The 144,179-nt window shown below is 38.7% G+C and overlaps 1 protein-coding gene, 1 long non-coding RNA gene and 1 other non-coding gene across 8 annotated transcripts; 1 reads left to right on the plus strand and 2 right to left on the minus strand.

The window, feature by feature from the left end:
• Positions 1 to 2,769: 2,769 nt before the first annotated feature.
• On the minus strand, positions 2,770 to 65,004 carry TNKS2 (tankyrase 2). Of its 6 annotated transcripts, none has more exons than XM_081554958.1 (27): positions 64,499 to 65,004; positions 47,825 to 48,049; positions 45,312 to 45,407; positions 43,617 to 43,653; positions 43,375 to 43,450; positions 42,915 to 43,009; positions 41,360 to 41,426; positions 39,892 to 40,078; positions 38,703 to 38,824; positions 36,340 to 36,431; positions 36,173 to 36,251; positions 33,102 to 33,273; positions 30,913 to 30,992; positions 27,662 to 27,807; positions 26,775 to 26,940; positions 26,007 to 26,226; positions 22,907 to 23,016; positions 22,034 to 22,222; positions 19,711 to 19,963; positions 18,761 to 18,843; positions 17,549 to 17,669; positions 13,955 to 14,052; positions 13,029 to 13,103; positions 10,748 to 10,853; positions 8,631 to 8,817; positions 5,922 to 6,078; positions 2,770 to 5,082 (listed from the first exon to the last, which is right to left on the minus strand). In XM_081554958.1, the coding sequence occupies exons 1-27, from the start codon at positions 64,695 to 64,697 to the stop codon at positions 5,020 to 5,022; spliced, it is 3,501 nt and encodes a 1,166-aa protein (XP_081411084.1). In that variant the 5' UTR covers positions 64,698 to 65,004; the 3' UTR covers positions 2,770 to 5,019. The 6 variants fall into 6 exon arrangements, with proteins under 6 accessions (XP_081411084.1, XP_081411073.1, XP_081411125.1 ...); XM_081554947.1 differs by having other exon boundaries at positions 19,699 to 19,963; XM_081554999.1 differs by lacking the exon at positions 64,499 to 65,004 and adding an exon at positions 53,831 to 53,996.
• Positions 8,911 to 9,053, minus strand: LOC145540069 (small nucleolar RNA SNORA79). Its single transcript, XR_014078196.1, has one exon. It is a non-coding gene; the product is annotated as a small nucleolar RNA SNORA79 (small nucleolar RNA).
• A 73,627-nt stretch (positions 65,005 to 138,631) lies between the features above and the next one.
• LOC145531740 (uncharacterized) lies at positions 138,632 to 142,567 on the plus strand. Its single transcript, XR_014072708.1, has 2 exons — positions 138,632 to 138,839; positions 142,082 to 142,567. It is a non-coding gene; the product is annotated as an uncharacterized LOC145531740 (long non-coding RNA).
• Positions 142,568 to 144,179: the final 1,612 nt, after the last annotated feature.

Here is a 144,179-nt window from a genome sequence, read left to right on the forward strand (position 1 = left end):
ATAACTTATTTTGTTTCCTTCTGGTCCATATTGCTGCCATTGAGAAAGCCTGCTACTAGTGCAATTATTCCTTTGCAGGTAATTTCATTTTAGTTGCTTTTAGATTTTTCTCATCTTTTGCAATTATACTATATGTCTAGAAGCAGACTGGTTTTTATTCACCACTTTAGATATTTGTTATGTCTTTTAATTTGAAGATCTATATCTCTTTTATAAATTCTGAAAAAAAAAAAATCTTCAAACCTCTTCCCTCCCGTATTCTTTATGCTGGATATTCTCATCCTGTTCTCCATGCTTCTTAGTTTTTTCCTATTTCCAATCCCTTCCTTTGTTATAAGTGGGTACCTTCTTGATTTATTTTCTAGTTCACCAGTTCTCTCTTCACATATGCCCAATTTGTGGTTTAATCTGTCCACCAAGCTCTTACTTTCACTAATCACACATTTTTTAGTTCCAAAAGACTTGAGTTTTTCAAATCTACTCTGCCTTTTTTCAGTGTCATCTTTCCTAATGGTTTTTATCTTTTCCTCTCTCAGCCAATCATTTTAAATATTCTTATTCCACAGTTATCCTATATTAAGTTTGTGGGGGTTCTAAACCTCTAAGGTTGTTATCTGATGACTCGTACCCACAGTGGACTGTTTTGGACTCGGATCCTGAGTGGAGCTTGTTTCTTTGGTACTCTAGCAACGTAATGCAGGTAAGATTGTGGGTATGTATTCTTTCCCCAACCAGGTTGCTGTGCTGTGTGCTTTTGTTAGTCATTTTCAAACTAAGATCTTCAGCCACCTAGGGACATACAAACCTCACATTTTGAGCTTCTTAAGGTTTCATCTGAACAAAGATGGGAAAAAAAGGTTTTCATCTGAACCAGTGGCTAATCAGTTTTGCTTGTTTTACAATTCTATGTTCTGTAGCTCCATGACAAGTGAGAAAACCCAACCAGTGGTCCTGGGAATTCAGGGAAATAATATAATTACAATAACCAGCTTTTGCCAGTTACGGTACTTAGTAGTACATACAGAAAATCATTTAGTTCCCTCAACAAACCTATAAGTACTGTAAGGCTTATAAAGGTTATGTAATTTGTTCATGGTTGTACAGTTGGTATGGGATAGGCTAAAATTCAAATCCAGATTCATCTGACTCTAAGAGCCCAATCACTTAATAACTATTCACTCAAGTAAAACTTATTTGAGGCACTATTATGTGTCAGCATGTGCTAAGTGATGGGTCTAAGTGGCAAACCAAACAGATTATTTTTCTTCTACCTTTCAAATTATCTGTGAGGGACTAGTGTTTCTGTTTTCCTCTTAATTTCCAATTTGTTGCAAACCAAAATCTTAGTTAAAGAAATTTAAGGGCCTTCCCTGCTGGTCCAGTGGCTAAGACTCTGTGCTTCCAATGCAGGGGGCATGGGTTCATTCCCTGGTTAGGGAACTAAGATCTTACATGCCGCACGGTGCGGCCTTAAAGAAAAAAAGAAAGAAATTTAAAACACTGCATCAATGTCAAACTGCCATAAAAGTTTCCTCTCAATTTTTGTTTTCATCTCTCCATGGGCTGGAAACTAACAGTCTGCAGGCCAGCCCCAACTACAGGTCACTTACACAGCACTGCTCTACAGTGTACTGGCAGACCATCTGGAGGGCTCTGTGCCGATTTTTGTGATGGTGATGACAACAATGGTGGATGGGTAACAAAATGGAGAAGACACTTCTGACAATGACGGCTTGTATGTGGACAGCAAGAACCTTCTAAGAAGCTATAATTAAGATTTTAGGTCACAGTCTTCCTCAGCTAGTAAAGCATGGGGAGGAGGAGGTGGATAGCGAAAGGCTATCCTTTTCAGTAGATAGTGAAAAGGCTAACTTTATACAAATCTGACAGTTCTCCTGGTGAAGAATGTATACCACCACCTGCTTCCTCTGTTACTCTACTCTTCTAATAAGACAGGATAGTAGGAAAAGGGCCAGTCAGGAATACTAATCACAAAAGCTCAGGGAAATTTATTGCTAATTTTCTTTCCTCATCCACCTGCAAAGAAAAGGATCGCACATGCTTTGGAACTAGCAAGCGGACACGTTAACATTATCCCAACTCAAGCAGTAAGATAAAGCTGCTGAAAAGTATTTCAAAACTAAATGACATATGAGCTATTTGCACCACTGTTCTCTTATTATCGAAAGCAGGGAAGTGATCATACACACAGACATTTAGCATACTGAAATCTGAAATACATATATCTTACCATACCTTTTAAGAGTAATAAATATCACTAACTTTAAGATTTGTAAACTCATAAATTTTCTATGACACAGAAAACAAAAAATATATTCCTATGCCTCTTTATAAGTTAAGACAGATTTCCCAGGGGTATCCCCTGGTGGTCCAGGGGTCAGGACTTGGCTCTCTCACTGCCGAGGGCCTGGGTTCAATCCCTGGTCGGAGAATTAAAATCCTGTAAGCTGTACAGCGTGGTGAAAAAAGAGACAGATTTTCCAGGAAAGAGCTTGAAAGGTTTGCCAAAGCATGTTGGATGGACTAAATGTCTAAAAGCATATGACAGCTACTTTCATCTTAAAGCACCTGAAGAGGTATGGTCACAGTGTTCAGTATTTCAAATTTTAAACTGCAGCCTCTATCACTATTAGACTCAAAACTACATTATTTTCCTGAAATTGTGGTTTATTGTAATCTTAATCCATTTTTTTCAAAGATCATTCAATACATTTATACTATTCCAGTAATTACCATGCTACCCAGAAAAACAAGTGAACAGTTTATTAAGAATTAAATGAGGGTATGGAATGTGATACAGTACAAGTAAGACACTCAAGATGGATACAATAGTACTACTCACACAAAAAGTTAAACCTCTTAAAAAAAATCATAAGACAAAAGAAAAAGCAATTCCATCATCATAAAGTAAGATATTTCATGCAGAAACTTCAAAGAAATCCCCAGTTGCCCCCCATCCCCCAAGTTCCTAACAAAAAGCTATCTGAAATATGCCATGCTAACATATTAACCACAATATAATCATTCATAGAAAAGCAACACACTAATCAAGAAATGAATTAGATGAAACAACACAGGCTGCAAAATCGTAAACTCATAGACCATGATGATTTTACATGATAAGCAATTCCAGATTCACTCATAGGGTGAGCAATACAAGCTAAATGTTGAGAGAGAAGGTATGTAAATATAAACTCCACTAACTCATCTCATTATCTTCTAATTATAAAACCTGGAAGCTTCCAGAACCTGAAAAATTATATAAAATTTGGCATACTCCATTTGTGTTCCAAGAAACGACTTTAGGATCATATTTGCAATTATTAGAGAGCTGTATAAAAAGCACTTTATGGTCAGGAGCTGACCTCTTAAATAATGATCACAATTTACATCAATAGAAACAACTCCAGATATGCATTTACTGCGAATAACTCTTACTCAAGACAAGAAACATGATTTTCTAGCACTTTATGTACAAGTTACTGCACAGGCCTAGTTAATTTAGAGACTGAATAAAATGTAAAACAAATGTGAATTGGTACAGAGAGTGAATAGGAACAGCCTCATTAACAGAGGTTTAAGTGGGTAACAATCTTGCCTTGACTTCCAAGAGAATGAGAGTCAACAGTTTGCCAAGCTGTAACTCATGTCTCTGTACCAAGATGCTTCAGCATATTTCATGGAAAAGTAGTTTTACCTTAAAAAATAGGAATGGCATTTTATGGGATGGTATTCCCCTCCACAGCTGCCAAACAAGCCTGGTCACCAGGCGATGCGCAGAGTGTATTTCCAAGTGGGTGTAACATGTCACGATGAGGCAACCCAGAGCGGAAGCACCCATCTCATGGCACCTGCCTATTCAGCAGGCCAGGAGAGAACTGGGACACCCACGTGTAATGGTTTTGGGTTGAGCTTACCTATGGTGTATAAACTGGCTATACATCAAACAGTAAGGCCAAAGAAAAAGAACAGGAGAAAAACTACCCACTCCCATCTGCTATTTTTTTCCCTTTAAATTTAAGGTAACTAGAACAGATTCGAAAAATTTCAGGATTACCCTTCCCACATCTGAAATTCAACTTCCTGTTTACATTTCATGAAAACAACACTATAATTGTTCTCTAAAAAACAGAAGCTCTTGCTCTAATTTTCACAAAGTAACATGAGAAAAATTTTCAATGTGAAACCCAGAGTGTGAGGCTTGTAAAGAAGTGTCTTTAACAATCAGGACCTTGATAGTTAGAGCTCTTTGGAATGTGTGTTACACATACAAAGTTATCACAAATTAAACTCCCAGAGTATTTATGAAACAAGTTCTTAAATGGGAAAGATTACTGATGAGAGATAAATGCTTCCATCAGCAAATTAAATCTGAAGGATCAATCTTTCCCAAGTGACAAGGTGTCTGCTAACAATTCAACACAGCCTCTGGAATCAAACGTAAAAGCTCACTCAATCATGATGACTCAAGATGAAGTACAGATGAGCAGTACATATGAAAAAAATTTGTAAACCGCTGCCATTCTAAAACAGTAGATTTATATTACAAAGCAATGTAAATAAATATTGGGCTAGTACAAAAGCTCTTATTTACAGTTTTACAAATGAAACTGTATGTAGTGTAAATGCTGTGTTTTGAAGAACACAGTAGTGTATTAGCAAAATGAATTCTGTTGAGGGGAATTACAGTTTCTGTTAGAATCAATGTATAATGTATAAAAGATTCAAGTTAATTCTGTTTATAATTTAGTACAGACAAACCCAGTTTAACCTGGAATGGCATCTGTTAAAGTGCTGAAAAACAGGAAATATTTAGAAAAGACTGTACATTATTAAAGCTTTATCAAGTCAGAATGTTAAAACCCTTTCACATTTTTAACCTTTTGCCACAGGGTTGTGGATAAGATGATTTTTCTCAGCAAAGGAGTAAAACTTACGAGGCCACCAGCTGCTTAGATGATTTTAGGTTCGGTGGTGCTAGTTTCCTAAAACAACTATTTACCCATAAACCATACCTTCAGGCCTTACAATCTGGTAAGTAATTAAATATTCAGGATAAGCCTGGAAGAGAAAGATTAATTCAAAAATTGGTAAATAAATTTTTTGAATGAAGACTTATTCTAAGGATTCCTTATCTTTAGGGAAGAAGCTCTAAATTTGTGTTGCAGATCAGAATCATGAAAGGGCCTCTTCTCAAAACAGCCTTATACATGATTGCAATCCCTTCGATTCTCTATCAGCAGGTCTAGGATAAGTGCTGAGCGTGTGTTTGTCTTTAGGAGCTGAGGTTATCCCGATACATATCCCCAGTACATAATGCTGCTCTAGAGATGCTTCTGACTGCATCTATGCCACTAAGAACAAGAGGGAATTACACATTTCTTTGCTACAGAGAGGTTAACTATTAAAATAAATATAGGATTCTAATTAATTATATTTTACAGAAGCTTAAAAAAAAATTCAGAAGAGCTGGCAAAATCTGAATAAGGTCTGTAGGTTAGATTTACTACACCAATGATATTTTCCTGACTTTAACAATTTTAAGAGAATGTCCTTAAAATCTAGGTGTATTTAGGAAATACACCCTGAAGTATTTAAATGTAAAGGAAGATGCTTATACCTTACTTCCAAGTAGCGCAGGGGGGAAAAAAAGGGATATACACATATAGTAGGGAGAACATGATAAAGGAGAGAGAATGCTAAAGTATTAACATTTGGAAGATCTGGGTAAAGGGTCTCTTTACTATTATTGCAACTCTAAGTCTGAAATAATTTCCAAATAAAAGTTAAAAAGAAATCCAGTTCGTAAGGCACTCTGCCTTGTTAATTTAAAAGATTAGTAAGAGGTTAAAGTATAGCTCTAAAGTATTGCTGAAAATGAACAAATAAAACTGAATTACCTGTTCTCCTCTGTAAATAACATATTCAGCTAATGCTAGGCCATTTACACTAGGTCGACCAGTGACTGAGTGATGACCTGGAGGAGAATGCGCCATTTTCATTGCACTGAACTGCAGGAAAGACTTTCCCAAGGTTACACGGCAAAAGAGAAGCTGCCTATAACACATGAAAAGGAAAAGATTTCCTTGAGACAAGGCCATACAGGACAGTTTTATTTATGTACACTATATAAGCTTTTGAATGCATTTATACATAAAACATGATTGTTTTCACCATTTAAACTTTTTAAAGAATATCTTCTACTACTCTCACTAATGAAAGAATCTGTCACTTTAATTAATCCTCACTGTAACTATAAAATACTATCTTAGAGAGATTATAATAATCTTTAAGTGATACTGACTCTGCCATCCTGTTTGTATCCCAGCAAAAGCACAAATCATAGCCCAAGTGAGGAGAAGGAGGAGGTTTTAAGGGACTTCCATGAAGTGTCTCACAAAGTTGAACATTTATCCAGGTAAGTCCTATTGATTCCACTTGCAAAATGTATCTCTCCTCTAAATTCTACTGTCACCATTAAGTCCAAATTGCCCAAATTTTCACCCGGACTATTAACAATGGTCTTTGAGCTACTTTTTCTGTTTTTACTCTAATCCCTGTCTAAATTATTTTCCATCTAAGCTACCAGTGATTTAGGGAAAAAACAAACAGCAAAAACCATAAGTCAGATGACACTACTATTCTGCTTAAAACCTTTTAGAGACTGTTCACTGTGCCTAAAAGAAAACCCAAATTTCTTACAATGATCCCAAATTCTCCAACTTGACTTTGTGTTCGTTATACCTAGACACATTCGTTTTTCTTCCTGCAGGCCAAGCTTTCTGCCTCAAGGCCATTAGACACACGTTTCTTTTACCATCTAGAATACGTTCCACCACTCTTCAACTGGCTAATGGTCATTTTTCAAGTTTAGCTGAAATGTTTCTTCTTCAAATGTCTTTCCTCACCACAAGTTTAGGTTGTATTACTTTCTCACTCCCCAAGGGCATATGATTGGCCTTCCTTAGGTCCAACAAACTTTATTATTTCACTGTTGCTCTCTCTAATCTACTTTTCTTTCTACAGGAGAACAGATTTGGTTGCCTGATGATTCTGTCTCCAAAGAAGATAGGCTATATTTTTTATTCTAAATATGCTCTTTGCAAATTTTCTTAGCACTTCTAATAGATTTTCTATTATAGTCACAATCATTCCATGATAACTCAGCATACAGAAATCTTAAGTTAATAAATTTATTTCCAGACATACAAGCATTGTACTTCAAAGACAACTGAGAAGAGGTACTAGAACACTGCTTACTATTAATAGTCAGAACTATTTAGCCTCCAGATGATATATGACAAGTAAAGATAGCAGTGTTCAATTTACAGACTCTCAAGAAATTACAAGTCTCCTAGCCATTCCAACCTATGATCTAAAATAGAAGTGGGTGGGAGGTCATACCCAGGAGGTCTGGCTTTAGACACCTACGAGTCTAAGTTTAGGGGAAAAATAGTAAGAACAAAATATAAACAGATAGTCTTTGTCTCCCTTCAGGACTTTAGTCCTTCACTTTGGCAGCCTTTCAAAATTAGCTGGGAAGCTTTTAAAAATCCCATGCCCAGACCAGACCCCCAAGTGAGAATCTCTTGAGGGTAGGACACAGTCATTAGTAGTTTTTAAAGCCCCTCATGTAATTCCAATGTGCTCCCACAGCTGAGAACTACTGCTCTAGGGTTTCTAGATCTGTGATCAAAAACTTCAGCATCCCCTAGGAACTCGGTAGAAATCCAAGTTCTAGTGCCCTAGCCCCAGACCTACTAAATCAATAATTCAGGAGGCAGGGCATAGGAATTTGTGTTTTAATAAGCCCTCTAGGTTATTCTGAACTTGCTGATGTTTGATAGCTACTGTTCTAGGTCTTTATAAGCAGTGCTCTAACCACAGAATAAATCTCAGTAATTAATCTTGATTTTTCAAATGGTGAAGATTATTTACCTACAAGGATTTTATCAACTAGGGCCAAGTCATTCGAATGATTTTTAACAACTAAGTTCCACTAGGGTAACTAAACGTAGGAAAATAAGAAGTACAAAGTAATTCTTTGATAACCTGCTTTCTAAAAGGACTGACATGCTGATATGCTTTATTGTAACTTTTTTCTGAGTAGTAATATCACAAATTGACAATTAAAATCATACCACAGTGGAGGAGAGATTCTCTCACCCATTGCTGCTGCTGCTGCTAAGTCGCTTCAGTCGTGTCCAACTCTGTGTGACCCCATAGACAGCAGCCCCCAACCATGAAATGATTAGGTGTAGCAAATAATGCCGTTTTATTAATAGCATTTGAATACTAGATTTTTAAACAGTCCACAATAAAATCTCTTTCATGCCAAGCGATATTTTCTACTCCATATTCTGAAAGCACTGTGTGTTCAGATTTGAATGAGGTGAACAGATCAAATGCTTATAACTGTGCTTGGCTCTTACAGACCATTTAAAAAACATCAGCTACTATTAGAACCAGTGAGAGGGCCAAAGCGACCTGAACTATGCCTCACTTGGATTCCTAGAGTTGTCCAAGACAATGTTTTACCCGAAAAGTTCAATATGAAACCAGTTCTTATCTGATTCTTATCAAAATAAATGAGAAAAGTGATTTCTTACCTGTGGCAGATGTAACAAGATCTGTCTTTATGTACTGGACACCCAGTACCTCCTCCAATTCCGTATACATACTGATTGCTTTTGGAAGAGTTTTCAGCAAAATAGATCCCAGCTCCAAACATGCCACCTATGTAGGCATGCCTTTCATCAAAGCCTTTATGGATAATTGCATTCACAAAGGGAGACCCTAAAATACATATAAATAGGTAACATTTTTAAATAAAAAGAAAAGGAATAAAAGCTTAAGCGTCTTACAAGTTAAATTCTTTCTTTTTTCTTCAATTGCTTGACTCCACAAAAATCAGAGGGCACTACAGCCAACCCATTCCCATGGTGCCCTGAGTGAAAACAAGTCAGCTTAGACACATGATGGACTAAAATCCCACTACTTAAGGCTCCAAGCAGTGAGAGGAACAGACATCAGAAGAAGCTAAATTCTGAATTAACATCCATACATTAAGATCAGTGTCCCTGTTCATAAAGGGACAAGGGAAATGATAAGCAAAACCAAAACACAACTGTCAGCTGGCTCACTACTTTAGAACAGCTATTTTAGAAGAACTGCTGATGTGAATGAATATTTCTAACAGGGTGGTGGTTCAGATGCCAAAGTAAGGACACATACAGATTCAACTAGGAAAAATGTACAGATCACCTGAAAGAAACATCAGTGCTAGAGTTATCAAAGTCCCAGCCCCAAATTTATACAAACCCAGAATCAAGAGTCTCATAATTCACCTCCTATGGCCAGGCTGAATGCAACTAGGTCATGCAATGACACCCACGTCCGTGTACTTTTTCTAGATACCCAAAGTGGCTAAAGTGATCTTTTCGAGGTCATGCTTTTCTTTATACTTCTCTCCTATCCTTCCGCTTCTCCACCTTTTATCACTTGCTAGTACCAGATTCCATCTGCAAATGTGGTGTGTTCCTTCATTCCCTACATACTGACTTCTTTCTCCTCCTTCCTTGCATGCATGCCAAGAAGGAGCTCAGCCAAAGACCAGGAGGTACTAAGCATGGAGACCAGGTCAGGGAGTACAGTGAGGCTGGGGCTTGGGAAAAGCCAATATGACACAGCTAACGGATTCATCAAGATCAGTGTCCCTGTTCATAAAGGGACACAGGAAATTCACTGAATTCCGCTTTACAGAAATACTAAAGAATAGAATAACTTACTTGAATTAACTTGAAAAACCAAAACCATTTCTATTATAAAATAGAAAAAGTCATACATTACAACCCTTAAGTCAATACATAAATAAGTATCATGTTCTATGCCAAGAGATTATCATGACAATTTTTAGGGCTTTGAAATGAGAAGTACCATTTAGATATTATATACTAATTCAGTCTGCTATAGCCATTGTTCCAGGGGATTGTGAAATTTAAATACTGTGTTTTATAGAACTTTACCAAGTCTCTAAAAATTTTTTGCAATCAAAGCCAATTGAAGGAACAGATTGGAACTATCATGGATAATGTGCTTAAAGACTTGATAAACACACATTAATATCTACATTCATCTTTGCTATAAACTTGAAAGATCAACCACCAACACCTGCCATGTTGCAACATAAATAGGAAATTTCAAAAATGACAAGTAATGGTGCTCTCAATAAAATAAAACTTCTCAGAAAACTCCTTGGGTTCAACAACAATTATCTTTTTGCACCCTTGACACTTAGAAACACAGTCACTAGAGGATGTATATATTCTTCTGAGGCAATTTTCAGATCTTCTTTTAATTCAATCAACCAGTTAAAAGTAACACACACCAATTTTCCAGAGTAACCATAACACACAAAATCAACTACATACATACATACATACATACACACACACATATATTATATATATATAAAGAGAAAATATTAATAGTCAGTATTATTGTTTCTATACTTTTTCTATTATGGTAATCTTATTTATAAACTATATCCATTCAAAACATATAAATTCAAAAGAGATTGAAAACACAAATATAAATGCAAAGATTTACAGAAATAATGTTTATTTTTTAAAAAATGATATGAGAAATATACAGATTCATTATTATTTCAAACCTGGCAAAAAACGTGGAGAAAGATGATGGCAGGGTAGGGGGAGAGGAATCTTACCATGAAATAGCATTCTTTCATTTGCATGGTTGTGGTTTTCTTCAGAAACTTCTTTTCTCCTGTGAGTGTATCTTTCCCATAGTTTCTTGTTACAAACTTTCTGAATCTATAAAAAGAAACCAGCAAAATAAAATCTATGGATCACAATAATTACTTACCTATTTGTTAATCTTAACCAAAAATGGGCCACATAGGACCAGAAGAGAGGCAAAACTTTTCTCTGAAATATAAATTATGTATTATTTTTAGTCAACTAAAAAACTTTGTCACAACCATAAAGATGAAAATATAGGTACATTTTAGAAATCAAAAACTACAGATGAGAAAAAGTTACATATGGCTATATGTAAAGGTCAAGAGTACTATTAATTTATTAAAATACTTTTATTCTCACTTTAGAATTATTACTAAAACATCTCCAAATCAGACATGCTGAGTTCTGTATGGAAGTATAAGAAAGAAAATACTATCTTTCCCCCAACTGCTTTTTCTGGCTCAAAGTACCATCTTTATCTGTTTTTAATTAAAATATTTGATTTAGCCACACCAAACAATCACACACCCCCCCCCCCCCAATATTTCCTCTATTCTTCCCTATCCCTCCAATTCCTAAAACTTTTGTTTGGAGAAAAGTTTTAAGATGGTTTCACTAGGAGTATTTCTAAGGTCAAAACTCACAATCCTAGCGCTGCTTTTCAGCTGTATTTAAGGGTGCTACAGCCCCCTGCTGGTCCTAGAACACATCTGGGAGCTGATGGTTTTAGTCTAGGTTCAAATTAACTCAAAATACCATCCAAGACATAATCAAAGCACACAGACTGGCATAAACAGAGCTCATTCATGTTTTTTAAAAAAGGGAACGAAAACAAAAGTTTTATCAATGAAAACACTTGTATTAGATATTGTGCTAAAATATCTTTCTAGAGAAAGAAAACAGCATATCTCCCAAATTCAGTAACTCTAGAAATCAAACCCATATTCTGTTCCTTGCCCTCACCCTTAACAAACCTTGGCACATTTGGTAACTGGTTGCATACAAAATGCCCTTGACTAAAATCTACCTATAATAGGAATAATTATTTGTCATAGTAAATATTATACATGTGTTCATGAAAAGAAAACTCAAGATGTCATTCAGGTCATACTCTGATATGAACTAACAAAATACAGGTCCTGAAAGAATAACCCTTGCACCTGAATAATGTGTACTTATTTTATATCATCTTATTTCTAAATAGTAAGAACATAACGATCTTGATGAATAACTCTAAAATATGACCTCTATTGGTATACTCAAAATAGTATATTATTGTGAGACAGTAATATAACACAACTGAAAGATTTGATACTATTCACCTTTCAGTTTAAAACTTAGGTATCAGAGATACTTGCCACATTATAACTCTAAATCTTACAATGATTAAGAATATATCAATGTAGTTAACAGAAAATCATTATGCATCTCAAGTAGAGTATACAGTTTGGTTGCCATACAGCTTTTAAAAACACCAAGCAAATTAGCAAAGCTGAAAAGGCCCTGAGAAGAGTACCTGATATTAATAAGTGTCAGTACTCTCTTTAACATATTTTATTTAAATGACTATTTCTGGAAAGATGAAAGGTACAGAGGGAGTACTACTAAAATTACCAAAAAATGGTATTATGTGTGAGGACTCACAGAAACCTGGAATAGTCACAATTAGGACAAACTAGAAACAAACAAACCATGGTGTAACCGTAAAGATGGGAGTCCCTCCATGAGCCACAAAAAAATTCAAAAGTACTGAAAAAAATTCAGCAGGAGTACCTCAACAGTAGTGTCCATATTTAAAATCCTAAGACTACAGGGTTTATCATCCAAGAATGAGAAGTCATAAAGCTTACTAACAATGGGATGCTTATTCTAATCCGTAATAATTCTTTAATTCAGCAATGCATCTGTCATATTTTCTGAATGTCAACAGTTAAGATAATCATATATCTTGCCATTTAAACTTAAATTATTTAAGTTTAAAGATAAAGCTTAAATAATCTTTAAGTTTAGAGATTATGTAAAGCATAATCTCTAAACTTAAATATGTTCAACAGAGGCTGAACTAGTGGTTACTACAGAGATTTAAGGATCTTAACCTGCCAAGGACATATTCTTTCCCAAAATACCCCTGATGCCATGTGAAAGACCTACTGGGCTGGACAGATGATGTTCTTACGAAAGTTAATCATGGTTTCAGGCTTTTGAAAACTATGGTCACGGTGAACTTTATTTTCACTGATTTATTACCTTGAGAATATTGTATCTGTTGAAGATCCCACCTGCGTGACCTCCATCTCTGTGTTCTCGGACTGTACTCTGCATCTGATGGAAACACATTTCAAAAATATGTGCATTAGCTTGTATGTCTTTTCTGATTTAGGGAACACGGTTCTTGACTCATATGATTCTTAAGACAAAATAGGTTTTTAATATTTTTGTTGTTTAAGGAATGAGTTCTATAAGTGTGCAAGAACTACTTTCAAGAAACAGTGCATAGTTGATACAATCAATCTAAAAATACCTATAGGTGAAAATTATATAACCCAAACTACTGGAACAAAAGGAAACAAGCAAATGCACAGGTGAGCTAAACATACAAAGCCAACCAGCTGACATACTAAAAAAAACAAAACAAAACAAAACCAATGATTTATTCGTTCCCATTCGTTTTGCTCTCATAAAGCACAATTTATATTTCACTGAGAGTTGGAGTTTCCTGAGATTTAGAACCGAGTCTCACTCAACTTTGTATCTCTGCGCTCAGCTCACACATACAGGGTATGGTGTTCTTCCACGCGCAGGGCACTATTTTAAGACTTTGGTGGATGTAAGAGTTTTATGGAAAGAAAGTTAGAAAAACATTTCCTAGATAAGTAGCACCCACATGTTCTGGGTCTTGTCTAAGATACGGGGCTTTGCAATTGCTTTCATGAAGGAAGGGAATATTAGCAACCTCTTCTCCAACAGAATTCTGTATATTAATTGCAATGCTGAACCAAATTATTAGAGTTAAAGCTTACTGAGATAGTGTATTTTAAATGCTGATTTTGTAAGTTTTCAGGTGGTAGAGTGAGGGACAATTAAAACTCCTGCTACATGCATGTTCAAATAGATCTGGGAACTTCTGGGAAATTCAGCTGCTGACCCAACATTTATATGGTGTATGAACATACCTCTTCCTCCACAGACTGAAACTCTTTATCTTCAGCAGACAGATCGATGAGAATTGTTCCACTTCCAGAGGTGTTCAGAGTTAAGTATGGGTTAAGACCTACCAAATGAAATTTGCAGGTAAAAAAAAAAAAACTTGCCAGAACCCCACCCCCTAGTCCACAATAAACACCAACCCAATACAACCACCCAATTTATCTGATGCTTATTGCCAGTTTTTAAAAGTTTTTTATTTGGGGACAATTTAGATTTATAGGAAAGCTGAGAGCACTGAGAGTTCCTCTGTGCCCTCACTCCACTCTCTAAAGTCACCATCAGCAACATTAATGTTCCCATTTTATACAATCACAGCACACCTATTAAAATCAAGTAAATTACAGACTTTATTTGGATTTCACCAGTTTTTCCCCACTACCTTTTACTTTTCCAGGATCCAAACCAGAAAGTTACACTGCATTTAGATGACTATTTTTTTGACCTTACAAGTAATAAGGGTTTTGTGAGAATAGTTCCGAAAATCTTTCTATTCTTTATCTCCTATGTGTCATGTTTTCTTCTTCAAATTATTTCCTTTATTAACTAAGCAGCCCTTTCAGCATTTGGTCCCTTTATTTTTTGTAAAACTGAGAAGAAACTAGCATGGCCGCACGTAATTTTAAATTATCCAAGAATGAGAAGTCATAAAGCTTACTAACGATGGAATGCTTATTCTAACACATAATAGATTCAATTCAGCAATGAATTTATCCTATTTTCTGAATGTCAACAGTTAAGATCATATATACTTTCGTATTTTTACTCTCACAAAAGCTTTTAAAATGGAATCTTACACATGATTTTCTGATTTCTTTGTTGTATCTGTTAACACATTCTCCTTTAATCTCTCCAAGACCTCCAGAGCTCCACTGTTTTCTCACGTAATTTCTCAGGTAGGACTCTAGTCCTTTTTTGCTGCTGCTCAGTCACTAAGTCATGTCCGACTCTTTGCTATCCCATGGACTGCAGCATGCCAGGCTTCCCTGTCCTTCACTCTCTCCCTCTCCCGGAGCTTGCTCAAACTCATGTACACTGGGTCAGTGATGCTATCCAACCATCTCATCCTCTGTCATCCCCTTCTCCTCTTGCCTTCAATCTTTCCCAGCATCAGGGTCTTTTCTAGTGAGTCAGCTCTTTGCATCAGGTGGCCAAAGTATTGGAGCTTCACCTTTAGCACCATTCCTTCCAATGAATATTCAGGGTTGATTTCCTTGAGGATTGACAGGTTTGATCTCCTTGCTGTCCAAGGGACACTCAAGAGTCTTCTCCAGCACCATAGTTTGAAAGCATCAGTTCTTTGGCACTCAGCTTTCTTCATAGTCCAACTTTCACATTCATATATGACTACTGGAAAAACCAGAGCTTTGACTATATACGCCTTTGTTGGCAAAGTGATGTCTCTGCTCTTTAATACACTGTCTAGGTTCGTCACAGCTCTTCTTCCAAGGAGCAAGCGTCTTTTACTTTTGTGGGTACAGTCACTGTCCGTAGTGACTTTGGAGCCCAATAACATGAAATCTGACCCTGTTTCCACATTTTCCCCATCTATGTGCCACAAAGTGATAGGACCGGATACCATGATCTTCATTTTTTGAATGCTGAGTTTCAAGCCAGCTTTTTCGCTCTTCTCTTTCACCTTCATCAAGAGGCACTTTAGTTCTTCTTCCCTTTCTGCCATTAAAGTAGTATCATCTGCACATATGAGGTTGCTGGCATTTCTCCTAGCAATCTTGATTCCAGTTTGTGATTCATCCAGCCTGGCATTTCACCTGATGTACTCTGCATATAAGTCCTCTGCTGCTGGGTTAATGCATGGCAGTTTCCCTCTGGAGACTAAGAACACTGTTCTGGTCTGAATAACAGAACTATCACAAATATGCCAAACCCTAATAACGATGTATAGGTATGGCTGAATTGTAATATCTACGGGAAGTATGACAACCATACAGAGGAGGACATTTTAGAGAAAAAACACTTAACAGAATCAAGTCTGTGACAGACCCTGGACTAAGGCATCTTCGAATGCCCCAAGAAGATACTCATAAGTGCTGAAAGATCAGAACATGTAATCTGTTGACTTGATGCACTGAATAACAGCTAAGGCTGTTAAGTCAGCAAGGTAAGAGACACAGTCAGAAGTTTGCCACTGGTTCTAATTTGCAAACTGGGTATACTGCTGCTATTATACAGACTCCTAGCTGCAAATGAAGATAAGGCAGGTGCTAACTTTATGTAGGAAAGTGACCATGATGTGCTAGATCAGACGTAGTCATTCTGTGTTGTTGTGGTGTTTCTCCTCCACGTAGGAATCAATGTTCCAACTCAACTGCAGCCGGATGTCATCAGAATGACCAGAGGACCAAAGGCGGCAGGGAGGGATGTACCTCTGCCACTTGGAAGCAGTGTATCTGTTTCTGTCATTGTTTCCTGAACCTTTAAACAGTCTTAACTGCCTCCCTACCAGATTCACAGTGAGTGTCTTCTAGTACAGGCACAATGGCAGTCTAAAACTGAGGGTTCCAGTTCCTCTTCATACTAACATTCCAAAAAGCCTCGAGTCTACCCTCTTCATCTTATAAAATTTTGTCTTCTATACTAGGAATATCTAAGACTATCTCACATTTTAAATGCTTTGCCCTAGTTCCCATCAGACAAATGAAGTGCAACTACCTTTACTCAATCCTAATCCAGAATTTCAGTTTAAAGCATTCCTTAGCTTGAATCACCGAACTTTCAAAGTTCTGGTTTTTTTCCTCAAGAGATAGACCCTTTCCTGGATAGAATACATTCTTTCCTCAAAATTCCCTCAGTTTTGCTAACAGAGGTTTGTCTTTAACCCCAGTTGTACAGCCAGGTCTTCAATTATAGGATGCTTCTAATCTCAGGGTACATACGTCACTCCCTCAGTTGAACAAGAAACTTAAAATGTGGTTCTGACAACTAAAATAACTCATCTCTTATACCAACACCTGATATACAGGAAGTGTGAATATTTGCCAAACAAATGCAATTTGCATTTTCCTTATGTATCAACATTCAAGAGAAATAAAATATTATTCAACTTTGTTTCGCTACGTTTCCTTAGTTGCAACATTATTGTTTCCTTGTACTTTTATTGCAAGTGTTTAAAATGTAACTTATTTACAGCAAAAGAGATTTACAACATTATTTTATGGGCAGACCTGAACACCTAGCCATTACCTATTATATTACCATATGAGATATCCAAGTTTCAGATCTTTTAGAACCATATAATTTTTGAGCTACAATAACTTCAGAAATGAGTGAATGGAAGTAACAGAAAAAACTTCAGAGCTAAAATAACACCCATATTTCTGGATGGCCCAGACACTTCACTTAGGTTCACAGAGTTAAAGGTAGCAGTTCAGCAAGCCTAACAGTGGCAGATTTAAGATCTGACCCCAGGTTTCCAGAATCCTCATTAGTACTCTTCTTATCAAGTGGACTGTTACAGATTTTAAAATTATCCTTTAGTAAGTTGAGGGCTGCCTTTATGCAAGCTGTTAAATTGATGATAGCAATGACTTAAAATGAAATACCTTGTTGTCCAGAGATAAGTCTCTCAACTCCTTTAATTAGTTTGTGTCTATGTCCATAAGCATTGATTCCAATCTCTTTCAACTCCTTGTGTCCCATCTCAACTAATACATCCAACGTGATCTTACAAAAGAGAATGAAACTGTTTAGAAGACTTATTTGGAAAACATTCATATATTGGTGTTCTCACAATGTTATTAGACTTACATATTTATTTCAAATGACTTCTGAACACAACATAGAAATGAAAGCATACCAGCTATTAAACTAAAACTGAAAAGCTGCAGTTAATTAAACAAAAAGTTGAATCAAGAACTAACCAAAAACATCATTATTTTCATTTAGTATTTGAACCTGAGTAGCATTAAACTGCAAAACAAAAATATATTTTCAAATTAACCACATTTAGGCACACTATTTTATCTTTTCCACTATCACTTTATATCCAACTATTTATACAATGTCTTAATGTAATGTTCCTACAGATTCTGCACTATGTTAACTGATAACTTCAGCATTATTGTTCAAACTAACCCTTTTAACCCGGAATATATGATTCCCATTTTGTGAAACTGAAGGCATTCCTTTCATGAAGCTTTCTTTGAATAGTCCAGCTTGTAATAACTCTTTATTTGAATTTCTATGACAAAAACTTAATTCTTCATATGTTCTTGCTATAGCTCCGTAACTAGATTAAAATTCCTTTGAGGTACAAGTCTACAATAATTACATTTTCTGAACTCAAAAAATCAGTAAATGTATTCTGACAGAAAACTTAAATTAGGACTGTTCAAGAAAAGCCCAGATATATAGTCTGTGTGTCTATATAGCTTCCCAAAGTGGTTAGCAACATGTCAGGCTTAGAGTGGGTAGCGATTCATGTAAGAGAATTGAACAAACTGAGGTCAAGGATAACTTACCTTTAAGAAATGCATAAGCTAGATTTATTCAAGAAAGCTATTTTGTTACCACACAAGAAACAATTTTTATGTGCTAATAAACTAAACATGACTTAGTGAGTAAACAACAAGAGCAACAAACTAAATGGAAAAAAACATGCCAAATTAGAAGAGGGATTGATTTCCAGTCCTTAAAAAAAAACCATCCTTTTCAGTCCTCAATATGTTGAATGGTTCAGGGCATTTGAAAAGCTTCTATTTTTCCCTTGAGGTTCCCCAAAACAGCAAACCAAGTGAAACAACTCATGTACTTACCTGTTCTCGCTCAAATATATCCATTAGGTGTTCAAGCCCAAGATTTCTTACAAATTGAGTTATGCTAAAATCTATTCCTGGAACTGGAAAATAAAAAAAAAAACAACACAGAATTTCACATAGGAAATAATGTGTATCAACATTAGAACAGCAAAGTTTTGTGATATTATATGTACAAATATAAAGATGAAACAAAATATAATGCATCGCAATATAATATTAAACTTAATATCAAAATTACAAAGAGGACTTCCATGGGGGTCCAGTGGTTAAGACTCTTTACTCCCAATGTAGGGGGCACAGGTATGATCCCTAGTCAGGGAACCAAGAGCCCATATACGTGCTGCCACACCAAAAAAAAAAAAGTGAAGAAAAAGCTCCATCGTTAAAAGAAAGGGCTAATCAAGGGGGCACTCACTCACATGTTAACAAAGAATCTTTAAAAAAAAATTTATTTTTAATTGTATCTTTAAGTTTCCATATAGCTTAAACTAATATAATATTATATGTCAATTATATCTGAATGTAAAAATGAAGTTTCCCTATCTTAAGGTAAAGAGACTGTAGGTATATGTGTCTTTTTTTTTTCTTTTTTGGCAGCACCATGTGGCTTGCGGGATCTTAGTTACCCAATTAGGGACTGAAACAAGACCCATGGCAGTGAAAGTGTCAAGTCCTAATCACTGGACTACCACAGAATTCCTTTCCTTTTCTTTAAAAAAAAAACTCAAAAATTATAATACACTGGAAGAGATAAATAAAGGCCTAGTACTCAACCAAAAGGATTTCTATAGCTTTCAAAAAGTATGTTTACATCTAAAGAGTAGGTTAGCATTAGAACCTCATCAAGTCTGAACGTGGAGTGAAAAAGTTTCATTAGAATTCCCATAATAATATTAAAAATGACTTTTCAGCAATCCAGTATCAGTTATTTTGGCTGAATGTCTCACCTTCCTTTTTCTCCAAACTGGAAGCACCCTCTGTTCCACTTGAACTGACTACTGAAGATAGTTCAGAAAAACTGCCAGATAAATTGTCAAGACTGCTGGCTGCAGAAAGGCTTGATGGGCTGGACGGACCTGAAGACAGAGCATCTGCGGTAGCTCCTGGGCTTCTCATGCCATTGAGCACTTGAGGTTTACAACATGAAGGCAGAACAGAAGGGGGCATGGCTGCTGTTAGGAGAGCACTGACATCATCTGCCTGGAGTAGATGTTAGAGAGAGGTGAAATCTGCAGTAAGCAGGTTGTAAAACTCTACTATACCCAACAGAATGCATTAAAAAATATGACAAAACCTTAGCAGATTTGCACTAGAATTGCTTATATAAAAACAATTATTTTAAAAAGTGAAGCAAATAAGTGATATTCAGCTAAACTGTTATTAAATGTAAAACATAATATAGAACATATACTCTCAGGCATACAAAATAAAAGTGTTAGATGTGGCAAAGCAAGAAAAAAAACCCTAAGACATCATGATTGAAAAGTACTGAAATTAATTTTAGAAATATAAAATTTAAAAAGATCTGAAAACTTTAAAAGGCATTCTGAAGTAATTCAATCTAAGTAGAACTTTAGCAAACAGAATGATAGTTGATTTTAGGGGGAAAAATTCCAGCAACATATTTGTTTCTCAAAATCAAACATTTGGAAGGGTAGGGAATAAAGATATAATTTTAATCAAATAAGCCAGAATAGAAAAAAATCCCCAAATTTACTGGTATATTAATTTAATTAGTAACAAATACTTTTCTTTCAGTGGCTCAGTGGTAAAGAATTCGCCTGGCAAGCAGGAGACGTGGATTCGATCCCTGGGTTGGGAATATCCCCTGGAGAAGGAAATGGAACCCACTCCGGCATTCTTGCTTGGGAAATCCCATAGACAGAAGAGCCTGGTGGGCTATAGTCCATAGGGTCCCAAAAGAGTCAGACATGACTTAGCAATTAAACAACAACTATTCTTTTACAACGCTCAATTAAGACACCAAGTAATTAACCAAGTAATTAACATTCAGTAAGAAGTAAATCAGTACTTGTTTTCATGGCTTGTCATTTATACTGCCTTTTCAATCCTTACCTTTTTTCCCTGAATCTGAGGACTCCCATGACATTCATAGTTGGTATGTATCATTTAAAAATAATAATAGCACAATTTATTGGATGCCTCTTATGTACCTGAGAGCATGCCAAGGACTTTAGGTATCCCTCATTTAATTCTCATATTAACCAAGTATATTTTACCTCTATTTACAGATTGTAACTGAGGCTTTGAGGTTAAGCAACCTGCAAAACCATACAACTGTTAAGTGGTCGAGCTAGAATTCTAAGGCAGGTCTGTCTGACTCTAAAGCCTAAGCATGTTCTCTAGGGCACCCTGTTTCAATGTCACTTAATTATATCTAGTGGACTAACACATGGGTGGACTGAATTAGAAAAAGTTCACTTCTCAGTTAGTTTGGACTGAAAGGACATTTCCCTTTAAGAAATAATCTTGTAAATACAGTTGAGCTGTCGGCCTGCTGAGAAAATTCTATCCAATCAGCTGAACTAAATTTCAGTTTCTCAATGTAACTTGCAACAGTGGAATCTCTCGGTAGAAAGCAATCTGCAGGACAGACTCTCCTTCTCCATCTCAAGCAGAATTTCCTCTCCCTTTCCCTCTACCGCTCTGGGTCAGTGTCCTCAGAGGCAGAGGCAAGAGAAGCACCTTAGTCACAGTGGCCACAGCAGAGGCTGGAGGCCACAATGGAGACACCTGTAGGAATTTTCTCAGGAGAGGAAAGGAAAAAAGGACTTCCCACAGAAAACTGGAGGAACAAACTTGTTTCATGAACGGTTTTGGCGGAGTATGTAATAAAACCTTTGAGATGAGACAGTGTTTGGAGGGAAGAAAATCTCTATCAACCAGGCTCTGCAGCTGCATGCTGAAGGCAATGCTCCCAGCTGGGGAGTTCATAAAGACCCCAGGGCCCATACTATCCTGTGCCCCATGAATGGCATTCATGAAGCACCCTGCCTGCTTGTTTCCCGACTAATGTAAGCAGTATACCTTATACTTCTTTTTCCCATTTCTAGAAGTACTCAGCTTACAATAACTGATAATTCTACTATTTACTTATTATATTTTAATACCAAAGAGATCCAAAATTGAAACCAAGCTAAAAGCCAGATTTTGCCACATTCACCATAAAGACATTTTATATATATATACTAAGGGAATTTTCAAAATGTCAGGAAAGCACTGATATTTTTCAAAGATCCCATCACTTACTGAAACTAAATCTAAAGGTGTTTGTCCTTCCTGATTTTTAAGAGTTGGATCAGCTCCATGGGCCAACAATAATGCACAAAGCTGTGTTCGTCCCTTCTGGGCTGCCTCGTGCAAAGGTGTGAAAGCCCATTTGTCCGTAGCATTGACACAAGCATTATATTTTATTAGTAAAGCTGCTACATCTACATGCTGTAAAAGAAAGTAAACCTGTTACAGTCTGAAATATTACTTTATTATATTTTAGTTCTTAAAAAGACACTAGCTATATTCTAGAAATGAAAAATTGTATTTTTTTCCCATCAAAATTTATGGGTTATTGATTAAAAATTACAGTAGTAGACATTTATATAACTTGAGAAAATATCTAGAAAATAGATAAGAATTCTACACAGGAAGAAACTACACTAACAGAACTTTAACAATTTCTCATTTAAGTGTTGTAACTGCTAAACATCAATTTACAAACCCGCAGCCTTCCTTAATTAATCAACTGAAGATGGTCAATACTGATGGTTAATATTCAAGGCTATTAAATATAAGTCAGAAACAATGCATCTGATCTCAACAGATTTGTATGAATCCCAGTGGATTTTATGGGTACCAACAAATAAAATCACTAACATCTCACTGAAAATAAGAGATGTGTGCTAAGGAAGGTAAAACAATGAAAGACAAAACGTTCCACGTCACACAGCAAGCTCCCAGCAAGCTGCAACAGCCTGAGAATTGAAACTTAGAAGTTATTTAATCTTTAGCACTCATATTTACTTCTCTGTAAAATGAGAAAGTCAAACTAAATTTCTTTTGGATTGTAATACTGATTTTCACTGAGAAAACTTCCAACATTTTAAAAGCTAACGTGAAAGAACTTACTCCATAAGATGCTGCATTGTGTAAAGGAATAAGTCCTCCTTTGTCCTGAGAATTCACATCAGCTCCATGTTGTAGGAGATACTCCGCAACTTCTAAATTATTATAACCAGCTAATTTAGAAAAGAAGTAAAATTACTTATACTTGTTAATATAAAAATAGCTACATATATGTATATATCTATTTCTAAAGAATAGATAGGATTTTAAAATAAGAGAGTTTATAGAAATCTGAAATTTTCCAATGGAATCTATTAAAGATTTAGCTTATGAAAAAAAATTGCCCACTGGCCTCAAGTTGGAAGTTTTCAGTGATGAAATTCATTTCTTTTTGAGATTCTAAAGTTATATTGGTTGATTTACTTAAATTGTTCCTTTTAAAACCTTCTTACCAAAGTCCCTGCCTTCATGGTTACTGTATATACCACTTCCTGAACTCAGGTAAATGGTCTCAAGGCTGCAAGCAAAAGGCATCCAATCGTACAAAAGCGAAGTTAGGAACAGAAGTGGCTGGCAGAGCAGAAGACAATACATCAGTGGGCCTCAGGGTCCAATTTCCTCAGAAGATCACAAAGACATGCTTTTTGCCTGAGAGAATGTAAGGGTACACATCTCTACGGGCAGCAGAATCTACTACTGCTAAAGCCATGAAGTAGTAAAACTGCTGCTGCTGCTAAGTCGCTTCAGTCGTGTCCGACTCTGTGCGACCCCATAGACAGCAGCCCGCCAGGCTCTGCCGACCCTGGGATTCTCCAGGCAAGAATACTAGAGTGGGTTGCCATTTCCTTCTCCAGTGCATGAAAGGGAAAAGTGAAAGTGAAGTCGCTCAGTCATGTTTGACTCTTAGCGACCCCATGGACTGCAGCCTACCAGGCTCCTCCGTCCATGGGATTTTCCAGGCAAGAGTACTGGAGTGGGGTGCCCTTGCCTTCTCCTAGTAAAACTGAGTATTTTACAAATGCACTATAATCCCCCAGCTGTCATCTTGGGAACCGACAGCTATCTCAGTACGTGTTCCTGGTTAAAAAAAAAAAAAAAAGTACTGTATTGATATATTGTATTTGACACATAATCATAGTTTGAAAGCAAATCTGAAATTTAACTTTGCCAACATAAAATCAGCTATCACTTGAAACTTTAAAATAGTTCAAAATACATAATTCATTCACTTTTACTGCAGTTTTCAGCCTTTGCTGAAACAATCTAAAGCAAAAAAAAAAAATTCAGTAAGATCAAGAAAAACAAAACTACCATAAACTAAATACATCAAATCCAAAAATCCTTCCATGTCTCAAACCGTAATACTACATAAGTGAGAAATGTTTTGTGTGTACAATGTATTTGCCACTTACAAAGATAACACAGACTTACAAAGTAATACTCAGTGTTCTAGATAAGCTACCATAAAGATTCAAAGCCTATGTAAATAATTATGCACAGTACAATCCAAATCAGAGATCAGGCCACATTTTGTCTTACATGGACTACTAACTCCTGATTGCCAGAGGAAGAAAAGTCTTACCTCTCACTTTGTTAGCATTTGTGGTTTATCACTTCCAAAATGCTCTAAAAGATACATAGATGGAGAAATTCTTTCCTGTGGCCTGTGGGTTCCCAACTCATACGGGGTCATAATTTAAAGGTATAAACCACAAACACTAAAATGATCTCTTATGGGACTTAGCTGGTGGAAATGGCTGGGACTCTGTGCTTCCACTGCCGGGGGCCTGGGTTTGATACCTGGTTGGGAAACTAAGATCCTGTATGCCACGCCAGGCATGGCCAAAAAACAAACAAAAAATTCCCTAGGAACGTAGTTGCTCACAATGTGAGACTGAAAGGAAGAGAGAGAAGAGTACTTCCCACATTACACAAAGTGGCAGGAACACGTGCATTCCTTTTTTCTCTTTTTAAACCACGTATATTTGTATTAATCTGTATGGGCCAAACATGCCTATGATGCAACTCCACTAAAAGACTAGTAGCTCAGTGATTTTAATGACCCATTCCTTAGCAACTTTTTCTTCTTCTTTTTTTAAAGGTATATGCATTTTTATTTAAAAATTATTATATTTTTTGGCCACGAGGCATGTGGAATCCTAGTTCTCTGATCTGGGACTGAACCCATGCCCCTGCAGTGGAAGCACAGAGTCTTAACCTCTAGACTGCCAGGGAAGTCCGGCTAGCACCTTCAATGCAGCTCAGAAAGCTGTACTGAAATCACAATGCTGCACTACATGCAATGAAGACAAAAGATACACTGTGCCAGTTTCATGAGTGAAAACTCAGAACAAATGTTAGGTACTCAACTATACCCCCCCAAATTTCCTATGGTGAAGCCCTAATCATTAGTACCTTAGAATGTGACTGTACTTGAAGATAAGGCCTTTTAAGAGGTAATTCAGTTAAAATAAGGCCGTGAGGGTCAGCCTAATTCAACGTGACTGCTGTTCTTACAAGAGGAAGAAGTTAGGACATAGAGACACCAGGGATGCACATACACACAGAAAAGGCCATGTGAGGACTCAGAGAGAAGGTGGCCATCTGCAAGCCAAGGACTGAGGCCTCAGAAAAAACCAATCCTGCCAACATTTCCAAAGCTGAGAAAATACATTTCTGTTGTTTAGGCCACCTAGTCTGTGGTAATTTGTTAAGGCAGGTCTTACAAACTAATACAACAAATAACAAGAATTTTATGTAACTTTTGGAAGTCTTTAAAGACTTTTTTCTGCTTCCGTTTAACAACTATCATTAGAAGAATGGAAAATTTTAACTTCCCATCAGGAAGGCTGACTCAAGCAGGCATATTTTTAAAACTTCTATAGCGAAAACACATTCACCAAAGATGATTCCAACAACATGATGACCTAGAACAAAGGTTCTAAAGCACAGGGAGATTGGCAAAGCCTCGTTCAATTATTCTTACTGAATGTAAACTGCTATACTCAAGAGAACATGGCCCTGTGCAAATACTCTAGTGTATAATGGTGGTATTAGAAGACACTGATTTGAATCTTTCAAATTTACTTACAGGAAATATTTTACTCAGGTAAAATGAATCTTAGCTGTAGCAGCCTAAATCTGTGGCACTTCATTCACCTACCTGCTAAATGTAAGGGTGTTGAATGTCGGCCTTGTGTATCACGGCAATTTACATTATCTGGTGAAGACAACTTCTTTACTCTGGCTAAACAACCCTTCTTGGCAGCATCCAATAAAGCTGCATCTCCCCTAAGTAGATCTTGAATATCTGTATCTCCATCTTTAACCAGATCCAAAGGAGTATTTCCATCTCTGTTTTTCTTTGTGGGGTCTGCACCATGCTGGGCATGTGAAAAACAGAAAGGGAAGATTTAGCTTAAGTTTGCCTTTGGATAACAAGAGAACAGTCAATCTATTTTAACACAGACTCTTCCTTAAAGGTTAACATGATTATTAATAATGCTTAATACACAAAAAGTTACAATAAAAAATAGATACTTAAATATTATTGAGCTTTAATAATGCAAGAATGTAACCAAAATTTTAAACTACATTCAAAACAAAGTAGTATTTCATTAAAAATTACCTTTCACATATGCTATTTTTAGTTTTCACAAACATTTCAATGTTTGTATAAAGTATAAATTTAACTACAGTCTTGTTTTTACTGTAAAATACCTATACTGGTGCCAGTGCAGATACCAACGTACTATCAATTTCATTAGTGCTAAATAAGCCTGGCTTATAGTGTTCATGACATTTATTCTGAAATCTAGGTACAGAATTAGAGTTTTGCTTCCTATCCCTTTACTATTAAAGTCTGGAGTTACAAGTAATATAATAAACATATTGTACATTATATACCCTATCCATAAATACTTATATATACCTGAAGCAGAAGTTTGCAAATTTCATATTTTCCTTTGGCTGCAGCTTCATGTAAAGGTGTAAATTTCCATAAGTCAGCTACATTAACTACTGCTCCATGCTTAACAAGAAGTTCTGCAACTTCATAATGTCCATAAGAACACGCATTGTGCAAAGGTACAAGGCCTCTAAAATGAAAAGTTAAATAAAAAACACAACAAAGATATATTTTAATTTAAATAACTACACAGAGATGATAAATTTCTTGAATTGTACAAGAAATTTTACTGATTTTAATTTATAGAACCTAAATTTATTGTTAGCAGAAATGGAATTACTTTGGCAGGGGCAGAGAGGAAATTTTAAAAATATTTAAAATTGCAGAGAACATAACAAGCATCTATTTTGCAATATCTAGAATTAAGAATTATATATTTTTATTTATTTTAATTTTTTTTTTTTCTCTTTTGGCCACATTGCACTTTTGGGGATTTTAGTTCCCTGATCAGGGATTGAGTTGAACCTGGGGCCATGGCAGTGAGAACCATTGAACCAACAGGGGATTCCCAAGGAGTATTTTTTTAAGTAAAATTAATATGAACTGGGAGAAATCAAGTATCCTCCATGCAAACTAAAATATTTACTACATTAAAAATCAGTATCACACTACTGTTACATTCTCCTTGGCTATTATAAAATAACAAAGCATTAAGCAACTAAGTCTTCATAAAAATGCTTTTTCATAAAATCATAAAATCTTAACTGAAATTAAGAAGTATATTTAAGCCAATGTTAGAAAACAGACTTCTCTGAAAATAAAAGAACCACCATCTTATAAAAACGTTTTCAGATTTTCCTAAGAAGGTCAGATAACGGCACAGAGAGGGTATGGCAATGGCTAGTACTTGCCCTTTATCTTTAGCGTGCACATCAGCTCCGTGTTGCAGCAGATATTCCACCACAGACACCCGATTATAGCCAGCTGCAAAATGGAGCGGTGTAGACTGACGCCCTTCAATGTCTCTGCAGTTGACACTCTGAACAGTACACAATTTCTGTAGGATGCAACACAGTATACACATGATGCTATATATTCTGACTTGTTTTCATTCATCTAGTAGAAATTTCAAATGCCTGATTTATTTTGTCTCAAATTTCTCAGACACTCTTTGCTATTTATTCTTATTCCATCTTGTCCTTTATTGGCAATCCCTCTGATGCTCTTATCTGTCATCATCTTCTTTTGCTAAAGCTAGTGGGTAAATTTTTTACATAAAGGTAATGTAAGTACCAGTTAGCAACAGTAATTTCCATTTTGTGGCAAATATATATACAGATACACTGGATCATAGAAGCATTGGCATTACCTGGGAACTTGTTAAAAACTCAGATACTCACACGCTCCAATCTACTGAATCAGAATCTGCATTCTGACATGATCTCTAGGTGATCTGTAAGCACATTAAAAGTCTGAGGAATACTGTTCTAGAACAGTGGTTCTTAAATTTTCATGTGCATTGGGTCTAGCCTCCAGATGTCTGGGACTGGGCCTGAGAAGCTGCATTTCTAACAAGCTCCCATATGATGCTGATGCTGACTGTCCAGGAATTACACCTAGAGAATTATATTGTACTATATGCAATGAATTAATTAATAGGATGCTATTGGTTATGTACCATCCTTGGGAGAATTAAGAAAAGTCACTCCGAAGTTTTTACGTTTTTTTTGTTGTTGTTGTTGTTCAGATGAGAAAAGCTGTAACACTCAAAATACTCAAGGGTATTTTGCATGAAAAGTATGAATATTTGAGGAAAGAAAGCAGCACAGATAATAAATCATGGTGTTTTAAAAAAAAAAAGTCAAAAGAATATTTTAGTATAAACGAATATTAGTAAAAATCCTTTCTCTTTTTTTACTAGCCTACCCTAAAAGCAGAGATAAGCTAAGCCTAATAAACCAAAGGAGCCAGGATCAGTGGTTTTACCTCAACGGGTTTAATAACAGGTCTGATAAAGCTCTTCAGTGGCTTTTCACATGAGAGCTTGTTAGATACACACATTCAGTGTTCTATCACTGAGAAAGGGCATTTTGTGGGTCTGAAGTTGGCTCTAGGGAATAAGTATTTTCAACACGTGTAAAGTGCTACTGCTAGATTCGGTAGTTATCACTGGTCACTCTAACTTCCTAGCTCTCAAGTTTAATTTTATCCATTCAGAGAAGTTTTCTAATAGTAGGTATCTAAGTATCTAGCCTGACAGCTCACCAGTAAACAAACACAACCAAGCACATAATTAAGCGTTCATTGGGAAATATGCAAGTGGTATTGTCTCAGTGATTCATACCAAGCTGCCTGTCTACAGATACACAAGGAATAGAAAGGTTGACGGAGACTTTAAAAGTAGAGGTAAGGCAAGACAGCCTAATGCCTATCACAGGGAGAGAGGAAGGTCCTCCTCAATTAAATGGCATTATTTCATTCTCTAAGTACTATTCCTGCACCCAGTCTCATCCTCACTTCATCTGTTTCTTCCTATAGTCTTCTTTTATTTTTCTGAAACCAAAGTCTGGTTTTTAATAGTAGGTGTACTGAACATAGCTTTATGTTCTTTAATATATGTAAATGGATGAGCATTACAATTTTTTATCACCACCTCCACCCAACACACATAAAAATCAAGCTACTTGACTTTAACTCCACCTGCCCATCTAACACAACTTATCATTTCCTCCAGGAAGAAACAGCTCACTACCCCTAACTTGAGTGATTTGTTTTTCTGTAAGTCATTCATTAGTCAGTAAGAGAAACAAAATCCCTCTTTCAATACCATATTAACCTCCTAATTACGGGCATGAGACTACAAAACAAGTCAAATAATAAAACTGCATAATAGCATTTTTCTTTCTAAACAACGAAATCTGAAGTTACCTGGAGATGACTGTACTATCTACACAGATAAAGCAGGAGGAAAAGAGCACATGGACTTTTAAAATCAACTTCCAGAAATCTCTTGATTTAAAAGCACAGTGAATACATATTCTCAGAGCTCAAGTTCTGATGAGACCATCATTCACATCGTTTCATTCTCAAGAAATCTAACCTTTACTTTGTGGGGTAGGTCTGTTCAGGATTAAGAACACCATAGAGAAATATAGTGAAACTGCTTCAAATGGAGACTTCTGCCATGAATCAAATCAATAATTTTAGCTTTTAATAAAACTTATTACCTATCAATGCTTCCTCAAATAGGACCAAGCATTTTTTTGAAAGTCTGCTGTGGGGGGAGGACACAACAGGGCTTCTTCCCTCCTACTAGCTTTGCAAATTGAAATCAACATTGTTTTACTAAAGAATTATTTAATCATGAAACATGCTGAGTTAATTTTAATTTATATTAGTTGACTTGAAAAAGTCTTGCTCTTTCAAAATTTCAGTCTTCTGAATTATATACCTGGATATACTAATATAGTTTCTGAAGGAACAGGAATATCTGGTATAGGCAGTGAGACATTACATATGATTATATATCACATAAATACATATGTATTACAGTAAAAGCAAAATTTGAGGAAAGGTTCCTCTATGGAAGAACATCATAGGAGATGGGCCACAGAAGGGCTCAAGATGGCTCTTCTGAAAAAAAAAAAAAAAAAAATTCAATCCAGACAAATTGAAGATTATTGGGAGACAGTGGCTCTGAAAAGTGGTGACATTGTGTTATTATTATATTTAAACACTGGGTCCTCACAGAGGTAGAGGAGGCAAAGAAATCAGAACAAACATATAGACAGAGGGATACACTGTTTAGTTTTCTTCTCTTCCTGTTTTATGTGTCATATGTAAACAAAAAGAGACAATAATTTCATACAGCTCCTTCGTTTAAAGGGACAAATGAATAGGTTCTTTAAACAAAATGCATTCCCATAAACATGCAGTTATCTAAATTTATAACTGTGATGTGTTTACTGAGATGCATGTGATACTCAGGTTTCTTTCATTACTCAATGATCCTTATTTGCAGAGCAGAACTAATTAGCATTATTTACCTTTTAAAACAATGCACATATAAATAACTAGATTTTTTCATTTTAACAGTACAGATTCATTAAACACTGTCAAAATAAAAACCCAATATTAAAAAAACCATAAAATCATGTCTTACTTTTACAGTTTCTACATCTCCAGCCTTTGCAGCTTCCAGCAACTGTCTGTCTGCTTCTGAATTACCTAAAGGGATACCCTCTAAAAAAAAAAAAAGGGAAGGAAAGAGTGATTAACTTCTATTTGGAAGATGGGACCAAGTTTTAAGGGAGGCATCTAATCTGAGAGTCAAGTTCTTTTTACAGTTTGATGGCAATTATGTAGGAAATCTCCACAGTAGTACAGGAAAAGCGGTATAAACTTTTTTGAAACATCACATATGTGAAACGTATATAGATATGAATAATAATTATAAAATGAGATTTATGCAATATAATGGAATATAAAATAGATAACAGAAGATTACTCTATAATGAAGTCAGTGACTGATGGTAAAGTATTAAAAAAGAAAAGCAACAGCTAGACATCTAACCATGGTTCTGCCATTGACTAGCTATCTGAATTGGAACAAGTCACTTCAACTTTCTGGGCCTCAAATTGTTTCAGTTCTAAAAAGACAGATGTTGGATTAGAAACAAGTGAAGTTATTTTCAGGTCTGAAACTCTATGTTTTATAGCTCATTTTAAATCTCATAAGAAAGGAAGAAAACATATACCTTGTATCTTAGAATAAACTTCAGATGGGTTAAAGATGCTATGTATGAAAAATTAAACCTTAAAACTATTTTTAAAAAATAGGTGAATATTTTTTTATCTTGAAATAGAAAAGCATCCTAAAGCAGTACATCAAAGGCAGAACCAAAACTGATTTGGAAAAATATCTGTCAGAAAAAAAAAAAAAATAATAATAATAAAAAAAAGAAAAAAAAAGAAAAAAAAGAAAAATATCTGTCAGACAACAACATAGCACTAAACAAAATTACAGGCAAAGAACAAAATTGAAAAAATATTGCAGCATACACCTTAGAAATGCAAATTAAAATGAGATACTGGGCTTTTCTTTCACCCATTAGCAGACAAAGAGCAAATGAAGGAGTTACACTGCCAATATTTCTATAATTTGCATTTTAAAAAGCACTTATTATTTCTGTAATACACACATACACACACACACTCACCCAAGGAAATTATAAAGAATCGTAATACCTGGGGCTGACAAGGAAAACAGGTCCTGTCATACACTATTAATAGGAATGTAAAATGGTACGTAACAGCCTTTCTAGGAGATGATTTAACAATTATGTTAACCTTGACTTGGAAATTCCACTTTCAGAAACTCGCTGCAAAGGTAATGTATAGCATGTAGCATAAAATTAGGAAGACTGTAAATGTCCATCACTAGGTAACTGAACAGAACTAATGGTATTACCCTCAACTGACACTGAAGCAAATGCATAGTAAATGGGAAAGTAAAGGCAATTTTGAGAGCAGTCTTGTAGTTCAGAATTTTAGAAGTTCCCAGGAGATCTTATTAATCTGCCTTCATCTATTCAAGCAGTGTTTTTCTCAAAATGTGGTTTCTAAACCACAGGCATAAGGATCATCAAGGGAGACTATTAAAGGTACAAAACGCTTGGTCTGTTACATTTCTTCTCATTTGAGCTTTGAGGTGTCAAAGACGTTCTATTAATTTCTAGTAAAATACAGAGAGGTAGGCAAAGACACTTTGAAATTATGGGGACCAGATTTCTTTTATTCATCTTTAATTGGAAGGGACCAGATTTCTAGGCTGAAATGTTTAACCTACACCAAATGTGTAGATATTGAATATAAATTGATTTGATTTTAAAATGCCAATGAATATCACTGTATTCAAATGTAAGTCAAATAGTTGGTTACCTTGTACAGATTCTATATGCCTTATATGAAGGATCTAGAAAAGAATGAAAAGGCAGGACTGGTCTCTCGAGTATTATTTATAGCTCTGGTTGCTCTACTAGGAGAGGTATCTACCCTTTTCGGTTTTCCTCTCTTAAAAAAGAAATAGCAACTATCGTTATCTCCTTAAAACCTTTCTAGATAAAAACTTAAGAGCCAGCTATTTACTCAGCAAAGATCAGTGGCAAACGCTACTGGGAAAAACTTATTAAAGACTTAACAACATGTGGGCACTGACTACAATGAGCTGATCAAGAAGAAATAACAGCCAATAATTTTGAAAATTTTTCTTTTCACTACCAACTCCTACATGATATATGAAAAAAATTTAAAGGTTAATTGAAAAAATAATTTCATCGAAGTATTCAATACCTTGAAGAAGTTGCTGCACATTTTCATTTCCCATCTGTAAGGCAGTGAAGCCCTGAAGGGATATAATGTTAGGATCACACCCATAGCTCAGGAGTAAGCGGCAGGTTTGCAGATGACCACAATGTGCAGCTCTGTGCAGAGAAGTCTGACCGAGATTATCCAGAGCATTAACCTTAACAATCAGAAAAAATGGAAATTAGCCTGTGGTACAAAATTTAAAATGCTCTAATTATGGGTCCAGGTTCAACACTTGTTATTAACTTAAAAATGCTCAAGTATTCTCTTATAAAGACTATTATCCAGTGGCAAAGAAAGTATTTTCTCTCAAATTTAAGAGTACAAATTCACCAATTCATGAAGGCTGACATCAGGAGACTAAATTTTAGATTAAAAGTTTAAGATATTGAATAATAGTTGTCTTTAGCATTAAAGCACTCATAGTGCAGAAATGTGGAGACTAACCCCAAGATAACAGATAACAAAGTCAGACACTAAATTAGCATTAAAACACTTATTTCTATTGGCTTATCTTCTATCTTATCATTTAAAATACAATCTGTACAAAGACAAAGACACTACAGTATATTCACACAGTGGAATACTTCTCAGCAATAAAAAGAATTATTGTTACTGCTGAATCCCCAAAACATTAACCTGAGTGAAAAAAAGTTTGACACAAAAAGAGTCAATGAATACTGTACGATCCCATGGATATGAAGGCCCAAAGTAGCAAATTAACCTACTGTAGAAAAAATCAAAATGGTTGTTGCCTTTAGGCAAGGAGACTGCCTTGGATGGGACATTGTCTCTGCCATGTGGTCATGGTCTCTATCTTCAAGAGTTTTGGTTACACAGGTGTTTGCATTAGGTAAAATTCAGTAAATGTACATTTAAGAGCTGTATATTTCATTGTATGTAAATTCCACATCCAAAGAAAAACTGTGAATATTGACCTGTAGTTGATGCCTATTAAAAGAATTCAGGGAGATGTATATAGTAACTTGTAAATTACTTTGAAGTGTGTCAAAAAATATAAGATACTGATAAGAGGGAAAAATCGATGGATATGTAAGAAAACAATACGGTAAAAAGCTAGTGGTAGAATTTATATGGCGAGTGTATAGTTATACTCTGTAAAATTCTCTCAACTTGGCTGTATTTTTGAAAATTTTCATAGTAATAATAAAAAAAATTATCTGTAAGGCCCCTTCTATCTCATTCCCAACCCACTAACTCCCTCCCCTGCCACCCTGGAAAATAATTCAGAACATAACTGAAAAATAAAATTCCTCAGTAATCAATTATGTGACCTCTAGTGTGTTTTGAGACAATTCATGGAATTCAATGAACTCAATTCATTCAATTCAATTCACATTCATGGAACTGGAGAACATATGAACAGGATTATATAGTAAGACTTTCTCAATAATTCTAAAAGTAACCTACAAAAAGCTAGTCTCCATGCTTACAGAACCAGAAAAATCAACTTAAAATGCTCAGAGCAGCTAATCTATTTATTCTTGAACTCACATTCACTGAAATGTGAACTATATCCACTTGAAAACTTTATTTGGGTGCCATTCTGTGTCAATACTAGGGTGACCAACTTGTCCTAGTTTGGCTGGGATATTTCTGGCTTTAGCACTTAAAAAGTCCTGTGTTCCCAGAAATCCCTCAGTTTGGGGATTAGGATGGTTGGTCACCCTAGCCAAGATTGATTCATTGAGTTATACAACTCAAATTTAATATGCATCCAGATAGTCTTCAAGTAATACACCACATGTAAGAAAAGAAGAAATCAACAAAAAGTTATAGAACAGACAGACAAATGAGATATGCCAAGCAGTCAAGCAGAAATAAACTTTATTTTTTTAATACTTTACAATAGGAAAGATTGAAATTATACATTATCAAGAATTCCCCCAAATAAGAGAGCAATTAGGACACTGAGAGGCAACATAAAAAGAAACTGCAGAATTTGAAGTGGTTCCTTGAATGGACACCCAAGAAAGGATAGCTTAGAAAATCTTCTGCAAAGTTCACTTAGAGAAGAGCCTCAGGGGCCCCCAAGGGGTAAAGGGATCTCTATTTCTTTCTTCTCCCTTCATCACAGCAGCTCAATTCTTTCATATAATGTATTTCAACCAAGACTTTGTTTGAAGAAGACAAGGATCTGTGGCTAAGAAAACTGTGAAAACTGTTGAATTAAATGACTGTTATCTCTTATAATCTGGAATGCTATGTGTATTGTTTATTGAGAAATTTTTTTTAAAGTTCCTGGGTAAGAAATGATGACTTTTAGCCTTGATGAAAACCTAACTATTCCATGAATAAAATGCTTTATTTTCTTTAAGTCTACTTGACTTTTTTTGGAGGTATAGCTGATATATGATATTATCTAAGCTTACGGTGTCCAACACAGTGAAATCAACTTGACTTTAAACTTAAGTATACCATTTCTATAAATAGAAAAACAATATTCTCCTAATAAAAAGTATAACTCTTATAAAGAAAACATTTCTCTCCCGAATGCTCTGGAATGAATGACTTTTGCGACTGACTTTTTAAAAAATGCTTTTTGTACAAGTGCCAACTACAGAACAGCAGCTTCACAATGTGAGGAGCTCTCTTTTTAGTCAACTTATTTAAATTATTTATTTCCTTCTGTTCCATGTTCTCTGGCAGAAATAACAGAGAGTAAGAGAGATTGTGCCTGGGGTAAATAATAGGAGTTATCATGGTAAGCAAGGAACAGAAGACACCAGAAGAGAATTCCAGAATAAATATGTCTGGCTGGGGATACTCTTAAGAGTGTACTGTTAGAAAAAGAATAACTTGACCAGTGGGGTGTGGTTAACAGGAAGGGTGAAGGAAGGATATACAGGAATAATGTTCCTTTGAGTAAATCCACAGATTTTCTAGCAAAGATACAGAAAAAGCATCTGCAGAACTATTTTGAGGGAAAAACTAATACTTAGGAGAGAGTAAATAGTTTAGGAAATCAGGCATTTCATCTACAAAATCAGAAACAACTCACTGGATTACCAAAAATTACCAAAAATGAAGTATACCTTTGCTTCATGTTTCACTACTACTTCGACAACATCGTTATGAGCTTTCTCAGAAGCCACGTGCAGAGGAGTCAAGAATCTTAAAGAGAAAAAGTCAGCCGGACAATGAATGTATTTTCCAAAAAACAAGCGAGTCAATAATTTTTAATTATTAAAAGCAAACTTACTCTTTAGTCTTTTCATTGATGTTGGCTCCTTTTCTTAGCAACAGTTCACATATTTGCTTTCTTTTGGGATATGGAGATGCGGCAGCACAATGCTAGATAATTTAAATTGCAGCATTAATCAAGGACTATACAACTGATTTTTAAGAATATTCGTGTTTCCAACCAAAAATAATCAAGATGTTAGTTATTTCACGTCTTTGTTTCACTTCTGACTTAACTTTGCTCTTCAAAGACTTTCTATTGGATAGAATGCGCAATGATTACCAAATTCTGACAGGGCCTGAAAATCCTATTTACCAGGTGATACGTTATTAATATTTTGACCAAGCTTTATAGTTGCCCTACATCTCTGCAAAAGCTACCACTGCTGTGATGAAAACCTTAAACTGTGATCAACAGTCCTTTCAAAACTGTTCCCAAAGAGCATGGTGTTTATGTTATTTTTTAAAGGTTAATAAAATACTCCAAAGGTCGGGATGTCTTTAATGAAGAAATAGCACAGCGTGTCAGCTCTGGATTCTGCTTGGTAAAAACACTGATGGAATAGCTGACAAAGTAGGTGGTATTTCTTTCTTTCTCAATGAGTTGCTCTAGCAGAATAAGGACCTTGGATTACCTGTTTGGTAAAATTGGTGGTGGAAAATGACACAGTCTGAGCTGGAGGCTTCAGGATCTATGTCTATGATGCATCAAGGAGGAAGGGAGACAGCAGGTAGGGATTCGCCAGTCATGGTCATGCCCCAGATCTTTATCTCCCCAACATCCAAGATTATACTCATACACAACAAGTGTTCAATAAATGTCAGTGAGCGAATGACTTAATCAATGTATGAATGTTAAGTTAAAACTGAAACCTGAGAATTCATGGAATAAAACTTCTGGATAACTGTCAAGGTAACCTGCACATACATCTAAACACAGTATACATGAAAATGTGTCTGATTTTAACTTGTTGTTAATTATAAAGCTTATTTGATCTTCATGGCTTTGCTTCAGATTCATTTTGATACTGTTGCTGTCACCAAACTCATTCCTTTGCCCTTAATAAAATCATTTCTAATTGGTGAATACAGCTCTTTTGGTATGTTTTGAATAATCATCCCAGGACATCCATCAGGATGGCACAGAGAATGGAAAATAGTTTATATTCAGGAATTCTTGAGCTCATCCATTGCAAATTGCACCCTTTCTCCCTTCCTTTTACCGGCAGGGCCTGGGACCTCGAAACTCAGAAGACACTGCCTCTACAATACAATGTCTACGAACAGTTAATTCCTTGTATTCTAAGGCTAATCACAAAAATGAGCAGTTTAATAGTAGAATGCTTAAGGGGAAACAAGATGTAGAATTAATTCTTCAGACTGGAAAATTTCCCTGTACCATCTTGATGCTGTTATGATTTAAATTTTGCACTGGCATTTCTTATCAGTCTGCAGCTATGCTGTTTTTTTTTAACATGGATTTTTTTTTTGTAAAGTAGCAAAAAGGCCTAAAACGCTTTATAGATAGGTTCCTACATAAACTTCATGCCCTATATCATGGCATAAGGATGAACACTGGCCATAAAAAGTAAGGAAGGCTACAATTAAATCTTCCCCAAAGACATTAACTTACTTATTGTCATCTTCCCTCATTGAAAGTACATTCTGTGACTCACCAAGCTTTGCTCCTTTTAAATTTCTCCTTCTAAGGTAGCCTCTGATTACCACACTCTCCTCCTGATCTTCTAACACTTATCTTTAGTCAGTTCCATTTTTTTTCTTACTGCTTTTCCATACACTTCCCAGTTCTCATCTACTTTGTTACAGAACCACAGAGCTGACATTACCTCCATCAGGGAAACTGCCTCTACTCACACAGACACTTTATTGACAAGTATAAAGGGGACATATACAGACTCAGATATAATTTTGAAAAAAAAAATTACAATAACAAAAGGAAAACCAAGTAGTTTTTATGTTGACGGCAAAATTAACTTTTCAGTGAGTTCCAAATTTTCAATCATAAACACTTATGCTTTTTATAATAAAAAAAAGCAAATGAGATATAAGATTATAATAGAAAAATCACATACAATGTATGCCAGTACACGTTAAAATTTTTGTCTAGAAGGATGCACAAATGAACAACAGTATTGACTTTTGAGGGGATGAGGTTGTCTGTTTTTCTGTATTGTTTGAAATATTTTCTTTATATATCCAGAGGCACTAATTCTTAGAAAGCACAGATTTTTAGAACAATACTATTATTAAAAGTAGGACATTATGTCAGTTATCCGGTATCACCAAAAGAAGCAGGGCATTATGATTAACTTAGAATGTTTTTGGCTATTTCATTTTAAAGACTTAAATCTTAAACATTACCAATGCTGTTTCATGTGTTTGAGGATGCTTAAAATTCACCATTTCCAGAGAGAGATGTTTTTTGATTCGTGTAACATCAGCTTCCCGTGCAGCCTGAAGCAAGGAGTGGCCTTTAAATTCATCTAGATGAAGAAGAAGCATTTAAACTGGCGTAAGAATTATCAAATTTATGGAACTTACCTTGTAAAACAGACATAGTATTTTTCTTGAACTTATTTTCAAAATTATCTAACAAAGTAGCCAGACTGAAGCGCGAAAGAGAGTCTCCAAATATAACCCTTGGAAAGGGAGATAGTGGTACTCCAGTGCCCCTTGGTTATGACTCAATTCATTCCCATGAGTAATGAATTGGCCAATGAGTAATTCCCGTGAGTAATGAAATGGCCAATTCAAAGTCTATTTTGGTCTGGTATATGGATTATTGCAATATATTCCCAGAACAGAGTTGTGAGAATTTTCCAAAAGTATAGAACTTTTCTCAGTAAAGAAATAAAAGAAAAGGTGATCATAGTCCCCATATTAACATTATAGCAATAGCAGATGGTTATGCTCACACACTGGGGATTAGACAAGCTGGATATTTCTAAGAGCCACTTAGAAATGAGGCATTTTCTCAAGATTCCTCTCTTTTATTCATCAGTCTTATGAAACCACCCATTATCCTTTATTATTCCAGAATAATTCCAGTTTAACACAAGTTTCCCATTCATGTATAGTAATATATACCTGAAATAGGTGGCTATTTCTCACCACTATCTCTACTTCAGTTATAGACAGAAAAGCACAGAATTGTCCAGATATCAAAGAATATTAGATGGTACATTCTGGGGACTATGTTTACAAGACAGAAATCCTACAAGTAACACCTAAAAACTTCATGACAGATAACAAGAAAGTCACATCAAAGATAGGAACAAAACTCAAATTCTCTCTTTCCAAAAGCCTATCATCTGTAAGACTAACACAAAAAGTATTTGCCTTGAAAAAAGCAAATACAAATATGCTTTCCTTTCATAGCCTCTTAAGAGTAAATGATTAAATATGCTAGTATGAACAACAATAGATACCCATGGCTAAGGAAAATAGCCTATGATTTAAAAATTCCCCCCTCCCCAAAAAACCCAAGAAATAAAAAATTTTAGGTTACTGGTATAAGAGTTTAGCTGAACATTCATCATTTTATACTTACATGCTAGCCTTTCTTTTAACTGTGGTGTGGGAGCCAAGTCTATAGCACTTTTATTGTGACAATTCAGCAGTGTTGGATCTGCACCATAACTCAGGAGAAGAGAACACACTTCAACCCTGTTCTTGGAAGCAGCCTCATGGAGAGGAGTGAACTGCCACAAGTCCATTGCATTTACGCAGGCACCATGCTGGTGGTGGGGTGGGTAAAGCATATATTTAGTGCTCAACTTTTAAGAGAACTTAGAATATTAGTACTGTGTAATTTACATCATGCAAGCTTAAAAAGGTTATGTCCCCAAAGGTTACTTTTCAAACCAGTTACTTCAGAAAGAGAATACATTTCTCCCCCACAGAAAAAGTCACTAGTTGCTAAGCCTATCCACAAGTGCCTATTTAACTCTTTCATTGTTAAAAAACAGTTACAAATGAAACTTCAGATTTAATAAGAACTGTTTTTTCCTTTTCTGAGATATAATTTATATATGGCAAAATACATAGTTCTTAAGTATACAGTTTGATGAGTTTTGACAAATGTATATATCCATGAGGCCATCGGGCTTCTCTGGGGGCTCAGCTGGTAAAGAATCCACATGCAAAGTGGTAGACCTGCAATGTATCTGATGCTTCATTCTTATCCAGAATAACATTCCAAATATTCTGTTGAATTCGATTTAGTTTTACAATAAGCAAAAGCATTACTATTAAATGTAAAATAATATTATGGTCACATTTATAAAGGCTTATGGACCACTTAAGAGTATCTAGTTACTATAATCAAGTTGTTTCTGTGGGAAAATATATTTAGTGGTAGCACATGCCCAAGAGGAAGCATAGAGGTGTTGCAAACAAAGGTCCTTCCCATGACAGCTGCTGACAGAATGAGGAAAAGTTTCAAAGGCAGAATGGGTGCAGAGAGAAGACTAAAGAATGTGATCAAATACACATGTAGAGATTAGGGGACAAAAAGAAATGGGTGTGAGTAACATCCTTAAATCCACTCTCAAAAAGAATATGTAGCCTCTATTCTCATCCAACAGGGAGCAAAACAAGAAGTTTTTTGCCAGTTCCAGGAACCTGTCCATTAAACAATAGCCGCCCATCGTTCTGCCTACTATACTGGAAGAAGTGAAGCTTACCAAGTAAGCCTGTTTCAACCCACCTAGGCAGGCCTTGCAAATCTAACTAGTGGTTGTAATAATATATGGTTCACTAAAAATTGCTGATATTTTCAAGAACTATGAACTACACTTTTAGTTACAAATTAAAGAATCACTTGGTCTGACATTCACGAAACAGGAAAGCTACTTTATATAAAAAAATCTTCGTGTTTAAAAATCTCAAAGCAGTCAGATGACCTATCAATAATCCACATTTTATAATGATTATAAATACTTCCTCTATATCTAACAAGCACTAAAAACACAAAGAAAAACATACACACACTGTAAGAAAAGTATACAAGAACTAACCTTGACCAGAAGTTCAGTTACTTCATAATGACCATAGGAACAGGCATTGTGCAGGGGCACCAGATCACTACAATGAGAAGGGGAAAAACCCTGCGTTATTACAGATTCCCTAAGCTTTAGCTTATATACTTATATTTAAATAGCTAATAGCTTATGTCACCTTTTGGGATTCCCTTGTGGCTCAGCTGGTAAAGAATCTGCCTGCAATGTGGGAGACCTGGGTTCAATCCCTGGGCTGGGAAGATCCCCTGGAAAAGGGAAAGGCTACCGACTCCAGTATTCTGGCTTAGAGAATTCCAAGGACTGTATAGTCCATGGGGTCGCAAACAGTAGAGGACATGACTGAGCGACTTTCACTGACTTCTGTATCTTTTCCAAACTCAGAGCTCAAACACTGGGTCTTCTTTGAAACTTTTTCTTTTAAAGATTCTGTAAGGTAAACTGCTATATTCCTTAACATAAACCCAATCCCTTCATGATGGCAATAGAGGAAGAATTTTCTGAACAGGAAGGTACAGTAGAACCTTAAAATTCTGACGTTATCTTTAAGTCGCTCCATCTTGGGAATCACTCACTAATCACCACAAACATCACTACGATGTCCTCTGTTAAGAGATGGCCACTCACTGCTAAGTCTTTCTGATTCTATCAGAACTCTCCATCAAGTCTCACAGCTTTCGTCACTATTTTGATTATATGATTTCTTACCTGAGCCCTATCTACTAGCTAACGGCACCTGAGTCTCCATCATCATCTCATAAAACCAAGACTTCTAAAAGTGAACTCAATGGTTTCCCCCACAAACAACTTTCCTGGATTTCATTATGTGTACCATTGGGTCTCATGCATTGGGCTTCAGAATATGAAGTGTAAGTCTCATTTATTGTATCTCATCACATCCAGACATTCAACAAGTCTTACACATTCTTACACTGTAATATCTCCTGCATCTCTGCCTTCTTTTCATTTCCATTTCCTCCACCACCACTGCAGATCTCATTATGCCTGAACCCCTACAATGCTCACTCTCATGTTCTTTTTGCCTCTAGTCTCTTTCTTCAATCTATTCAACACATTGCTGCCAGAGTGCATTTCTCAAAACTCCTCTTTTAGAAGAATCATTCCCCTTGCTTAAGATCCTTCAATTCTCTTACACAGTGATGTTTCCTAAACTCTCTGCTTTCTTGAACTGAGTCCAGGTCAAGTATCACCTTCCACGGAAAGATTTCTCAACCACTGTACCCAGCACTGAGCATTCTCTCCTAAAAACTCCTATAAGTACTAGCCCTTTCTATTTATCACCTCACACTTTTACTCGAGAACTTATATTGTTAGGTGTCTTTTCATGCCTCATAAAACATAGTATAAGCTCTATGGGTGCTGGCCTTAATGGTTTATAATTCCCTGTTCTCTCAGAGCAATCTGCATATTAGAAAAGCTCAATAAATGTTTTATGCTGTTTAGTAAAAAATATGATTCTTACAAGATTACAGAGATTATCATGAGGACAGAAACATTTTAAAAATTCTCATTTTTGTTCAAATGCTTGATTTACCCTTTATCTTTAGCATGAACATCAGCTCCATGTTGCAACAACAGCTGTACAATCTTTACTCTGTTGTAACCTGCTGCCAAATGCAATGGAGTTGACTGAAATATTAAACAGACAAATCAGTGAAATTCAATAGCTAAAAAATATACATAAAAAGGTAAAAATCCAAAAATAAAATCAGATATTGAGAAAAAGTATGTTACTTTATAACTTATTACTATCTAAATGATAGTAATAATTTGGTTTTACAAAATGCAACATATATACCAAAGCACAGTATACAAGTTTATAAGGTTACTATTGCAAACAGGAAGCTAACTAAACATTTATTATTAACAAAGTTTTACTAAGATTAAGAATTAACCCAAATTATTGCTTAAAAGGAGCATTTTCAGCAAATGTTTTAAGTTAAAAGACAAACACAATTTCATGTTACACAAAACTTAGTTGCAAAAGGAAGTACCTTTCTGCCATCACTTGCATGGCAGTTGACATTTAATGGTGTAAGCAGAGCCATCATTTTTTCCTCATTGCCACTCCTAGCATACAAAAAAATGTATTAGCAATTTGTTTTCTTCATCAGATCCTATTTGGAGACATGTATGTGACCATTAAAAATTCATTTTCTTTTGGAGTTTGCTTATTGTAAAATAAAATAATTAAAATTGTATGGTAAAATATTTATGGTACATATTTGTAACACACCTGGCACTTTCCAAGAGTTCATCCTTCTTATATTCACCTGTGAATCAGAAGTAGAGCAGAAATTTTTTAAAAATTAATTACAAAAGTAGTATCAGTTTTATGCATAAAGATGCTCACTGACCTATGTTTAAAGTCCAAAAATTTGGAAATAAATTCCAGTAAATGGAAAATGGTTAATCAACAGAATACACTGCAGTGTCAAAATATTTATATGAAGAACATGGAATACCTTTGCTATGAAAGTGAAGAAAAAGGATTCAATGTTATATAATGAAACATGACTACAACTATATGAAAACAATATACACAGTAAGAGCAAAGCCAAGAAGGAAATAAATCAAAATTTTAGCAAACTGTCTCTTAGGGGATTGGCTGTGGGTAAAAGTTTCCTTTTCTTTTTACCCCTCAAATTTCCTGAAACCAGTATTATTTAACAGACAAAATGCCTCCACAATTTCATTCAAAATCAAAACAGAACAAAATCCATATAAAAATGTAACAGTATCACAGAAATTTATAAATATAATTAAAATCAGGACTAAATATAAACTCTCTATGCCTACAGCTTTTATATTTACCAATAAAAACAAGCAAAAACTTTAAAATCAATATAATTTAAATTAACATAATATTGTTTATTTATTCACTTAAACAAAACCCAAACTGGTGTCCACAATATGAATTGTATACTGATTGCTGTGCAAGGATTTTTTTGTGCCCCAAGATTAAAAAAAAAAAAAAAAAGGCAAATAGGGAATAGCATGGAACAGAGAAGGAAGAAATACACATTGAATTGTTAGTTACAGTAATAGCTCACTTTTCTAGAACTTTTTGGGGGGACTAGTCTAAATTTTCTCAGTAATACCAAAAGAAATAGCACAAAGCCCAAGCACAAAAGCTTACAGCAGAGCCCCTCAGGCTCTTGACTATTAGACATAATTTTAATGTGATCACACAGTAAATAAGAATCCAAAAAATAATATGGCAGAGAGCTGCTTCAGAGGAAATCTCTGTTAAGGGAGAAATGTGTGAAGTAGATAAAAAAAAGGTGAAAGTGTTAGTTCCTTAGTTGTGTCCAACTCGTTGCGACCCCATGGACTGTAGCCCATCAGGCTCCTCTGTCCATGGAATTCTTTAGGCAAAAATACTGGGGTGGGTTGCTATTCCCTTCTCCAGATCTTCCTGACCCAGGAATCGAACCTGGGTCTCTGGCATTGCAGGCAGATTCTTTACCATCTGAGCCACCAGGGAAGCCCACATTACTACTCAAAAATGCTTGACAGTCGAAAATAAACCTAATCCAGGGGACGACAGTCTTATATATCTTAACAGGTTCCCAGGACATCAATATGTCTCAGTAGAATACAATAACTGCCATTCTTCAAGGTTCTAAAATTGGTGAGCCCAGAATCTTGTTTGAAAAAGAGAATGGTTAATAACACACAATATCTACCATCTTTGGCCCCAGTAAAGGTAGTAACCACAAATTTAAAAGCTAATTAAAAAAAAAAAGCTTTATTTTTCTTAGACAAGAATCAAATGTCAACTATTCAGATATAGAAAAGAATAGCAACTGAACTGATACTATTTTAAACATCTAATCGAGATCATTAACTGCAAGAAACTGAATGTCTATCTAGGAAGCTCATGTGTTATACTGTTCCCGGAATACCCAAAGAGAGCTGGCAGACTTACCAATCAGCACTGCTTTGGCAGACGGGTCTGCTAAATCCAATGCTGTCCTTCCATCTGTATTTCGAATGGTTGGCTCAGCTCCATGCTGTAAGAGCACTGCAAAATAGAAACACTATCTTTCAAAATGGTAATTCTGACAATATGATTTTAGTAAATCATTTTCTCAAGAATTTTGGTTCCCACCAGGGAAGTCCTAAGATGTCTCAAAGTTATTTTAAGACTTTATATATCCTGATAGAAGATAAATGCTGTATTTTAAACATAAGACTACATAAAATATTCCATTATTTAATGTATTAAGACACATTAAATATCTGTCTGCTGAGTTTAATGTCAGATTTTCCTCTGTTAAACAAATGACCAAGGACAGATAAAGAATTAAAAGGCAAGTTTACTTGAAAGCTTGTTTTGTTTTCTCATACCAAATGAACACTGCCTAAGTCAGAAAGATTACTCATAATAACAAAAATGAAATTTCTAAAGCTATGAATAGCCCAAGAATAGGGATTTGTGGAATTTGAGAACGAAAGAACGAAGAAAAGGAGAGAGACAGGAAAGAAATGAGCAAGGGAGGGAGGGAAAGAGAAAACTACTCTGCAGGGTTAACGAATCCCCAATCAAAACTTGCCACTTTATAACTCAAAACACGTTAAAGAGAGAAGAGGTGTGCTCTACTGTGTACATAATGTTATTTGATTATATAAAGATACTCCAGCATACTCTATAAAAAGAGCTGGGGAAAGACAGGCAAATACATGCAGAAAGGAAAGCTCAACTCCTGTTCATTCCACTGTACTCCTATCTCTAACAGTAATGTCCAACAGAAATAAAATGTGAGCCACATATGTAATTTATAATTTTCTAGCATCCAGATTATAAAAACAAAAAGAGGATAATTTTAACATGTCTTATTTAAGCCAATATACCCCAAATATTGCTATTTCAATATGTACATTTACACTGCAATCCATACAAAATTGAGGTAACTTTGTATTCCTTTTATTCATACAAAGTCTTTGAAATCTGGTATGTATTTTTCCCTTATAGTACATCTCAATTTGAACTAGCCACATTACAAGATTTCAACTACCACACTGGACGTGTGTCCGTGAGTGCTAAGTCGCTCAGTCACGTCTGACTCTTCGCGACCTTATGGACTATAGCCCTCCAAGCTCCTCTGTCCATGGGATTCTCCAGGCAGGAATACTGGAGTGGGTTGCCACGCCCTCCTCCAGGGGATCTTCCCGACCCAGCAATCAAATCTGCATCTCTTATGTCTTCTGCACTGGCAAGCAGGTTCTTTACCACTAGTGCCACCTGGGAAGCCCATACTAGACAGTGCAGAAACGTAACTGTATTTGAAAAACTCTACGTTATTAAAACTAATTATTAATAGGCCTGAAACTCACATAACAGAAAAGGATTCTGAGCAGAGGACAGATAACACAAAAGATAAAAACAAACCAAAAAAGGAAACACATAGGAAAGGAGAACTGGACAGACATTACTAGGTAATCTTTTTCTTATCTTTATAAATTACCTAACCTAATTCAAACTAAGCTCATGACTTTCATATAAAGTGATTTGAAGTTGGGTTGGAGGGGAGAGAGAACAAAATAGGTTCCCTAGACTTTTCCTAGTGCACGGAACTGGCTTTCTATCTGTCTCAAGGATTTAAAATGTCCCTGTTTTGCATCAGGAAATAGAAGTAAGGTAGCACAGTCCAAAATCTCTGACTCTTTAGGCTCAAATAAGCAGCCTTCTCACATTAACTTTCTGTCAGTGATTAACCTGTTAGGCAAATCCTATTTCATTAAGGTATCCTATATGACTGACAATTTTTTCTCCAAACACTTCTTTACTTATGCTGCCATTTCTACTCTCCTACAACCATCCTAGTTCATGCCTTCATCGTTCTTCATTTACGTTATTCTACAGCTTCCTAACTAGTCTCCCTAACGTCATGCATTTCACTCAGCCCTCTACCAAATCACTCTTTCTAAATATACTGCTCTCATCACATTGTCCCCTCCTTAAAAGTTATCAATGATTCCACACTATCCACACAATAATATAAAGCTTCTTAACCTGGAATTCAAAGCTCCTTATAAAGTAGTCAATACACTTCCCTTTTCAACTTTTCTCCCCAATACTTCCTAGGAAGACTTATAAAGGAGTGACTCAACTCCAGCCCATTCACTGCACCATTATCCTCCAACACTCTCTGTTCACTTCCACCATGCCTTCATCTGGTTCTTTGTGGCTATTAGTCCCAAGAGAATCCACATTTCCAGAGAAGAGAAATTCTGTACTACTCTATCATCTAAAAATTTTAAGCTTAGTACCATGTTCAAAAAAACACTCAGTAAACAGTGACTAGGTTAATCATTAAGTGTTCTTAAATATTTAAATTCAGTCTGGCAAAATTTGATGACATTAACAAATAAATTCAATTTAGATTCAGAATAGTTACAAACTATTTCTGAAAAATTCTGGAATGTAAACAGTCTTACCGATGCAAACATCAATCTTTCCTTTAATTGCAGCTTCATGGAGAGGAGTATAATTCCAATTATCACGAGCATTTGGGTCCGCACCATGTCTCAAAAGGAGATTGACCACTTCAGCATGACCAAAAGAGCATGCATTATGAAGAGGAATAAGCCCCCCATCATCACGTGCTTGGACGTTTGCACCATTCTGAAGCAAATATTCAACTACATCTTTCCGACCAAAACCTAAAAGAAAATAAATTATCCACATATAAGTTCTCCAAAGAAAATATATTAAGATAGAAGCAATAAGTACATGTCATACTAAAGTGTTTTTGGATGCAAAACATTAACAGACACAAAAATTTATTGATGAAATACATCACTAACTATTCTTAATGAGAAAGCCAAAGGGTCTCTCTGATGCATTAGGCAGTACTACTACTAACCTCATTGGAAGGTTATGTAATTAGTGACTGAAAGCCCGAAGTTCAAATGTTTCCCACTCTACAACAGCATTCCTAACTGCAAATAATGAGTTCTGTATACTTTGTATGCATACATTTTCAGGCATTCAAAGTATATACTAACCAACTCTTGCGAGACTCCCTTTCCCACATCCCATCTCATAAAATGTTTCTACTGAATTGGGGGACCATGAGAAAGCAACAGAAAGTTTGTACTGAAGACAAAAAGAGGTGATACTAGGCAAAAGTGTGACATGAGGTATCTTCGAAGGAGCGCCTACTCTGCCACTTGCACAACACAAGCAACTCTGCGTAGGAGGAGGCCTCCTTTAAAAACCCAGGTCCCATAGTTCTGTTGCGACTGCCCACGGAACAAGCAACGCAAAAAAGTCTGACAACTAATTCATATTGGTTTACAGGTTTAGTACCAATGAGTTTCAATCTCTTAGTATTTCCATGTAATAGCAACTAAAATCTTTTTACAATTAATTGTTCAAGGAAAAGGACTTCAGATAAATGTTAAAGCAGATGGGAAGGTATATACGAGTATTGGGAGAGAGATCTTTTCACGCATCTGAAATTTTACCAGAATATTCTTATAACCATCAAGCCTGAATGCAGTCCTTCTAAGACCAAAATGGAGTTGAATGAGAAAGCAAACACATCTAATCTTTCCAAGGGGTACATCTGGGACTGGCCTGGCTGTAGCTGAGGGAAGAGTTAGATGACTGAAGAGATTAACTGTTTTGTTTTGTCTAAATATTGCCAAGCTCTATGTCAGAGACATGGGTATCTTTGATTCCCCCTATTCTCAATCTTTGATTCTTCCTATCCTCAGAGCTTACAATTTAGGATGTGGAAAAACAATTAGAACTAGTAATTTCATTATACTATAACTCATAAGAGGTATATATAAAATGCTACTAGAGCTCAAAGAAGAGTCTATCTAAATTAGTGGAAAGCAGAGAACAGGAAAGACAATCCCACAGAAGAGTCCAGTGATGACACTTGAGCTGAAGGCTTACATTAAAAACGAAAAGATCACTAGGAGAATGAGGAGAGAAGAAAGGCGAGAAGAGAATAGAGGTTAGGAGAAAAGAGGGAGTGGGAAGAAGCTCAACAAGGAAAGAGCACGGCAATTCAAGCAGAAGAAACAAAATGTACACAAGCGTGAAAAAGCAAATCATTCATAGTAGCTAGGACACAGAATGCCCAAGTAGGCAGAAGTCAGAAAAGGAAGAATCTTTTCAGCCACACTAAGATGGTATCTGGATTTTGTCCTACAGACTACAGTGTTTCTCAAGCTGCTTTCAGGCAATAGACTAAAAGGAAATCTTTTTTTGCCTAGAAAAAAAAACTGAGACATAATTAACATACAAGGTTATATTAGTTTCAGGTGTATAACATAATGATATGATTTGTATATACTGCATGCATGCATGCTAAGTCGCTTCAGTCGTGTCTGACTCTGTGCAACCCCATAGACAGCAGCCCACCAGGCTCCTCTGTCCACGGAATTCTCCAGGCAAGAGTACTGGAGTGGGCTGCCATTTCCTTCTCCATGTATATACTGCAAAATGAAGACAATAAATCTAGTTAACATTACCACCACATATAGGTATTTTTTCTTGTGATGAGAACTTTTAAGATCTACTCTCTTAGCAACTTTCAAATATATAATGCAGTATTATTGACTACAGTCTTCATGCTGTATATTGACTATAGTCTTCATGCTTCATCCCCAGGACTTAACTTCACATAGCTTAAAACCTGAAAGTCCATCCATGCTATTGCAAATAGCAAGATATTTTTTTTCCAGCTGAATTATATTCCATCGTGTATATACACTGCAATTTCTTTATCCATTCATACCTTGACAGGCACTTAGGTTTTTACCCCATGTCTTAGTTTTTGTAAATAATGTTGCAATGGCACTATTTACAATAGCCAAGACATGGAAGCAACTTAAATGTCCATCAACAGAGGAATGGATAAGACAATTATCAAGTATCACTTCTATCTAAAACATGATATGATAGTGGAAGAGACAGGCGTCTGGAGTGCCATGCAGTTCACCAGGGTTGCAAAGAATTGGACACAACTTAGCGATTGAACAACAACAAAAATATGATACAAATGAACTTATTTACAAAACAGAAACAGACTCACAGACAAAGAAAACAACTTATGGTTACCAAAAGGGAATTGAGGGGATCAATAAATTAGGAGCTTGGGATCAGCAGATACAAACTACTATATATAAAATAGATAATTATCAGGGACTTATTGTATAGCACAGGGACTATATTCAATGTCTTATAATAAATTATAATGGAAAAACAGTACGAAAAAGAATTTATACACACACACACAAAACCGAATCACTGTCCAGTACACCAGAAACTAGCACAACACTGTAAATTAACTATACTTCAATTTTAAAAAATAGGAAGAAAAAGAAAAAATGCTGCAGTGAATATGGAGGTGCATAAGCCTTTCTGAGTTAACACTTCCTAATGAAATCTTATATAAAATTCCAATATGTGTCTTGTTTGCTGCAAAAATACCCAATGCCTGGTACACAGTTGGCACTCACAGAGTTGCAAATTAACTGAATTCAATTTAAAATAATACTATTCAGGCTGAACCTGCCTTCTTCTCCTTTACAAAGACCCAAATGAAATTATCCCTGTACTTCAGAGGCATCTCAAACAGTATGAAAAACACTGCTATAAAATATGAATGGTCACTGAAGGACAAGCAAATTACCTACTAATAAATATATTTTAAAACCTTGTTTTGCATCTGCCTTTTAAAAAAGCTAATAATATCCTACAAATCAACTCTGATAGCCACACATTTTACTGATTGCAAGTATCAAAATTAAACCAGTTTTAGGGCATCAGAGGATGAGACAGCTGGATGGCATCACCAATGCAATGGACATGAACTTGGGCAAACTGGGAGACGGTGAGGGACAGGAAAGCCTGGCGTGATGCAGTCCATGGGGTTGCAAAGTGTCAGATATGACTGGGCAACTGAACCAAAAAAACAATCAATTTTAAAACTAGTTCCTTTCTCATAAATCTTCTTCCAGATCTGCTGACATATTGAATGCAACACCTTGATAGCATCATCCTTCAGGGTTCTGAAGAGTTCTACTGGAATTCCATCGCCTCCATTCACTCTATTAACAGCAGTGCTTCTTAAGGCCCACTCAAATGCACTGTCCAGAATGTCTTGCTCTGGGTGGCTGACCACACCATCGTAGTAATCTGGTTCATTCAGATCTTTTTTGTGCAGTTCTTCCATGTATTCTTTCCATCTCTTCTTGATCTCTTCAGCATCTACTAGGTCTCTACTGTTTCTATCCTTTATTTTGCCCATCTTTGGGCAAAATGTTCCCTTGATATCTCCCATTTTCCTGAAGAGATCTCTAGTCTTTCTTCTTCTGTTGTTTTCTTCTAGTTTTATACACTGTTCACTGAAGAAGGCCTTCTTGTCTCTCCATGTTGTTCTTTGGAAATCTGTGTTTAGCTGGATATACCTTTCCCTTTCTCCCTTGTTTTTTTCTCTTCTCTTCTTTCTTTAGCTATCTGTAAGGCCTCCTCAGAGAGCCACTTTGCCTTCTTGCTTATCTTTTTCTTTGGGATGGTTTTGTTCACTGCCTCCTGAACAGCATTACGGACCTCCACCCATAGTTCTTCAGGCACACTACTACAAGTTCTTATCCCTTGTATCTATTCATTACCTCCACTGCTGGAAGACCCAGCAGTGGCCATGGGCTTGGAAAAGGTCAATCCTCATCCTAATTCCCCAAGGGTAGTACCAAAGAATGCACTCACCATCAGACAATTGCACTCATCCTCCATGTTAGCAAGGTCATGCTTAAACTCTTACATGCTAGGCTTCAGCATTATGCAAACCAAGAACTTCCAGATGTCCACGCTGGGTTTAGAAAAGGAAGAGGAACCAGAGATCAAATTGCCAACATTCACTGGATCACAGAGAAAGCTAGGGAATTTCCAGAAAAAAATCTACCTCTATGTCACCGACTACACCAAAGCCCTTGACTGTGTAATAAACTGTGGAAAGCTCTTAAAGAGATAGGAATACCAGACCATCTCATCTGTCTCCTGAGAAACCTGTATGTGAGTCAAGAAGCAACAGTTAGAACCCTATATGGAACAACTGACTGGTTCAAGATTTTAAAAGGAGTATGACAGAGCTGTCTGCTGTCACTCTGTTTGTTTAATCGATATGCTGAACACATCATGTGAAATGCCAGGCTGGATGCGTTACAAGCTGGAATCAAGACAGGCGGGAGAAGCATCAACAACCTCAGGTATGTGGATGATACCACTCTAATGGCAGAAAGCGAAAAGCAACTAAAGAGCCTCTTGATGAGGGTGAAGGAGGAGAGTCAAAGAGTCGGCTTAAAACTAAATATTAAAAAAACTAAGATCATGGCATATGGTCCCATTACTTCATAGCAAATAGAGGAGGGGAAAGATGGAAGCAGTGACAAATTTTCTCTTCTTGAGCTCTAAAATCACTGTGGATGGTGACTGCAGCCATGAAATCAGAAGACATGTGCCTCTTGGCAGGAAAGCTATGACAAACCTCGACACTGTGTTGAAAAGCAAAGACATTACTCTGCCAACAAAGGTCCGGACAGTCAAGGATATGGTATTCCCCGTGGTCACGCATGGTTATGAGAGTTGAACAGTAAAGGCGGCAGAGTGCCAAAGAATTGATGCCTTCCAACTGTGGTGCTGGAGAAGATGCCTCAGAGTCCCTTGGACAGCAAGGAGATAAAACCAATCTTAAGGGAAATCAACCCTGAATACTCGTTGGAAGGACGGATGTTGAAGCTGAAAACTCCAGTACTTCGGTCATCTGATGGGAACAGCTGACTCATTGGAAAAGTCCCTGATGCTGGGAAAGATTGAGGGCAGAAAAAGAAGAGGGCGTCAGAGGTTGAGATGGTTGGCTGGATGGCATCACCGATGCAATGGACATGAGCTTGGGCAAACTTTGGGTGATGCTGAGCGACAGGGAGGCCTGGTGTTGCAAAGAATTGGACATGGCTGGGTGACTGAACAACAACAATCAGAATTAAACTGGTTCCTTTCTCATGAATAGTTGGGTTGTTTCTAATCTTTTCCTACCACATACAATGTTGCCAGGAGTAACTAAAGAGAAGAGAAAACTGACAGTATCTGGCAACTTCTTTAATTTGAGGAAAGAAGATGACAATCGGATATTCAAAATATAAAGGAAAACAGGATGTTTCCTAAGGTAAGATTATTTGTTTTTGGAAATGCTTAAATGCTGTTGGACATCCGTTTGAGGAACAAATGTCCAATAAGTAGAAGGTTCTGTGTATTTCTAACTAAGGAAATTAGTATGAACTAACAACTGACATTTTGAAGTCTTGACCATAAAGATGGTGTTTGAAGCCATGCATGAAAATTAAGCTGACTAGAGAGCACTAGTTTTCTGTTCGCTTCAAAGTATGTTTCTTATCAAAATCCTTTCTCATCTTACACTTTCTCACCTTCTCAAGTCGTTTCTCATCTTCTCAAGGTATTCCCATCCACATCAATCTCTCCACCAGATCATTCCCAACAGTATGTAAACATGTTCTATATGTTCCATTTTATTAAAAATATTCTCCTTGAATTCACATGTCCATTTCTCTGCTCCGCTGAATATTCAAACCTCTAGGAAAGTGAAAGTGAAGTCGCTCAGTTGTATCCAACTCTTTGGGTCCCCATGGACTGTAGCCTACCAGGCTCCTCCATCCATGGGATTTTCCAGGCAAGAATACTGGAGTGGGTTGCCATTTCCTTCTCCAGGGGATCTTCCCGACCCAAGGATCGAACCCAGGTCTCCCGCATTGTTGGCAGATGCTTTTTTACCATCTGAACCACCAGGGAAACCCTAGGGACTGTCCCCAATTCTCTATCTCACATTTACTCCTCTTCCAAATCCAGTCTGGCTTCTTCTTTATGACTGCTTTCATTGAGGCCACCTAAAACCTCCATGTTGCCAAACCCAAAGGACACATATCTGTTCTCATTTGACTAGATCTCTCAGAAACATTCGGCAATGAACTCGACAATTGACTAATCCCTCTCTTGTGAAAAATATCTCTGAGTTTCCATGACATCACACCTTTCTGGTTTTTTCTTGCCTCATCTGTTCATTTAACAAATGATCAGGGAGGGATTTCCCTGGTGGTCCAGTGGTTAAGACTTCGCTTTCCAATGCAGGGGATGCAAGTCTGATCCCTGGCTGGGGAGCTAAGATCCCACAAGTCCTGAAGCCAAACAAAACAAGATGAAAAATAAAAACAATACTGGGACAAATTCAATAAAGACTTAAACAAAAAAAAGAAACCAAATGATCACGGAATCAACCATGTGATGACACCTTTTGGGGTGCCTCTGACTTACTAGTGTACAAAACAGATGAAATATCTGCCTTTGAGGAACTTCCATGGAGGTGGAGGAGATGAACAACAAATGCACAAAGTAAGTATGTTAGAAGGTAATTAGGAAAAGAGGAGAATAAGAAGTGATCGGGGATTCCATCGCGGCTCAGTGGTAAAGAATCAGACTGCCAATGCAGAAGACAAGAGTTCAATCCCTGATCCAGAAGGTCCCCAAATGCTGTGGAGCAACTAAGCCCATGCACCACAACTACTGAGCCTGTGCCCTAGAGCACAAAAGCTGCAACTATTGAAGCCCAAGGGCCCTAGAGCCTGTGCTCTGCAAATAGTCACCGCAATAAGAAGCATGGAAAAAAAAAGAAACCTGAGTATCACAACTAAACAAAGGCCCGAGCAGCAACGAAGATCCAGGAAAAAAAAAAAGTGATCAGAGTGTGTATATGGAGGGAGTCATGAAGTAGAACAGTGAGGTCACCAGAGGCCTTGCTGAGATGGTGACATTTGACCCAAGAGTTGAAGGAGAGAGAACTAGCCCTACTGACCAACAGTGAGAAGGCTGGAATAACTGGAGGTGAATGAGAAAGGGGTAGCAGAATAGGAGGTGAGGTTAGAAGTAATGAGGACCAGCTACAGAGGCTTGAGGACCACTGTAAGAATTCTGGCTTTTTTACTGTGAGGAAAATGGAGTGTCACCATAGGATTCTGAATTGGTAAATTACATGATATGACGTATCTGAAAAGTACCCTCTGGCTGTCGGGTTGAGACAAGATTTAAGGGGGTTTAGGTTAGAAACCAATGAAAGCTCACAGTAGTTTGGACCATAATGTGGTGACACCTGTCAGAATATTAAGTGGCAGATTCTGGGTACTAGGAAGGTAGAGCCACCATAGTTTGCTCTCAGATTGGATGTGGGGTGAGGATAAGGGTGAGAGGGAGAGGAGGTTAAGAGAAGGTGGGGGCAAGGGAGGAGTCACGGCTGACTCCAAGGTTTTTGGACTAAGGAATGGAGGAGTGGGGTTAGCATCAACTGAGACAGGAAGGTTACAGACTAAAGAGTTCTGTGGCAGAAGATGAGAAATTCAAGTTTCGGACGTGTCCTATCTCCTTGGGGGCTTCTTGCTTATTCCACCTGATTTTTAAATGCTGGGATTCCTCAAGACTCAGTTCTCTTTCCTCTTTTCCCCTCACCTTCTCCTATGGCTTTAAATACCACCTAGATACACAACCTGCAAATTGAAATCTCCAGTCTAGATTTTTCACTTGAATTCCAGACTGTTTACTAGACATATCTCTACCTAAGTATTCTGAAGGCATCCCAAACTCAACACGTTCCCTAACTTCTCTTCATTCCACTGACACTGCCCAACCCCCTCCCCCCCGCCACTGTCTCCAGCCTGAACCACTGCAAAAGTCTCCTTAATTGGGCCTCACACTTTCACTGTCCCCACCGATCTTTTAAAAACAATCTTCATATCATAGCCTCATTTAAAGTAATTCATTGGCTTCCCACTGACACTCTCAGAAGAAAATTCAATCATGCTACCATCGCCTACAAGGCCTGCTGCCTGAACTGGCCATTACCTACTTCTCTAACTTCATTTCAAACCACTTTTCCCTTTCTGAACTATGATCCAGCTTTCTTTTGGTTCATCAAGTGTGCCAACCTTACTTTAGTATATGCTGCCTGTCTGCTTGGCCTCCTCCTCCCTCGTTCTTTGCATTTCTATTCACTGTCTAATGTCTCCACCTTAAAGAGGCCATCCCTGATCATTCTATCAAAAGCAGTCCATTCTGGACAGTCATACAATCAATTCAGTTGGTTTCCCCCTCTCCTCCGTTAGAACTCAAGCTCCAGAAAAAAACACAGGGGTTTTTGTCTTTGCTATTCACAGTATCCTCTGGTACTTATTAAAACTTGTAATTACTGTTCAGTACTAATCTCCTGAACTCCTGAGGTCCATAAAAGGAGGGCCAATGTCTATCTTAATTCATCCCTACTTCCCCAGGGTCCTGCACACTGCCTGGCACACAGCAACAAAAAAATCTGTTGATATTTGCTGAAAAAATACATCGTGGTACAAGAAAAGGAGACTGAGAAGTAAAACTTAGAAAGAATAGCACTGCAAAAGCCAAGAGGGAAAATTTCAAGGAAGTAAGGTCAAATCTGCTGCCACTACATTCTGACCCGAATATTCCTTATCACAGCCTGGGCATTGTTGATCACACTGTCCTCCCAAGTGAGCCACCTCCAGCTGCCCCAATCAGTGGTTCTGCTATTTCAGCCATTCAATATCCACCTGGAAGAAAAGCTTTTATTAAAGACTTCAGTTGGTGAGTAAGAGAAAAAGAATCAGAATAAAGAAAAGCTAGTGAAGGTATCTCTTTCTTTGGAAAGTTACTTGATGTACTCAAGGACCTTGAGAAGGATCACTATTTCTTCAGTGGTAATGTTGTCTGAAGTAGTCAAAATGGTGACTCACAGAGTAACTTCCCAAAAAAGGGGTGTGAGGTGGGCACAGAAATAGCTATAGTAGAACATCTAGGTGCTTTATGAGATAGTGTCAGGAGGATATCTGTTACAAAGGATTAGTGATCAAGCTGAAGAAAGGTCAAGAGTAGCCTTTTGTTAAAATACCACTGAGAAAAGAAGATGGTTGCTTCAAACCAGAGATAACAAAGGAGAATCAATACTGATGTGTTTGACTAAATATTGAAATTGAAGTTCTAGCTAGGGAGGAGATATGGGGAGAAAGGGTTAAGGTGATTTTATCTACATAATTACCAACAGTCCAAGACATGGATGACATTTCCCTCAACAACTGTATCAATATGATTTCCTAGCCATTAAGAGGTCTGAAACCTATCTGGAGACTGACAGAGAGATTAGCATGTTTTCCAAGTCACAGTGTAAGGACTATAATATGTGTATAGAGGTCATGCTGCTATTCTGAGAGTAGGTAACAGTCTGAGATTTAGAGTGTTTGAAGTCACTTCTTGACATGAAAGGAATTATTTAGAAGGGGTCAGTAGGGAGCTATTTCAAATTTTAAAATCTACTTTTGGAAGTTTGGTGAAACCTTTAGATTTAAGTGGCTTCCCAAACTCTAAGAGCTAATCTCTGATAAAATCCCCATTCTTACAGTCTCAAGAATAATTCAAAGCATTTCTGTTAAGTATTCATTTTTTGAAGAAAAAACAGTTTTGCAAAGTATGTTCCGATCACGCTTTCACTGGCCAGGTAAAACATGAATAGGCATATCCTTAGAGTTGATGCCCAGCTCCATATCCTAAGGATCTCTTTACAAAGGGATCAGAAGCCAACAGTCAGTGGTCATGGCTGCTCAGGATACACAGTGATTTTATTTTATGATTATGTAATAGCACTCATCTTCAAACATGAATATCCTGATGAAATCATACATTGAGTTTGAATCCACTATAGAGCTCTGACAGTGAAACAAAACAGGCTTACTTGGAAACTAAATTTGCTGATCAATAAAATGGCTGGCAAGATGTCCTGTTCATTTCTGTTCATTGGACAAGGCCAGTACTGGATATATAGGAGGACCTGATAAACATTTATTTAGTGTATGGTTGATACTTTGCTGGAACAGTAAGCAAACAACCTCCACAGAAAATATAAAGTTAATGATTTGTGACAACTAAGAAAGTAGTCTATTCAATTTCCCTTTTGTTTCATTACCATCCAGATGCCATCAGTTTCCGCAGTCCCAGGAACTGTCTTGCCAACCATGAATACTGTTAACAGTATCATATTTTCCTGCTATACTGGAAACACGCTTTCATCTGAATGGCTTCCAAAAACCTGTGAAGCACTGGAAGTCGCTACAGAGAAAACAACTTAGACTCATAGGAAGTTTCACTGAGAGCCCCCATCTCTCCCCTTTTACAGCCTGAAGATAGAATGAGCCACTGATGATGCAGCTGGTCCAATATGCAGTGACAGTTATGTGTTGCCAACCCAAGGCATCACACAGAGCTTTGTCAGAAGGAAACATTGAAAAACAGAAAATATCAACAAATGCCATGAAAGAGAGAAGGCTCCTGTGGTCCAGAAGATGGGAATGTTTAATCAAGCAGCCTTCAGCTTGACTTACACAGCCAGGACTCTTGTCAGATTTTTTTAAAGGCTATCATTTTATACTTCTCACTTACTATTATTAGATTGGTTCAAAAGTAATTGCAGTTTTTCATTGTTGAACTTTGCCATTTGATAGTGGAATACATTCTTAAATAAATGTGGTTATGTTATACATCATTTTAATGCACATTCCTTGTTTTATGTTTTTTTGCTAATGACTCACTACTTGCTGGTTATTTTATATTTAGACTAGAGAAATGATGTTAGACAAAAAGCTAATTTGAGTAATTTTTTTATTTGCGTTCAAAATGGGTCTGGGTCATAAACCAGCGGGGACAACTCAAAACATCAACAATGCATTTGGCCCAAGAACTACAGTGCAGTGGTGGTTCAAGAAGTTTTGCTAAGGAGACGAGAGTCTTGAAGATGAGGAGCGTAGTGGCCGGCCATCAGAAGCTGGCAACAACCAAGTTAGAGCAATCATCAAAGCTGATCCTTTTGCAACTACACAAGAAGTTGCCAAACAACTCAACATCCATCATTCTACGGTTGTTTGGTATTTGAAGCAAATTGAAAAGATGAAAAAAAAAGTGGGTGCCTCATGAGCTGACCGCAAATTAAAAAAAAAATCATTTTGAGGAGTTTTCTTCTCTTACTCTACTCAAAAATAAAGAACCATTTCTCAATCACACTGAAAAAGTGGATTTTATATAAAAACCAGAGACGACCAGCTCAGTGATTGGACTGAGAAGAAGCTCCAAAGCACTTCCCAAAGCCAAACCTGCACCCCTAAAAAAGTCATGGTCACTGTTTCATGGTCTTCTGCCCAACTAATTCACTACAGCTTCCTGAAACCATTACATCTGGGAAGTATGCTCATCAAATCAATGAGATGCACCAAAAACTGCAATGCCTGCAGCTGGCACTGGTCAATAGAAAGGATACAGTTCTTCTCCACGACAACGTCCAACCACACCTCACACAACCAATGCTTCAAAAGTTGAATGAATTGGGTTACAAAGTTTTGTCTCATCCACCATATTCACCTGCTCTCTCGCCAACTGATTACCACTTCTTCAAGCATCTTGACAACTTTTTGCAGGGAAAACACTTCCACAACCGGTAGGAGGCAGAAAATACTTTCCAAAAGCTCATCAAAACCCTAAGCATGGATTTTTACACTACAGGAATAAACTTATTTCTCATTGGCAAAAATGTGTTGATTGTAATGGTTCCTATTTTTATTAATAGACATGTGTTTGAGCCTAGTTATGATGACTTAAATTTCATGGCCCAAAACCACAATTACTTTTGTACCCACCTAATAATTTTAGTTTACTAAGATCCAGAAAGAAGTACTTCCTGCATGTATTTGTTGAGAATGAGGAATACACAGGAGAAGGCTTTGTCTAGTTCAACTTGGGACAAATAGTCTGGTCAGAGTAGGAGAAACTTTGGAAAGGATGCCATAGCCTCTGGGATGATGCAAGTCTGACAATCTGAATGCAGAAATATTGAAACAAGTACTCCAAATTGGTTGCTACTGAAGTCTACTGCCTATCTCTAAATCCATCAACAGCTGAGAAAAAGATGTAACTCAAGTCTTGATAATATACTACAATAAGAGATCTGGTAGTAAAAAAAAAAAAATCTGAATTCTTCAATAGACTGGTCTTTGATACAGGGTTTTCCACTAATGGAAAAGGCAAGGATTTAATTATCCCCCACAGCAAAAAACAATCCTGAAAACAGTCTATAATTCTAGCCCTAGGTAAGAAATGGGGTTACTTTTTGTGGATCTCCCGTAATGATGTTGGCCTACAGCCAAAAGAAGGAAATGCTTTTGAAATATTACTGGAGGGCTTCAATAGCACCACTTTGGGAAAGGGTATCAGTGGTAATCACAAAAGCTATGACATCTTTGGCAGCTGAAAGTAAAAGTGTCAGTTACTCAGTGTGTCTGACTCTCTACAACCCCGTGGAATATAGCCTGCCAGGCTCCTCTGTCCGTGGAATTTTCCAGGCAAGAATACTGGAGCGGGTAGCCGTTCCCTTCTCCAGAGGATCTTCCCACTCCAGGGATTGAACCTGGGTCTCCTGCATTGCAGGTGGATTCTTTACCATCTGAGCCACCAGGGAAGCCCCTTGACAGCTCAGTTATTAACATCTTCAATTGGAGGAATCATTTCACTTTCTTATACAAGTCAGATTCTGACCTACCAGACCAATTGCCTTCCCTATACAGAAATCCTTTCCACATCTCTCAAAGGTGCCAATTCAACCACTGTTTGGAGACTCCCAGCCAATCCCACAGTTGAGTAGACTGTTAAAGGCAGTCTGACTCCTTGTAACCTTTCACCTACTATCCCCTAGCTTTGATTGCAAAGGCCATACAAGTCATATCCTCTCACTTTGTCTACTTGACTTCTTCCACATATGTGGATAGCAACATTGTTTAGCCTTAGTCTTCTTTTCTCTCTAGAATAAGTAGGTTTCCTATCAGTTGCTTGTATAATAAATTCCAGGTGCTCTAGTTCATACTTGGTGTGGGGGAGTGGGAAGCCTTCTTATATGCAATTCATGTACATAATTTATACATAATTGAATGTAGCAACTGAAGTCTGATTAGCCCAAAGTACATGGCTGAGTAGCATACTATAAATACAGAAAAGTAACATACTAAGTACAAAACAAATGTTACTTTGTTTAACTAGAACTCTAACAATGCAAGTTCTTTTTCAACTTGTCTTCTCCAACTACAACTATATACATACATCAATATCATCTCTTTCCACCATCTCATACCTGAATTCCTTGAACCAAATGTTATTTTACATTTTTTTCCATTGAACAATTCTCTGCACATCTTATAGAATATTTAAGATTCTCAAGCCACAGAGTTCTATTCTCCTGCCCAGTCCCCCGAGTTCTAAGATTCTTCAGAATGCTGTGTATTTCTTTCTTTGGCTATGATGGACAGTAAGATGACTTTCTCCCAAAGATTCTGGCCCTCTTCATTTCTTCAGAAGCAAGTTCAGAGAATCAATCTCCTCTACTGAAATCTGCTTGTTTTCTAGGGGATTATACTGTCAAGAATTCAGATGTTACTGCTTTTAGCAAAATTAGAGCTGCAGCTTTCCTACCACCAACTTGCCTCTACAAGTTTTCTAATGTGTCACAAAAAAACTCATTCACACCCTCTGTGTGTGTGTTGGAGGGAGGGGATAGGTAACGGGCTGGTGGCAGGGGGATTGAAGAGGCAACTTCTGACAAGAGTGACTTCTTGAGGCATACTTATTTAAGAAATGGAATCTAGTCTGATAATAGGAGAAAAGTTACTGTTTATCTGATTATTTTTTCCATTTGACACAAGAACTTAACTGCTTTAGAGCTAGCAATTATTCTTTAACTGAACTAAGTATTTTAGATGAAAAGACAGACCAAATTCTTAAACTGTTCTATCATGATTCATTTTCCTTTGCACCGATCTCTCATTCCTGTTCCTTGGAATCAAAACAAAAAGACAAAATCATACTTACCCACCTCCCATAAAATGTCCAAGCTTTAATTGGCTTAAAAAACAAAAATGTGTTCCCCCACAGCTTACCCTATAATGTACAAACACAGGACACTGCTTGGTCAGGCCGTTACATAATCCCACCTACACTGAACTTCCAATGACATGCTTACATGCATATTAACATAACTAATAACTCACTACCTACAAAGAGTTTATAAAATATATTCTCCACATATTAAGAAAAAAATGCAGCTGGATGCATTTATTTAAAAATTTGAGCAAGAAGGTTCTCTCTCATTAATCTTAAGTAATAATTCAGATCGAATTTACAGAGCTAATTAAAGTTTCTTATACACCTGGGTTTAAATGCAGAGCTTTAAAACTCTGATTTAATATAGACCGTTAGTAATTTTTATTACTTTCTTTTATACTTCAAATTCTTAATCTTATAACCTGTACCCGATAATCTGGGTAAATTGTGAGGGGTAACTGGTTCCTAAAATAAGTTTTCCATTTCAGTTTGAACAAACCACAAGGTTTACCACTTCAGTTTGGTATAAAGTGCTTTGATGTTGACAGAGCTCAGGGTGGGATGGCTGGGAGGAACAAGGTCAATAGGAAGCTAATCCATAACCTTAAGTCTCTAAATATTACTATTTTCAGATATGAACTCATTAATACAACAAATTCTTAAAAGGTAGCAACTAAGATCTTCTTTGGTTATTTTTATCCCACAGATCAAGCCAACAGAATCTGAGTAACACTAAACTTCGGATTATGTATCAGTTGGTTATGACAGTTTCCCAAATCAGTTGCTTAAATGTTGACTACATGGACAAGCAGGACAATTCAAGTTAGAGAGAGCAGTGATGATCAAAATTTTAGGCAAAACTAGCTAAACGTAAGATTAGACTTTAGTATTCTTCTCTTCCCTTTTGACTGCCCACAGGCTGTTTCTAGTTCTCCCACCAATGGTCCTCCAAACCTTCTCCCTTAAAAAGCTCCTCAATGGCAACCCAACAAATTTGTAATTGATGGAGGAACCATACCTCCCAGTATTTACATTTAAAATCAGTTACAGGTTAAGACAAACACATTTCCCACCGAAAGTGTAAAAGCAATGCTTGTGAACAAGGAAATCTTTCTTGTTTCTCGGCTCATCATTCCAGAGTGCATTAAAAAATACACTTCTGCTTTTCCAAAAAAAAATTTAAATAATCATGTAATACACGACATGAAAAGTCAGCATTATTGGAAACAGGAGAATCTATTCCCAATTTCAATCACCCATGGCTCACTTGAGGATAGACATAATCACAATCCTTCTTCCAAGAGAAAAGTATAAATGCTTCATAGAAATAAGCTGTGTCCCATCTCTAGTTTCTATAGTCAGTTAAATTTAATAACACATATCATAAGGTGAACCTAGTAAACATATATATAAAATGTATTATATGTGTGTATGTGTGTAATTCAAATGATCTAAATCTCAGGATGAGACGAGGTTACTTCCAATTTAAAATCTAGACCCAAGCTAGAGTCCCGGCATCATCTTTGCTGGCATTAAACTACTCTCCACTCCAACTTGTGTCTGGCAGAGACTACCCGCACGCATCCTGCACCCAGCCTAAGTCAGACCTCAGTTCTCCCAAACTTGACTATTTCCAGTTCCAGTCTCCAGATAACTTGCCAGTGACTGCTACTCACGTAAACCCATTAACGCTAATGTGTCAATGGACCATTAAGCTAAATCACATCCCTACATTTTACAAAAGCCTTAAGAACTTAACACGAAGGATTTTTAAGAGTTATAGTGGAAAGTGCAAGAAGAAATCACAAGGTCTACTTCGGCCCCCTACTCTTTCTAGCCTGTAGAGGCCTTTTAGGGTAGTAAGACCGGAAGTGGGTACAGGTATTGTCGAAACAAAACAAAGGAAAAAAACAACAACTTACAGTGACTGTGGCACATTCACCCCCTAAACCCTAGGGGACTCCTCACCTCCCATTCGACGACATCAAGAGAACCGGGACCGGAGTCCCTGGAGGAAAGGCCAGGGGGAGAGGAGCACTGGGTCTGGTTTCGGGCCTGCGAACCCGGGTGCGCAGGTGGGGTCCGGGGCGAGGCGAGGCGGCGCTGGCCTCGCTTACCTGCGGCGAAGTGGAGCGGAGTGGACTTCCTGCCCGCCGTGTCGCGGCTGTTCACCTTCTCGGGCGTCACCAGCCTCTTAACTCGCTCCACGTCCCCGTTGCGGCAAGCCTCGAACAGTTCGCGGGCGGCCGGCTCCACGGCCTCGGCCGCCGCGCCCGCGCAGGCCGCGCCCCCGCCGGCGCAGCGGCGGCCCGACATTATTCTGGCCGCCGCCGCCGCCAGCAGCAGCGCCAGCAACGGCAGCAGGAGCCCCGGCCCCGCGAGCAGGAGGGCGAGGCCCCCCGGAGGAGACGCGCTCAGGGCCCGGGCCGCTCGGCTCCCTGCTGTCACCGGGCTCGGCGCAGTCCCATGGCCGCGCCACCTCGCGTCCCTTGGTCGGCCTCGCGACCCCCGGCTGCCCCGCCGCGGCGGAGGCACCGAGAACCCGCCGTTCGAGCTCAGAAGCGACGCGGATGCGAAAGCTGGCAAAGCCCCTCCCGCCACCTCCGCCGAGCCCTGGGAGCGCACGTGACGTCGCGCCGCGCGTGCGCAGTGGTGGTAGGTAGGCCGGACAGGTTTCGGCCGGCGGGCCGCGCGAAGGGGTTTGTGGGAAATGTGAGGCGAGAGCCTCTGTCCGCGGGTGGAGTAGGTGTTTCGTTCCACCGCCATCTTTGTGGTGGGTTTTGCTGAAGTTGAATGTTCTGCTTATTGTCTTCATAAAAAAAGGATTTCTTAATCTGAATTTCCTTATTGCACAGAAAACAACCTTTGAAAGTTTTCCCCCAATTTTGGATGTTATTTTGGACTTCTTACTATGGACATTTTCCATGTTTTCAGCTTCCACAACTCCTTTCTCCTGGGGGTTTCTCCCTGCCACTGTCTCTTCGCTTCCCCGCAACAGCTGTTTTGTTTTTTGTGAGCCACTTCTCAGAAATGAATGAGTTGCTTGATGGGAAGTTTGGATGAGCTGCCCCAAGATAATGTGAAGAAAATTAGGAAAGCATTGAAAGTTTGTTCCAATTCTAAATTAATGATTGAGAGGTATGGCTTAGATGAATTACTCTTTCCATAGTTAATAGCTTAGGACTAAAGGACCCATCATGAGTCTTTATCATGCTGACTTGGCTGAAGTGTGGATATACTGGGTATACACATCGCTCACAAAGTTTAATGAATTGCGATTTCTTTTCTTTTTGCCCTGAAAGCAAGAAAAGCACATAATTAACTCTCACGCCTAAGGTAGTGATACAGCTGTTCACGATCATTCCCTACCCTATGCCCGGGTCTTAAGAAACTGTTTAAAACTATGGTTACATACATGTGGAAAAGACCCTGATGCTAGGAAAAATTGAAGGCAAAAGGATAAGGTGGTGGCAGAAGATGTGATGGTTAGATAGCATCCCCAACTCAATGGACATGAGTTTGAGCAAACTCCAGGAAATAGTGGAGGACAGAGGAGCCTGTCATGCTGCAGTCCTGGGGTTGCAAAGAGTTGGACAGGGCTTAGCAACTGAACAACAAATGGTTATGTAAACCGGTACATGTGACCCTTGGCATGCAGACAAGCACTTGTCTTAACTTCTTAACCTGTTTTTTTTTTTTTTTATAATTCAGTGTTTGTTCGTTTGTTTGGGAACATCAACTCACTATTGTGCTAAAAGGTAGAGGATCTACATGGATGGGGGCATTTTTATAAATGTGTAAATTACATAATTATATATGCACACAAGAAGTATAGATTTAAACTATGTTGCATAATAAGTATCTGTGAATCCACCTTAAGAACTGGTACACCACCAATGGTATTGAATCTATCATTTTTCTTCCATGTTTCATCTACTTGCCAAGTATATTCCCTAATTTTCTTATTCTCTAATTACTAATTTGTAGTTATTAATCCCTTACCATGTGTGTATTCTTCAGCAGCATATTGTTCACCTTTACTTGTTCTTGAGCTTTCTAAAAGTATCAGTCTTTGAGGTCTTTTTGTTGTGATGCTTGTAAGTTTCATGCAGTCATTGTTTTACAGAGTTGTCTTGTGAATATACCACAGACTTACAAGTCTACTGGTCATTTGATTTGTTTCCAAGTTTTGTTATGAAAAGTACTGCTACAAACATTTGTATACATTCTCCTGGTGCATATGTGCAAGTATGTAAAATGAGAAGTGTTTGAACTTTTTGACCACTATTCATAGCATAAGAAAGGCGATTGCTGTATTCAACCAGTAAACATGCTCACATACATAAAACAAAAGTTTCACAAAATAATGAAATGATATTTACCTCTTTAGTGTTTACAAAAATGCTAGTTATGACTCCCAGTTAACTGATCACAGAACACACAAATGAGTGGGGACAAAAGGTTTGGAAAACACTGCAGGAGTAGGAATGGACTACCTAGGAGAGCAGTCACTCAATCATAGGCAGCAAATGTTCACTTTACAAAATAAAGCTAAATTGTTTTCCAAAGAGATTGTTTATAATGTACATGACTACCAGGAGAGTGTAGGAGTTTTTAAAATCTCTGTCCTCATTAACCCTTGGTATTGTAGGAAGAGGCTTCCCTAAAACCTCAGTTGGTAAAGAATCCGCCTGCAATGCAGGAGACCCCAGTTCAATTCCTGGGTCAGGAGGATCCACTGGAGAAGGAATAGACTACCCACTGCAGTATTCTTGGGCATCCCTTGTGGTTCAGCTGGTAAAGAATCCACCTGCAATGTGGGAGATCTGGGTTTGATCCCTGGGTTGGGAAGATCCCCTGGAGAAGGGAAAGGCTACCCACTCCACTATTCTAGCCTAGAGAATTCCATGGACTGTAAAGTCCATGGGGTCACAAAGAGTTGGACACAATTGAGCAACTTTCACTTTCATTGTCCAATTAATTTTTCCAATATAGTGAGTGTAAGTGGTATCTCAAAGAAATCTTAGTCATCATTGTTTAACAAGACTGAATTTCTAAATTTCTGTTAAGGAAATATAAATCAAAACCACAGCAAGATATTATCACACCCTGATGAGGATGATTCAGTTCAGTTCAGTTGCTCAGTCGTGTCTGACTCTTTGCGACCCCATGAACTGCAGCACGCCAGGCTTCCCTGTCCATCACCAACTCCTGGAGTTTACTCAAACTCATGTCCATTGAGTTGGAGATGCCATCCAACCATCTCATCCTCTGTCATCCCCTTCTCCTCCTGCCTTCAATCTTTCCCAGCATCAGGGTCTTTCCAAATGAGTCAGTTCTTTGCTTCAGATGGCCAAAGTATTGGAGTTTCAGTTCAACATCAGTTCTTCCAATGAACACTCAGGACTGATCTCCCTTAGGATGGACTGGTTGGATCTCCTTGCAGGCAAGGGACTGTCAAGAGTCTTCTCCAACACCACAGTTCAAAAGCATTAATTCTTCAGAGCTCAGCTTTCTTTATAGTCCAACTCTCACATCCATACATGACTACTGGAAAAACCATAGCCTTGACTAGATGGACCTTTGTTGGCAAAGTAATGTCTCTGCTTTTTAATATGCTGTCTAGGTTGGTCATAACTTTCCTTCCAAGGAGTAAGCATCTTTTAATTTCATGGCTGCAGTTAACATCTGCAGTGATTTTGGAGCCCAAAAACATAAAGTCAGCCACTGTTTCCACTGTTTCCCCATCTATTTGCCATGAAGTGCTGGGACCGGATGCCATGATCTTAGTTTTCTGAATGTTGAGCTTTAAGCCAACTTTTTCACTCTCCTCTTTCACTTTCATCAAGAGGCTCTTTAGTTCTTCTTCACCTTCTGCCCTAAGGGTGGTGTCATCTGCATATCTGAGGTTATTGATATTTCTCCTGGCAATCTTGATTCCAGCTTGTGCTTCATCCAGCCCAGTGTTTCTCATGATGTACTCTGCATATAAGTTAAATAAGCAGGGTACAATATACAGCTTTGACGTACTCCTTTTCCTATTTGGAACCAGTCTGTTCCATGTCCAGTTCTAACTGTTGCTTCCTGACCTGCTTACAGATTTCTCAAGAGGCAGGTCAGGTATTCTGGTATTCCCATCTCTTTCAGAATTTTCCACAGTTTATTGTGATCCATACAGTCAAAGGCTTTGGCGTAGTCAATAAAGCAGAAGTAGATATTTTTCTGGAACTCTCTTGCTTTTTCGATGATCCAGCGGATGTTGGCAATTTGATTTCTGGTTCCTCTGCCTTTTGTAAAACCAGCTTGAACATCTGGAAGTTCACAGTTCACGTATTGCTGAAGCCTGGCTTGGAGAATTTTGAGCATTACTTTACTAGCATGTGAGAAGAGTGCAATTGTGTGGTAGTTTGAGCATTCTTTGGCATTGCCTTTCTTAGGGATTGGAATTAAAACTGACCTTTTCCAGTCCTGTAGCCACTGCTGAGTTTTCCAAATTTGCTGGCATATTGAGTGCAACATTTCACAGCATCATCTTTTAGGACGTGTAATAACTCCACTGGAAATTTCATCACCTCCACTAGCTTTGTTTGTAGTGATGCTTCCTAAGGCCCACTTGACTTCACATTCCAGGTTGTCTGGCTCTGGGTGAGTGATCACACCATTGTGATTTCGCCATGCAGCTGATAACGATGATTACTATCAAACAGACCCAAAAAGCAAAAACCAAAATAAGAAGTGTTGGTGAAGACGTGAAGAATTGGAACCCTTGTGCACTGCTGGTGTGGCTGTAAAACGGTGTAACTGCTAAAGAAAACAGTATGACATTTCCTCAAAAAGTTTTAAATGGAATTACAATGTGATCCAGGAATTCTACTTCTGGGCCTATGCACAGCAGGGTCTTGAACAGGTATTTGCACACCTGTGTTCATAACAGCAATATTCACAATAGCCAAGAGGAGGAAGCAACCCCAAATGTCCATGAACAGATGCATGGATAAACAAAATGTGGTATTTACCAACAAGAGGATACCATTCAGCTTTAAAAAGGAAACCTGTCATATACTATGACAGGGATGAACTTTGAGGACATTATGCTAAGTGAAATAGGCCAGTCACAAAAAGACAAAGACTATATGATTTCACTTATACAAGGTATATTAGTTTGTTAGGGCTGCCATAATAAAATACCACAGAGTGGGTGGCCTAAACCTCAGAAATTTATTTTCTACCCTTTTTGAGGCTGGAAGAATTTTTAAGTGCATCTTAGAAAAAAGCCTAGATATCCTTGAAGAGATGGTTGGTAGAAAAAGAAGTAAAACATAATTCTGATGAATGTCCAAAAGGAAGAGAATCCTATAGAGAAAGCTTCTCTTCTCTTAGGGCATACAAATATCACTAACAGAATGTTATTAGAAACATGAATGATACAATAGTTCTGGTGAGGTCCCGGACGTAAATGAGGAATGTGTTATCGAATACTATAGGAAAAGTAATCCTTATAATAAAGCAACAATAAACTTGGCTGAATTATGTTATGCTATTGAGTCAAAATAATTTATAAGAGATGAACTTGGGGCTACTCTGGTGGCTCAGTGGTGAAAAGTCTGTCTGTCAATGCAGGAGACGTGTGTTCAGTCCCTGGTCTGAGAGGATCCTACCTGCCGTGGGGTGACTAAGCTGGTGCGCCACAACTGTTGAGCCTATGCTCTAGAGCCCAGGAGCTGCAACTACTGAAGCCTGCATGCCCTAGAGCCTGTGCTCTGCAACAAGAGAAGTCACAGCAATGAGAAGTCTGCACGCTGCAAATAGAGGGTAGCCCCCACTTGCAACTAGAGAAAAACCCATGCAGCAACAAAGACCCAGCACAGCCAAAAAAGAATAAATAAATAAGTAAAATTTTTAAAAAGAAAAGAAATAAAAACTTTTTTAAAAAAGAGGTGAACGTGAGTAGTTTTCCAAGCAACACGTAGAAAGTGGAGACTAGTTTCACCTTTTCACTTACAGTAAAATAAGAGAGAGGCTTCCCGGGTGGCTCAGCACGTAAAGAATTTGCCTGCAATGCAGGAGACACAAGTTCGATCCCTGGATTGGTAAGATCCCCTGGAGGAGGGCATGGCAACTCACTTCACTATTCTTGCCTGGAGAATCCCATGGATAAAGGAGCCTGGTGGGCTACAGTCCATAGGGTCACAAAGAGTTGGACACAACTGAAATGACTTAGCATGCATGCACACAAAATAAGAGAAGATATAAACTGAGAAATAAAAGGTTAAGGAAAACAGAACCTGCAAATGATGAATTGGAAAATTCTTAGTCTACCCAGATAGCATACTCTGGAATAGGGCCAAGGGTGAGAGTGGACAGCACTTTGCTATAGCAATAGGGTGTCTGTGACTTATGGATCTTATCAACCATCTCAGCAGCAACCAGCAATAGAGACAAGGTTATCCAGGAACCATTGTGTCTGATGGATTCTCTTGACACTCATGGAAGACTGACAAGGTTTTGGAGAATTTTGCACCAACAGAAACACTGCCAGCCTGTACAGAAGGGGACAGAGACAGGATGAATGAAGGAAGAAAGCCTCTGAGAGCAGAGCTGTGAATGCAGAGGCCAGAGAGGGTGGGGCTGCCACCTAAGAGGGCTGAGAGTACAGAACATCAAGCCACAAAGGATTCTTCTTAAGCCTTGAAACCTAATAGAATTTGTCTTTCTGGATGGTGAACTGTTTTAGAAAGGTAATCTGTGTACTCCTAATGTATTTTTTTTTTTCCTAGTTTAGGAATGGGAATTTCTACCCCATGACTGTTCCATCATTGTATTTTGAAAGCAGACAGTTTGTTTTCTAATTTCATGGGTCTGTGGACAGAGAAGGATTTTGTCCCATGATGGACCATACCCAGTGTGTCACCCATACCTGATTTAGATGACAAGATTTGGAATCATTATGAGTTGACAATATTTTGGATTTAGATTTAATGTTGCAATGAGTTAAGACTTTGGGGGACTGTGGGATGGGTGAATATATTTTGTACATGGGATGGATGTAAGTTCAGGGAGAACCAGATGACAGACTATACTGATATTGTCCCCTCTAAACTCATGTCCAATTTCAACCTGAGAATGTGACCTAATTTGGAAATAGAGTGTTTGCTAATGTGATTAAGTTGAGGTCATATTGGATAAGGATAGGCCCTAAATACAATCACTTAAGTCCTTACAAGAAAAGATGAGGACACACAGACACAGACCTTCTTCATGGCTGTAGTTGAAGAGGCAGTTGAGGAGTAAACTTTCCTTGGGGACTGTGTAGTTTTCTCAACCTGCTTGCAGCTATGTGAACTTGAAGATTTTAAGGTTGAAGACTAGAAGAGTCAATGCTTTTTGCTGTTGCTTTTTAGTTGCTAAGTGTCGGGCTCTTTTGTGATCCCAGGCAAGAATACTGGAGTGGGTTGCCATTTCCTTCTCCAGGGGATCTTCCTGACCCAGGGATTGAACCTCTGTTCCTGCTTGGTAGGCAGATTCTTAGCCACTGAGTCATCTGGGAAGCTCCTTCAATGCATTTTTAGTAGATTCTATTTTTAACTCTGTTTTTTGTTCTAGACAAATAATTCCTTCCAAAACATTATAGGTTTCTGGTCAGTTTGCTTCTAGTCAATTCCTTGGGCCTGTAACCACAGCTAAATTCTTTCACAGAAGTAATTCTCAATCTTAATTTAATTTTTGCTTCCTTGATACCCTGCCTCCTTCTCTTAATATAATTATAGCTACATTAAGGCCACAAGGCTTGAGAAGGAGAGCCAACATCTTAATTTATTATCTGCTACCTGGCCAAGTCTTACCTTGGTTCCATAAGAGTTTTCTCAATCCTATTTCCTTCTGTCTAGCTTTTGTAACCCTCCTAGGCCCCATATTCTGGGTTCTTTTTATTCATTTTTATTTCTGCTTGAAATTAGCTAATTTTTACCTGAGATCATTTTGTTTTCTAATAACTCACTAAATATAATCAGTAAGAACTGTAACATTCAGTTAACTTTTTGTCTTCCCAATGTCTTCCCCTAAGCTATGGACCTCATAAATACCTGATTTGTCTTTCAAGTTATCTCAGACAATAGTTTACCAAATATTTTGCCATTGCTTATGTGTGTGTGTGTTAGTTGCTCAGTTGTGTCCCACTCTTTGCAACCCCATGGACTGTAACCCACCAGGCTCCCCTGTCCATGGAATTATCCAAGCTAGATTACTGGAGTGGGTAGCCATTCCCTTCTCCAGGGGATCTTCCTGACCCAGAGTTCAAACCCAGGTCTCCTGCATTGCAGACAGATTCTTTACCATCTGAGCCACCAGGGATCCCACCATTGCATGAATGGGATATTCACTCCCCCAAAATCATAGTATTTTCCTTACTACCTTTCCACATTTAAGCCAATGCCATACAATTTAGATTTTCTTTTACAACACCCAACTTCCAGGTTCTAATTTCTGTATTTATCAGTGATACAAAACAACCAAAATTTCAGTGGCTTAATAGAAAATTATTTCTTACACACATAAATTCTATGTGATTAGGCTATATGGTGGAGAAAGGAATGTTACCACTCCAGTATTCTTGCCTGGAGAATTCCATGGACAGAGAAGCCTTGGTGGGCTATAGTTCATGGGGTCACAAAGAGTCAGACAGAACTGAGTGACTAATACAAACAGGCTGTATGGAGGCAAGGTTTTTTTTTCCCACATGGTCATTCAGGGATCCAGGGTAATAGAAATTAGAAATTCTGGCTTTCCATTGAGTTTTTCCTAAGGTTGCCCTTAGCTAGTTTGAATTGAGATGTGCCATAAACCTAAAATACATATGCATAAATTTATCTCATTAATATTACATGTTAAAATGAAAATATTTTGATATATTAGGTTAAAGAACATTTATCATTAAAATTAATTTACCCAGTTTCTATTTTACTTTTAAAATGTGGTTACTAGAAAATTTAAAACAACAGACTTACCACTTTATATCAATTAGAATGACAAAAGTAGGAAGTCAGATGTGGGGATGATATGGAGAAACCAGAAACCAGAATCCTCTCGCACTGCTGATATCATATGGGACTTGTTCAGTTTTTACTGGGGCACAATCATGCCCACTCATTTATGGCTTGTCTATGGTTGCTTTTGTGCGTGGGTGCATGCTAACTGGCTTCAGTCGTGTCCGACTTGTTACAACCCTACGGACTGTAGCCTGCCGGGCTCCTCTGTCCATGGGATTCTCTTACTATAACAGAATTGAGTAGTTGCAACAGTCTGATTCCCAAAACCTAAAATATTGAGTATCTGGGTTTTTACAAGAAAAGCTTGCTGACCACTGGCCTAGTTGGTAAAACTTTATTATTGTTGACATTACAAATATCTTCTGCAAGTGGGCTCCCTGGGTATTTAACTTTTTCTATGATTTTCTTATTTTAAAAAATCCTTTATTTTAATATAGTCAGATTCTTTCATTTTTACCTTAAGATTTGTGCTTTTGGGGCCTTTTTAAACAAGTTTTTCCACTCTCAAAGATCTTAGAGGTATACTTCTTCATTCTCTTAGCATTTCACACTTAGGCCTTTGATCGATATCAAATTTACCTTTTTAAAAATTGATGTGAAATTATCAAAATTAATAGGATGAACTATTTTCCCAACAGCATGTATTAAATAATCCATTTCCCCCATTGTATTGTGGTATTACCTAGAATTCCGATTTCATTCTATAATCTTATGCAAGTTGTATGTTTCAGTTGCCTCTTCCGTAAAATGATGATAATAATAGCACTTACCTCATGAGGTGACTGGGGTAAGTAATTAATTGTGTTGTTACAACTAAAGCACTTAGGACAGTACCTGGTAAATAAAAAGTCTATAGTGATATGTGTATCATCTATGTGTGTGTGTTTCATGGCAGGTGGCAGATATACAAGAGAAGCCAAGCCGTGAAACACATGTAAAGCCTCTGCTCATGTCACATTCACTCACATTCCATTGACCAAAGCAAGTCCTATGGCCAAATCAGTGAAAGAAAGTGAAAGTGTTAGTCACTCAGTTATGTCTGACTCTTTGTGACTCCATGAACTGTAGCCTGCCAGTTTCCTCTGTGGGATTTCCCAGGCAAGAATACTGGAGTGGGCTCTTATTTCCTCCTCCAGGGGATCTTTCTGACCCAGGGATCGAACCCACATCTCCAGCAGCTCCTGCACTGGTGGGCAGAGTCTTTACCACTGAGTCATCTGGGAAGCCCCAGTGAAACTATAAGTAAGTAAGTGTTAGTCGCTCAGTCGTGCCCGACTCTTTGCGACCCCGTGGACTGCAGCCCACCAGGCTCCTCTGTCCATGAGATTTTCCGGGCAAGGATACTGGATTGGGTTGCCATTTCCTTCTCCACGGGATCTTCCCAACCCAGGCATGGAACCCGGGTCTTCTGCACTGCAGGCAGATTCTTTGCTGACTGAGCTACAAGGGAAGCCCAGTGAAACTATGACAGGGGCCAAAATGAAAAGAAGAATTGTGACAATATTGTCTTCCATATATTCTTGTTATTATTATTTTCAAAATTCCCATATATTCATGGTCTCTTTTTTAATTTCAGTTCTCTTTCAATGGTCTATTCCTGCAATGGAAGCAGCTGTTTTTATTATTGTAACCGTGTAATATACTTTCATATCTCGTAGGTTAACTTTCCTCCTCTTTCCTCTTCTTTTATAAAACTGATTTTTCTATATGTGGAATTAATTTTTCTACATATATATTGGGGCTTCTCAGGTGACGCTAGTGATAAAGAACCCACTTGCCAATGCAAGAGACTCAGGAGACGTGGGTTCAATCTTTGGGTTGGGAAGATCCCCTGGAGGAAAGCATGGCAAGCCATTCCAGTATTCATGCCTGGAGAATCCCATGGACAGAGGAAGCTGGCACGCTATGAAAATGTTTGTTTCCTCAAAAATTCTGGAATTCTAATTAAAATAGCTTTTATTGATTAATGATTGGGGGAAAGACTGACATTTATGATGTGAATTAAGATGAGAGATTGATGTATACTCATTAGATCATCAGATAATATTAGGAGCAGGTGGAAATACTAGGAAACTTTATGGTGGAATGGTACAATGCTGCTCTTCTGGAGAGCAGACTGTCAATATTCAATAAAGTTAAATATGTGTGTGTGCTATGATGTAGCAGTTCCTTTCAGGAGTTTTTACCTAATGCACAAATAGACACGCTCAGGATGTTCTCTGCAGTTGCTCATGGTAGCCAAGAGCTGGAGACAACTTACCTGTCCTTCATAAAGGAATGGATAAGGAAAATATATAAGCATATGATTGAATATGATACAATAACCAGAAGAAATGAACTGAATTTTCATAGAGCAATATGGATAGACCTCATAAACAAGATAGTACAAAAACTGAAAAAGAATGCAGTTGATAGCATAGTTTCGTGTTTGTAAATTAAGAAATACACAAAATAATACCACATATTTTCAGGGACAATACATGTATGAAAAGTAGACTGTAAGGCCATACATTATATTAATACATAAGGGACAGAGCTTATGATGTAGAAAGAAAATAGATTTGGAGATTGGGGACAGAAATAAGGGAAAAAGACAATAAATACATTAAAAATGTTAATTAGGCTTAACTTAGATGGATAATGATAACTTTCCATGAAATTAATATTAATTCAATTCTATATCCCTGAGGTAAAAAAAGAAACCTCTGTTAACTGAACTGAACTGAACTGAAGGTATAAATATTTTAGTTTCAGTTCAGTTCAGTTCAGTCGCTCAGTCGTGTCTGACTCTTTGCGACCCCATGAACTGCAGCATGCCAGGCCTCCCTGTCCATCACCAACTCCCAGAGTCCACCCAAACCCATGTCCATTGAGTTGGTGATGCCATCCAGCCATCTCATCCTCTGTCATCCCCTTCTTCTCCTGCCCTCAATCTTTCCCAGCATCAGGGTCTTTTCAAATGAGTCAGCTCTTCAAATCAGATGGCCAAAGTATTGGAGTTTCAGTTCAACATCAGTCCTTCCAATGAACACCCAGGACTGATCTCCTTTAGGATGGACTGGTTGGATCTCCTTGCAGTCCAAGGGACTCTCAAGAGTCTTCACCAACACCACAGTGCAAAAGCATCAGTTCTTCGGCGCTCAGCTTTCTTTATAGTCCAACTCTCACATCCATACATGACCACTGGAAAAACCATGAAATAAAATTAACATTTTGCTTTTTTTTTTGAACACTGATTGAATACCAACTGTATAATTTATTTATTTTCCATTTCCATGAAAACCTTGCCAAATTCTATTTTTGCTTCAATCTTGAATAAAGTTTGCTTTCAATGTCCTTTATTAATTACATGTTTGTTTTTTATTTTGTATATTTATTTTTCTTACTTGTTTCTTGAGAAAATAGTCCAATGGAAATTTCTCTTAATTAATTTAAACTCACATTTTGCCAAAGGACACACTAATTACTATATAGTTAATATTTAGAAACCATCATATACCTGATTTAGAAAAGAGAGAGAAAAACTCTTTTATTGAGCAATCTAACTTTCTAAAGCATAATCAGTAGCTTCACTGAAGGGAAGCTCTTAAACTCTGTGGCTGGAACTTCTACTTTCAGCATGATAGAGTAACTTTGGCAGAAAAAATGCATTCTTTCTTTTTGTGGCATAGTTTTACTATAATTTATTTCATAGACTTTCTATTGGTAGAATTGCTTGCTCTTTTTTGTTCAACTTCATTTCTCTTACATTTCATTTTTTAAAAATTAATTTTAATTGAAGGATAATTTCTTTACAATATTGTGATGGTTTTTGCCGTACATCAAAAAATGCATTCTCTAGAAGAGCTAGAGAGAAGTTGGATAAAACAGCAACAACAAATAAAATCTTTTTATGGGTATTGGGAAAGCTGCTAAGCCAACTTAGAACTTGAGAGGTCAAGATTCTGGAGAGGGAAAAACCGTGGAGAGTTGAACTGACATTGTGCAGATATGTTTTTCCAAGGGATATTTCACAATTCTGGGCTCAGGGAATGTGGCTGAATGTGCAATAAAAGTCTTGGGCAAAGAACAGCTGCTGGAAGGCCGAGAAACCAACCATCAGAGCATTTGGTAATCCTGTGCATCTAAAGAAACAAGTTAGAGCTGGAAGGGGCATAAAACTGAATCCAACTGGTCAGGTTTTTTTGTTTTTTTTTAAAGCATTTTGTTGAATTCTGAAGCTGTGACGTATAGGAGGCTAAGAAGCTGGGCAGAAGGTTTCTGAAAAGCAGAGTGTAGTTTCTGACTGCCCTAGGCTACTCAGCAGTCAAGGATTAGAGTTCAAGTCATGGAGGAGGGGCCCTGGGGAACTACCTAAGCTTTTAGAGGGAGCTCTGATGGATGGCTACGTTTCCCCCAGTCCTGTGGAAGTTCTGTAATCAAATTCCGCCAACCTTCCAAGTCAGAGTCCCTGGGAATTCCCAGTCCCTTTGCCAGATCCCCAGGTTGAGAAGTCTGATGTGGGGCCTAGAAGCTTCCCAACAGTGTGAGAACTTCTTTGGTACTTGTTCTCCAATTTGTGAGTCACTTACCTGGCGGCTCTATGGTAGGTCTACAGGCCCTATGGTAGGGCTAATGGCAACTTCCTCCAAGAGGTCTTATGCCACACACTGTGCCTCCGAGGACTGCTGCTGCCAGTGCCCCTGTCCCAGCAGCAGGCCATTACTGACCCATGCCTCTGCAGGAGACTCTCAAACACTCAGGCAGGTCTGGCTCAGTCTCTTGTGGGAGTCACTGCTCCTTTCCCCTGCGTCCTGGTGTGCCCATGGTTTTGTTTGTGCTCTCCAAAAGTCTCTGGTGAGTTTGGGGTTTGATTTTAATGTGATTGCGGCTCCCCTACCATCTCGTTGTGGCTTTTTTGTCATTGGACATGGGGTGTCTTTTTTTGGTGTGTTCCGACACCCTCCTGTTGATGATTGTTCAGCAATCATTGTGATTTTAGTGTTCTCACAGGAGAAGATGAGGGCACATTCTTGATATATATTTCACATGCTAGCAAGGTAATGCTCAAAATCCTTCAAGCTAGATTTCAACAGTATGTGAACCAAGAACTTCCAGATGTATAAGATGGATTTAGAAAAAGCAGAGGAACCAGAGATCAAATTGCCAGCATCAGTGGATCATGGAAAAAGCTAGAGAATTTCAGAAAAACATGATCTTCCACTTCACTGACTATGCTAAATCCTTTGACTGTGTGGATCACAATAAACTGTGGAAAATTCTGAAAGAAATGGGAATACCAGACCACCTGACCTGCCTCCTGAGAAAACTATATGCAGATCAAGAAGCAACAGTTAGAACCAGACAAGGAACAACAGACTGGTCCAAAATTGGAAAAGGAGTACCTTAAGGCTGTATATTATCACTCTGCTTATTTTACTGATATGCAGAGTACATCATGTGAAACCTAGGCTGGATGAATCACAAGCTAGAGTCAAGATTCCCAGGAGAAATATCAGCAACCTCAGATATGCAGATGATACCACTTTAACGACAGAAAGCAAAGAGGAACTAAAGAGCCTCTTGATGGAGGTGAAAGAGGAGAGTAAAAAAAGCTGGCTTAAAACTCAACATTCAAAAAATGAAGATCATGGCTTTCGGTCTCATCACTTCATGGCAAATAGATGGGGAAAAAATGGAAACAGTGGCAGATTTTATTTTCTTGGGCTCCAAAATCAATATGGATGGTCACTGCAGCCATGAAATTAAAAGACACTCCTTGGAAGAAAAGCTATGACCAACCTAGGTAACATATTAAAAAGCAGAGACATTACTTCGCTGACAAAGGTCCGTCTAGTCAAAGCTATGGTTTTTCCAGTAGTCATGTACCTAAGTGAGAGCTGGACCATAAAGAAGGCTGGGCACTGAAGAATTGATGCTTTCAAGCTGTGGTGCTGGAGAAGACTCTTGAGAGTCCCTTGGACAGCAAGGAGATCAAACCAGTCAATGAAATTAATGGAAATTTGGTTTGGAATTCAATGCTGAGTGGAAATGGAAGGACTGATATTGAAGCTGAAGCGCCAGTACTTTGGCCACCTGATGCTAAGAACCAACTCAATGGAAAAGACACTGATGCTGGGCATCAGTTTGAGGGCAGGAGGAAAAGTGGGAGACAGAGGATGAGATGGTTGTATGGCATCAGCAACTCAACGGACATGAATTTGAGCAAGTCCAGGAGATGGTGAAGGACAAGGAAGCCTGGTGTGCTGAGTCTGTGGGGTCACAGAGCAGGACAGGAATGAGCGACCAAACAACAACAACAGGCTGTGCCCTAAGGTGGGAGTGATGAAGGAAGAGCTTTAGTAAAACTGCACATCACCTGGCACTAGTGGTAAAGAACCCGCCTGCCAATGCAGGAGACATACGATACGCGGGTTCAATCCCTGGGTTGGGAAGATCCCCTGGAGAAGGGCATGGCAACCCACTTCAGCCTGGAGAATCCCATGGACAGAGGAGCCTGGCAGGCTACAGTCCATAGGGTCACAAAGAGTCAGACAGGACTGAAGTGAATTAACATGTTAGCATGTGATTGAATTAAGGTGATCAGTCCTAACTCAGCCTGCCTAGCAGAGGAAATCGTGAACTCTCTAGACAGTTCCTCATCATCCAGAATTTCTACAACTTCTCAACACAATGTCTGACCATCAGCTAAGAGTATTAGGCATGCCAAGAAATAGGACACAATAACCAAAAAGATAAGGGGAAAATCAGACAGGATCAGACAGGTGATTCAGAATTATAGATACTGGTACAAAAATGTAATATAATATTGATAAATATAGTCATAAAAATAGAGAAAAAGAAAGAAGAACTAGATTAAGAAAAGGACAGGGGGCTTCTCTGCTGGTCCAGGGGCTGAAACTCCATGCTCTCAAGGCAGGGGCTGGGTTCAATCCCTGGTCAGAGAACAAGATCCCACATGCTGCAACTAAAGGTCTTGCTCTGGTGCAGCCAAATAAATTAAAAAGATTTTTTTAAAAAGAGAGAAGGATAATTTCACCAGTAATAAACAGGACATAGCACACAGGTCTAAAACATATATAACTATAGTTCCAGCAGACTAAGGGAAAAAGCAACTGCTCCAAGATGGAAAAGAAAATGCAGGAAAAAAGTGAAAAGCAGTGAAAAAGCTAAGTATATGGATACATGTGAATGGATTATGAGTGTATAAAACAATAGCAATGTTCTTTGCAATTGAAAATACGTGGAATTAAATCCATGATAACAATAATACAACAGACAGGAAATGGTAAATTGAGTTAAAGTGTTCTAAAGTCTTAGCATTGTCAGGGAAATAATAAAAGTAATAATTAATTTTAGGCTGTGTTGTGGGCTAAATTGTGTTTCTCCAGAAAGATATGTTGAAATGCTCATCCCAGAAATAGGGTCATTGGAGAACTATGAGTGAAGTAGAGATAAGGTCATACTGGAGTTGGTAGAATCATATTCTAATATAGTATCCTTATAGGAAAACAGCCATGTGAGACCCAGAGCCATGAGAAGAATGTCATATGAAGATGTAGGTAGAGATTGGAATGATATATCTACAAACCAAGGAATGCCAAGGATTGCTGGCTATCACCAGGATCTAGAGGAGAGGCATGGAATAGTTCTCCCTCAGAAAGAATCAACCCTTCTGACATCTTGATTTTTAGACTTCTAGACTCCAGAACGATGACAGAATACATTTTTGTTGTTTTAAGCCATCTAGGTTGTAGTGCTTTACTATGGCAGCCCTAGGAAACTAGTGCATACTGTAATTAATTACAATATTTAGACTAACCATTAAAAGAATAGCTTAAAAGTATAGATAACTAATAGATGGAAAATACAGTATTATTTAATAATAAAAATAATATAGCATTGCTTGACTAAACCAAAAGAAAATAAGAAATGAAAGATAAAAACCATCTGGGTGCGATGTAAAACAAGTTATAAAATAGAAGACATCATTATATTGTGTATTAATTATTAAGAGTACATTTAATTACATTAAATATAAATGAACTAAAGGTTTCAGTGAAAAGATTTTCATATTGGATAGGAAGCAAAATCCAATTATATGCTGCTTAAAAGAAGTACACTTTGATATAAGAACATAGAAAATGTGAAATTAAAAGAATTAAAAATAACTAATGAAAAGAAAACTGATATAGTTATATCAATATCAGACAAGAACACATTACAGCAAGAAACTTTACTAAGAATAAAGAGAAACAGTTAATAATTTTAAAGAGGTGAATCCTTCAGGAAAATACAATTTTAGATTTATGTATAGTCAAGATGGCTTCACATTATCTGAAGCAAAAATTTGGCAGAACTAAAATGCAAAACAGCAAAATCCATAGTCACAGTGAAATACCTTAACAGGGATCTCTCAATATTGGTTAGAACAAGCAGACACAATATCAGTAAGTATATAATGTGATTAACAAAACAACTAACATACATAGACCATTACACATGACAACATAACACACATTCATTTCAAATGCATTTAGAACACTTGTCAAAACTGACCATATGCTGGATTATAAAGCATACCTTATAAAAATTTCAAAGGTTTGAAATAAAACAGAGTGTTTTCTTTGCCCATAGTGAATTCAATTAGAAATAAGAAACTGTTAACTAGAGAAACCCCTACTTTAAGAAATTAAACAATATAATTCTAAATAAATCATGGATCAAATAAAAATTATAATGGAAACTAGAGAGTATTTTGAATTGACTGATAATGAAAATATTACATGTTACTACCCGTGGCTACTACTAAAACTGTGCTTATAGGGAAATATATAATTTTAAATGCATAATCAGAAAAGAACGACTGAAAATGAACAATCTAAATATTTATCTTGAAAAATTAGAAAAAAAACAGCAAAACAAACCTACAAAAGTAGAAGAGTAAATAAAGATAAGAGCAGAAATAATAAAATATATAACTAATGCACAATAGAGAAAACCAACAGCAAAACGTTAGATGTTTTGAATCAAGCTTGGAATTTCAGCAACTCTGTGAATTCTGGTGTTTCTTAAGATGGGGAAAGCATAGAACTAAGTTGGGAGACTACGTCAAGAGATATATGGGGTATGTTAGATGTGATATAGGTATCTGATATCTGAGGAGAGATACCAAGTGTACAGTTGTTTGTAAAAGACCAGGGCTCCAGAGAGAGGTAGGACTGCAGATACAGATTCGTGAGTCAGCAGCACATGATGGACTGAAACCACTCACCGAAAAAGCATACAGATGAAGGGATGAGAGACCAGCAGCCCCAGGCAGCCTTGAAGAGGGAAAAAAACAGCGAGTGAGATTGGAGAGAAATAGATAAGGAAGTAGGGAAAAAAGGTTATTTTGAGAAATATCTGCTATGTCAAAAATGAATAAGATGAGAACAGGGACGTGACCATGGGGTGTGACAATATAGAGTTTATATGAGATGCTGACAAGTATTGTCCTGAATTGGAGAAAGCATGGGCCACTGGTAATCCTAGAAGTAAAAGTTGTTTTATCATGAATGAATCACATTAAAAAATAGTTGGATCTTTGAAAAGACTAGTAAATTTGACAGACCTCTATCAAGATAAGTCAAGGAAAAAAAGAGAGAAAACACAAAATTTAAATATCAGGAATAAAATAAGAAATTCCTACAGATCTTATAAACGTTAAAAATATAATAAGATGATGTACATAACACTTGTTGTATAGTCTCACATCTAAACAAGTTGATTCGATAATTTAAAGCCTTCCAATAAAGAAGTCTTCAGGCCCACATGGCCTTATGGGTGAATTCTCCCAAATATTTAACAAAGAAATATTATTTTATACAACTCTTCCAGAGAAGAGAAAAAGATGGAACACTTCTAGCTTACTTTAAACGGAAAAAAAAAAGTGAACTGAATTGGCCTTAAGTGAAAAATATAAATCAGGGCTTCCTTGGTGGTCCAGGGACTGAGAATGTGCCTGCCAATGCTGGGCACTCAGGTTAGATCCCTGACCCAGGAAGATTCCACATGTCATGGGGCAGCTAAGCCCATGGGCCACAACTAATGAGCCCATGGGCCACAACTAATGAGCCCATGCTCTGCAACAAGAAAAGTCACCTCAATGAGAAACCCATGCACTGCAACGAAGAGGAGCCCCTGCTTGCCACAACTGGAGAAACCCTGTATGTAGCAACAAAGATAAACAAGATAAATAAGTGCAGCCAAAACTAAATAATAAAATATAAATAAAATTACAAATCATTATTCAAAGAAATTTAAAATGATCAAATTAATAGAAGTCAATACCATGTTCGTGAATTGGAAGACTTAATTTATAAAAATGTTGTATCATTAAGGGATCAATCAGAAAAGCAGAATCACTAAGACGATGAATAAATACACACATATTATATGTATACACATGTGTATCTATGTTTATGTGTATATATGTGAGATTTGTTATAGAAATTTGACCTTACATGATGTGGAAGCTGATTAAAGAGTCGCTGTAAAGCTGTTGTCTGTGTCTCATGCTGGACCTTGAAATCTCTATGGGAGAAGGGAGGATGTCTATAAAGTGGGTAGAACAAGGACAGGCTGGAACACGTGAGGACACATGTGAGCTCAGCTCTTTCTGCCTCTAACCTCGATGATGTGGGTGTCCTGTAGGAGATACTGGTGCCCACTGCCAAGGAGTCAGAAAAGCTGAAAGAGGATTCAGAGGAAGTTACGGTAATCACAGGCTGAACTGCTGTTTCCACACCAACCAAGTGAGCCAAGAGATAAGTGGTATTGTGCATGAGCTCTAACAATGCCTGCTCTGGAATTCTGAACATGAAAAATATGACTGCTTCACTTTTGCCCTCCAAGTCTCAGGCCAAAAAAAAGTCTCCTGTGGCCCTCTCCCACCAAAAAGCAAAGCAATCAGGGAAGGGAATTCTGGGAGATACAGTTTTTTCTTTAAAAAAATTTTTTTAATTGTAACAGTTGATTTACAATGTTGTGTTAGTTTCAGGTGTACAGCAAAGTGAATCAGTTATATACACACACACACACACATATATCCACTCTCTTTAGATTCTTTTCCCATATATCCCATTACAGTGAAAGTGAAAGTCACTCAGATGTGTCTGACTCTTTTCGACCCCATGGACTATACAGTCCATGGAATTTTCTAGGCCAGAATACTGGAGTGAGTAGCCTTTCCCTTCTCCAGGGGCTCTTCCCAACCCAGGGATCAAACCCAGGTCTCTCACATTGCAGGCGGATTCTTTACCGGCTTAGCCACAAGGGAAGCCCAAGAATACTGGAGTGGGTAGTCTATCCCTTCTCCAGCGAATCTTCCCAACCCAGGAATCGAACCAGGGTACCCTGCATTGCAGGCAGATTCTTTATCAACTGAATTTTCAGGGAAGCCCTATGCCATTACAGAGTTACATGTAAAATAATGAAACCAGAATATTCCCCAACACCACACCCAAAACAAACTCAAAATGGACGGAAGACCCAAGTGTAAGGCTGGATACCACAACACTCCTAGAGGAAAACATAGGCAGAATATTCTGACATAAATTGCAGCAAGATTTACTTTTTACTTTATTTTGTATTGGGCGTATAGCCGATTAACAAACAATGTTGTGACAGTTTCAGGTGAATAGTAAAGGGATTCAGCCTTACATATATCCACGGGAGATGTAGTTTTTGTTTACAAATACACTGACATATTATATATATACAATGGAATATTACTCAGCCATTATAGAGAATGAAATAATGCCACCTGCAGCAACATGGATGGACCTAGAGATTGTCATACTGAGTGAAGTAAGTCATACAGAGAAGGAGAAATGTCATTTAACATCACTAATATGTAGAATCTAAAAAGATATGATACAAACGAACTGACTTACAAAACAGAAAGAGACTCACCGAATTAGAGTATGAACTTACGGTTGCCTGGGAGAAGGATGGGGTTAAGGATAATTAGGGAGTTTGGGATGGACATGTACACACTGCTATATTTAAAATGGGTAACCAACAAGGACCTACTGTATAGGACATGGAACTCTGCTCAATGTTATGTGGCAGCCTGGATGGAAGGATAGTTTGGGGGAGAATGAATATATGTATATGTATGGCTAAATTCCTTTGCTGTTAACCTGAAACTATCACAATATTGTTAATTGGCTATCCTCTAATATAAAATAAAACTTAAAAAAAAATAAAGCCACCAGAGATATCAATTTTCTCCCAAACTGACTTATTGATTTAATCCAATTCCAAAAACAATCCCAGTAGCTGTTTTTATTCTCTCTGTAGAAATTGACAAGTTGATTCTAAAATTTGTCTGCAAATGTAAAAAGACCAAGAGCAGTCAACAGAACCTTGAAGAAGAGAAACAAGGCTTGGGGACTTACACTACCAGTTATCAAGACTTGTTCTATTGTTACAATAATGAAGATAATGGGCCCAAGGAGAGAAAAATAGAAAGATGAAAGAGAATAGAAAGTCCAGAAATAAACATACACACATATATACCTAATGTATATATTATATATACATACATATCTACAGATATACACACACATACACACACACACACATATATATAGAGTTAAAGAATTGATGCTTTTGAATTGTGTGCTGGAGAAGACTCTTAAGAGTCCCTTGAACTGCAAAGAAATCAAACCAGTCAATTCTGAAGGCTATCAATCCTGAATATTCATTGGAAACTCTGATGCTGAAGCTGAAGCTCCAATACTTTGGCCACCTGATGTGAAGAGCTGACTCATTGGAAAAGACCCTGGTGCTGGAAAAGACTAAGGGCAGGAGGAGAAGGGGATGACAGAGGCTGGGAGGGTAACGATAGCCTCACTGACTCAATGGATGTGAATTTGAGCCAACTCCGGGAGATACTGAAAGACAGGGGAGCCTGTTATGCTGCAGTCCATGGGGTTGCAGAGAGTTGGACACGACTTAGCTACTGAACAACAACAATGACAACGATATATATAGTTCGTTTGTGACAAAGACAAAACTATTGTACAATAGTGAAATAATGGTCATTTTAATAAATGGTGTGGGGACAACTTGATATCCATGTGAAAAACTGAGTTTTTGTCCCTTCGTGACACTATACGCAAAAAGCAACTGCAGATGGATTGTATCTAAATGTAAATGGTTAAATAATAAATCTCCAAGAAGAAATCATAGAATAATATATTCATGAATTTGGAATAGGCAAAGAATTTTAAAACCAGGACTCCAAGAATGTGTTACCCATAAAGAAAAAAAACTGACAAATTGGATTTTGTTCATCAGTGATTATTGAGACAGTAAAAAGTTAAACCCCAGAATGGGAAAAGATGATTATGATACATTTGTATCTGACCACTGATTCGACAAGCCTCAGATGGATAAAGAACTCATACAAATCAATTTTTAAAACGACATAGGGCTTCCCTGTTGGCTCAGTGATGAAGAGTCCACCTGCCAGTGTGGGAGACACGGGTTTATCCCCTGATCCGGGAGGATCCCACATGCTGCAGAGCAACTAGGCCCATTTGGCACAACTATTGAGCCTGTACTCTGGAGCCTGCACATCATGACTACTGAGCCCGAGTGCTGCAACTTACTGAGGCCCCTGCACCTAGAGCCTGGGCTCTGGTAACTAGAGAAGTGACTGCAATGAGAAGCCCACGCACTACATCCAGAGAGTAGTCCCCGTTTTCCGCAGCTAGAGAAAAGCCCATGCAGCAACGAAGACCCAGCACAGCCAAAAATAAATAAAATAAAATGATATAAAAAACTATAGAGAAATGAAAAAAAAAATTGGAACATTCTTAACCCATAAGCATATAAATAATTTCATTAGGAAATGCAGTTTAAAATCACAATGAGATATCACCCATCAGAATGGCTACAATATAAAAGGACTAACTACCAAATGTTGGGGAGGAACTAGAACATGGAAACTCATATCTTGCTGGTGAGAGTGTAGATTAGCACAACCATTTTAGTAAACTGGCATTGTGTTTCAAAGCTGAATATATGCAAATCCCATGACATATGCAAATCTCACTTCTAGGTAGATACTTACCCCAAGAAATGCATTTTCATTCAAGAACTGAATAGAAGCTCTATTCATAATAGTTCCAAACAGGAAAACATACATGTCCATTAATAATAGAATGAATAAAAAGTTGTGATATACAGTAGTGGAAACAACATGGATGAGACCCACAAACACAATGGGAATTAAAAGAACTGAGAAGACTCATATAAGCTTCAAAAACAGGCAAGAGTCATAATATAGCATTGGAAGTCAGAGTTATGGTCACCATTGTGGGCAGGTGACCAGCAAGGAGAATGAATGGGCTTCTGGGTGGCTGTAGTGTTCTATTTTTTGATCTAGGGGCTGATAACTTGGGTATAACCAAACAAATAGCAAACAAAATCTAAAAAGATAAAATCTACAATTACACAAAAACATTTATATTCATTTCACTTTGTGAAAATTTATCGACTATACCCTTGATAGCTCAGTTGGTAAAGAATTCGCCTGTAATGTAGGAGATCCCGGTTCAATTCCTGGGTTGGGAAGATCCACTGAAGAAGGGATAGGCTACCCACACCAGTCTTCTTGGGCTTCCCTTGTGGCTCAGCTGGTAAAGAATCAGCCTGCAGTGCGGGAGACCTGGGTTCAGTCCTTGGGTTGGGAAGATCCCCTGGAGATCCATTATAGTCCATGGGGTCACAGAGAGGCGGACACTTTCACTTTCATCGAATATACACTTACAACTTGTGCACTTCTTTTTAGTTATGGTTCAGTAAGAAGTTTACAAGGTGCACACTTTTTATGCTAATCAAATAACACATCAAATACTAATCAATAGCAAAGTATGTGATGGGGAACAAACAATCTCATTGATGATCAGAGTAGAAATTGGAGCATATGATAAATTTTACTCAATTGATAATGTTTTAACTTAAAAGTATCTTTATTGACCCTGGGAATAGGGGGGTGGGAAATGTAAAACAAATGTCAACTATGAATGGCAATAGCCAATCTTTTCTCCCAAATACCAAACACTTAATTTCTATAATCAACAAGTATTTTTTGATCAGAGAATATGAACAACATTACAAAGAGAAAACTTTTATATATGTCTCTCAGTCTTTATTCTGGGTAAAATCCCTTATTTCCTGAAGAAAATTTTCAGATGTTGTTTAAGTCTACAAACTTGCAACGAATGGTAAATAAGTTCTGGAAATCTGTGCATTAGCACAGTCTAGTAAATACAGATACAATATTGTATTATAATTATCGAACTTGCTAAGAGACTGGAACTTAACTGATCCAACCACTAAAAAGAAATGATAATTATATAATGTGATAGAGGTGCTAAATTATTGCTACAATGGCAATTGTATTGCAATATATCAATATAACAAATTAACCTGTACACCTTAAATTTGGGATTCCCTGGTGGGCTTTCCTGATCGCTCAGTTGGTAAAGAATCTCCCTGCAATGCAGGAGACCCTGATTAAATTCCTGGGTCGTGAGATCCCCTGGAGAAGGGAAAGCCTACCCACTCCAGTATTCTTGGGCTTCCCTTGTGGCTCATCTGGTAAAGAATCCACCTGAAATGCAGGAGACCCCAGTTCGAATCCTAGGTTGGGAAGATCCCCTGGAGAAGGAAATGGCAACCCACTCCAGTATTCTTGCCTAGAAAATCCCGCGGACAAAGAAGAATGGTGGGCTACAGTCCATAGAGTCTCAAAGAGTCAGACACAACTGAGGGACTTCACTTTCACCTAAAATTTACACAGTATCTTAGGTTCAATTAGAAAAAAAAAAAAAATGTCAACCAGCAACAAATAAAATTTCTGTATTTTTTTAAAAGCATATCATGTTTTTAACATTTACTGACTTTTTCCAAAGTGGGGGCTAAAAAAATGGAATCATAGAGGCTTTTTATTATTAAATCTGCTAAATGGCTATGTATGTAGTTCTCTGTAAAAGGTAGGCTTTAAAATTTGCAAATTGCTACAAGTGGGCATGGCTCTTACAGTTCTTGGTAAAGACAGCCACCTAGTGGAAATAGCTTTACTCATTTTTTTTAAAGACTGAAATAGTGTTCAGTATGAACCTTGGGGCTGATAAAGAATCCACCTGCAATGCAGGAGATCTGGGTTCGATCCCTGGGTTGGTTGGGAAGATTCTCTGGAGAAGGGAAAGGCTACCCACTCCAGTATTCTGGCCTGGAGAATTCCATGGACTGTATAATCCATGGGGTTGGAAAGAGTCAGACACGACTGCACGACTTTCACTTTCTGGAGAAGGAAATGGCAACCCACTCAAATATTCTTGCCTGGGAAATCCCATGGACAGAGGAGCCTGGCAGGCTATAGCCCATGGGGTCAAAAAAGAGTCGGACACGACTTAGCGACAATAACATGAACCTTTAGCCCAACTACAAAATGTGATACTGGTTTGAGGCTTAAAAACAAATATTAAAAAGTATTCCAATGCTTCCTGATCTTATGTCCTAATTTTCCTAATCTTATGTCCACTTCTTATGTGAGCTGGAGGAGAGGAGGCAAGTTGTCGGGTAGGGAGAGAAACTGATCCTTTGTATATGGTCCAGGGAATAGAGTGCCATTAGAATAGAGAGCCATAAGACCCAAATATGCATTGCTTTGAGCTGCACTGAATGCTCTTTCAAGGAACAGGAAGAAGACAATTTTTCAGGATGGCAGGAAATTTCACAATGAGAGCTAAAAAATGAGCACCTAGTGGTGATGTCAGAAGTTCAGTTAGCTAGTAGTCATCAAGCCAGTGAGAGTTCCAGGATGAGTGAGTATTCTTTAGGTTGATGACTTAAATAACAAAAGCATTATGCTATGCTAGATTTGGGGCTTCCCTGGTGGCTCAGATGTAAAGAATCTGCCTGCAATGCAGGAGACCTGGGTTTGATCACTGGGTGGGGAAGATCCCCTGGAGAAAGGAGTGGCAACCCACTCCAGTATTCTTGCCTGGAGAATTCCATGGACAGAGGAGCCTGGTGGACTACAGTTCATGGGGTCACGAAGAGTTGGACACAACTGAGTGACTAACACACACACACACACACACACACACACACATACACACACACACACACGCATACCAGATTCACCCCAAAGGCTCCAATTCTGAGAAGGAATGGTATACGGTAGAGTGTGAATTAGGGGTGAGAAGACCTGAGTTTAGTTTGCTTCTGTGTAAAGTCGACATGACCCTTCTCATGTTGCTTATCTAAATTAGTTTTCTTGTTTATAAAAATAGGTTAGTATAGTAATAATACTCACTCCATGACTCATACATAGAGAAATATCATCAAATTTATCCTTAAAATCTATTAGCATTAAAAATAAAGCATATTGAAATTATTAATAATAATCTCTGATTGGCTTGATCATGGATGACTTGAACTATAGGTTGTTATATGCACATATTCTCTTTTTTTACTCTTTATTTTCTTCTAAATTAGAAGATGCTAATTCGTAATTATAAGTCATCAGAAGTGGGAACAAATGTTTGCTGACTTTGTCAGATCGTTTTGAATTTTTGGGTTGAACAGAGATCCAAAAATGTAGGAGAGACTTTTCTTGGAACAGCACATGTGGTTCTTTTCTCAGTCAGATGCTAACGTTTCAAATGTTTCAAACACTTGGATGTCTAATAACACACTCTTTTACTGTATGGGGCTCTAAGAAATATTTCTTGATAATCTGTTGCAACATCTGGTTATAGTTTTAAAATATGCCCCCAATAGACCATAGATTTCTTTCTTTGAGGAGAAAAGAGAATCAAGGATTGGCAGAATGAAAAATCTTGACTTTGAATCACTTTTACTACAATTCAGATTTCTTATGAAATCTCAGTACTGTAACTTCAGCATTATAAACAACACCTTAAAATGGAAGTTTCTGACAAGTTAAAATACTAGGCCTGTTTCTGAGATATGTAGCTTAAGGAAGCCATCTGAAACCTTGAAAGATGTAGTTCACTAGCATTATCAGAATCTAGACCAAAATTTTATTCTAAGTCTTCATTTTATATTCTCAGTCTTTATTTTAAACACTTGTGTGATCAGTTGGCAAACTTTAGCATGAAAAAAGTTTTATTCTTTAAAATATCTATCTCCTGTCATTGCAAACCTGAAGTAACATTCATTAGCTGCCCTCGTTCACTGGCACAATTGTCACTATTTTCTTCAACACTGAGTGAAGACCCCCAGGTATATGTAGATTTCCTGTTGTGCTGTGGATCTGAGTGTAGACGCTGCTTCTTTTATTTGCATTGCAACACATCCCTTGCTCTAATATAGCTGGTACTCCATCATTAATAAATCCAGCATACAGTTTCCATTTCATATCACAGATGCACAAAATAGTTGCTAACCATAGTTTCTCCCCCTGCAGCATGCATTTGCAGCATTAAATGCATAAAGGCATCATGTGCATCTCTACTGCCTGTATAAAATACATAAAGTTAAGAAGTGAGTCATAATTTCAGTGGTTTTGAGCAGATGCAGAGTGAAGTTATCTTCTAAGCTGGATATGTGATACTAATTGCCTTCCATAGCTGTATTCCAGATATTCAAAATTCAAGTGTTATTTGATAAATAAAATTTTTTAAATGCTTTCTAAGAGAGAAGTATCAATTTTATTATATGGCTCTTAGTACAAACATTGTACTAATACTATAACATAACTTTTTACTATGAGAAATGAAATTTTGAATGCTTCTTTAATTTTGCCCTCCTTTTTTGCCTCTAGCAACCAAATTCCTCAATTTAAAGCTGGGAAGCATTATTTTGTACATACTTAGCTTATTAAAGAGATTGTGGTATTTTAACTGAAAAGACCCTAATGTTTCCGTGGCAGGAATGATTTGACAAGTTTTCAAAACACATAATGTTCTGGAGACTAAGACAACAATTCTAATAAGAAAATGTGCAAAGGATAAGAACATGAGTTGTCTAACTTATAGTGTAGGAAACTCTAATAAGCAAATGAGGAAATGCTTTGTTACTCAGTCACTAAGTAGTTTCTGACTCTTTGTGACCCTCTGGACTGTAGCACACCAGGCTTCCCTGTCCTTCACTATCTTCTGGAGTTTTCTCAAATTCCTGTCTATTGAGTCAGTGGTGCTCTCTAACCATCTCATCCTCTGCTGACCCCTTCTTCTCCAGCCCTCAATCTTTCCCAGCACAGGGTCTCTTCCAATGAGTCAGCTCTTCGAATCAGGTGGCCAAAGTATTGGATCTTCAGTATCAGCATCAGTCCTTCCAATGAATATTCAGGGTTGATTTCCTTTAGGATTGACTGGTTTGATCTCCTTGCAGTCCACGGGACTCTCAAGCACCTTCTCCAGCACCACAATTCAAAAGCTAGGTTCTTTGGTGTTCTTTAGGGTTCAACTCTCACGACTTTGAGGAGAGCATGACTACTGGAAAAACCATAACTTTGACATCACTGTGCTGACAAAGTGATGTCTCTGCTTTTTTTTTTTAAATAAATTTATTTATTTTAGTTGGGGTAATTACTTTACAATATTGTAGTGGTCCTTGCCATACATACTCTGCTTTTTAATACACTGTCTAGGTTTGTCATAGTTTTTCTTCCAAGGAGCAAGTGTTTTTTAATTTTGTGGCTGCAATCACCATCAGCAGTGACTTTGGAGCCTAAGAAAATAAAATCTGTCATTGCTTCTACTTTCCCCCTTCCTATTTGCCATATAATGCATGTGGAAGAAATACTTAACTGCATCAATAATCAGAGAAATTAAAACGGTGAAATATCAGTTTCCATTTATTAGAAAGCTATATCAGGCCAAGCTTGGAGTTACAGGAACTCTCAGGTACTGCTGAAACCAGTATACTGGTGTAATCCACCAGTACTTGATAAAATTAAAAGTTATGTATCTTAGTATATAGCAGTTCTGTTCCTGGGTATACGTGCTGAGGAAATCCCACATAGGTAAATGTGGGAACTCATGTAAAAATTTTAATTTCAGCATTATTTGTACTGGTTGGTATACATTAAGAGTCCATTCCTAAACTGGTCAACCACTTGTAAAAGAATGAAACTAGAACACTTTCTAACATCATACACAAAAATAAACTCAAAATGGATTAGAGATCTAAATGTAAGACCAGAAACTATAAAACTCCTAGAGGAAAACATAGGCAAAACACTCTATGACATAAATCACAGCAGGATCCTCTATGACCCACCTCCCAGAGTAATGGAAATAAAAGCAAAAATAAACAAATGAGACCTAATTAAACTTAAAAGCTTTTGCACAATGAAAGAAACAATAAACAAGGTGAAAATACAGCCTTCAAAATGGGAGAAAATAATAGCAAATGAAGCAACTGACAAAGAATTAATCTCAAAAATAAACAAGCAGCTCCTGCAGCTCAATTCCAGAAAAATAAACGACCCGATCAAAAAATGGGCCAAAGAACTAAACAGACATTTCTCCAAAGAAGACATACAGAAAAGATGCTCAACATCACTCATTATCAGAGAAATGCAAATCAAAACCACAGTGAGGTACCATCTCACGCCAATCAGAATGGCTGCTATCCAAAAGTCTACAAACAATAAATGCTGGAGAGGGTGCAGAGAAAAGGGAACCCTCTTACACTGTTGGTGGGAATGCAAACTAGTACAGCCACTATGGAGAAAAGTGTGAAGATTCCTTAAAAAATTGGAAATAGAACTACCATACAACCCAGCAATCCCACTGCTGGGCATATACACCGAGGAAACCAGAATTGAAAGAGACATGTGTACCCCAATGTTCATTGCAGCACTGTTTACAATAGCCAGGACATGGAAGCAACCTAGATGTCTATTGGCAGACGAATGGATAAGAAAGCTGTGGTACATGTACACAATGGAATATTACTCAGCTATTAAAAAGAATGCATTTGAATCAGTCCTAATGAGGTGGATGAAACTGGAGCCTATAAGTAAGTCAGAAAGAAAAACACCAATACAGTATATTAATGCATATATATGGAATTTAGAAAGATGGTAATGATGACCCTATATGCAAGACAGCAAAAGAGACACAGATGTAAAGAACAGTCTTTTGGACTCTGGGATTCTGTGGGAGAGGGTGAGGGTGGGAGGATTTGAGAGAATAGCATTGAAACATGTATATTACCATATGTGAAATAGACTGCCAGTCCAGCTTTGATGCATGAGACAGGGTGCTCAGGGCTGGTGCACTGGGATGACCCTGAGGGATGGGATGGAGAGGGAAGAAGGAGGGGGATCAGGATGGGGAACGCATGTACACTCATGGCTGATTCATGTGAATGTATGGCAAAAACCACTGCAATATTGTAAAGTAATTAGCTTCCAATTAAAATAAATTAATTAATTAAAAGAGATAAACAGAAAATTTTAAAAAATGCTCTCATAAAAAAAAAAAGAGTCCATTCCTGGGAAAGTGTCTGGGTATGGTGGTTCCACATCAGAGAAACAAGATAATAAGCAGAAATAGCTAAGCAGATTTATACATGCTAGTGTAGAGGAACTTAAAAAGTATAGTGTAGAGTGAAAAAATAAAAGAAACAGAAAGAGCTAGCAAAATACTATTTCGATAAATCAAAATTATCTTTACACAAAATGATATATTTTGTAAGTGCACTTAAGAACCAAAAAGATACCCTTTCAACTCATTGGCATGGTTGCCTCTGGGGGGATGAAGGGGAAAGGCATGAGGAAAGAGGATTAAAGGAAATAAATAAAATAAGGGCAAGGCCTTGAACAGACCAGTGATGATAATGCACCACAAAGCGAAGAATAGGATTAACTCAACCCTTTAGCGGAGAAGGCAATGGCATCCCACTCCAGTACTCTTACCTGGAAAATCCCATGGATGGAGGAGCCTGGTAGGCTTCAGTCCATGGGGTCACGAAGAGGCGGACACGACTGAGCGACTTCACTTTCACTTTTCACTTTCATGTATTGGAGAAGGAAATGGCAACCCACTCCAGTGTTCTTGCCTGGAGAATCCCAGGGACGGAGGAGCCCGGTAGGCTCTGGGGTCGCATAGAGTCGGATACAACTGAAGCGACTTAGCAGCAGCAGCAGCAACCCTTTACACCTGGGGCATCCATTCCACCCTCCCACCTCCTCAAAAAATAAAAAATAAAAAAAGACTTATGATTATAAAAAAGGTCTGCACACTTTCATTATGTCTTAGCTTTGCATGTATATCTCATCTCTTCAGATAGAGTTGTTCCAAGCAAGTTTGGACAGACCTGACTTAGAAAATCTTACTTTTGAATTTGTCTTTGAAGAGGAATTGTGAAGGACTAATAGTTAAGATTTTATGCTTTTCCCAAACCACAATAAGAAGAAATAAAAAAAACCTCCTCCAAGCTGAAACCAAAAGAAAGTTAAATAAAAATAGAATGAGATATATAATACTATTTATAGAAATAAAATTACTTTCATACCAAACAATATATTTTGCAAGAGCACTTACAAACAGAAAGATGCTCATTCACTCATTGCTGGAGAGGAGGGGAAGGATATATGCTCCCATATATCCCTGTGCTGTGCTGTGCTTAGTCACTCAGTTGTGTCCGACTTTTTGTGACCACATGGACTGTAGACTGCCAGGCTCCTCTGTCCATGGGAATTCTTCGGCAAAAACACTGCCATGCCCTCATCCAGGGGATATTCCCAACCCAGGGATCAAACCCAGGTCTCCCGCACTGCGGGCAGATTCTTTACCATCTGAGCCAAGAATACTGGAGTAGCTTCTCCAGGGGATCTTCCCCACCCAGGAATTGAACCAGGGTCTCCTGCATTGCAGGCAGATTCTTTGCCAGCTGAGCTACCAGGGAAGCCCCCCATACATCCCTATTGGCTCACAATAGTAAGAATGTCTAGAGATGGGGAGAGGGTCAAAGGAAAGTCACTAGATTCTAGGCGCTGAAATAGATATTTCATATCAGTTCAGTCGCTCAGTCGTGTCCGACTCTTTGCGACCCCATGAATTGCAGCACGCCAGGCCTCTCTGTCCATCACCAACTCCCGGAGTCTACCCAAACCCATGTCCATCGAGTCAGTGATGCCATCCAACCATAGATTCTCTCATTTAATTCTTATACCAGCTCTGTGGAGTAGGTTATTATCTCTATTTTACAAAAAAGAAAACTGAGACCCAGAAAAGCATTCGAAGTGTCACGTAACTCTTGAGTGGTAGAACTGGGACCCAAATCTTGAGTAATTCTGAGAAAACACTTAATCAAAATCATGGGTATGCTTGAATCTGTTTGGCTTAATCCTCACACTAGACAACCATGGCTTAAATAATATAGATACTAGTGAAAGCTATTTATTGTTGCTGTAGCTTGATACATTATATTATATCCTCCTGAGATCCTAAGGAAAAATCAAGCTCAGGATCTTGAGATTAACTTAACTTGTAATTAGAAGCATTTAGATTTTCAACTCTCCCAGCTTTGTGGTATTTTCCCATGGCCTTTTAAAACAAATCTGTTACTCTTTAACTGTGTTAAAAATAGAAAATCCAGTGATTTGTACATATCATTGCTGCAATCAAGTTGAGATCTTACTCTCTAGCTAGTTACTCACTAGGTAGAGCATATGATAATCAGACGTTTGACACTGGAATTGATTGAAATTTGGGCTCTTGATTGCCTGTTAAACTCATGTCATTGAATCCAGCAGAGAAAAGTTTATAGTAGTTCATATTTATTATCATGTCATAACATGATATTTAAAGAATACGAGTATGCAACCTTCCAAAACAGAAGTTTTCTGGGAAAAAAATTTACATTTCTCCTTAAAACACTTTATGAAATGAAATAAAAGTTGCTCAGTCGTGTCTGACTCTTTGCGACTCCGTGAACTGTATCTCGCCAGGCTCCTCTGTCCATGGGATTCTCCAAGCAAGAATTCTGGAGTGGGTTGCCATTCCCTTCTCCAGGGGATGTTCCTGACCCTGGGATTGAGCCTGGGTCCCTGTTTTGCAGACAGATTCTTTACCATCTGAGCTACCAAAGAAACCAAAACACTTTATAGGGAATACGAAATATTTCTATACTCCGATTTATAAGGAAATAAATGATCTGTTGAGTCTAATTCTATTCATATCCAGTTGTAATATACTGACCTTAAAAATCTCAATTGTATATTACTCACAATTCAGTTTTTATTTTAAAATTTCTGTTGTTCAACAGGAGGACAGGAATAATGAGCCAGAGAACAGAAAAGGGAAAATGGGAAATGCAGTAATGACTGGTGACCAAAAAAAGTTGTTTTTGTCTTGTTTTGTCTTAAATTGAGAAGGGAAAGTAAACAGGCCAAAAGGAGAAATAAAAATCTGAATGACTTGCCATTGTTAAGGGGACAGAATGGAGTATGAATTTGGTTTTCTTAGCTACAAAAAATATTTTAAAAAATGAAGTGTGTTGGTGGATGTGTGGGTACAAATTGAGAAACAATTAGAAGTTTGACTTTTTGTTTTGAAAGCTTTATTTCCAAGGCTACAAGCCCATCCTGAAAATGCTTACTTGATATGTTCACTGCCAAAGACATTAGCTAATGACTACAATAAAGAAATAGACAGTGTCCACATTTGGAGGAGAAGATAGTCTTCCTTTTACATGATAGACTGACACCATTTTAAAATTAGGGTGCCAAAGTTCCTACTCCCTTCCCTTTGACATTTTTGGAGGTGGCTGGCCTTGATTTCCAGACAGAGAGGGAGCAGAATAGCTCACTAATGCTGAAGTGGAGGGAGACGCAGGTTGGCTGCCCACTTCTCCAATAAGACTGTCATAGGCAGCAAGGAGGTAGGCATGGGATGGCAATCAATTTTGGTATGGCGTAAGTGCAATTGGTTGCTGGTCAATATTCTGATTTAAAATAGGCATTTTTGATTTGGTGATGGGGGTAGAAGTGGTGCTGGGTGAAGGAGGAGGAGTGGGCCTGGGTGGCTCTTTCTTTGCCTGTTAGGCAAGACTTTGCAAGATTAAAATTCGTAGAGTCCTACAGAACTTCCCAAAGGAGGGTCTTCGTTTATTGATGCTGATTATAGTATCTTGCTTTCTAGCTTAGCCCAGGATTTATCTTTGACCCAATAGATTGTTGGTAACTCTTGAAACATAAAGCATTTATGTTCAAACACTCATCTGCACCTCGGTCATGTAAACTGGTAGGTCAAGGGTGTGTACTTTTTTCATCCAACAAGTGTTCATTGTATTCTCACTGCTCTAGCTGTGATATGGGAGACTGAAAAAAATTTTAATGCATTCTAAGAATATACCTGTGAGCAGTGAACTCTGAGTATAATAAGAGAGGTAAGCTATAACTTAAGTAGAACAGTTTACAATACAAACAAATACATACATATTTAAGAGAAAACTTGGATCTACAGATTGTAAAAATTCATTCAAAAAAGACTCCACTGTAGTCTGGAAAGGTTACTTGAAGAAGGTTAGATTTTGACTTGAGTTCAAGGGATGGAGCCAGATTTAGAGAGGAGGAGAGAAAATGCATTCTAAATGGTCAAGGCCTGATTTAACCTTTAGAAGAAAATTTATGATGTATGTATATCACATACAATTTAAAACAATTCTAAAACTGTAAGCACAAAACATGCATGCACGATGAAATTAAACAGTTTATTCCATTTTTCTGGTTGCAAAATTCTGGATAAATCCATTATGGTTGATTTTCTCTCTCTTTCCTCTGCTTTGCTAGTGTTTTAAAGACCTACTTACTTTGTCTATTACATTATCCACCAACTTGGAATGGGGAGATCATGGCTTAGATGTAATAAAGAATAGGAGAAGGGTAAGGAGAATTTGTTCTTATCTATTTGTTTTTGAGTGGGAAGATTTAAATTAGGAAAGAGTAGGAGATAAATTCAATGCATTGGTGTGATTAAATTTTAAAATCATTGAATGCTAACTAATATTATCTGATAGGTTATGAGAAGTCATTAAAGGTTTTACTGTGTGATGGTGTGAGATCACTACCATGGATTTATGAAAGCAGTGACTTAGTTCATAATCTTTATGTGTTAGTTGAAGGTTCAGATAAAGACAGACTGGAGGAAGTTGAGACTAGGTAATGAGTGGGGAAGATATTCGAAAATATATATGTATATTTGCTTCTTTATCCTTCCTGTAATTCACTCCACTTCCAGGATTATTTCATCCATGTTAGCTGAGTTTATTTTTCCCTTTCCTCTCTCCCTCTTTCCTTCCTTTTTCTTATCCAGACTGTTCTACATAGAAGAAAAACACATTTGTCCTCACAAACTCATTCATAAAATAATGGAAAGAATTAGATTTCATTTGGTTGCTAATAAAAGAAAACCTAACTAACAACAGCCTAAATTGTAAGAACATCTGTTGTTTCCTTAATAAGAGTACCGGAAGCAGGCAGTTACAGGCTTATTCACTGGCTCAGTGATGTCACCAGGACCTAGGTTTTCCTGTCTTTCCATTGTATTATTCTCATTGAGTTTACTTTTAGTCTTCATGCCTGTCACTTCATTGTCACAAGGTAGCTGCAACAGCTCTGAGCATTATATCTTCAGGCCCATATTCTAAGAAGGAAGGAAGAGACAGTTACAAATATTACTTGCTTCTAAGACTCAGACTTTTTATTTAAAATGGGAAATATTTTAGTTAATTTTCCCTTCCCTTGAAAAAAGAAAGCAGATGACATGTTTACTGTGTAACAGTCTATGCCAAAGTGGAATAAGATTAGCATGACTGGTTTAGGAAAATCATGATTCATTGTTGGGGAATGGGCTAGATCAACAATTCTATAGTTAAAAAAAACCAGGGTTTTATCGTTATGGAAATGAGGTATGAGGGTTAAATGATGGATGGATAACAAACTGTGTGTGTCATAATTATTAACTTAGGAAAAGTAGAAGACATGGTAAAAAATGGTAATAGAGGATAACTCAGATTTGGGCAGAGGTCTATGGAAAACTTATTAATTTTACAAATACAATGACTGAGCTCCTAGTACATGTCAGGCACATTTTTAGATGCTGAAGATACAGTTGTAAATAGAATAGTGTGTGTAAGTGTTGGAAAGACAATAAAGAAATAAACCAATACATATCAATGATAAAGTCGAGTTGTAATATGTACAATGCAGTAAGAAGTATGGGCAGAATATTATTTTAGGTACAATATTTGGAGAAGGTGCCTCTGATTGGATGATGATTGAGTAAAAACCCTAATCAACGAAGGAAAGCTATATCTGGCAGAAGAGTGTTCCAGAAAGGACTTCCCTGGTGGTTCAGTGGTTGGGAATCCGCCTGCCATTTTGGGGGATGCAGGTTCAGCCTCTGGTCTGAGAGGATTCCACGTGCTGCAGGGCGGCTGGGCCTGTGTGTCACAACTACTGAGCCACGACTACTGAGTGCATGCTCTAGAGCCTACAAGCTGCAACTAATGAGCCCGTGCACCCTAGAACCTGTGCTCTGCACCAAGAGAAGCCACCACAATGAGAAGCCCTTGCCCAGTAATGAGAGTAGTCCCCACTCGCTGCAACTAGCGAAAGCCCACCTGCAGCCACAAAGACCCAGCGCAGCCGAAAAAAAAAAAAATAGAGTGTTCCTGGAAAAGAGAACAACAAATAGTAAGGCCCTAATGAGAAACATGCTTGACATGTTTGAGTAATGGCAAGAAGGCCAGCAGAGTGAGCATGCAGGAGAGTGGTGGACGTGGATGTTGATGAGATAGCTAGAAGTCAGACCGTACAAGCCTTGTAGATTATGGTAAGGAGTTGGTATTTTATTCTATTTAAAGATGTTGGAAGGCTTTGAGCAAAGGAGTAATATGATGAGGTTTGCATTTTTAAAAAGGTAACTTCAGAGAAGTTCTTTGGAAAATAGATTGTAGGGGGCAAGGATGGAGGCAGAGACTATGGCAGCGGCTCAGGCAATAGACCATGCTGACTCAGATGAAGAGAGCAGTGGTGGAGGTGGTGACAAATAGTTAGATTTGGAATATAGTGTGGAAGTGGCTGCTGCTGCTGCTAAGTCGCTTCAGTTGTGTCCGACTCTGTGCGACCTCACAGACGGCAGCCCACCAGGCTCCCCCATCCCTGGGATTCTCCAGGCAAGAACACTGGAGTGGGTTGCCATTTCCTTCTCCAGTGCATGAAAGGGAAAAGTGAAAGTGAAGTCGCTCAGTCGTGTCCGACTCTTAGCGACCCCATGGACTGCAGCCTACCAGTCTCCTCAGTCCATGGGATTTTCCAGGCAAGAGTACTGAAGTGAGGTCAAACCGAATTTGCTAATAGATCAAGTATGGGGTGTGGAAGAGAGGAGTCAGGCTCCCAGTTTTTGATGTAAGCAATTAGGAGATTGGAGAAGGCTTCTTTAGCCAAAACTGTCCTTTTAGAATCGGAGAAAGTAATTATTTAGTGTTTCCAGCTTCTATACTGGAGGAAACCAGGAAGAAAAAGTAGAGACGAATGCCAAGTGAGCCACCCTGGGATGCCCGCAACATTGTTATTATAAAAAATGGCACACGCAATACCATTGCTGATCGAGTTTGTATTGGCATGTGCCAGACACCCCTTCTCATTTTCTCTCTGTTCTCAGGCACATCTTTACTTGGTCAGTGCCTATTAAGGCCTCCCTCATTTTCACTTGGTGATTTAAGCCCTGTGTCTACTTTGAGGTTGCTGAGTATACATTACCCAAGCAATTGATTTCTGGATACTTCCCAGGCTGTTCTTCTGAAAAAGCCAATCGACTCTGTAGAAAATTAGGCACTCTTGTCTTACATAACCATCGATTTTTTTTTTTTAACCTGAAATTTTGTTGACACAGATGGCACTGACACTGTCCTTGAAGCTATTTGAGAGAAACTGGTGTGTTTATTTCTCCTCCATTGGTAAGAAATGGAGTAAAATCTGTAGTATTTTCAGTAGCAAAGTGTGATTCTGGGGCAAGTAGTAGGTCATTTTAGAGTTTTGTCTTCCTTATGTGTTTTCCACATTGAAAAGGATTAGTTTAAGAAGGTAGGAACAGATATCCTCTCACCTGCCTAGGGAGGGAGGGAACAATTTGAGCAGGTTCTTAATTCATTGTCTAACATTAACTGGCCCTAATCATGTGAGCTGGATCATTTGGCTAAGTGAGGAAAGCAGTGTTCCACTTAGAGGGATTAACATGCGTGAAGGCTCAGGGGCGACATGGAGCACTGGCTCATTTAATAACTCCAGCAAAAGACTTCCTCGGTGGTCCAGCGGTTAAGAATCCACCTGCCAGTGCGGCGGATATGGGCTCAATCCCTGGTCTGGGAAGATTCCACGTGCCGTAGGGCAACTGGGCCTGTGCATCACAACCAGTGAGCCTGTACTTAGAGCCCACGTGCCACAACTACTGAAGCCCATGATCCCTGGAGCCCATTTTCTGCAACGAGAGAAGCCACTGCAATGAGAATCTTACACAATGCAACTAGAGAATAGCTCCTCCCCCCTCCCCCCACCCTCATCACAACTACAGAAAGCCTGCACCCAGCAACAAAGACCCAGCGCAGCCAAAAATAATAAATAAATGAAAGTAAAGAAAAAGAATCCAAAAAAGTTCAGTGAAGCTGTTTTTCACTGTGATTATAGGTATAGTACTTGGTGGTGAACAGGGAAGCATGTGTTGAAATCTGTTGGTGTGGGGGAGCAGAGAGGGTGGTTGAGAAGGGAGTTATATAAGTGAGGCTTGAGCCAACGATTTGTGTATTCATGAATCCAGTTGTTGAAAAAACACCAAAGATCATGTGCCAGATGCTGGCAGAGTGCTGAATATAGAAAAGTGATGAGCCAAACAAATACTCCCTGACACCTATTCTCATGCAGGTTAAGATCTGGTTTAGTGGGAAAACGTACTAGAAATAATCATATAGATAGATACATAACAAACCAAGGTAAACTAGACAGAGGCAAAGTACAAGATGGTATACTAGAGAGACCTAATTTATTTTTTGATTTTTTAAAACTTTTTAATAAAGCTTTTTATTTTGTATTGGAGTATAGCCAATTAACAACCTTGTGACAGTCTCAGGTAGATAGCAAAGGGACTCAGCCATACATATACAAGCATTCATTCTCCTCCCAATTCCCCTCCCATCCAGGCTGCCACATAAAACAGAGCTCCTTGTGCTAAACAGAAGGTCCTTGTTGGTTATACATTTTAAATATCACAGAGTGTACATGTCGATCCCAAACTCCCTATCTTTCCCCCCATCCCCCCACCCCCCCTAGCAACCATAAGTTCATTTGCTGCTGCTAAGTCGCCTTAGTCGTGTCCGACTCTGTGCGACCCCATAGACGGCAGCCCACCAAGGCTCCTTCGTGCCTGGGATTCTCCAGGCAAGAATATTGGAGTGGGTTGCCATTTCATTTAGATAGATCTAATTGAGGTTGAGGGTGGTGGTGGTCGGGGAAAGCCTCTTTGAAGGAATGACATTTAAGCTGAGACCCCAAAGGATAAGTAAGAGATAGACTGGCAAAGAGCCAGTTTAGTAGAGAGAAAAACACAAGTGAATTTCCTGAAGTGGGAAGTTTTGATACATTTGAGGATTTGAAAGAAGAACAGAGTGGCTAGAGGAGAAAAAGAGGCTGAAAATGGTATGAGATGAAGCCTAAAATGTACAAGAAGCCAGGTTGTATAGAATCATTGTGGGGACTTTTGATTTTTACACTGATTTTAATAGGATCCACTGAAGAGTTTGGATTACATATTTCAAGAAAATTTTTTCCTGGCCTTTGTGTGATGAATAGATTGGGAGGGGCAAGAGTCAAAGTGAGATCAGTCAAAAGTTACAAAAGTAGTCAAAAAGGGAAACAGAGGTGGCATGGATGGGGCCTAATACGCAACAGAAGAAGATGGGTTTAAGATATATTTTGGAGGCAGAATCAGCAAGAATTGGTGTAATTAGATTGAGGGAGTAAGGAAGAGGGAAATAACAATCATAACTTCCAAGTTTAGAATAACAATAACAATCTAAACCTTACAAGAGGTTTAGAAAGAATGAGTTCTGTTTTGGACATTATTAGCTGTGAGAGACTCGTGAGATATCCAAGGGGCAATATGAGTCTTGAGGTCAGGATAGAAACCTAGTTTGGAGATAAAAATCTGGGGTTTGATAGCAGAGAATTGAAATTGGAATAAACGATAATGGGTGAGATCATCCATTATAGAGTGAAAAGGCCTCCAAAGAGAGGCCTGGAATAACTCCACACTCTTTAGTAATGAGAAGGAGAAGGGAAGGCTATCCAAGAGGAGACCTAGATAGAGCAAGCAGGGAAGTAAGAAAGAAACTAAGGAGGTGAAGTTTCATGGAATCGGAAGAGAAGGGTGTTTCAACGTGGAGGATATGGTCAATAGAGAGGCTGAAGAAGATCAAGGTTAATAGGGATCTATGGAATTTGGCATCCTGAGCATGAAAAAATTTATTAGAGTGGGTCAGCAAATCGGGAAGATGGAAGGAGATTGAGAAGTGAATGCAAGACATTGAAGTGGATCCAGTTGGTAGACATGATCTCAAATGAAATTATTGTCTTTAAAAGTAGGAAAGCAAGGGCTTACCTGGTAGCTCAGTGGTAAAGAACCCACCTGCCAATGCAGGAGACACGAGTTCCATCCCTGGTCTGAGAAGATTCCACACGCTGCAGAGCAGCTAAACCCATGTATCACAACTCCTGTGCTCCAGAGCCTGGGAGGCACAACAACTGAGCCTGCATGCCATGACTACTGAAGCCAGTGAGCCCTAGAGCCCATGCTCCATAACAAGAGAAGCCTGTGCACAGAGTAAGAAGGGCACAGAAGCCTGTGCACTGCAATAAGCCTGTGCACAGAACTAGAGAGTAGCCCACTGTTCTCTGCAATTAGAGAAAAGCCCACGCAGCAATGAAGACCCAGCACAGCCTAGATAAATTAATAAATAATTTTTTTTTAAAGTAGGAAAGCAAGGTTACCAGGGCAGTTATTGGGATTTCTGGGCCATGTGAGATTGCTGGTGACTAATTTAAAGGGAGATGAGTCCATGCAATTGTGTGATATTCCCAGCTACACCAGCTGCTTGGCAGCAGACCTAGGGGTGGGGGTGGGGGTCTTGGCTGGGGTTTTGCCGGGTGAGATGTTTGCCTGCACAGCTGAGTGGAGAGGGCAAGAGCTGTTGGAGATACGGGGGTTTAGGATAATGGAGTGGGAAAGAATGAGAATTCTAAGCCAAAGAAACAGACATAGGGTCAAGGAGGTGTTGCAACAGATGAGGCTTGAAAGTTTTGAATGGAGGTATAAAAATTGTCACCTTCTCTTTTGTAGACTTTCTTTTCATGCCTTTTTCTCACTCATCATTGTCCTTTAAATATTAATAATATAAATCTTTTGCTTGTCTTTTGTACATAGTTCTGTTTTTGTATATGTTTTCATTTAGTTTTATTTGTGGTCAGTAGAAATTACATTTTTAAATGTTAAATTGATTCATCTTTTTCAGACTCTCCCCTCCCAAGCTCCTTGTGGAACTTACAAAATCTTTTCCCTCAGAGATTGTGTAAATTTTAATTTCTATTTCTTAAAGCTTAATTTTTTAACACGTAGTTTTTATATAGTCTATGTATAGCGAAGGTCTAAGTGAAGTTTTTAAATAAAAAGAAAATCAATGGCACTATTTTTGACTAATTCTTTCCTACATTCTTTATTATCTATTGAATTTATAGTCATAGAAATATATGTGTATACATGTGTGTATTTCTAAGTTATCTGTCCTGACACATTTTGGTAAATATCCATTCCGATATTTTTGTTGGTGTCTCTACCTATGTGGAAAATTCTGAAAGAGATGGGAATACCAGACCATCTGACCTGTCTCTTGAGAAACCTGTATGCAGGTCAGGAAACAACAGTTAGAACTGGACATGGAACAATAGACTGGTTCCAAATAGGAAAAGGAGTACGTCAAGGCTGTATATTGTCATCCTGCTTAATTTAACTTATATGCAGAGTACATCATGAGAAACGCTGGGCTGGAGGAAGCACAAGCTGGAATCAAGATTGCCGGGAGAAATATCAATAACCTCAGATATGCAGATGACACCACCCTTATGGCAGAAAGTGAAGAAGAACTAAAGAGCCTCTTGATTAAAGTGAAAGAGAGTGAAAAAGTTGGCTTAAAGCTCAACATTCAGAACACTAAGTTCATGGAATCTGGTCCCATCACTTCATGGGAAATAGATGGGGAAACAGTGGAAACAGTGAGAGACTTTATTTCTTTGGGCTCCAAAATCACTGCAGATGGTGATTGCAGCCATGAAGTTAAAAGACGCTTACTTCTTGGAAGGAAAGTTATGACAAATCTAGACAGCATATTAAAAAGCAGAGACATTATTTTGTCAACAAAGGTCCATCTAGTCAAGGCTATGGTTGTTCCAGTAGTCATGTATGGATGTGAGAGTTGGACTATAAAGAAAGCTGAGCGCCGAAGAATTGATGCTCTTGAACTGTGGTGTTGGAGAAGACTCTTGAGAGTCCCTTGGACTGCAAGGAGATCCAACCAGTCCATCCTAAAGGAGATCAGTCCTGGGTGTTCATTGGAAGGACTAATGTTGAAGCCGAAATGCCAATACTTTGGCCACCTGATGCGAAGAGCTGACTCATTTGAAAAGACCCTGATGCTGGGAAAGATTGAAGGCAGGAGGAAAAGGGGACGACAGAGGATGAGATGGTTGGATGGCATCACCGACTCGATGGACATGGGTTTGGGTGGACTCTGGGAGTTGGTGATGGACAGGGAGGCCCGCCGTGCTGCGGTTCATGGGGTCGCAAAGAGTCGGACATGACTGAGCAACTGAAATGAGCTGAACTGAACCTATGTCTCAGTCTAAATTTATACCTGCGTGCGCATACACATATGGAGATTTAAACAGGTTCATACTGTAGGGTTGTGTATCAGTCACAGCTCTGCTAGGAAACCACACTCGGTTATTAAAGGGAGTTTAACAGAGGGAGCTTTTACAGAGGTCTGGGCCAGGGCTAGAGGAACCAGCAGGTACAATGCCTCTAGAAAGTGGGTATCTCAGGAAAACTTTTCCACCATATAGGCCTCTGGGGCTTGAGTCTGAGGAGGGAGCTGTTACTGGAACCTGCTGGGAGCTGTACTGTGAGAGAAGGATCATTTGACCGGTACTGTGGCCTTAGGAACAGAAACACAGCATGGCAAACCACACCCCAAATGCGGAAAATAAAAATTCCGATCTCTCTCTTGCTTCCTGTCTCTTGTTGATGCCTCCCATTGGCTAAATGCAACGCAAAGTCACTTTCACAAATATTTACTATTATTGTGCTTTGATACTATCTTTCTTTGATCATTTGACAGGTGGAAATATCTTTACCTCATTATTTTAATATGCATTTCTCAGATTAATAGAAATGTTGTATTTGTTCTTTGACTATTCATCATTTGTATTTCTTAAAAATGCACTGTTTGAAATAGACTTATAGAGATAGCAGACAAATTTATGGTTATCAAAATGGAGAGGGGGAGGGGATAAATTAGGAGTTTTAGGGATTAACAGATATAAACTACTATATATAAAATAGATAATCAACAGAGACCTACTGTATAGCACAGGGAACTCTACTCAATATTCTGTAATAAGCTGTATGGGAAAAGAAACTGGAAAAGGATGGATATATGTATATGTACAACTGAGTCACTTTGCTGTACACCTAAAACACAACATTGTAAATCAACTATCCCTCAATTATAAAAAAATGCACTGTTTATGATTTTGCATGTTTTCCTAGTGAAACACATTATTTTGTTAGAGATTCTTTTATATTTGAGTAACATTTTTGTCTTATTAAGTTTTCCTCCTCACACTTTGTCTTTTCTTTGTGTGTATGTGTGTCTTTCTGTTAGAAAGCCGTTTAAAGGGCTTTTTTTGGTGGTACCAGTTTTCATATTTCATATTTTGACTTCTTTTGATTTGTGTTTAGAGTATCATTTAATTTGATTTGAGATGCTACAGTCATCATATTTGGGCCTTTTCCTGGGTTTTAAATTCTGTTTCACTGATCTATGAGTGCCCAAATTTCAGCCCAGCACTTACATTATTGTGGCTTATTAAGCACATTTTGTTAGCTTGTTGGACAGGTTTCCTTTCACTGATGCTCCTTCTATATTGTTCTGGTGTTTTTTTTTTTCTTGTATGCTTATTCTTGCAGATGAAATTTTGAATCATGTCAAATAGAAAGGAAATTCTGTTGGCGTTTTCATTTTCATTGTGTTGCTTTGGATTAATTTCTACAGAACTGACATCTTACCACAGAGCCTTCCTAGTCCAGAAACACAACACATCTTGCAGTTTTGCAGATCTCCGTTATATCCCTTGGTAAATATTTGTTTTCTTTATATTAGATCTGTATATTTATTTTAAATGTGTGTTGAAATATTTTACAATATATAAAAACCATTATTTTGGTATGTTTTGCAACCAACCACCAACTTATTGGAATTTCTTCTACTAGTCTTTCATTTATTTTTGTAAATTCTCGTAGAAACCAGTTCAACTATTACAAATAATGACCTTTCTATCACCTCTTTTTGAATATTTATATCTCTTATTCATTTTACTTATCTAATTCTACTAGTTAGAAATGGCAGATTAATTAAAAGAAACTATAAAGGTAGTAATAGTGGGCATTCTTGGCTTTATAGGAAACCATCTAGTATTTTATCACTAATACCATTTTGGATATCAGTGTGAGAGACTTTTGAAAAATCATTTTATGGAATATTTATGAAAGTCTCCTAGAATAAAAAAATCAGGCTCTAAAAATGTTAATTGAAAATTTAAATGTCAACTAATTAATATAATTTAGGGACTTTTCTGACTCTTCTAGCGGTGCAGATGGTAAAGAATCTGCCTGCAATGCAGGAGACTCAGGTTCGATCCCCGGGACAGGAAGATCCCCTGGAAAAGGGAATGGCTACCCACTCCAGTATTCTTGCCTGGAGAATCCCATGGACAGAGGAGCCTGGCGGGATACAGTCCATGGGGTCGCAAAGAGTCAGACACGACTGAGTAACTAACACTTCACTTCACTTTAAGGACTTGCCTGGTTGTCAGTGGCTTAGACTCTGTGCTCACAGTATGGGGGTCCGGGTTCTATCCCTGGTCAGGGAACTAGATCCTGAATACCGAAACTAAGAGTTCACGTGCTGCAGTGAAGATTGAAGATCTCACATGCAGCAATTAAGACCTGGTGTAGTCAAATAAATAAATGAATATTAAAATGTGAAAAATTAACTTAGCATATAAATACTTTTAAATATTATATAATCTTTGCATTCATTACATAAAGCTTACATGATTAAAATATTTGAAAATATACTGCTGAATTAAAATTGTTAACGTTTTCTTTAGGATTTTAAAAACAGCTTTTTAAAGGCACAATTGATATACACTAAACTGCACCTACTTAAAGCTTAGCATCTGATAGGTTTTGACATATGTACACAACTGTGAAACCATTGTCACAATCAAGCACCAAAGTTTCCTCATTCCCACTTGCAATCCTCCACTCCATCCCCATCCCTGCCCCCTCCACATCCTCCCACACCCTATCTCTGGGCAAGTCATTGTTTTGCTTTCTGTCACCATAGATTAGTTTCCATTTTCTAGAACTTTGTATAAATGAAATCATACAGTAGGAATTTGTTTTGGGGGGTTGACTTGTTTCAGATAGCAAGGTTATTTTGAGCTACACATATTGATATTGTAGTTTATTCCTTATTATTGTTGAATAGTAGTCTATTGTGTAGTTATACCACCTTGTGTTTATCCATTCACCTCTTAGTGGACATTTGGATTGTTGTTAGTTTTTTGTCATTACAAATAAAGTTGCTTTGAACATTTGTGTTCAAGTCTTTGTGTGGACATATGTTTTCATTTCTCTAGGAGTAGAGTTGGAATAGCTGGCTCCTAGGGTAGATTTGCTTTACCTTTTGCTTAGTTTTAGTATTTTGAAGTTGAAAAGACTTTCTGTGTCCACCTTTATTGCTGTTGTTTAGTCCTTTAAGCCATGTCCAACTCTTTTGTGATTCCATGAACTGTATGTAACACACCAGGCTCCTCTGTCCACGGGATTTCCCAGGCAAGAATATTGGAGCGGGTTGCCATTTCCTTCTTCAGGGGATCTTCCTGATCCAAGGATAAAACCCATGTCTTCTGCATTGGCAGGAGGGTTCTTTACCACTGAACCACCAGGAAAGCATCCACCTTTATAGACACTATAAAATTGTATCATTAATATTTTATGCCTTTGTTTTATCAGATGTCTATCAATCTACCTTTTTTTGATGCATCACAAAGTAACTTGCAGACACCAATACAATTCGCCCTAAATATTTCAGTAAGAATATCATATTAAATACTTGTTTACTGATTTTTCTTATGATACAATATCTATATACAATGAAATATCCACAAAATTATATCTTTGCTGAGTTCTGACAAATGCACTTACAGTTCAGTTCAGTTCAGTCGCTCAGTCGTGTCCGACTCTTTGCGACCCCATGAATTGCAGCACGCCAGGCCTCTCTGTCCATCACCAACTCCCGGAGTCTACCCAAACCCATGTCCATCGAGTCAGCGATGCCATCCAACCATCTCATCCTCTGTCGTCCCCTTCTCCTCTTGCCCCCAATCCTACCCAGCATTAGGGTCTTTTCCAATGAGTCAACTCTTCTCATGAGGTGGCCAAAGTAGTGGAGTTTCAGCTTCAACATCAGTCCTTCCAATGAACACCCAGGATTTATCTCCTTTAGGATGGATTGATTGGATCTCCTTGCTGTCCAAGGGACTCTCAAGAGTCTTCTCCAACACCACAGTTCAAAAGCATCAATTCTGTGGTGCTCAGCTTGTACAATGCATGTACAAGTGTAACCCAAACCAATGTAAAGATACAGAACATATCTGGCATCCCAGAAAGTTACTCATGATTGTGCTTAGTTAATCCCCACCTCTGCTTCACCCAAAACAAGAACTTTTGTACAATGCTGCTAAGAATCTAAAGCAGTACAACCACTTTGGGAGACGTTCTGGCAATACCTTATGAAAGGAAACATACACTTACATTATGATCCAGGTATTTAATTCCTAGGCATTTATCCAAGAGAAATGAAAATGTGGTTCACAGAAAGCTGTATAAGAATATTCATAGCTTTACTCATAATAGCCCCAAGCTGGAAACGGCCCAGGTGTTCATCCATAAGGGGCTGGATAAACGAACTATGGTTTATTCACACAACTGAATACTGCTCAGCTGTAAAAAGGAAAGAACCACTGACATATACAATAATACAGATAAATTTCAAAGCCACTGTGATGAGTGAAAGAAGCTTTCTACAAAATGGTACATGTGGTGCAATTTCATTTAGATGAAGTTCTAGAACAGACAAAATAATCTCTAGTGGAAAAACTGAGAAGAATTTTTTTTTAAAAGAATGAGCCAATTTTCTAAAATGGCAGGTGCTACTGAGCATTTCCTTCAGTCTTATATGAGAATTCCAGTTCCTTCACATCCTTGCTAACACTTGATACAGCCAGACTTCTAAATTTCAGCTATTCTAATGTATATACAGTGATATCTCATTGTGGTTTTAATTTCCATTTCCATAATGACCATTGATATTGAACATATTTTTTTTCTTGAACATCTTTTTCTGTGCTTATTTGCCATTCATATATCTTTAACAATGAAGTGTCTGTTTAAATATTTTTGTCCACTAAAAAAAAATTGACTTATTTGTTTTCTTCTTGTTGAATTTTGAGAGTTCTTATATATTCTGGATATAAATCTTTTATCAAGTATATGCTTTACAAATATTTTCTTTTTGTCTGTGGTTTGTCTTTTTCATTTCTTAACAGTATCTTTTGTAGAATAAATGTTTAATTCTGATGAAGTCTAATTTATCAATTTTTCTTTTATGGATTGTGTTTTTATGTCACACTTAAAAAAATCTTTGCCCAAACCAAAGTCACAAAGGCATTCTTCTATGTTTTGTCCTCAAAGTTTTATTCTTTTAGGTTTTACATTTAGGTCTATGATCCATTTTGAGTTAATCTTTGTATATGATACAAAGTATGATTGGTTGTTGTTGCTGTTCTTTTTTTTTTTTTTTTTTTGCATAGAGGTATTCAAATTTTCCAGTAGCATTTGTTGAAAAGACGATTCTTTGGAGAATCTTTTAAAACTGTTACTCTGAATTTTAATCTATCTGCTTATATTTCTATGTCCTTTACTGTCCTGTGAGTCCCTCCAAGATTATAGCTCTGACACCCATCTTGAACTAGAAGTCCTTGACTCCAGGCTTGACTTGTTATTTTTTTAAAAATATTTATTTATTTATTTATTCATTTGGCTTCCCTGGGTGTTAGTTGAGGCATGTGGGATCTAGCTCCCTGAACAGAGATTGAACCTGGGCCCCCTGCATTGGGAGTGTGGAGTCCTAAGCACTGGACCACCAGGGAAGTCCCTTAACTTCTTTTTGGGTAGTCCATTCTCCACATGGATACTCAGGCATCTTTCTAAAATGCAAATCCAATCCTGGCTCTCTTCAAAGACTTTAATCATTTGATGTCCTTATTTGTGTGCAGTATATTATTCCTGACCACCAAACCTCATTGGCACTCTAGCCATTCTGAAAAAATAGCCCTTTCTTGAGGCTTCACTTTTGCACAGGATCTTCTTTCCCTCTGGATGCCTTTTGACTTTTTCTCCCCCTTAAAAAACTCCTCCTAAATCCCATTCAATTTTGATCCATCTTAAATGTATTTCTAGGATGAAACCTCCTCACTTCCCTCAGATACAGTAAGGTTTTTCTTTTCTGTGTTCTCACAGTATATCTCTTTGGTAGTGGTTAAGACAGAGGTCTCTTCTTAAACTAGCTATGTGACCTTTGGGGAGTTAACCTCCTAAAGCCTCACTTCATAGCGTTGTTGTGAGAATTAAATGAGATGAACTCATGTAAATAGTTATATAGTATCTGGCATAGTAGGGGCTTCCTAGGTGGCTCGGTGGGTAAAGAATCTGCCTGCAGTGCAGGAGACACAGGAGATGGGGATTTGATCCCTGGATCAGGAAGATCCCCTAGAAAAGGGAATGGCTACCCACTCCAGTGTGCTTGCCTGGCGAATCCCCTGGACAGAGGAACCTGGAGGGCTACTTTCCATAGAGTCACAAAGAGTTGGACACGACTGAAGTGACTTAGCTCACAGGCATGGAACCTAGTAGGCACTTGGTAAATGTTCACTTCAATATTATTCTGAATTTTAATCTATCTGCTTATATTTCTATGTCCTTCATTGTCCTGTGAGTCCTTCCAAGGTAGAGGCTCTGTCTTTTTCACCTTTGTATCCTCTAATACCTAGCATAGTTCCTAACCATCATGTTATATGATTACTTCTCTACACATTATACTTCTGTGTTTGGGAAAGCAGTCTTTAATAACCCAAAACTCCTTCTTTCCCTTAATTATCTCAGTGAATGTTAAAGTTTTGAATAAATAAGAGTTGACATTGGTTTTTAAAAAATTATAGCTTACTTAAAAATCTGTAGTTCTTCCAGAATTCAGCAGCTTGAAGTTAGATTTGCTGTCCTCAAAACAGCTGGAACTGTTTATTTTCCATTTTAAACATGTAATTTATGGTAAAATGTACAATTAAATACTTGGAAAAATGCAACATGGCTTATTTAATTATTGGCATGAATAGATCTGGCACTTCATAATAATATAGCAACAGTATAGAAGACAGCATTTTGATGAAAGACAGTATTTTGATAAAAACTATAAATAAATATACAGCTCTTCCCATATGAAAATGAAACACTGAGTATTTGGTGTGACTAATTTTTAAAACAGCAGTACTTGGTTTAGGATAAGCTGCCTGCACTCTTTTACTCATATTAAAAAATAATGAAGATAATTATAATAGAAACAATAGCTGCTATATGCCTACTATATGCCAGAGATTAAGGGAGTATTTTGCATTTGTTAATTTTTGTTATCAAAATAGCCTAGCAAGGCATATATTGTTTCTGTTTAACATATGAAGAAACAGGCTTAGAGGGTATATTAGTTTTTCATGGCTGCTGTAACAAATGACCACAAAGTTGGTTGCTTGAAACAACAGAGATATATCCTATCAAGATGTATTCTCTCATGGTTCAGAGGCTGGAAGCCTGCATTCAAGATCCCAGCAGGACTGGTTTCTTTGGGAAGTTCCAGGGGAGCACCTGTTCCTTGTCTCTTCCAGCTTCAAACTGCTATTGTATCCTTTGGCTTGTGGCCACATCACTCCAATCTCTACCTCCATTTTCATACTGCTTTTTCATCTTTGTGTGGTATCTACTCTCCCTCTGATTCTCTCTTTAAGGACACTTGTGGTAGCATTTGGGGCCCACTTGGATATCAGGGTAAACTCCTCATTTCAAGATACTTAATTAATCACACCTGCACAAACTTGATCATATAAGGTAACATTCTCAGATTCTAGATATTAGGATGCAGATATGTCTTAGGAGACATTATCCACTCATCACAACAGGTTAAGTAATCTGATCAAAATTCATCCTTAGTAAGTGGTAGTTATGAGAGCTGAACCCCAATCTATTGACTTCAGAGTTTGTACTCTACACTATTTTAAAAAGGAGGCATTTGGAAGATAACTGTCTTCTCAGGAAATGGTGGTGACTGGGCAGAAGAGTTCACACCCAGGGATTCATACCGCAGGAGGGAAGGCTGTGTAGGCATCTACCTTCTCTCAGCATCAGTCTCTTCATTTAAAATGGTGACTTTCCAGAGAATGGATGTATGGAAACCAGGGGGAAGGGGGAGGCGGGATGAACTGGGAGATTGGAATTGACATATGTACACTACAATGGGTAACACAGATAAGTAATCAGTACCTGGGCTTCCCTGACAGCTCAGTGGTTAAAAAGTGGCCTGCCAGCAATGCTGGAGATGTGGATTCAATCCCTGGGTCAGGAAGATCCCCAGTAGAAGGAAATAGCAACCCACTCCAGTATTTCTGCACGGGAAACCCCATGAACAGAAGCCTGGTGGGCTGCAGTACATGGAGTCACAGTCAGACACAACTGAGTGACTAAACAACAACAAATGAGAACCTACTGTATAGCAGAGGAAACTTGACTCACTGGTGACCTAAATGGGAAGGAAATCCAAAAAGAGGGGGTATATGTATGTGTGTGTATGTATATATATATATATATATATATATATATATATATAGCTGAATATATATATATATAGCTGAATCACTTTTGCTCTATGGCAGAAACTAACACAACATTGTAAAGCAACTGTACTTCAATAAAAATTAATTAAAAAAAAAAAATGATGACTCTCTAGAACAAAGTCTCTTGTGGGGTCACTGCTCCTTTCTCCTGTGTCCTGGTGTGCGAAAGTTTCTGTTTGTGCCCTCCAAGAGCCTGTTTCCCCAGTCCTGTGTAAGTTCTGGTGGCTCTATGGTGGGGTTAATGGCGACCTCCTCCAAGAGGGTATATGCCATACTCAGGTCTGCTGCATCAAGAGCCCCTGCCCCTGCAGCAGTCCACTGCTGACTGTACCTCCACAGGAGACACTCAAACACAGTTCTGTCTCAGTCTCTGTGGGGTCTCTGGGTCCTGGTGCGCACAAGGTTTATTTGAGCCCTCTGAGCGTCTCTGGTGGGTATGGGTTTGATTATAAATGCAAGTTTGCCCTTCCTACCATCTTTCTAGGGCTTCTCCTTTGCCCTTGGATGTGGAGTGTCTCCTCAGAGTTGCTCCAGCGCTGTGCAGCCACTTTATGACCCAGATAATCATGATGGTCTGATCACTCACCTAGACCCAGACATCCTGGAATGTGAAGTCAAGTGGGCTTGAGGAAGCATCACTATGAACAAAGCTAGCAGAAGTGATGGAATTCCAGTTGAGCAATTTCAAATCCTAAAAGACAGTGCTGTGAAATGTGAATGTATCCAGGAGGTCTGGGAGTTACAGAGATGCTCTTGGAATTATGGTAGCTGAAATGATCCCACAATGTAGACTGTTTTCCTCCCCATTCCCATTTTCTGTCTTCTATGGAGAAAGGTTGTCTCAAAGGCCAGAACTGCTTCATAGGCTGGAGAAAAATTCTGTCAAGGACGAAGACACTATGATTGTTTCCTAAAGTCTGGTTTGGATTATGAATTAAGCCAGTGACTATGAAACAGATTTTTTTTTTCTTCTTTAATGCAAGAAGGCTACACAGATCCTAATGGGTGTCTTATGGCCTGATTATCATCTTGCTCTGTCTAGCAGAGCCACTATTATAAACACCTCAAATATAGATTCCTTTTAATGTTTTAAAGTAACCAGTGTCACAACTGCCAGGAAAAGTAGTTAAAAAAAAACCACATTGTGTAGAAAATGAAAGTATGTCAAATTATATAAAGTACTATGTAGAGGACAATATATATTAAGTACCACATAGACGGAAATATTCAAAGGAAAGTAACATGATGTGACAATCACTGCTGTCAGCTCTAGATAATGTCAGCTTTAGATAATGGGAAGTTTAAAAAAAAAAGCCTAGAAAAAGGTACATACACTGTATATAAAATAAGAGCGCCACAAAAACATGCATCTCCCCTTCCCTAATAGGAAAGGAAAGGTCAAAATTAAGTGGAAAAGTCACTGCTACACAGAAAGTCACTGGGGGAGAAAAGTAGGCAGGCAATTTTTCCTTTTGCTATTTCTGAGGACTGATTATTTTGGATCAGTCATTCCTGTTCAGGATGATTTTAATGCCCCAAACTGAGGATATTTCAGAAAATTTGATATTTAACTTTTACCACCTGAAGGCTATACCAAAGAGCATATATAAGAACAAAACCATGGGAACAATATGTGAGCTTTTAATAAACATTTGTATAGTAATTAAAACCTTTGGATAATTATAGACATATTCCCACCCCAATATTTTATTATAAATGCTTTAAAAGATGTAAAAAAGTTGAAAGAATTATATAGTGAATAATCATATATCCATCATTTTGATCAGGGGCTGGCAAACTACAGTCCATGGGTCAAATCCAGTTGCTTGCCTGTTTTTGTAAATAAAATTTTATCAGAACAGCTGTGCTCATTGGGTGTATTCGTCACTCAGTTGGGTCCGACTCTTTGCGACCCCATGGACTGTAGCCCACCAGGCTCCTCTGTCCATGGGATTCTCCAGGAAAGAATACTGGAGTGGGTTGCCATGCCCTCCTCCAGGGGACCTTCCCAACCCAAGGATCAAACCTGGGCCTCCTGCACTGCAGGCAGATTCTTTACTGACCAAGCCACCAATGCTCATTCAGTTCAGTTCATTTCAGTCCCTCAATCGTGTCCAACCCTTTGAGACCCCGTGGACTGCAGCTTGGCAGGCTTCCCTGTCCATCACCAACTCCCGGAGCCTGCTCAAACCCATGTCCATCACGTCGGTGATGCCATCCAACCATCTCATCCTCTGTCATCCCCTTCTCCACCCGCCTTCAATCTTTCCCAGCATCAGAGTCTTTTCCAATGAGTCAGTTCTTTGCATCAGGTGGCCAAAGTGCTCATTAGTTCATGTATTGTTTCTGGCTGCTTTTGCACTACAATAGTGGAGTTGAGTCATTGCAATGAGGATTACAAAGCCTAAGTACTTACTATCTGACTCTTTACAGAAAAAGTTGACCAACCCCTGATTTAAATAACATGCTTGTTAACATGTTGTTGTATTAGCTTTATCGTCTATCTATTCATTCACCCACCTTATTATTAAAGGAAAAAAGGACAAAATGGTCATTGGTGGTCAAATTTATGTCTCAAATACTTAAGGACTATTACTAAAGTTTCCAAAAGAAAAAACTAATTTAGAAAGAAAAAAAATCACTTAATTTTGTTATTTGGCATTATAATTAGGCTTATTCTCAGCCATCATGTAGATAAACTCAGTTATAATGCTAGATATAAAAATCAGATTAACTGAATTTTACTTTTTGTTGAATCATACCGGCTGATTTAGGTTTTAATGTCTCAAAATATATTACTGTGTGTTTGTTTTTTTTTTGTTAAATTAAGGCAGTATTTATATTCTGAGAGGAGAACTTCCTCAAAATAGTTGAGTAAAAACTATTTTTTTCGGTCTTTATAGTGGAACTATATACTGCTGCTTAGTTGTTAATGAAATCAAATGTAGTTAGGATTGTTACTATTTGTGCATTAAAGTCTACAAACACTATTTACTGAGTCTTTTCTATGCCTTGGACAGTTAGAGTTCTAGGTACTTTAGGAGATGTGAGGATGAATCAAAGATTCTGTCCTCCAAGCACTATGTGATATCTCTTATATGTGGAATATAAATTATGACACAAATGAACGTATCTATAAAACAGAAACAGACTCACAGACATGGAGAACAGAGTTGTGGTTGTCAAGAGGGAGGGAGACACAGGGATTGGGAGTTTGGATTAGCAGATGGAAACTTATATATAGGATGGATAAACAACAAGGTCCTATTGTATAGCATGAGAACTATATTCAATATCTTGATAAACTATAATGGAAAAGAATATGAAAAAGAATGTGTGGTGGACTCTTTAGTGTCTGACCCACCAGGGAAGCCCCATATGTATGTATAACTGTATATATATATACACACATATATATGTATTCGCTGTACAGTAGAAATTAACACATTGTAAGTCAACTATGCTTCAATAAAGTAAATTATAAAAAAGATCTGTCCTCAAAGAAAACATTAACTCAAAAAGATAACTGCACCTCCATGCTCACAGCAGTATTATTTAAAATAGCCAAGACATAGAGATACTTTGTGTCCATCCATTGGGAGAATAGATAAAGAATTTGTGAATGGAATAGTGGAATATTATTCATCCATAGAAGTGAGGAAATTATGCCATTTGCAACAATATGGATGAACTCGAAGGCATTATACTAAGTGAAATAAGTTAGAGAAAGACAACTACTGTATGATCTCACATACAAATGTGAAATCAAAAAAAAAGAACAAAAGAAACTTATCAAACTTGTAGAAAAGAGATCAGATTTGTGATCACTAGAGGTGGTATCAGCAAAAGAGAAATTGGAGGAAGGTGGTCAAAAAGTACAAACTTCCAGTTACAAGATAAGTAAGTCCTTGGGATGTCATGATGACTATAGTTTACCCCGCTATACGATGTATGGGAAAGTTGTTAAGAAAATAGATCCTAAGGGTTCTCATTACAAGGAGAAATTTTTTTCATTTCTTTTTATCCTATCCATATGGGATGATGGATATTAACTAAATCTTTTGTGGTAATCATTTCACAATACAACGTAAATCATATTATCACGCTGTATATCTTAAACTTACACAGTGATAGAGATCAATTATTTTTCAATAAAGTGAGGGAAAAAAATCCTGTTCTTAAGGCATATAGCTGAGTATGGTAGATGGGACATGGACACAACTGTCAACAGAGTGGAAAGTGTTTGATGTTGTAAGAACATAGTAAGTTCTGTGAGAGAGCAGAGGAAGGTGATATTTGGCGTGTTTTTCTCCCGATAAGGTGATATCCTGAAGGAAATGGCATTCTATTTCGATCTTTATAGACTGATGACATTTGAAGCAGGAATTGAAGGGCTGTCTTTGAAAAGCAAGTTGGGAGATTGTATGAGAGCCCCAAACTGCATTTGGCTTTCTGACAGAATAGGCAAAGCTGTGAACTTTAAACAAACTTACGAAACCCATCTAGGGTTTTCATTATCATTGGTTCCCAGCGACTTGCAATCAAGAGACAACTTTTAGTAAAGCAAACAATAATCTTATGAAATTGTGGTTTACTGGAGGGTAGTTGCTAATCATTCTCTTCCTGCTAGCACATTAGCCAATTTGGTTCTTGGCAGTGATACAATTTAACAATCATTTCCCACGTAGTATACAGGCTTGAATGAGTTAATGCAACTCCTCAGTATAGAAACTTCTATGACTGTATCTTAAATAATAAATAATAAAAAATGTAAACAAATATTTAAACATGCTGATAATAGTTATGTGCGTGCGTGCTCAGTTGCTTCCATCATGTCCGACTCTTTGTGACCCTCTGGACTGTAGCCCGCCAGGCTCCTCTGTCCGCGGGATTCTCCACGCAAGAATACTGGAGTGGATTGCCATTCCCTCTTCCAGGGGATCTTCCCGACCAGGGTTCAAACTCATGTCTGCCTGCTTTTCCTTCATTGTAGGGGGATTCTTTACCCACTGAGCCACCTGGGAAGCCCAATCATCATAATATTATTTACATAAAACAATGAAAAATATGTCCATGTTCAATATAGAGTAACTGTTAAATTATGATACTTCAGTGAGATAATACGCAGGTCCTAAAAATCAAGATTTTTTTGGGTGAATTTTTAATGGTACAGGAGGTGGTAATTATCTAATGTTTTAAGATAAAGGCAATACACAAAAAGGCAGTTTATAAAATTTTATATATAACATATTGTCAATTTTGGATTCACTACTTACTTTCAACAAAGGAATTTCAGCTGGGGAAATGAGCCAAAGTGAATTTTGCTAAGATAATCTATGCTTTCTACTTAACAGGAAACTTTATAAAAGTATCTATTTTCTGGGTTCTGGGAATAGGGCTTACCAAGATAGCCTATATTATCTTCTTTCCTCACTCTAAGCACATATAAATATAGGGCAAAATATTGCAACAAAAATTTTAAATGCAATCAATTCAGTTCAGTTCAGTCACTCAGTCATGTCCGACTCTTTGTGACCCCATGAGTCACAGCACTCCAGGCCTCCCTGTCCATCACCAACTCCTGGAGTCTACCCAAACCTGTCCATCAAGCTCAAAATAAAGAAAGAATTCCCTGGGAGCCAAAACCAAAGAGGGAAGGTGAAACCAGATGTAAACGTTGAGATCTGATGCTGCAATGCCTCAGAAAGATAGTGGTCTGGAAACAGACCAAAGGGACTAGTAACTGGGGAGTTAATATTTATGTTCTTTGGAGGACAGAGGTGTGGCCTTGGACTTTTGTAAGAGGGGAAACTAGATCTGAGAGTTCTCCTTAGAGATAACACTTCTAATGACCTTGAAATGTGTGGGCTATACAATTCGGATCACCTACCTTTATTTGCCTTGTCTACAGGGATGCTGGGAATCAGGATAAGTTAAATGATTAGAAGCTGGAGTCAAACGGCTGCTGGCTCAAGGCATCCCTCCCTCCCTCTCTTCTTCCTTCCTTCCTTCTGTCCTGATACCTTCATTGAACAACTATGCTGTGCTAGGCATGAGGGCTAACACACACAGGGCCCACTTCAAGAAACTCAGAATTTGGTAGGGAAAATAATACCATGATGGACAGAGAGTAAGGAGGTTAGTGATAATCTCTATACTCTGGGTTGGGCTGCCAGATTTGGCAAAATAAAAATAAAAGATTTGTTATAATTTAGTTAAGCTTTAGTTTCAGATAATGATGTAATATTTGGGACATACTTCTACTGAAAATTATTTATTGTTTATCTGAAATTCAGATTTAACTGGACATTCTTATTTTATCTGGCAGCTCTGATTCTAGGGCCCTTGGGCCTCTGTCTAGTCAGTGACTGGGCTGGTAAACTATTCACATTTCCCCTGGGAAAGAGAAAGCAAGGTGTGGTAGTCTTTTCCTCTTAGAAATTTCTGGTCAAGTCAAATCCCTGAGTGATATTCGACCTGCCTGATGAAATCCAGACATAGATGTTGGTCATCTTAAATCTAACCACTACCCAGAAAAACTAGCATTTTCTAGTCAACAGGTAGAGATCTGTTAATCATTCTGAAGTATAAAATTTTAGGACAGACAGCACAAGAACTAGCAGCAAAGCACATGGGACTATAACACTAAAGCACAAGTCTACCAATAGTGGGCAAAATTTTTTTGGGTGTGTCAAAGGTAAGGGTATATCTTCTACTCTGGAAGAGTCTTGTAATTAAAGCTTAAATATGTTTATTCAAAGAGTTCTAAGGACTGACAATTTATGAGGAATATATTGATGAAGCGATGGGTAAGAAATCAAGTTTAGAATCCAATATTTGGTTTTTTTTCAATATTTGTTTTTTGAGAGACATCTCCTAACTTCAAAAATTATCATAGCTACCCCCAAAATGATAACAATCATAAAAATACCCACTTCCTATTGATATTTACTATGCTATAGGCAGTGTGGCAAGCATTTTATTTCCCTGATTCCATCTAAAGCTTACAATTTTAGGAAGTAGGCTCTGTTACTCTGACACAGAAATGAGGAGATTAGGGGCCATCCTCAGAGCAGGGAGATCTTCCCATAGTTACACCATAGGAAATGGTGAGCTTGGACTTGAATCCAGACTTTGATCTCTCACTCTGCATTCTGGGTTTTACCTACTTGACTGAGTCAGTGATTCAGTTGCATTAGTGGGTTGTGGGAAGACGCCTCAGAAAACATGCAGGTGAAGTCCTTCTCGGGACTAAAGAGAGTGGATATTTTTGCTGTTAATACCTGTGGATTCCTTTGTGGGGAACTATTTGTCTTTTCAGAAGAGATTGGATAAGAATACACTGATTACAATGAATTTAAGGTCCTCAAAATGTGTAGTTTTTAGACTCTCCAAAAGACCTGTACTTTAACGAGACTAACCTTTAATTCTTCAGCTTTCTAGATTTAAATAATGGAAAATTTTAAGAAAACAAATGAAACCCACCCCTCAATAAGACATTGTGTTCATTTGTTTATGTCCTTTCCTCAGTGGAGTTTGCCCTCCTTTTAAAGGTTCTTTTCTTGAGTAGCACCCTGGGGAATCTGCATCCTCGTGGATAAGGAAGTGTTCTGCCAGCATATTTCCTTTCCTTTTTCCCAATGATGTCAGTTCCCTGCTCTTGGACCACCCTGATGCTTCATTAAGCTGAATTCAAAGAAAGTTTTGAAGGACAATTGTATAAAAGAGTAACCCACTTGGAAAACTTGAGGCATAGAATTCTCCAAGAACTATCTCAATGTGAAACATAACAAAGTAAAATCAAACAAACAAAAAAATGTGGGAATTTTTCTAAAAGACTTATTGGTCATTAAATAATTTTTTTTTCATGTCATCACACACACATAGACACACACATACACTTTGTTCATATAGTCAGTCAACAGTACCAGCTACTGTTCTAGGTGCTGGTATTTACCAATGAACAAAACAAGGCCCCTGCTCTAATGGAGATTTTATTGTAATTGGGGCAGACGGAAAAGAAGCAAAATGAATAAGAAAATTTTGTGGAATGTTCCATGGTGGTAAGTGGGATGGAAAGAAAGCACAGAATGGGGATATGGATGTTGCAGTTTTAAATAGGGTGCTCAGGGAAAGCCTGGAGGAAATGAGGGAACCAGCCACGTGGATGTCTTGGGGAAGAGTATTCTAGGTAAAGGGAACAGGAAGTATAAAATCTGAGTAAAGAATCTATGATGGTTAAAAAAATCAATGAATACAGAATCATTTATAACCAAAAGCCTTGTTTTACACTTTTTCCACAGTCCCACTGCTCGAAGGCAACCATCCTATTTCTTTTCAATTGTTTCTCTTTTAAGTTATGTTATAACTTCCAGCTCTCCAATTTATATGCTCATGTAATTCCATCTTCATTTATCAACTTTAAATGTTACATGTTAACCCCCTGCATCAGATGAAGATTTAGCTCACCCCATCCTACATTTCCTCTTTGCTCCTTCCAATAGTTGATAGATACACATGAGTTTTTAGTTATGACATTATTTACCATTAAAATTTTAATATATAATACTTAAACCTCTATTTATGGTTCGGTCGATTTGGGAAAGAACAACTGAAATCGGGAAATGCAGACAGAACCATGAGATTGGGCAAAGGTCACAAGTCTGGATATTGGCTCAACGTCCAGAGGCTTTGAAGAGGCACATGGAGTGCAAACCTGGTCAGAGTCTAGATCATGGACAGATGATGAAATGTGACATTGGTCAAGGGGCAAACAGAGATTAAGAGGAGGAAGTAAAAGTGAGTCTGGGGCTTGTGAGGGGGAACCTGTTCATGGGGAGACCAGAGTTTAAGGGCAAGAAATGTGAGTATCTGGAGTGACTGAGGTACTAGGCAATCTTTCATGAGCAGAGAAGAAGTAGCCCCTTCATGGCAGGATACTAGTTATTTGCTGGTGCCCTATGCCACTCATTTTTTTGATCCGAGATCCCATATCTACTTCCTCTGCTCTGCTCTAAATCCCAGCAGGAGTGCCCAGCAGGAAGCGTTTCTCAAGCTTCCTTGCCAATTGGTTTTTGTCTATGATTCACAGATGGAGAGCCCAGGAGGGAGACTGGAGAAAAAAAGAAAAGGAGAAGCCCAGGTCTTTTCTTGGGGGTGTCTTGAGTTTCCAGTTTCTGCTCTGTTGCTCTGACTTCCGGGTTTTGATAATATGGTGCAACAACTTCCTGCTGTTACACCATGTGAGTTTCTGGGTTATCTCATTGTTCTCCACCTAGCTTCTCAGTTTTTCCAACACGTTTGTAACTGGTTCCCTGTATCCCTGTATCCTTAAACCATCTGGCAGGAGCTCCGTTTTCCTGAGATAAGTTTGACTAATACATGCTCTAAAGTATTGAAGAGACTTTCCTAGTACTGAGTTAATTTCATTGATTCCTGATTAGTAAATGAAGAGTAATGGATTTTAGGAAGATTCCTAATTTTTTAAGCTTAAATTTGACCTTCCTTCCTTTGAATGGCATTTTTTTTCACACATGATTTTGTCTAGCATCAGACAATATGCTGGATGTAGTATTAGTGGAAGAGACAGGATACAGTAATGCAATTCTGCATCATGTCTCTTCACTTAATACTGTATTGTGAGCCTTACCCCATTGTTATTGGGATTAGCACAATATAATGACCGTATAGTATTCCACCATGGGGAATTCCACCATGGGGAAAGTTGTTGAGTGTTAATTTGGTATTGCAGTTCTTTTATGGATCAGTGTGAAGATGATGCAGGAGAGGTAAGAGAAACCAGTTTGATCCCTGGGTCAGGAAGACCCCTGGAGGAGGGAATGGCAACCCACTCCAGTATTCTTGCCTGGAAAATTCCATGGACAGAGGAGCCTGGCAGGCTTTGGTCCACAGGGTTGCAAAAAGTTGGACACGACTGAAATGACTTCACACATACACATGTGAAAATGATGACACAACTTAGCACATTTCTCAGTGATGTGGAAGAGGTTTCCACTGATGTGCAGGATGTACAAATAATAAGCTAGAGGTGATCCATTGAAGAGATGTCTGGCTGACTGTGCTGTGTGCTTGGGTGGGCACGTGATGAATGATGGTCAGCATGGATAGGAGACTGCTCATGACGGGGGTTCTGTGACTCAAGGGACTTTGTCATGATGGCTATTCCAGGATGGATGCTGCTCATTGAATCCCTCTGCCTGGATTTACCTTTCTCCCAATTTCTCCTATGAATTCTCCATTAACACCCAGATGTCTGTTGTGACATCCATTCCCTGTGCATCTAGGAATACAATTTCTTTAAAACATTTTTTTTTAATTTTTATTTATTTTTTGACTGCGCAGCACGTGGAGTCTTAGTTCCCTAACCGTGGATTGAACCCACGTCCCCTGCATTGAAAGGATAGATTTTTAACCTCTGGACTGCCAGGGAAGTCCCTAGGAATATGTTTCTTGTTACTCATTGTTATGGTCTGTGTCCCTACCCTTCACTTCCTGTGTTGAAAGCCTAACCTCCAGAGCCTCAGAATTGTGACTGTGTTTGGAGATGGGGCCTTTAAAGCAGTAATGAAGTTAAAATGGGGTTGTTAGGGTGCATTCTAATTCAATAAGACTGATGTCCTTATAAGAAGGAGAGATTAGAAAGCAGACAACACAGAGGGCCAGCCCCGTGAGGACACAGAGAGAAGGTGGCCATCTGTAAGCCAGAGAGAGAGGCATTAGGAGAAACAAACCTGTTGACCCTGTGATCCTGGACTCCTAGCCTCCAGAATTATGAGGAAATAAATTTCTGTTGTTTAAGTTACCCATGTCTGGTGTTTTGTTATGGCAGCCCTAGAAAGACCAGCACACTCATGGGAGAGAGGACTAATGAATGGGTCAGGTGAGGAGCTGAGGGGCAGCAGAGCTTGATATCCATCTCTTCCCCCACCTCTACGTCATCTCTAAAGCAGTATTTTTTTTTTTCCTGATGTGGACCATTTTTAAAGTCTTTATTGAATTTGTTACAATACCACTTCTGTTTTGTGTTTTGGTTTTTTGGCCATTAGGCATGTGGGATCTTAGCCCCCCGACCAGAGATTGAACCCATGCTCCTTGCATTGGAAATTGTTGCCAGTTGTTCAGTTGTATCTGACTCTTTGAGACCCCATGGACTGTAGCCCACCAGGCTCTTCTGTCTGTGGAATTTTCCAGGCAAGAATACTGGAGTGGGTTGCTGTTTCTTTCTCCAGGGGATCTTCCCAACCTAGTGATTGAACCTGGGTCTCCTGCATCACAGGCAGATTCTTTACAGTCTGAACCACCAGGGAAGCCCCTTGCATTGGAAGGTGAAGTCTTAACCACTGGACTGCCAGAGAAGTCCTTAAAACAGCATTTGGACAAGATGATCCCTAGGCAAGCTCCCTTTTAGTGTTGGTCTTCTAAGACATGGCACATCATTCAATAATTCTGTTGGTTATTTCTCACTTAGAGGAAAGCAGCAGCCTTGTAATAGAGTTAACTTCTCCCTGGTCCATCCTCTGAGTGCAGTTTTCACATATCTGATCATACTACATTAACTCTTCCGTGTTGTCCATCCTCTTCAGTGTGAAGCCTCAGCACCTAAGACCAGCACATAAGACTCTTCCTCTTCTGGCCTAAGCCCCTCACCTCCCAGCTCTGTTGCATTCCAACCTGCCTTCTGGTCACACCAGACTTTGTATAGGTCCCCAAAGTGCCATACACACTCATGTTCTGTGCCTCTGCATGTGCCATACCCTCTGCCTAAAACATTCCAGCTTCTTGGCTACTCATTTTTTTTTTTATTACTTTATTTTGAAAACTCCACTGAGTGCTAAATGTCCACCTTTATAATAAACAAGTTCACTAATGACAACTCACACTAAAATAAAACACATTTCTGATATTGGCTGCTAATCTTTAAAGACTAGCCCAGCCACTCTTTCTTTCTTGGAAGCCTTCCCTGACCCATCTTGCTTCTCCTCCATCCTCACTCCCTTTTGGGCTAAGCATCAGTGTGAAAAGTGAAAGTGTTAGTTATTCAGTCATGTCCGACTCTTTGTGACCCTTTGGACTGTAGTCCACCAGGCTCCTCCATCCAAGGGATTTCCCAGGCAAGAAGACTGGAGTGGGTTGCCATTCCTTTCTTGAGCGTATCTTCCTGACCCGGGGATCGAATCCAGGTCTTCTGCATTGCAGGCAGATTCTTTACTGTCTGAGCCACTAGGGAAGCCTTAAGCATTAGTGGGTCCCCTTTTCTCTATCAGAGCTTTATCATATGCTTTAATAAAAGGGGTCTCTAATATTTTGGGCACATGCTAAAGAGTCTTTGGAAACAATGCTGACAGTAATAAGAAATAGGTCCTATGGGGGTCTCTAAATTGAAAGGGGTGGGACTATTTGTTGGAAATTTGGCCTAAAATCAAGTTTAAAGAGCATACAAGCCAGAAGGGAAAATAAGAGAGTGAGCTAGGAAACAAGAAGACAGCAGAGTTCCTATCAATTTGCCAAGATGTTTTTGCTCACTGTTGAGGGTATGTATGGCTTAGTGCCAGACAGGAAGTGGGACTTGCTCTGAGAGGTCACTATTCAGAGCATCAGCAGCCAGTTAGGAATGGTCTTGGCCTCTTCTCCCCTCTTCTCTTGGGAAGATGGAGACTAGAAGAGGCACTGGAAGGGTCAGCCTCTTAGCTGTGGGTCAAATGGGCTCAAGGCTGCTAAGAGGAAGTGATTCTGACCTGAACTTCATGAGCTCCAAATCCAAGGTTTGCAACAAAACAATTTAAACTTCTTGAAACTTTGTTTTCTGTAACAGGAGGATGCTAGTAACCGTATTTTGCCTACTTCTCAAGATTGTTATATCAAAGGAGAAAATATCAGTGAAAGAGCTTTGCAAACTAAGATACCTGAGCATGAGAGGGGTGTTATAAATGAGGGTTCCTTCGTGCGGGGCAGGCACTGGCCGTGGCTTTCCTGGGCTTGCAGGGGCAAGTGGGCAGGAGCTGCTCCTGGCCAGGGGAGGATGTGGGCAGATTCTGACAAAGGATGTTGGCAACAAAACTGGGTTTTCTATAATTTCTGACCACCCTTCTCAAGAATGACCTAATGGTGCTGTAAAAAGTCCAGGGAAGAACTGAATGATGAAGGGAAGGGAGCAACCTTTGGGAGAAGATACATGAAGGAAATAAGGAGTCTCCCACAGAGGGAGGTAAAGCCTGAGAGACTAGAAGCACCATTTAACCCAGCAGTGGTAGAATAGAATCAAGTAGTAAATAGGTTAAGTTCAAGAAGGATTTAGGTATTCATGGGTGATAAAGTTGACTACTGAGCAACTTTGGGGGTGTTTACGGTAAATCATCACCATGAAGCCACTGTCATGAGGGCTCCCCTTAAAATTACTTTTAAAAAAAACTATCTTGAGACTAGGGTTGGTTGGCTGCTATATCTGATATCTATTTTTTAATTAAAATTTTTCAACTTAAAACCTTTGCTAACTATTTGAAAAATGGAGGTATAGTTAATCTACAATGTTGTGTTAGTTGCAGATGTACAGAAAAGTGATTCAATTACTTTTATCAGATTATTTTCCATTGTAGGTTATTACAAGATATTGAATATAGTTCCCTGTGCTATATAGGTCCTTGTTGTTCATTTTAAATTTAGTATGTTGTGTATATGTTAACCTCCAAATCCTAATTTGTCTTCACTACCCCCTGCTATCCCCTTTAGTAACCATAAGTTTGTTTTCTGACAGCTATTTTCAGCTCTCTTCATTAAAGAATTGAGTAGAGAAGTGGTGAAAAATGTTTTTTCTTGCTAAGAGGCCTTCTCTGCAGTGCTCAGTACACCTGTAACAGCTAGTGCCATGTCTCTAATTCCTCCTGAGTCCTCTGTGAGAAAAGGAAGAGGTCACCTCCTTCCTGATGTACCCCAGTGCCGGGCACATCTCCCCACAGGCACTGGTGCTACATCAGTGTGGTAAATTGAATGCTGTTTTCCCAAGAGTTACTGATGGAGTTCTTCTTCTTCAGAGGAGCTGCTGTTTTAGGACCTTGGTCTGAGCCAATGGAAGTGTTCTAGAATTTCACACAGAGCTGTCAGCGCTGAAACCTGGTCTATAAGGTTTGTCTTGAACCATCCACGCGACCCACTCGGGCCAGCCTGCCTCTGTCTGCTCCACGTCTGACTCAAATGGTCAGGTTTCTGCTTTCTTCTGCTCTGTTTATGGTTATGGAGCCTCTGCTTTCTGCTTGTGAGAGAGGTAAGCCTCTAAGGTGATGGCCTGTCTCCTTGGATTCCTTTCTTAGCCATCTTATTTCTCAGGCCTGGACATCTGCTTGTTTCCTCCTTAGAGGAAACAAGGCGAGGCTTGCTTCCTGGTTTGCAGGTGGTCTTCTTCTTGTTGTGTCCTCGCATGGTGGAGAGCAGAGGGATAACACTAACCCCATTCATGATGACTCCACCCTCAGGACCTAAATTACCCCCTATAGTCCCCACCTCCTAATACTATCACATTGGAGGTGGGCCAGGATTTCAACATAGGAGTTTTGGGGGGATATATATACATTCACTCTCTAGCAAGCCCTTGGGCAAAGCCCCCAGGTTGCTCACCAGGATTCCTGCAGCACTAGGAATACATCATAGCCCTGGGCCTCAAGAAGCTGCCTCTCTGAGGGACTTGAATGTTTATCAAGCATTTCCTCCATGCTGCAGCAGGGTTTCCTGAATTTAGTACTTTGACTAAGATGAGCACTACTATCCTCCATTTCACAGCTGAGAAAACTGAGGCACAGGTATCCTGAGTCAGGACAATTCCTTCCAACAAACAGCAAAGAGTATGAAGCTTGGGAGAGTGGGGTCTCAGTGGGCCCCTGACTAGGATGTATAGCCCAACAGTGAAGAGCATGGGCTGACTTTGTTCAAATTCCACCTCTGCCTTCCACCAGCAGCATGACATAATCTCAGCCTCTTAGTTCTCTGAAAGCTCCCATTTTTCCTAATCTCAATGCAGAATACTCTCTGTTTTCAGTTCTCAGATCTGGCTGTGCATTTATGAATTAACTTGCATCCTGCTCTCGTAGACTTTATAGGCTCCTAGACACATCCCATTTGTATGCTTCCCTATGGAAGCATACCCTGAACTTTTGGGTAATTCAAGAACAGGGTCATCCAAAAGCAAAAAAAAAAAAAAAAAGGAGTTATGCCCTTACCTTTTAGGGTAACTTCCCTATCAATACTTTCATGTCCTCATGTCTCCCAGTAGGAGGTGCTGATGCTCTCAATTTGTAGCCATAGTTTATCACTGAGCTCAGTGTGAAAATAACACTCCTGCCGTAAGCCTGTGATGTGTTATATATAGATCAAGTCCTAGGCACCTAAATATACACCAAGTTAGAAAGCTCTCCCTATGTCATGCTCTAATTCATTAACAGAGTCCAAAAGGAATGACAGAATGTTATCTGTTTTTAGTAACATGTATCCAGCTTCAAATGTATAACAGGTGTCTCCTGTCATAAGAGAGACACATTCATTCATTCAACCAAGCAATAATAGTGACTACTCTGTGAGATACAAAGAGATGGTCCCTGCATATAAACAATTTATTGTTGATATAGAAGACACAAAATTTTGCAAAAATCCTTTAAGAGAAGTAAGAGTCCCACAGAAATTTAAATTACTTCCAGTTGGAGTAATCTAGGACAGTTTCATGGGTGAGGCAACAGGTGAGTTAAATCTTAAGGGATGAGTATTCAGCAGACAAGGATTCCAGAAAATACAAAATTTGTAGGAGGGACAAGGCAAAGGTGGATCTGATCAGAGTTAAGAAAGGCGGGAATTAAGCCTGGAAAGATGGTAGGTGGACCAAACAGGGGAAAGATCTAAACAAAAACATAAGGATTCAGCTTAACTTTTGCCATGACTATTGGATATCACGTGGATGTATTAATATTTTCTCTGGCCAGAAGTCCCCTGGAGGCCAGCAGAGAGGATCAAATCTATATCTTTCCAGAGGAGATATCTCACAGAGACTGCTATTGGAAAGCAAGTAAGTAGAGAGCAGATTAAAATCTCCAGTTAAAGTCATCAAATAAGACATAAGTGTGTGTGTTGGGGGTGGGGGGGATGGAATTTAAACTGAAGTTTTCTGTAATTTGCCCATTAACTCTGTGCTGACCCAATTTGATGTAGGTTGAGCGGCTAAGGAGTGGGGTGAGGATGGAGACCAGGGCCCCTGGCCAAACATCAGCACAATCTTAATTAAATATTATACTGAAAAACTGTGGCTAATGGCAGACAGTTACAGTGGCTTTGCCCAGATGGTTTCTACTAACACAAATCTTAAACTACTGCAGTCTGTAGGGCAATTTTAATTATTTTTACACTTTTAGATTTCAATTTAAGTTCTCTGGGGTTGATAGATTGGGCAGAAATAATGCAAAAACTCATTAAAATGTATAATGAAAGTGGAGATTAGCCTAGCCTTGCTTAGTAAGCTAGACTATGTACCTACATGTTAATTAAAATGATTTATCATGGGGCTTCCCTGGTAGTTCAGTGGTAAAGAACCTACCTGCCAATGCAGGAGACATGGTTTCGAGCCTTGATCTGGAAAGATCCCACATGCCACAGAGCAACTAAGCCCATGTGCCATAACTACTGAGAGCATGTGTTCTAGAGCCCAGGAGTTGCAGCTCCTGAAGCCCCCATGTCCTAGAGCCTGTACTCTGCAACCAGAGAAGTCACCACAATGAGAAGCCCATGCACTGCAACTAGAGTAGCCCCCATTCTTTACAACTAGAGAAAAGCCTGCACAGCAATGAAGATCCAGCACAGTAAAAATTTAAATAAATAAATAAATAAAATTATTTAAAAAATGATTTATCAGATCAGGTGAGAGATGCTAGAAAGATAAGAAAGTGCCAGAAAGATACGAAAGATTTTCCAATTTCTGTGCTCACAAAAACTACTCAGGGTGCTTTGAAGACACAAATACATAAAATGAGAAACTGACCTCTACAATGCTAAATGAAATGTTAGAAGGAGTGGCTGATAAACAGGGGATTTTCACTTAATCATCCATCTCCCCATGTATTCCCTGGGAGAAACAGGGGAACTTCCTTATATAATTGTTTTTGTTTTTATTGTGACTAGATGAAAAACCATAGCAGATTAAAACTAGATCATTTGATATCTCATTCATTCATTCATTAAATGCATTTTTTTTTTGAGTGCTGACAGGAACCAGGTTCTGGGTTTACAATGAGGCTTCAGATGGACAAAAGGGGCTTACATTCTAGTGAACAGTGCAGACTAAGGGCAAGTAAAAAGAGAGAATAACTACAAACTATGTTATGAAAGAGTCCAATAGTGGGCTGAAATAGAGAAGAATGAGGGAAACTTACATGGAGGAGGAGATCAGAAAGGGAACTGAGGTGCAGCAAAATGAAGGGACCTGTCTAGGGTCACCAGATAGTCAGGGGTGAGGCCAGAGCCACAGTCTCCTGGCTCCAGGGATCTTTGGACTATGTGATGTGCTGTCTGCTCTGACATGGAACCTGCCTTCTGTTCTTTAGCATCTGTGGGGATACTGAATGATTTCTTGGCTAGTTGCTAAAGTACATGGAAGGCTGAGTAGTGGGGAAAGGAGAGGGTCATGGACTAGAGTTGTGCTACGGGCTGCTGGAGGTTTCCAAAAAGCTCACAGAGGGGATGCTGCAAACTTTTAGAGGTCATTGCCCTGTCCTGGAAAAGACCTATCATGTGATGTAATTCTTAGCAGTGGAACATGAGTGAGAGTGTGCAGAGGGTGGGGTGGAGGCTTCCTGCCTTTTCTCCCATCTCTATGGGAACTGCCTGAGGGCCTCTTTCCACGGGTTTCCTTCTGCTGGTTTAGGGAGAGGCTGTTTGTCAGCCTTTGGATTAAGTATCAGGTAAAATTTGAGTGAGTGAGGCCTCAGTTCAAGCAAAGTACCAGTATGAATAGAAGGATTAGATTGAAAAAGATAAATTTCAAACCTATAATGTTTTGCAAAAGAAGAAATTGTGTTTTCAATACAGACGGGCTAGTGCAGTATTCTCTAATGATGGGATTTCCATTAATGATTATAATAACTTTGCATATGGTAACTGAAAAAAATGCAGTGACTGAGTCCTGTCCTACTGCGGTTTCTGGCCCATGCCATTCATTGCTTCACTCATTTGCTCAACAAGCCTTTCTTGCTAATGACTATGAGTAGGCATTGAACTGGGTGGATCCTGGAGGCAGAAATCTGGAAAAAAGGATGTTGGTGCCCTGTAAGGGACTCGCGCCCAGTGGCATCAGCCTTGTTCTGGCTGGAGCAAGATTCCAAAGATTACTAGCCTCTCTTTCTTTAGAGGTTAATGGGCAAAATTTGGATGAATTTCAAGGTTCCTGATGATGAGGATGATGATACCGGCCCTCACTGATTGAACACTTGCCATGTGCCAGACCTTGTTCTAAGCTCTTTGCGGCTACTGAGAGAATAAACGTTATGCTTAATTTTATACAAGGCTATAACTGTAAAAATGGGATTTGAGCCCACCCAGACACTGTGCTGATGACATCTTTCAACCTGCTGGGCTAACAGAATATTAAGAATTCCTGGAGAAACTGGGAAAGCATCACATTTTTAAGAGCAAAACTTTGGAAAGTACAGAGAAACCAACTTAATTTTTTCCTACAGTATACTTGAACTCCTTCTGAGGAGCTACCTTCTGTGTAGGACAGGCCCCCTGACTTTTCTGGTTATCTGTAGATAAGAAAAGGCTTTCTAGTTACTGGTTGTCACAAACATATATCACTTCAAAAATAAAAGTATCCATAAAATAGAGTTGCCATATGATATAGCAATCTCACTCCTGGAATATATCCAGAAAAACTTTAATTCAAAAAGATACACGAACCCTTAGGTTCACAGAAGCATTATTCACAATAGCCAAGACATGGAACTAGCCTAAATGTCCATTGACAGATGAATCAAGAATATGTACAATGTACTATTATTCAGCCATAAAAATAATAAAATAATGCCATTTGCAGCAACATGGATGGCCCTAGAGGTTATCATACGAAGTGAAATAAGTCAGAAAGAGAAAGACAAATATCGTATAGTATCATTTACATGTGGAATCTAAAGTATGACACAAATGAACTTATCTATGAAACAGAATCATGGACATAGAGGAACAGATGGGTGATTGCCAAGGGGGAGGGGTTAGGGGAAAGGATGCAGTAGGGGTTGGGGTTAGCAAATGCAACCTGGTATATATAGAGTGGATAAACAACAACCTCTTTCTCTTAAAGGTCCTACTGTATAAGGTCCTTTCTCCTTTCTCCTAAGGTCCTACTGTATAGCACAGGGAACTATATTCAATATCCTGTGATAAATCATAATGCAAAAGATATGAAAAAGAATGTATATATACGTATGACTGAATCGCTTTGTTGTACAACAGAAATTAAAATGACATTGTAAATTTAAAAGCAGAGACATTACTTTGTCAACAAAGGTCCGTCTAGTCAAGGCTATGGTTTTTCCAGTGGTCATGTATGGATGTGATAGTTGGATGGTGAAGAAAGCTGAGCACCGAAGAATTGATGCTTTTGAACTGTGGTGTTGGAGAAGACTCTTGACTGCAAGGAGATCCAACCAGTCCATCCTAAAGGAGATCAGTCCTGGGTGTTCATTGGAAGGACTGATGTTGAGGCTGAAACTCCAATACTTTGGCCACCTCATGCAAAGAGTTGACTCATTGGAAAAGACCCTAATGCTGGGAAGGATTGGGGGCAGGAGGAAAAGGGGACGACAGAGGATGAGATGGTTGAATGGCATCACTGACTCGATGGACATGGGTTTGGGTAAACTCCGGGAGTTGGTGATGGACAGGGAGGCCTGGTGTGCTGCGATTCATGGGGTCACAAAGAGTCGGACACGACTGAGCGACTGAACTGAACTGTAAATCAACTGTACTTCAATAAAATAAATTTAAAAAAGAATAGTCATGGTTGTTAGTTAAAACTCTAAATTTCATTCAAAGTTGTTTCTGGCAGCTCTAGATTGTGCTAGGCCTGGAAGTTGTAGTGTTGGCTTCTTCTTGGAAGCAGATTGTTTTTCTTAAAGCGTTTGAGGGCAACAAAGGGATAGAGGATCAAGAGTCAGATTGGCACCGGAAATCCCTAAAGATGGCAGGACAGCCTCACTGTGCTTGTTCACAGAGGCATCTGTCTCTGATCACAGTTGCCCTGATGGGGGACAGGCATGTCTCAAGGCTCTGCTGGGAGTGTGATCTGTTGCTAACAGTCCCCCAAAAGGATGTCAACCCAGCAGATATAATCTAAGAAGCCAGAGTAAAAAGGGAATCAAGTGTGATGGTGCAAATGCTCTAAAACCCCTCCACATCCTCCATCTTCACATGAAGCTGTGTGTGTGTGCGCATGCCTATGGACATGCGTCCAATTCTCCATTTGTCCTATGGCTCCTGCTGACTTTCATTTCTGAAGATAAACATGCATTAGAGTTGGCTCAGAAACACCTAGCTCTTTGTCTTTTTCAAAGATTTATGAAGAGTTCCAGGTAATGCCCACAAATTTTCAAGCATTATGAGTCCCATTGTAAGTGCTCAGTAAATATTCATTAAATCAACCAATGAACAGGAAGTTTGCTCAAAGGCAGGAAGATGATAATGGGCTGGATGGCATTTAGCGACCCTGCCTTTACTCCTATGTCTCGCTGCCTCCCTTTGTCCTTCCCTCAGCTTTCTCTGCTTGGCTAAGTCAACACCTGTACACCTTTAGAGGTTGCCTGTGAATGTCAGCTCCTGTAACTGCAGGATGAAAAATGCCCTTTTCCAGGCTCACCCAGCTTGCATACAGGCCAAGGTCTGCTGTACAAAACACACTGTAATAATGAGTTATTTGCATTTCATGGCTGCTGTTCTGGGCTCTCGTGTCTCATGCATCTCCGTTCCCACAGTGCCCAGCACAGGGCCCTCTCAGGGAGGGTTAGTAATGGGTTTGAGTGAATAAATCCTACCGTCCATTCATCAGATACTAACTGTACACAGTGTCTCCCTCCAGCTGATTTAGGACTCTAGTTTCTGATAAATTTCTGGATTCAACTGCCACCTTTTCATTCTGTAGGTAGGTTAAACCTTGCATTGGGCAACACGTCCCAACACCTTGGCTGGGTGCCTGGCTTGACCCCCCAGCGTTGCCACTCCATTGGAGAGACTGGGACAGAATCGGAGACCTCAGGGGCCTTGGCATTACCAATTATTAGATACAGAGAAGTTCTCTTGATCCCTAGTTTGAGAGTTTGAGTTGAGGAGCTGATATGACCACATAAAATTGTATTCTGCAGCATAGAGAAAGGCCCACTCATGGGGCCTCCGAAATCCTTGTACAGAAATTGTATTGCTTTTCTCTCGAGAAGGAGCAATCTTCACAAAGAAGACAGGCTGTTGTTGGTCTGACCTGAGGCCTTTTAGAAAGCCTGGGGTGCTTTTTTAGAGACTCTTGAGTTATTAAATAACAGTGAAATGCCAAGAGTTTCCATGCAAAGAGGTGAATGCTTTTAACCCATAGAATGACAATATGATTGTACTATTACCAAGGATCTATTTTTTAAAAACAATGACTTCATAATACAGTCGTGGAGCATAGGGATCCTGGAGCTCAGACAGCCTGAGTTCAAATCCTAGCATTGTGCTCTCATGAGTTGTGTGACCTCAGGTGTGTTATTTGGTCTTTCCATACCTCAGTTTCTAGTCTATACAATGGGCATAGTTTTTAGGGTTTTTGTGAAGATTAGATGTAAGTCTTACATAAGTACCTAGACTTATAATGATATCTCTATATACATGTCAGTCATTATTATCATTATTGTTATCATCGTAGTGCACTCTACACCATGACATCTAGCAAGAGGATGCTAATTTAAAGCTTCATCTTAAATATTATTTTCTTTCACTCTTGTGAGGGGATCTCACTGACTGCATATATTTCTCTTGCAGAGCATTTCAAAAATTCTAAGTTTGAAGACCTTTGTGGATGAGGCCTGGACCAGCTGGTCTCTTGATGCCTCTTGTGAAATGGGCTGCCTGCCCCTGCTTCTGAGTGTGGTAGGTGCCCCACTGAAAACATTCCCTCCCCGTCCCTAGTGGTGCACACCCAGTCTCAGGACTAGGGTTATTGCCAGGCTTCCATAATGACAGTTGAGTGACTGGGGGCTGGTGGGCTGTGGGGCCATGCAGATGCATCGGTGGTTGGATTCAATTAATTGTTTGGCTAACCACAGGGTGGGGCTCTTGAAAGAGCAGATGCTGTTCTCTTTCTGGCTCAAGTTAAAGTGCTCGCTTTTCCAGTTGGCAGGGAACAAGTCCTCCACTACTAATAAACTCACTGGCACAATGCAAAGAGCCCCGGCGCCAGTACTTGGAGTACCCAGGGAGGGCTGGGCGAATCTTCTTCCCTAATTATCATTCTGACTGTTACCATCCAACTAGAGCGATGTGCAGTCACTACCCGCATACTGTTTAGGATTTCCTGTCACCTAACACTTCCTATTGCTGTTCTAGCAAGAGGCTAGTATGTAGGAAGAGAGCCATCCAAGCGGCCTGGAGGCTGAGAGAGTGGGTGCCCTGACTTCTGAGGTCACACTGAGCTGTGTGGTGACCTTGACAACAGCCCCACCATCATCAGGGCTCAAATGCTGACACCAAGGCCCTGTGTTAGATGTCTGCCCTGTATCCTTCTGAATCTTGGCCATGTTCCAGTGCCACCAATTATCTCTTGCCTAGCAGCAGGGAGGTGGCAGTCACCATGCAGAGGAGTGGGGGTGGCTGCTTGGCACTTCCGGGCCTGTGATGCTGGGAGCAGGGCTACAAAATTCCCTCCACTCTTCCCAGCAGCAGGGGAAGTGGCACCTTGGGAACTTGCAGGTATGAAGTGCAAATGAGAGGAAGGAGCTTATTTTCAGATAAACATTCCAAATCATTCCGATGGCTGTAAGCAGACATTTTTAACCAAAGCCTTCTGGGACTCTGGCTTGCACCATTTGCCACCAGCTGGCATGCCATTACCCTTCGCCTCCAGGCATGGTCACCTGGTCAGGTTTGAGCGTGGGATGCCCTTATTTTTCTCGTTTCTCTTCTCACAGGAAAAATGACCCACATCCGTAGCATGTCTGTGTGCCTTGTATTTCTCACATGGTTTGCCTGGAGTGAGCAACGTGCATTACCCACCACCTGGGGAGGAACAGCACTTGCTGGGTCCTTAGTCCCTGAGGTCATCTAGCTGAGAACACACTATCACTGAGCCCTAGTCCCCAAACTTGAGACCTCACCTCTTCTCAGCTCCAGTCCTGGCTCCTGCTTGAATCTGTGTCCCAAAGGATTCATTTCCCAACCGAGGATTGTCCACAGGTACATGCCAAGAGGGACAGAAGAAGGCATGCATGTTCAGTGAGTGAGGTTAGCTTCCCAAATGGGGGCAGAGGTTACTTGCAGGTTCCTTTGAGTCTAGATTCAGACAAGTTGTTATTTAAAAAAATTGCCCCAGTTATTTGATGCACAGTGTTAGAGCAGGAAGGGTCAGAGAGCTCACCCAGGGAACAGCATCTTCAAGATCTTTCTAAGCTACAATCATTTGCAAGGCACTCACCATTTAATGCAGGGCACTCCCCATTTTTTAAAAGGCTTCACACTCCCTGGAGCTCTCCAGGTGATCCAGGAATCAAAGTGCCAGGACTTCGTGATGTGGCCCCAACCCACTGCAGTGACCTCGCCTTCTCTCCATATTTCTACCACACCATGCTGCTTCAGGTTCTCCCGGCATACCCTGGGCTCTCTCTCTGCACCCTGTCACCCTCTACTCAGATTTTCCCCCAGATACTTTTTAACTTTTAGGACTCGTTTGGGCATCACCTCCTCCAGGAAGCTTCCCTTCTTCCCTCAGCCCTGATCAAGTGCCCTATCCTGTGCTGCCCTGCGCCCCAGTGCTCCCACACTGGCCCACATAGGCCGTTACCTCATATACTTCTTTCAGTAGCCCTGGGGCCATCTAGAGGGGAGGACTCACCTTTTCATCTGTGTAGCTTCCCTGGGCTGAATCAGTTCAGTCGCTCAGTTGTGTCTGACTCTTTGTGACCCCATGGACTGCAGCATACCAGGCTTCCCTGTCCATCACCAACTCCTGGAGTTTGCTCAAACCCATGTCCATTGAGTCAGTGATGCCATCCAACCATCTCATCCTCTGTTGTTCCCTTCTCCTGCCTTCAATCTTTCCCAGCATCAGGGTCTTTTCCAAGGAGTCAGTTCTTCGCATCAGGTGGCCAAAGTATTGGAGTTTCAGCTTCAGCGAGTCTTGGACTGAATAGATGAGTGAAATAACTTTCCCTACAGACCTATTGAAAAGTCTCTTAGCACATTCATATTTATTGCTTCCTGTGTGTCAGTTTCAGGGTTGGGGAAAAAAATGTAGCACCTAAACACTGTACCTATAAAAGTCCTTGGAACACTGGGAAAGGTCTTGTGGGATTTTTTTCCCCTGTGAAATGCCTTTTGTATTATCAGATGGTCACTGATTTTTTTCTTTCTCTATTGCACACTAGGTGGTGGTGGTGGTTCAGTCACTCAGTCGTGTCTGACTCTTGCAGCCCCATGGACTGTAGCCCGCCAGGCTCCTCTGACCATGGGATTCTCCAGGCGAGAAAACTGGAGTGGATTGCTATTTCCTTCTCCAGGGGATCTTCCTGACCCAGGGATTGAACCCAGGTCTCCTGCATTGCATGTGGACTCTTTATTGACTGAGCCACAGGGAAGGTCAACAAGGATGCATACTGGGAGGAGTACATTATGATTACAGCTGTTTAGAATGTCTGCTAGGGCATATTTTGGGCTTCCCTTGTGGCTCAGCTGGTACAGAATCTGCCTGCAATGCAGGAGACCTGGGTTTGATCCCTCGGTTGAGAAGATCCCCTGCAGAAGGGAAAGGCTACCCACTCCAGTATTCTGGCCTGGAGAATTCCTTGGGGTCGCAAAGAGTTAGACACAACTAAGCGACTTTCACTTCACTTCCACTTTCAGGCATATTTCCCTAGTGTTTGGATTGGGGCTTGAACCACATTAGTATCAGAAATCCCTTGTAATTGGGTAACTATAACAGTTATAGCTAATTTCAGCTACATGTAACAGAAAGCACCTTATACCATTATTTATTCTTTAAACCGCCTTAGAGTTACTTATTCTTGTCTCATATAAAAGAAGCCTGGAAGTTGGCTGGCATCTTCCCTTTCCTAGCAGTGAGACCTTGGTTAAGTTAATAACTTCTAAACCCTTCAGATAACTGGAAATTAAAAATAACGTTGTCATAGGGCAACGAGAGAGTTTGTGAAACTCTCATGTGATAAGCCCTGGTCTTGCTCTGAATAAATATTCAATAAATGTTAGGAAAAAAAAGCTACTTTATTTCTGCTAGCTGTTTGCTCTATCAGTGCCTCTTTAGATATGCTGCTTTTTAGTAGCATTGATAAACTTCCAGAGGATGTATAATTTCAGATGTTAGCTGCATGCATCCCTGTGCCACCATGTTTGTTAACATTTGTTTTAAACATTGAGGTCAACCCTGACTCAGCAATATTCTCCTGTCCTCAGAGACTCTTATAGAGGCAGTGCTTCTCGTGGAGAAGATATTGCAGGAGTCAGAATGTGGCTCAGTTGCTATGCTGCTTATACATTTAGGTAGTACAGAAAAAAATTAAAATGAATCATGCAGAAGAAAATCAGTTTTTGACTTAAACCTACTTTGAGCTCAGAATGTTAATAACTTGCACGCAATGAATCTAATCCCCTAAATACAATAGTTGATGAATTACTTTATATGTACATTTTAAATGCAACATGTTTGCAACCCCATGGTCGCAAATGGACTGTAGCCCACCAGGCTCTTCTGTACATGGAATTCTCCAGGCAAGAATACTGGAGTCAGGAGCCATTCCCTTCTCCAGGGGATCTTCCCGAACCAGGGATCAAACCCAGGTTTCCTGCATTGCAGGCAGAAGGTCCAAGCCACCAGGGAAGCCCAAATACAACAGTTGATGAATTATTTTATATACACACTTTAAATGCAACATATTTAGTTATGATTGGAAAGCAGCCTTAAACTATTTTTGTTGTCTTTTTAGCAACTGAAAGATACAAAACAGTTACAAGTGGAAAGACTACTGCAACTGCCCTGCATTTTTAGCCCAGAACCAAACCACAGAAGTCTCAAGATACTTAGAAAAATACAAAACAATAGTTTTCAAGTTAAGAATTACCTGTTTTGGGTGAGGAGGTGGGAAGAACTGCTTTGGCTTAAAATACTCAACAGTTCGGAGTCATCACAGTTGGAAGAGAGCAGCTCCTAAGGTGATCTGTATCTGAAGAGGGAAATCCAGCCAGGAAGCAAACCCTAACTGATTCCTCACTCACAGCTTCACACCGTTCAGCTGAAGATGGTCCCATTAGAAGCTGTTGAAGCCATTTCTACCATTTCAGAAGGGAAATCATTTGGTAATATGAACGACGTTTTCATCTTCTTATCTGGGATGAATGATAACTTATGAAATGTCTTTCCCTTTTAATTTTTTAAAAAATTAAGATATTTAAAAAAATGTGGACCATTTAAAGTCTTTGTTGAATTTGTTACAATATTGCTTCTGTTTTGTTTTGGTTTTTTGGCAGCGAGGTATGGGGAATCTTAGGTCCCTGACCAGGAATCAAACCCACACCTCCTGCATTGGAAGGCAAAGTCTTAACAACTGGACTGTCAAGGAAGCCCCATGTTTTTCCCTTTTAAGACACTAGCATCTGTATCCCAACCCCAAACAGACACCTTTCTGTATCATCTACAGCCCGCCAGTCCAGACCCGGGGGAGCAGAAAGAGTGGAGGGTACAGAGGTGACTGTAGTAACCTTTCCACCATCACTACAATCACAGATGTGTGATTTTTCCTGGTATCCTAATTTCACTGGGGGCTTTTCATTTAACACATCATTCCTCTGAATGCATGGGGCACAACACACTGGAAAACTGCAGGCAGGGAGCAAGAAGGCGGCGCTCACTCTCCCTTGTTTCTCAGGAACCCACGCTCGTCCAGCATGGAATTACAAGTGACCCCATCATCTGTGTCTGTGGGGAGGCTTCTGTCATACATGGACCATGCCTCACTGGACACCCTGAGTCTCCTGGGGGGATTCTGTTGCCTCCATCATCCTGGCATTGGCTGCAGTTCTGGTCCAGACAGCCAGCACAGCTTCCTGGCTGAAGTGGTTACCACAGTAGTACTCGCTCCCTCAGGGAGAGCGGGAGATCCTTCTAGTGCGGGCTCCCCCTCTCAGGGGTAGGAGTGTCTGCCAGTCAGTGTCTTCCGACCACATCCTTTTCTTAGACCTTTCTGGAGACAGTTCCCCTTAGTCCATTGTTGATCTTCTTTATGAGTGTCTGGATGTTGGCTTCCTTTGCCAGGATGGGAATATTCTTTTGGGGAAGCACATTCAGAGAGTTGCTGATAATGCGTCCAACCTCTGCTTAGCTGTTTGTCACTGATACCAGGCCCCACTGCGTCTCGCGCAAGCAGTTTAGAGAGTAATGGAGGACGAGGTATCTTCCTCGAAGCTTTTAGGCTCTCACTGCCCGTTGTGTTCTGTTGTGAACTTGAGCCTCATCACCCTTCACAGACGGTTCTCGTTTGGTCCCCTTCCAGGAGGTTCTCCATGAAGCTGAGGCACTGGCTTGCTTAAAGCCAGGTGTTTCTCTCCAGCTTTTACTAACAACAGATTTGAATTCAAGAATCATGTGTTTTTCCCCCAGCTTCTCTATGGAGTTTCACTCCTGGCCTTTTGCATTTTCCATCATCTGAAAAAGAGTTGAGATAGGCAAAAAGAAAATTCTTCTGATTTCTGGCTCAAGATTGTTCTAAAAGTCTCCTTGCACTTCATTCCACCCAAAGGTATTCTCAAACCCGCTGTTCTTAAAAAGGATGTGTATTTAATTTAGACTTAACAGAAATGTAACAAGTCAGATGTTTTACCCTAGGTAGATCCATTTTTAAATCCTGAGAGTGCTAAAGTGATGACAAAAATAGCTGGACAGGTGTGAGAGCCCTCACAGGGAGCTGATTTTTAGGGGAATTGGCTTAACGTAATGTTCCTCATCCCCTGAAGTGCTTTGCAGAGTGCTCAGAACAGCTGAATCACATTTTTACTGATTGACTCTTGCCGGGATAAGGGTATGACTTT

Source organism: Giraffa tippelskirchi, chromosome 2 (assembly GCF_054371585.1).
Source record: "Giraffa tippelskirchi isolate mGirTip1 chromosome 2, T2T-mGirTip1v1.2.pri, whole genome shotgun sequence".
NCBI lineage: Eukaryota > Metazoa > Chordata > Mammalia > Artiodactyla > Giraffidae > Giraffa > Giraffa tippelskirchi.

What these genes read in the sequence shown, in the direction of transcription:
- TNKS2 (XM_081554947.1), bottom strand. Translation starts at nt 64,697, where the DNA reads ATGTCGGGCCGCCGCTGCGCCGGCGGGGGCGCGGCCTGCGCGGGCGCG. An exon ending in AAAGATTGATGTTTGCATCG is followed by an intron (nt 45,408 to 47,824) that starts GTAAGACTGTTT and finishes TCTATTTTGCAG; the next exon opens with TGCTCTTACAGCATGGAGCT. An exon ending in ACTTATCTCTGGACAACAAG is followed by an intron (nt 14,053 to 17,548) that starts GTATTTCATTTT and finishes TTCATTTGGTAG; the next exon opens with GTCTTAACCCATACTTAACT.